The sequence below is a fragment of the Parasteatoda tepidariorum genome, chromosome 3 (assembly GCF_982258835.1).
Source record: "Parasteatoda tepidariorum strain Cologne lab strain chromosome 3, Ptep-v5.0, whole genome shotgun sequence".
Taxonomy (NCBI): domain Eukaryota; kingdom Metazoa; phylum Arthropoda; class Arachnida; order Araneae; family Theridiidae; genus Parasteatoda; species Parasteatoda tepidariorum.
Genome location: NC_141757.1, coordinates 28,907,770 through 29,051,948, shown reverse-complemented (window position 1 = coordinate 29,051,948; position 144,179 = coordinate 28,907,770). Strand labels below are relative to the sequence as shown.

The window sequence follows — 144,179 nt, the reverse complement described above, 5'->3', positions numbered from 1 at the left end:
CAAAACCTTTAAAGCTCTTATCAGCGCTATCACGTGATGAACAAACGTGGACAAAAAAATTTACATACGCATACCCCTTCTTACTATATCCCGCACTTATTCTAATTTTCCACATTTTGCTTCCCTTCATTTTATGGTTGCTATGGATGATAGTGTTATCCGTCCTTAGCAATTGTCCAGCAGTGTATTAGGCACCTGGGCTGCGAAGCTGCCCCTATCCTCATTCATCTGGAATTTCAGCATTATTTTGGTTGAGCATTGAAGTAAGTAAGCAGTAGAGTTGCTTTTATGAATGTTTTAAGCACTTCGATTGAATAACTAAAGAGGAATCAAAAAAGAAGTAGAGCAGCTTGCTCTAAATCAGGGGTTTCCAACTGGCGGCCCGGGGGCCGCATCCGGCCCCCGTGAAGCCTTTTTTTGCAGCCCGTGAACTAAAATATATTAGTTGTCATTTTTTTGTGGACAATTTTCGTAAAAAATCTACATGTGTTTAAAATAATTTTCCCGTTAATAAAAACCAAATTTCTTCATTACTTTGAAATTTAACATACCAACGGTGCAAAAAAATTTTTTCTCAGGTTTTGCATCCAAGAAAATATTTATTCAAACCCAAAAATAATCGTGTATGTTGCTCTTTTTTATTTCATTTTTTTGTATTTCGTGAATATAATTTAGCATGTGCGTATCAGAAATTCTCTCGAAGAAATTCTTCTATTTAACTTTTTGAAACCACTCATTTTGGACGAAAATATTTACACACACACACTTGTAAATTTTAAATTTAAAATGTAAATATCTATTCTCTGGTGGTTGTAGCGCACAAACCTCAATTTTCTCATTAAACATTTTGTGTGCTACTATGTAAGTTTTCTTAACAATTAGATATCTGTTGCACATTAATTGTTTAATACATAGGTGCACATTAAAGTTATTGCAGCCCGAATTTTTACTATTTAATATTTTTTTAAATATTATTAATAACAATTAAATATTTTTAAATAATCTACTTCTTATTTTAATTTGTAATTCAATACTTTTGTTTAGTACAACTTGGTAAAAATCTGACAGTAATATTTATTGTTCTTTTAAACATAAAGGCCATAAAAAAGGCTACATAAAATTTTGATAAAGTTGTGGCCCGCCGTTTGATTTGTGTTTTTAATTGTGGCCCCCGGCCTCATGTAAGTTGGAAACCCATGCTCTAAATTATAATTGTTTGAAGTCGTACAGAGTTGTATCAGCATGAGGAAACGTTGTTTTCAGAAGGGTTGATGTTCAGAAGGGTTAGTTATTTGTTTTGATAGTTATGATATGAGGCGTCGGAGGTGAAATGTGCAGCTATTGGTCTGCAGTTTTCATCTTTGCTATATTTTTCAAATTTAAAGATTTCATTAAAATTTGCTGTTTTACATTCTATGGATATATAGAAAAAATCTGCGTTTAGTTTGTATATATGTTGTAGATAGAGTCGGTATTTTGAAGTCTGCATGCATACTGGTATTTCGGATGATCCATCTAGAGTTGGTTATTTTTCTAAGGATCTTATTTAAGCATTGGTTTAATTTCTTCAGTAAATGTTGAGAGCTAAACACTACCAGGGATTTAGCAGCAGTGATGCCTACTGCTCCACTTCTTGCGAAAGTTTTAATAAATTAGTAAAGAAGAAAAAAAAATAAAAACTTGAAGAAAAATAATAGGATAATTACGCCTATATTTTAATAGTGCCACAACGAGGCAGTTGCAATGATAGGCAGTTGCCATATGTAGACTTCGAATGTTTGACATACAATTTTGGAAAAAAATACTTAAAATAAAAAATGCTAATTTAGAAATAACTTAAATTTTGCTAGTACTAGAAAATATTTTTTGTCAACGCGAAGCATGTTTGCATCTCATTAGAACATTGAAAAAAGCTCAAATCTCAGTGTGCTGCCTGCGAAGCGTCAAAGCCTGCATCCTAAGGCTTTAATGTGATGGTATTTAGCGAGGTACCTGCCTTGCGACGCTTGCCCCTTCCTTTAAAGGTATTTGCCTAAAACGTCAACGGAAGAACAAAGCCTGAGCTTGAAGTACTTAAAAACGTCTTAACTGGAAAAATATATTGAACACTGGAGTTGAGTTCTGGAAAGCACCATTGAGCAGGAGAAATCCCTTCAAACAATATCTTCTATCATATTTTAATAGCTGTTGTTGGTCCAACATTATTGAACACAACTTGTTGGTAAACCAACAAAATGGCTATACAACATCTTCCCTTACATTTTGATGGTTGTTGTAGGTCCAACAATAAAAGCATATCTTGCTGGCAGGCCATCATAACAGTAAACAACATCTTCCATCTCATTTTTATGGTTGTTGTGGGTCCAACAATAAAAACATAATTTGTTGTTTGACCATCATAATGATAGAACAACATCTGCTGTCAAAATATGATGGTTTATATTGGTCCATCAATAATCAAACAATTCTTGATGATAATTCATGATGTTACCAGCATACCAGCATAACACAAAAGCGACATTTTCCATTTTGTAATGATGGAAACTTGTTGGGGCAAAACTAGATGGAAATTGATGTATGATGGTGACCATCAACACATGTTGGAGCATCAAGAATCTTACTGAAACCAAGGTAAACCATCAAAATTCTTTGATGGTATCATCATGAATTTTGTCTTGGGATAGGAGCAGTTACAGGAATTCAATTCTTCTATAATTTTGTTCCTAAGGACGCTATCGAAGACACCTTTTATATCAAGGGCAATACCCAGTGCGCGTATCCATTATCCTCTATTTTTCTTAGTTTTCTCAAGTAAGAGCTTCATATCTGTGGTAGTTGATCTACCTCTCTATAAACCGTATTGATCAGTACGTAGAATGTTATTAGATTCAAGGGAAAAGACCAATCTATTTGTTGTTAATTTATCCAACACCTTCCCCCAAACCGGAAGAAGAGAAATGGTAAGATAGTTTTCAGGTTGGTGTAAATTCTTTCCAGGTTTAGGGAGAAAAACTAATTTAGCTTTTTTCCATAATGTAGGGAAATAATTGAGCGAATGACATTTGTTAAGGATGTTAATGAACCATTTTGATTCCTGGTAGAATACTGATTTAATTACTTCTAGTGGAAAATTGTCAGAGCCTGCAACTTTATTGCTCTTTATACTATTAACAACAGCGGTAATTTCATTCCTATTAAATACTTGATCTTTGTTATAACTTGTCGGTTCCGGCAAGGGGAAGGAATGTTGATCCAATGGGAAATGATATTCCAGGATAGCTTCAATTGTGGTTTTTTTAGTGGTGGTGATAGTTCCACCTGATTTATGTATCTGTTCAAAGTGATGATTGCTATTAAACTAGTCTGCGGCTATCAAATAGTCAGGATCAAAGCATTCTAGGGTAGTAATATCTTTAAGATAATTATTTAGTTCTTCCATTTTTTTTAATGTTTCCTTTATAGATAGCTTTTTCTTTTTTGCATTCACTTTGTTTTTTAATTTTGAGCTGAAGAACCTTTCCACCTCTAAAAGTCCTCTTCTTGCTCTCAGTTTCTTTGTTTTTATTGAGAAGTCAACTGACCACCTCTTACGGCTATGTTTATGACTCTTACAGATTTTCTTTTTTGAGCAATGACAAATATTGGTAATTTTCTGAGTGACATCCTCTAGAAATTCCACCAATTGAGATGTAGTAGTTATCTGTACTAGATTGCTTTTACGTTTAGTAATGTTCAACTACGTTATCTTGTAATTTTGAACCCAATCCAGAAGACAAGGGAGCTCCTGGACCAATGATTAAGATAAATTCGCCTTCGTGGAGGACTTTGTGATGGAACTAACCCTCCTTTTCGTTACATGGTGGAAGACCACGGGAACATCCCACGGTTAGCCTAACGGCAAGGGGACTCTAACCCATGATCCGTCTACTACTGAGGATATGTCACGTCAGCACTGCGGTCGGTCCATGCCGGATGCGGAACTCTTATCGACCACATATCGCTGAGCTTCGAACCCGATTCATTTCATTGGATGGCGAATGTTCTATCCCCTGAGCCATTGCTGCTAACCTTTGCTACACACACTAGACGCACTTTGAAATTTAAATTTTAGAAACACAAACATGTCCGGTAACGAAAGTTAAAAAAAATTATCGAATTCCGCACCTTGTTGCAACTTTGTTTATTTAAACAGATTCACTTTTGGGTCAGACACACAAGGGTAAAAGAACGGCTCATTACGCTGATCCTTAATTTAATTTAATACATATGATAGCAAATTTTTATTCTTGCCAACATTCCGCATCGAAAAGTATTATGCCTTGATTTGCCTCTTCTAGCCATCTCGGTTTTACTTATCTATTAGTTCCCATGACTTCTTTCTTTGGCAACATTTATTACTTCTAATAGATTTTATTTTCATCATTCACTTATTGTTGTTATTAATATAACGTTATGCTAGTAAACTTAATATAAATTTTTCCAACGAACTTTTCATGGACAAGTATATTTTTAAAATTGCTGTAAATACAATAGAATATTGTCAAATAAATATAGTGCTAAATAGACGAAAATCTTTATTAAAATAAAAAAAAGAAACTCACAATATTAAAATTCAAGTGTTATAGTTTTTGCACCTAAAACACTGTTAAGATTACCTAAAACTATGTATAAGGGTGCTGGTTAAACAGTATAATGTATCTAAGTGGTTAAGATATCTGACAAAAATAAATAAATTTGTAAATAAAGCAAATTAAAAAATAACCTAACAGAATCATATGGGTAACTTTACATAAGTTGAAATAAATAATTATTGCACAAAAAAGTTATATTTGTCAGAAGTGATTTATATGTAATTATTTCTGTATATACGATAAATATTATTTACTTAAAATTGTTACATAAATTAAAACCTTCCACACCTTTTTCAAATATATAATTCTACATATTTCAATAATAAAAGCATTATAATTTAGACACAGTATCAAACATATCTAAGTATTGTTGTCAGTACTTTCTAACAAATAAAAATTCATTCTTGCATTTAATTTTAAAGAAATTTGTAAAACTAATCGTATGCAAAAGAAACTGTAACAATGACATTACCAAGATTTTAATTGTTTTGCAACAATAAACTTAAATGTTAGCTCGATTATTAAATTGACAAGCCATTTATTCTTCGGAAGTCAAGCTAGTTGGTGAAATCAAAGTCAGCCAGTAAAATGTAAGATATTTAACTTAAATGCTTGTTTTTAAAATATTTTATTTGACAGAATATTGGAAAAATATTTCATTTAAATTCATAACATTAGTAGAAATCTTTTTTTTCAATTACAAATGCTTAATCAATAGCTGTGCTAAATTTTAATAACTAGCAAAAAAAATTGATGAATAAGTAAATATTATAACTGATAGCGAAATAAATATTAGAATTAACAACAAATATTATGGCCATAAGTGGAAAACCTTTGAAACTCCTTGTATTAATCACACAATTTTATCGTTCATTCTTAAAAGTAGTTTTTGTTACCAAGTTAAGTACCGAACTTACTTCTATCGAACATTACAAAATCATTATTTTAAAGAATAATAAGTTAAATTAAATAAAAAAAATAATCATTTTAAAAAATAAAAATATACTTGAAATTGAATTCTTTTTAACATAAGAATTAGGTAGTAATCAAAGATTATAGTACCGTTAAATACTTTCTTTATATAAATCTAATTTAATAAAAAAATTAGTGTACTAAATAAGTTAAATTAATTAAAATCAGGGGAAAAATATACTTGAGAGTGCCCCTTGGCGATATTGGCGACTTATGTTTGGCACTATTCCTGTTTGCGTGGAACACCGTGGTAACTGGAATGACTGCCAAAATACAATGATATTTCAATAAAACATTGGAAAATTTAAACAAAACATCGGTCAAAACTTGCAATGAACCCAATATAAGCAAAATTAATAAACCCAATAAAAGTATTTTGAATCGAAGCAAAAATTAATGGAGCAAGCGCAGAAAGAAAAGGAAAAAAAAACAACTCACTTTTCCATCTTGGATATTCTCAGATTTAAGTGCGCAGAATTATCTAATAACAGTTAGATACTATCTAAATTTATCATGGATAGAATCTGTGTACTTCCATCGCCACATAAATTCGACGAAATACGAATCGAAAATAGCGTCTGTAATACCGGACTAGCGGTGAAAATTTTTCTTAAATCCCTTTTTATGACTGACCACATACCTTCGATCTTATTGACCAGATTCAAAAGTAACCTTACCAGCCGGTATCCAACGTAGAACTAACGGACCTCAGAAATAACATATACCGTTGAACATTTAAAAAATAACGCTAAAATCTAAACCAATCAGAATCACGATTGGGTTTCAACATCGCCCAGCTTGGCGATCAACCGCGATCGCAAATTGGCGAGAATCAAGGGGCACCCTCAAATATAGTCTACCCAAAATCAGATTATAGAATTGTATTTGAAATAAATCAAATTTATAGCAGTCATTATTTCATAATATTATTAAGGTTACTTATGGCTTGGCCCCGAAGATTACTAGTATTATCGCCAAAGCGTATTATCGTATTACCACCAAAATAAAATTTTAATCTGAGTAATATAAATGATGATTTCAATAGTTTAAGTAATAAAAATATAACCTTTTACGATATATTAAAATTAGTGCTGGCTCATGTTCTGTACAATAATGCATTAAAAGAACTTAATTTTGCTTTTGCCCGATTCATAAGAATAATATTTAATAAAATAATAAGTGTTTTGAAATAAGTAATTTTTGAGTGTGTAGTAAACAAATACCTAATTTTATTAAAAGACCTTTTTTTGTATATCAGTATCAATTTGTAAACAACTTTTGTTTTAAAAAAATTAATCATTATCTCGAATTCAAGTACGTAGCCATATCTTTTTTCATATCATCAGTATCATGTTGATTATCATGTTGATTATTACATTATTACTTGACTTAAAAAATACAGAGTTATTAATATTTGTCATAAAAACCTGGACAAATATTAGTGATTAAATTTTTTAAATATTTATGGTATATTACATATTGAAATACTGAAATATTCATGACATAAACAAATTTAAAAATTACATTTTTGTGGAGCATTAGGCAGAAAATCTGCACTACTCTGTTTAGGAGGCTGTAAAGAAACTTTTATTCAAAGTATATATAACAGGTATCAATACTAGTATGTTAGGTATTTACTTCACAGTGCCTATTATATGGCACCATATCACGAGTATTATTTCTTACTAGTAAGAATTAATTAGCATAAGCGTCAAAATTTGTTTCGTTATTTTTACTGTTACCGAAAACACTTTAATAACCAGAAATTACTATACATATACGAAACGCAAGGAGAGTATATGGCGATTGGCGATTTAGGGAGATTTGCCCTCCAAAAAATTTTCAGATTTTGCAATCACACTGATGGAAATAAACTAAATCAAAGTGGTATTTAGCTCTGCATTTTGAAACTATCATCAAAATCAAGAAATTTAACTCCAGCTATCTCTAAGCTATCTATCAAACCATTAATGGAAAACTTAAATTTTCGAAAAACTATAAAATTTTGAAACACTGAGAGTATCTTAAGAAGAATCATTAGTATCAAATTATGCACAATTTTTAAAAAACGCGAAATTGTATCCCTACTTTTTGAAGTAAGTATGAGATTATCAAAATACCTGAAAGTATGAGGTTATCAAAAAAAAAAACTTTGCTGCCACAAAAAATAACTACACAACATAAACAATTTCAGAATTAATTTGGCCAGTTTAAAATACCCTCGAGAAGCATTGAACCACGTGCTCAATCATTACTTTATAAAAGTGCTTTTAAGAGAAATGTTTATTTATTTTATTGCTTGTTTTATACATTTTTGTACCAATATTTTATTTATTTGTTACCAATTTTCAGTTACCAATCTATAAAATAACTATATTATTAATTCAAATTTACTTTTATCAAAGATTATAAACCAAAAATTTAAAGAAAAACAAGTTTTAAAATAATTTATTTTTCATAAAAGAAACATGTAGTAACAAAATGTTTCGTAAAGTAAAATACTCTTTTTATATACCACATTTTATAATAAAATTTGCACCTACAAGTATTAATAATAAACAAAAAGTGATTGAGCAATTTATTACCAAATATAAAATAGAACTAAATAAATATTATATAAACGATAAATTTCACCTATATGAAAAGTAGTTTTAAACTTTTCATCATTAAGTATTAAAATCTTAACATATATTGGAATTTGGTGCTTCCACAATTAAGGGAGGAGTAAGACATATTATCACAATATCTATGCTTGGTGCTACGAACATCTATGCTACGAAATAAGCCTTATTTTGTAAAATTTGGAATGAGCATTTGGAATGAGCATTTCATATCTTGATGGTGAATTTGGGAACAATAGAACCCAAATTAACAGTCACGGCCATGCTTAACAATTCCTGGTGCATTTGCCACTTACTTTTCCAATGCTACCTTGGCTACATTGAACAAAATAAACGCGTTGAAAAATTTTAATTTAAAAAACACAAATATGTCCGTTAACGAGAGTTCAAAAAACGATTGATTTATGCACCTTGTTTATAAATTTCACACCGATTCTCTTTTTTGTCTTACAACCTATGAAAGTACCCTTCAACTAGATGATCTTTAGTCCAGTGTGATACGCATGAGAGCGAATTTTCTTACTAATTATATCATTCTTACCAACATTCCGCAAGGAAATTTATTTTGGACTGATTTGCCTCTTCCAGCCATCTCTGTTTTACTTATCCATTTATTGCCATAAAATTCTTTCTTTGGCAACCTTTATTACTTCTAATATATTTTAATATCACCATTAATTTATTGTTGTTATTGGGATAGCGCCATGTTCAAGCACTCAGAATAAGTTTTTTTAGGAATTTTTATTAACAATTATATTTAAAAATTATTTTAAACAAAGTAGAATTTTGTCTAAAAATACCGTGCTTAATATACAAAAATGTTTATTAAAATAAAAAAAAGAAACTCACAATATTAAAATCTAATTAATATAGTTTTTATCGTATTTCCTACTGCTGCAACACTGCTAAGATAATCTAACAATTTGTATAAAGGCGTTGGTTAAACAGTATAATTTATCTGAACAGTTAATATATCAGACAAAAATAAATAAATTAATTAATAAAGCTAATAAAAAATAACTTAAAAGGAACATTTGGGTACCTTTTAAGAGGTTGGAATAAATAGTTATTTATATTATTTATATATTATTATTATTTATATATTAAATATAAATATATATTTGTCAGAAGTGATTTACATGTAATTATTTCTGTATATAAGTTAAATATTATATGCTTAAAAATGTTGCATAAATTTAAACACCACAGCTTTTTTTTCAAATATATAATTCTACATATTTCAATATTAAAATCATTATTATTTAGACACAGTAGCAAACTTATCGAAGTATTGTTGTCATGTATTGTTATCCGACAAATTAAAATTCATTGTTGTGTAAAACTTTAAAGCAAATTCTAAAATTTATTGTATGCAATTGAAACTGTAACAATGATTTCAACAATGGTATTAAAGAAAAAAATTATTTCAACAATAACGTTCTTAAATGTTATTTCCATTATTCAGTTGCCATGTCATTCATTCTTCAGAAGTCAAGCTTGTTGGTGAGATGAAAATCAGTTGGAGAAATGTAGGTAATTTAATTTAATTTTTATTGACAAATTACTGGTAAAATATTTTATTTATTTTCGTAACATTACGTAGAAATAATTTTGTTCAATTATATATGATGCTTATTTAGTAGCTGTGCTACATTTTTATAACTAGCAAAGAAAATAATTTGGTGATAAAGTACATAGGACTGAAAGAGAAATAAATTTAAGAATTAACAGCAATTTTAAAGCCACATGAGGTTAAAGTTTTAAACTCCCTGCAATAAATTTGTCGCTCCAGTTAAAAACTATTTTTCTCACATTTTTGTTACCAATTTTAATACAGAATTTATTTCTATCGAATATTACAAAAGCAATATTTTAAAGAATAATAGGTTAAAGCAACTTAAAAAGTATCATTTTAAAGAGTAATAATTTAAGAGTAATAATTTTAGTAATAATACCATAAAAAGTATCAACTAATCAAAGCTTAGTACCGTTAAATGTTTTACTTATAAAAATCGTATTTAATAAGAAATGAGCTAAAGAATGTAAATTATTTTAAAATAATTATGATTGAAATGTATTAGACAAAAATCAAAGTTTTATGCAGCTATTACATAATAAAATTAAGATTATTTACGACTTGGTTCCGCAGACTACTAGTATTATCGCCAAAAAGTGTGATAGAACTAAACGTATAATCACTTAAAGAAAATTTTAATTTATCCAACATAAATGGTGATTTCAATACTTTAAGTAATAAAGTTATAACATTTTACGATATTTAAAAAAAAAAACATTACTAACTAATTTTGAAGATAAATTGAAAGTTTGTACTCTATAGTTAAAAATAGTACCTGCATTTGGAATATTATGAGGCTTGTACCACAGTGTTTATTAAATACTACATAATTAAGAAGAGATCCTATTGTCACCCTATATTATGCATGAATGATTATTCAATACGCCAGCTTAGTTCCACGAATTTTTAGGATCCATCGAAACGGAAGAGTACCGAAAAATCCTCACGGTGCGAACAAATCCTGAAAATGGTTGTTTGAAGACATGACAGATCATTTAAAAACAGCAAAATTGATTTGAATTCTTAATTTTTAATTAAATATTATTTGTGGGTTGGGTAATTAAAAAAGCATAGGCAGCTGTAAAAGCTAAATTTCATTGAATTCTTAATTTTAAATTGAAAAAGTTACTATTTTTTTTTAAACGATAATCATTCTAGGAAATAATTTTTCAAATATAAATTTACATGCTGAAGTTAACTTAAGTGTTTTTGATGATCTAATATTTATTTGATTGCTATTTTTTTCCCAAAACAGTTCAGCTTTAGCTTTAAATGCAGTTTGATTTTTTGTTAAACGAATGCCTTGACCCAATTTTTAGCATTCAATAATAATTTTTTCTCTCATTATATTTAAATTTCGAAGAGATTTCAGATATCGCAAAACTTGCAGTACAGACGCGCAAGGTAAAGGTTTAATCCAAGGTCAGATTACATGGCCTAACAGCTAGTACTCTGATCTTTGATTTGTAGAAAACAACATGGTTTTAGTGCTGTTCCTTTTGGAATTCTTGTCATCTCCATATATTAATTAAAAGGAAAATAAAAAGTTTTGAGAAAAAAATAGAGAAAATAAGATATTAAATTTTTTAAGGATATATAATTATTTTTATTCATATATTTTTTATTTAAAATTTGAATGATCATTTCTTAAAATGTAGTTTTAAAATATAAAATACAACATGTTTAAAAGTTTGGTTTTTCCAGTAGGAATTAGCGATAAATCAACATCTGGCTTGCAAATCTTTCGAAACAACCGAAAGTTGCGGAAGTCTAAAATATTATTGTAAAATGAAGATGTAAGATGTTGTTATTAAACGGACTGTGGCACCATCAAAAAAAGCTAAGTTCTATTGAATTCTTAATTTTCATGTGATAAATAATATTATTATTTTGAACAGATGTTCATTATAGGGAAATGTTTTTTTTAACTAAATTTTTATGTCGAAGATAATTTTTTTAGGATAAAAATATTTATTTGCTTGCTCATTTTTTTTACATAACGATTAGCATTTGTTTTAATTAAAGTTTTATTTATAATTAAATAAATTTAAATATACGCCCTATGCTTTTTCTAACATTAAAGAATATTTTTTGTTTTAATGTATTTAAATATCGAAGAGATTCCAGATAACGCAAAATTTGCGCTAGAGACGTGCCAGGTAAAGGTTTAATCGGAGTTCGGGGTTACATGGCCTAACAGCTAGTACTCTGATCTTTGATTTGTAAAAAACAACATGGTTCTAGTGCTGTTCCTTTTGGAATTCTTGTCATCTCCATATATTAATTAAAAGGAAGATGAAAAGTTTTGAGAAAAAAAGTAGAAAAAATAGAAATTAAATTTTTTATTTAATAAATTTAAATATACGCCCTAAGATTTTTATAACATAAAGAATATTTTTTGTTTAAATGTATTTAAATATCGAAGAGATTCCAGATATCGCAAAATTTGTGCTAGAGACGTGCCAGGTAAAGGTTTAATCGAAGTTCGGTATACATGGCCTAACAGCTAGTATGCTGATTTGAGATTTGTAGAAAACAACATGGTTCTAGTGCTTCTTATTTTGGGATTCTGGCACTCTCCGTATCTTAAATAACGCTCAAACATTTATTTCGAGGAAAGTCTGAAAAAAATTAAGAGTAGTGTTTGTTAAGGGTATCTTTATTTTTATAAGACATTTCATTTCAACTCGACATTTTCTTAGTTGTGATGAAAAGTCCAATTTTTTTATTGATCCTTTTCAATAGTCCCCAATTCCTTTATTATTTTTTTGATAAGAAGAAAATCTTCAGTTTAAATATATTACAATGTAAAAGAGATACAAGACATTGCAAAAGTTGTGCTAGAGACGTGCCAGGTAAAGGTTTATCGGAGTTCGGGGTTAAATGGCCTAACAGCTAGTACTCTGATCTTTGATTTGTAAAAAACAACATGGTTCTAGTGCTGTTCCTTTTGGAATTCTTGTCATCTCCATATATTAATTAAAAGGAAGATGAAAAGTTTTGAGAAAAAAAGTAGAAAAAATAGGAAATTAAATTTTTTAAGGATATATTATCATTTTTTATTCATATATTTTTTTTTTTAAATTTGAATGTTCATTTCTTAAAATGTATATTTAAAATATAAAATGCAACATGTTGAAAGTTTCGTTTTTCCTGTAGCAATTAGCAATAAATCAGCATCGTTCTCGCAAATCTTTGGAAACACCCGAAAGTTGCGGAAGTCGAAAATATTATAGTCAAATGAAGATGTAAGATGTTGTTATTAAACGGACTGTGGCACCATCGAAAAACGCTAAGTTCTATTGGATTCTTAATTTGGAAGTGATAAATATTATTATTATTTCGAACAGATGTTCATTCTAGGGGAATGTTTTTTTCAACTAAGTTTTTATGCCGAAGATAATTTTTTTTGAGGACCAAATATTTATTTGCTTGCTCCTTTTTTTCACTTAACGATTAGCATTTGCTTTAACTAAAGTTTAATTTATAATTAAATAAATGTAAATATACGCCTTATGCTTTTTCTAAGATTAAGGAATATTTTTTGTTTTAATGTATTTAAATATCGAAGAGATTCCAGATATCGCAAAATTTGTGCTAGAGACGTGCCAGGTAAAGGTTTAATCGAAGTTCGGAATACATGGCCTAACAGCTAGTATGCTGATCTGAGATTTGTAAAAAACAACATGGTTCTAGTGCTTCTTATTTTGGGATTCTGGCACTCTCCGTATCTTAAATAACGTTAAAACATTTATTTCGAGAAAAGTCTGAAAAATTAAGAGTAGTGTTTGTTAAGGGTTACTTTATTTTTATAAGACATTTCATTTCAATTCTGCATTTTCTTAGTTGTGATGAAAAGTTCAATTTTTTTATTGATCCTTTTCAATAGTCCCCAATTACTTTATTATTTTTTTCATAAGAAGAAAATCTTCAGTTTAAATATATTACAATGTAAAAGAGATACAAGACATTGCAAAAGTTGTGCTAGAGACGTGCCAGGTAAAGGTTTAATCGGAGTTCGGGGTTACATGGCCTAACAGCTAGTACTCTGATCTTTGATTTGTAAAAAAACAACATGGTTCTTGTGCTGTTCCTTTTGGAATTCTTGTCATCTCCATATATTAAATTGAAAGGAAGAAGAAAAGTTTTGAGAAAAAAAGTAGAAAAAATAGGAAATTAAATTTTTTAAGGATATATTATCATTTTTTATTCATATAATTTTTATTTAAAATTTGAATGTTCATTTCTTAAAATGTAGTTTTAAAATATAAAATGCAACATGTTGAAAGTTTCGTTTTTCCTGTAGCAATTAGCAATAAATCAGCATCGGGCTCGCAAATCTTTGGAAGCACCCGAAAGTTGCGGAAGTCGAAAATATTATAGTCAAATGAAGATGTAAGATGTTGTTATTAAACGGACTGTGACACCATCGAAAAAAGCTAAGTTCTATTGAATTCTTAATTTGGAAGTGATAAATATTATTATTATTTCGGACAGATGTTCATTCTAGGGGAATGTTTTTTTTAACTAAGTTTTTCTGCCGAAGATAATTTTTTTTGAGGACCAAATATTTACTTGCTTGCTCGTTTTTTTCACGTAAAGATTAGCATTTGCTTTAACTAAAGTTTAATTTATAATTAAATAAATGTAAATATACGCCTTATGCTTTTTCTAAGATTAAGGAATATTTTTTGTTTTAATGTATTTAAATATCGAAGAGATTCCAGATATCGCAAAATATGTGCTACAGACGTGCCAGGTAAAGGTTTAATCGAAGTTCGGAATACATGGCCTAACAGCTAGTATGCTGATCTGAGATTTGTAAAAAACAACATGGTTCTAGTGCTTCTTATTTTGGGATTCTGGCACTCTCCGTATCTTAAATAACGTTAAAACATTTATTTCGAGAAAAGTCTGAAAAAAATTAAGAGTAGTGTTTGTTAAGGGTTACTTTATTTTTATAAGACATTTCATTTCAATTCTGCATTTTCTTAGTTGTGATGAAAAGTTCAATTTTTTATTGATCCTTTTCAATAGTCCCCAATTACTTTATTATTTTTTTGATAAGAAGAAAATCTTCAGTTTAAATATATTACAATGTAAAAGAGATACAAGACATTGCAAAAGTTGCGCTGGAGACGTGCCAGGTAAAGGTTTAATCGGAGTTCGGGGTTACATGGCCTAACAGCTAGTACTCTGATCTTTGATTTGTAAAAAACAACATGGTTCTAGTGCTGTTCCTTTTGGAATTCTTGTCATCTCCATATATTAAATTGAAAAGAAGAAGAAAAGTTTTGAGAAAAAAAGTAGAAAAAATAGGAAATTAAATTTTTTATGGATATATTATCATTTTTTATTCATATATTTTTTATTTAAAATTTGAATGTTCATTTCTTAAAATGTAGTTTTAAAATATAAAATGCAACATGTTGAAAGTTTCGTTTTTCCTGTAGCAATTAGCAATAAATCAGCATCGGGCTCGCAAATCTTTGGAAGCACCCGAAAGTTGCGGAAGTCGAAAATATTATTGTCAAATGAAGATGTAACATGTTGTTATTAAACGGACTGTGACACCATCGAAAAAAGCTAAGTTCTATTGAATTCTTAATTTGGAAGTTATAAATATTATTATTATTTCGGACAGATGTTCATTCTAGGGGATTGTTTTTTTTTAACTAAGTTTTTATGCCGAAGATAATTTTTTTTGAGGTCAAAATATTTATTTGCTTGCTCGTTTTTTTCACGTAACGATTAGCATTTGCTTTAACTAAAGTTTAATTTATAATTAAATAAATGTAAATATACGCGTTATGCTTTTTCTAAGATTAAGGAATATTTTTTGTTTTAATGTATTTAAATATCGAAGAGATTCCAGATATCGCAAAATATGTGCTAGAGACGTGCCAGGTAAAGGTTTAATCGAAGTTCGGAATACATGGCCTAACAGCTAGTATGCTGATCTGAGATTTGTAAAAAACAACATGGTTCTAGTGCTTCTTATTTTGGGATTCTGGCACTCTCCGTATCTTAAATAACGTTAAAACATTTATTTCGAGAAAAGTCTGAAAAAAATTAAGAGTAGTGTTTGTTAAGGGTTACTTTATTTTTATAAGACATTTCATTTCAATTCTGCATTTTCTTAGTTGTGATGAAAAGTTCAATTTTTTAATTGATCCTTTTCAATAGTCCCCAATTACTTTATTATTTTTTTCATAAGAAGAAAATCTTCAGTTTAAATATATTACAATGTAAAAGAGATACAAGACATTGCAAAAGTTGTGCTAGAGACGTGCCAGGTAAAGGTTTAATCGGAGTTCGGGGTTACATGGCCTAACAGCTAGTACTCTGATCTTTGATTTGTAAAAAACAACATGGTTCTTGTGCTGTTCCTTTTGGAATTCTTGTCATCTCCATATATTAAATTGAAAGGAAGAAGAAAAGTTTTGAGAAAAAAAGTAGAAAAAATAGGAAATTAAATTTTTTAAGGATATATTATCATTTTTTATTCATATAATTTTTATTTAAAATTTGAATGTTCATTTCTTAAAATGTAGTTTTAAAATATAAAATGCAACATGTTGAAAGTTTCGTTTTTCCTGTAGCAATTAGCAATAAATCAGCATCGGGCTCGCAAATCTTTGGAAGCACCCGAAAGTTGCGGAAGTCGAAAATATTATAGTCAAATGAAGATGTAAGATGTTGTTATTAAACGGACTGTGACACCATCGAAAAAAGCTAAGTTCTATTGAATTCTTAATTTGGAAGTGATAAATATTATTATTATTTCGGACAGATGTTCATTCTAGGGGAATGTTTTTTTTAACTAAGTTTTTCTGCCGAAGATAATTTTTTTTGAGGACCAAATATTTACTTGCTTGCTCGTTTTTTTCACGTAAAGATTAGCATTTGCTTTAACTAAAGTTTAATTTATAATTAAATAAATGTAAATATACGCCTTATGCTTTTTCTAAGATTAAGGAATATTTTTTGTTTTAATGTATTTAAATATCGAAGAGATTCCAGATATCGCAAAATATGTGCTACAGACGTGCCAGGTAAAGGTTTAATCGAAGTTCGGAATACATGGCCTAACAGCTAGTATGCTGATCTGAGATTTGTAAAAAACAACATGGTTCTAGTGCTTCTTATTTTGGGATTCTGGCACTCTCCGTATCTTAAATAACGTTAAAACATTTATTTCGAGAAAAGTCTGAAAAAAATTAAGAGTAGTGTTTGTTAAGGGTTACTTTATTTTTATAAGACATTTCATTTCAATTCTGCATTTTCTTAGTTGTGATGAAAAGTTCAATTTTTTATTGATCCTTTTCAATAGTCCCCAATTACTTTATTATTTTTTTGATAAGAAGAAAATCTTCAGTTTAAATATATTACAATGTAAAAGAGATACAAGACATTGCAAAAGTTGCGCTGGAGACGTGCCAGGTAAAGGTTTAATCGGAGTTCGGGGTTACATGGCCTAACAGCTAGTACTCTGATCTTTGATTTGTAAAAAACAACATGGTTCTAGTGCTGTTCCTTTTGGAATTCTTGTCATCTCCATATATTAAATTGAAAAGAAGAAGAAAATTTTGAGAAAAAAAGTAGAAAAAATAGGAAATTAAATTTTTTATGGATATATTATCATTTTTTATTCATATATTTTTTATTTAAAATTTGAATGTTCATTTCTTAAAATGTAGTTTTAAAATATAAAATGCAACATGTTGAAAGTTTCGTTTTTCCTGTAGCAATTAGCAATAAATCAGCATCGGGCTCGCAAATCTTTGGAAGCACCCGAAAGTTGCGGAAGTCGAAAATATTATTGTCAAATGAAGATGTAACATGTTGTTATTAAACGGACTGTGACACCATCGAAAAAAGCTAAGTTCTATTGAATTCTTAATTTGGAGGTTATAAATATTATTATTATTTCGGACAGATGTTCATTCTAGGGGATTGTTTTTTTTTAACTAAGTTTTTATGCCGAAGATAATTTTTTTTGAGGTCAAAATATTTATTTGCTTGCTCGTTTTTTTCACGTAACGATTAGCATTTGCTTTAACTAAAGTTTAATTTATAATTAAATAAATGTAAATATACGCGTTATGCTTTTTCTAAGATTAAGGAATATTTTTTGTTTTAATGTATTTAAATATCGAAGAGATTCCAGATATCGCAAAATATGTGCTAGAGACGTGCCAGGTAAAGGTTTAATCGAAGTTCGGAATACATGGCCTAACAGCTAGTATGCTGATCTGAGATTTGTAAAAAACAACATGGTTCTAGTGGTTCTTATTTTGGGATTCTGGCACTCTCCGTATCTTAAATAAGGTTAAAACATTTATTTCGAGAAAAGTCTGAAAAAAATTAAGAGTAGTGTTTGTTAAGGGTTACTTTATTTTTATGAGACATTTCATTTCAATTCTGCATTTTCTTAGTTGTGATGAAAAGTTCAATTTTTTATTGATCCTTTTCAATAGTCCCCAATTACTTTATTATTTTTTTGATAAGAAGAAAATCTTCAGTTTAAATATATTACAATGTAAAAGAGATACAAGACATTGCAAAAGTTGTGCTAGAGACGTGCCAGGTAAAGGTTTAATCGGAGTTCGGGGTTACATGGCCTAACAGCTAGGTTTCTGATCTTTGATTTGTAAAAAACAACATGGTTCTATTGCTGTTCCTTTTGGAATTCTTGTCATCACCATATATTAAATTGAAAGGAAGAAGAAAAGTTTTGAGAAAAAAAGTAAAAAAAATAGGAAATTAAATTTTTTAAGGATATATTATCATTTTTTATTCATATATTTTTTATTCATATATTTTTTATTTTAAATTTGAATGTTCATTTCTTGAAATGTAGTTTTAAAATATAAAATGCAACATGTTTAAAGTTTCGTTTTTCCTGTAGCAATTAGCAATAAATCAGCATCGGGCTCGCAAATCTTTGGAAGCACCCGAAAGTTGCGGAAGTCGAAAATATTATAGTCAAAAGAAGATGTAAGATGTTGTTATTAAACGGACTGTGACACCATCGAAAAAAGCTAAGTTCTATTGAATTTTTAATTTGGAAGTGATAAATATTATGATTATTTCGGACAGATGTTCATTCTAGGGGAATGTTTTTTTTAACTAAGTTTTTATGCCGAATATAATTTTTTTTGAGGACCAAATATTTACTTGCTTGCTCGTTTTTTTCACGTAACGATTAGCATTTGCTTTAACTAAAGTTTAATTTATAATTAAATAAATGTAAATATACGCCTTATGCTTTTTCTAAGATTAAGGAATATTTTTTGTTTTAATGTATTTAAATATCGAAGAGATTCCAGATATCGCAAAATATGTGCTAGAGACGTGCCAGGTAAAGGTTTAATCGAAGTTCGGAATACATGGCCTAACAGCTAGTACGCTGATCTGAGATTTGTAAAAAACAACATGGTTCTAGTGCTTCTTATTTTGGGATTCTGTTACTCTCCGTATCTTAAATAACGTTAAAACATTTATTTCGAGAAAAGTCTGAAAAAAATTAAGAGTAGTGTTTGTTAAGGGTATCTTTATTTTTATAAGACATTTCATTTCAATTCTGCATTTTCTTAGTTGTGATGAAAAGTTCAATTTTTTTATTGATCCTTTTCAATAGTCCCCAATTACTTTATTATTTTTTTGATAAGAAGAAAATCTTCAGTTTAAATATATTACAATGTAAAAGAGATACAAGACATTGCAAAACTTGTGCTAGAGACGTGCCAGGTAAAGGTTTAATCGGAGTTCGGGGTTACATGGCCTAACAGCTAGTACTCTGATCTTTGATTTGTAAAAAACAACATGGTTCTAGTGCTGTTCCTTTTGGAATTCTTGTCATCTCCATATATTAATTAAAAGGAAGATAAAAATTTTCGAGACAAAAAGTTGAAAAAATAGAAATTAAATTTTTTATTTAATAAATTCAAATATACGCCCTATGATTTTTCTAACATAAAGAATATTTTTTGTTTTAATGTATTTAAATATCGAAGAGATTCCAGATATCGCAAAATTTGTGCTAGAGACGTGCCAGGTAAAGGTTTAATCGAAGTTCGGAATACATGGCCTAACAGCTAGTATGCTGATCTGAGATTTGTAAAAAACAACATGGTTCTAGTGCTTCTTATTTTGGGATTCTGGCACTCTCCGTATCTTAAATAACGTTAAAACATTTATTTCGAGAAAAGTCTGAAAAAAATTAAGAGTAGTGTTTGTTAAGGGTTACTTTATTTTTATAAGACATTTCATTTCAATTCTGCATTTTCTTAGTTGTGATGAAAAGTTCAATTTTTTATTGATCCTTTTCAATAGTCCCCAATTACTTTATTATTTTTTTGATAAGAAGAAAATCTTCAGTATAAATATATTACAATGTAAAGTTTATACAAGACATTGCAAAAGTTGTGCTAGAGACGTGGCAGGTAAAGGTTTAATCGGAGTTCGGGGTTACATGGCCTAACAGCTAGTACTCTGATCTTTGATTTCTAAAAAACAACATGGTTCTAGTGCTGTTCCTTTTGGAATTCTTGTCATCTCCATATATTAAATTGAAAAAAAGAAGAAAAGTTTTGAGAAAAAAAGTAGAAAAAATAGGAAATTAAATTTTTTAAGGATATATTATCATTTTTTATTCATATATTTTTTATTTAAAATTTGAATGTTCATTTCTTAAAATGTAGTTTTAAAATATAAAATGCAACATGTTGAAAGTTTCGTTTTTCCTGTAGCAATTAGCAATAAATCAGCATCGGGCTCGCAAATCTTTGGAAGCACCCGAAAGTTGCGGAAGTCGAAAATATTATAGTCAAATGAAGATGTACGATGTTGTTATTAAACGGACTGTGACACCATCGAAAAAAGCTAAGTTCTATTGAATTCTTAATTTGGAAGTTATAAATATTATTATTATTTCGGACAGATGTTCATTCTAGGGGATTGTTTTTTTTTAACTAAGTTTTTATGCCGAAGATAATTTTTTTTGAGGTCCAAATATTTATTTGCTTGCTCGTTTTTTTCACGTAAGGATTAGCATTTGCTTTAACTAAAGTTTAATTTATAATTAAATAAATGTAAATATACGCCTTATGCTTTTTCTAAGATTAAGGAATATTTTTTGTTTTAATGTATTTAAATATCGAAGAGATTCCAGATATCGCAAAATATGTGCTAGAGACGTGCCAGGTAAAGGTTTAATCGAAGTTCGGAATACATGGCCTAACAGCTAGTATGCTGATCTGAGATTTGTAAAAAACAACATGGTTCTAGTGCTTCTTATTTTGGGATTCTGGCACTCTCCGTATCTTAAATAACGTTAAAACATTTATTTCGAGAAAAGTCTGAAAAAAATTAAGAGTAGTGTTTGTTAAGGGTTACTTTATTTTTATAAGACATTTCATTTCAATTCTGCATTTTCTTAGTTGTGATGAAAAGTTCAATTTTTTTATTGATCCTTTTCAATAGTCCCCAATTATTTTATTATTTTTTTGATAAGAAGAAAATCTTCAGTTTAAATATATTACAATGTAAAAGAGATACAAGACATTGCAAAAGTTGTGCTAGAGACGTGCCAGGTAAAGGTTTAATCGGAGTTCGGGGTTACATGGCCTAACAGCTAGTACTCTGATCTTTGATTTGTAAAAAACAACATGGTTCTAGTGCTGTTCCTTTTGGAATTCTTGTCATCTCCATATATTAAATTGAAAGGAAGAAGAAAAGTTTTGAGAAAAAAAGTAGAAAAAATAGGAAATTAAATTTTTTAAGAATATATTATCATTTTTTTTATTCATATATTTTTTATTCATATATTTTTTATTTTAAATTTGAATGTTCATTTCTTAAAATGTAGTTTTAAAATATAAAATGCAACATGTTGAAAGTTTCGTTTTTCCTGTAGCAATTAGCAATAAATCAGCATCGGGCTCGCAAATCTTTGGAAGCACCCGAAAGTTGCGGAAGTCGAAAATATTATAGTCAAATGAAGATGTAAGATGTTGTTATTAAACGGACTGTGACACCGTCGAAAAAAGCTAAGTTCTATTGAATTCTTAATTTGGAAGTGATAAATATTATTATTATTTCGGACAGATGTTCATTCTAGGGGAATGTTTTTTTTAACTAAGTTTTTATGCCGAAGATAATTTTTTTTGAGGACCAAATATTTACTTGCTTGCTCGTTTTTTTCACGTAACGATTAGCATTTGCTTTAACTAAAGTTTAATTTATAATTAAATAAATGTAAATATACGCCTTATGCTTTTTCTAAGTTTAAGGAATATTTTTCGTTTTAATGTATTAAAATATCGAAGAGATTCCAGATATCGCAAAATATGTGCTAGAGACGTGCCAGGTAAAGGTTTAATCGAAGTTCGGAATACATGGCCTAACAGCTAGTATGCTGATCTGAGATTTGTAAAAAACAACATGGTTCTAGTGCTTCTTATTTTGGGATTCTACACTCTCCGTATCTTAAATAACGTTAAAACATTTATTTCGAGAAAAGTCTGAAAAATTAAGAGTAGTGTTTGTTAAGGGTTACTTTATTTTTATAAGACATTTCATTTCAATTCTGCATTTTCTTAGTTGTGATGAAAAGTTCAATTTTTTTATTGATCCTTTTCAATAGTCCCCAATTACTTTATTATTTTTTTATAAGAAGAAAATCTTCTGTTTAAATATATTACAATGTAAAAGAGATACAAGACATTGCAAAAGTTGTGCTAGAGACGTGCCAGGTAAAGGTTTAATCGGAGTTCGGGGTTACATGGCCTAACAGCTAGTACTCTGATCTTTGATTTGTAAAAAACAACATGGTTCTAGTGCTGTTCCTTTTGGAATTCTTGTCATCTCCATATATTAATTAAAAGGAAGATAAAAATTTTCGAGACAAAAAGTTGAAAAAATAGAAATTAAATTTTTTATTTAATAAATTCAAATATACGCCCTATGATTTTTCTAACATAAAGAATATTTTTTGTTTTAATGTATTTAAATATCGAAGAGATTCCAGATATCGCAAAATTTGTGCTAGAGACGTGCCAGGTAAAGGTTTAATCGAAGTTCGGAATACATGGCCTAACAGCTAGTATGCTGATCTGAGATTTGTAAAAAACAACATGGTTCTAGTGCTTCTTATTTTGGGATTCTGGCACTCTCCGTATCTTAAATAACGTTAAAACATTTATTTCGAGAAAAGTCTGAAAAAAATTAAGAGTAGTGTTTGTTAAGGGTTACTTTATTTTTATAAGACATTTCATTTCAATTCTGCATTTTCTTAGTTGTGATGAAAAGTTCAATTTTTTTATTGATCCTTTTCAATAGTCCCCAATTACTTTATTATTTTTTTGATAAGAAGAAACTCTTCAGTTTAAATATATTACAATGTAAAAGAGATACAAGACATTGCAAAAGTTGTGCTAGAGACGTGCCAGGTAAAGGTTTAATCGGAGTTCGGGGTTACATGGCCTAACAGCTAGTACTCTGATCTTTGATTTGTAAAAAACAACATGGTTCTAGTGCTGTTCCTTTTGGAATTCTTGTCATCTCCATATATTAAATTGAAAGGAAGAAGAAAAGTTTTGAGAAAAAAAGTAGAAAAAATAGGAAATTAAATTTTTTAAGGATATATTATCATTTTTTATTCATATATTTTTTATTTTAAATTTGAATGTTCATTTCTTAAAATGTAGTTTTAAAATATAAAATGCAACATGTTGAAAGTTTCGTTTTTCCTGTAGCAATTAGCAATAAATCAGCATCGGGCTCGCAAATCTTTGGAAGCACCCGAAAGTTGCGGAAGTCGAAAATATTATAGTCAAATGAAGATGTAAGATGTTGTTATTAAACGGACTGTGACACCATCGAAAAAAGCTAAGTTCTATTGAATTCTTAATTTGGAAGTGATAAATATTATTATTATTTCGGACAGATGTTCATTCTAGGGGAATGTTTTTTTTAACTAAGTTTTTCTGCCGAAGATAATTTTTTTTGAGGACCAAATATTTACTTGCTTGCTCGTTTTTTTCACGTAACGATTAGCATTTGCTTTAACTAAAGTTTAATTTATAATTAAATAAATGTAAATATACGCCTTATGCTTTTTCTAAGATTAAGGAATATTTTTTGTTTTAATGTATTTAAATATCGAAGAGATTCCAGATATCGCAAAATTTGTGCTAGAGCCGTGCCAGGTAAAGGTTTAATCGAAGTTCGGAATACATGGCCTAACAGCTAGTATGCTGATCTGAGATTTGTAAAAAACAACATGGTTCTAGTGCTTCTTATTTTGGGATTCTGGCACTCTCCGTATCTTAAATAACGTTAAAACATTTATTTCGAGAAAAGTCTGAAAAAAATTAAGAGTAGTGTTTGTTAAGGGTTACTTTATTTTTATAAGACATTTCATTTCAATTCTGCATTTTCTTAGTTGTGATGAAAAGTTCAATTTTTTATTGATCCTTTTCAGTAGTCCCCAATTACTTTATTATTTTTTTGATAAGAAGAAAATCTTCAGTTTAAATATATTACAATGTAAAAGAGATACAAGACATTGCAAAAGTTGTGCTAGAGACGTGCCAGGTAAAGGTTTAATCGGAGTTCGGGGTTACATGGCCTAACAGCTAGTACTCTGATCTTTGATTTGTAAAAAACAACATGGTTCTAGTGCTGTTCCTTTTGGAATTCTTGTCATCTCCATATATTAAATTGAAAAGAAGAAGAAAAGTTTTGAGTAAAAAAGTAGAAAAAATGGGAAATTAAATTTTTTAAGGATATATTATCATTTTTTATTCATATATTTTTTATTTTAAATTTGAATGTTCATTTCTTAAAATGTAGTTTTAAAATATAAAATGCAACATGTTGAAAGTTTCGTTTTTCCTGTAGCAATTAGCAATAAATCAGCATCGGGCTCGCAAATCTTTGGAAGCACCCGAAAGTTGCGGAAGTCGAAAATATTATAGTCAAATGAAGATGTAAGATGTTGTTATTAAACGGACTGTGACACCATCGAAAAAAGCTAAGTTCTATTGAATTCTTAATTTGGAAGTTATAAATATTATTATTATTTCGGACAGATGTTCATTCTAGGGGATTGTTTTTTTTTAACTAAGTTTTTATGCCGAAGATAATTTTTTTTGAGGTCCAAATATTTATTTGCTTGCTCGTTTTTTTCACGTAAGGATTAGCATTTGCTTTAACTAAAGTTTAATTTATATTTAAATAAATCTAAATATACGCCTTATGCTTTTTCTAAGATTAAGGAATAGTTTTTGTTTTAATGTATTTAAATATCGAAGAGATTCCAGATATCGCAAAATTTGTGCTAGAGACGTGCCAGGTAAAGGTTTAATCGAAGTTCGGAATACATGGCCTAACAGCTAGTATGCTGATCTGAGATTTGTAAAAAACAACATGGTTCTAGTGCTTCTTATTTTGGTATTCTGGCACTCTCCGTATCTTAAATAACGTTAAAACATTTATTTCGAGAAAAGTCTGAAAAAAATTAAGAGTAGTGTTTGTTAAGGGTTACTTTATTTTTATAAGACATTTCATTTCAATTCTGCATTTTCTTAGTTGTGATGAAAAGTTCAATTTTTTTATTGATCCTTTTCAATAGTCCCCAATTACTTTATTATTTTTTTGATAAGAAGAAAATCTTCAGTTTAAATATATTACAATGTAAAAGAGATACAAGACATTGCAAAAGTGTTGCTAGAGACGTGCCAGGTAAAGGTTTAATCGGAGTTCGGGGTTACATGGCCTAACAGCTAGTACTCTGATCTTTGATTTGTAAAAAACAACATGGTTCTAGTGCTGTTCCTTTTGGAATTCTTGTCATCTCCATATATTAAATTGAAAGGAAGAAGAAAAGTTTTGAGAAAAAAAGTAAAAAAAATAGGAAATTAAATTTTTTAAGGATATATTATCATTTTTTATTCATATATTTTTTATTTTAAATTTGAATGTTCATTTCTTAAAATGTAGTTTTAAAATATAAAATGCAACATGTTGAAAGTTTCGTTTTTCCTGTAGCAATTAGCAATAAATCAGCATCGGGCTCGCAAATCTTTGGAAGCACCCGAAAGTTGCGGAAGTCGAAAATATTATAGTTAAAAGAAGATGTAAGATGTTGTTATTAAACGGACTGTGACACCATCGAAAAAAGCTAAGTTCTATTGAATTCTTAATTTGGAAGTGATAAATATTATTATTATTTCGGACAGATGTTCATTCTAGGGGAATGTTTTTTTTAACTAAGTTTTTATGCCGAAGATAATTTTTTTTGAGGACCAAATATTTACTTGCTTGCTCGTTTTTTTCACGTAACGATTAGCATTTGCTTTAACTAAAGTTTAATTTATAATTAAATAAATGTAAATATACGCCTTATGCCTTTTCTAAGATTAAGAAATATTTTTTGTTTTAATGTATTTAAATATCGAAGAGATTCCAGATATCGCAAAATATGTGCTAGAGACGTGCCAGGTAAAGGTTTAATCGAAGTTCGGAATACATGGCCTTACAGCTAGTATGCTGATCTGAGATTTGTAAAAAACAACATGGTTCTAGTGCTTCTTATTTTGGGATTCTGGTACTCTCCGTATCTTAAATAACGTTAAAAGATTTATTTCGAGAAAATTCTGAAAAAAATTAAGAGTAGTGTTTGTTAAGGGTATCTTTATTTTTATAAGACATTTCATTTCAATTCTGCATTTTCTTAGTTGTGATGAAAAGTTCAATTTTTTTATTGATCCTTTTCAATAGTCCCCAATTACTTTATTATTTTTTTATAAGAAGAAAATCTTCTGTTTAAATATATTACAATGTAAAAGAGATACAAGACATTGCAAAAGTTGTGCTAGAGGCGTGCCAGGTAAAGGTTTAATCAAAGTTCGGGGTTACATGGCCTAACAGCTAGTACTCTGATCTTTGATTTGTAAAAAACAACATGGTTCTAGTGCTGTTCCTTTTGGAATTCTTGTCATCTCCATATATTAATTAAAAGGAAGATAAAAATTTTCGAGACAAAAAGTTGAAAATATAGAAATTAAATTTTTTATTTAATAAATTTAAATATACGCCCTATGATTTTTCTAACATAAAGAATATTTTTTGTTTTAATGTATTTAAATATCGAAGACATTCCAGATATCGCAAAATTTGTGCTAGAGACGTGCCAGGTAAAGGTTTAATCGAAGTTCGGAATACATGGCCTAACAGCTAGTATGCTGATCTGAGATTTGTAAAAAACAACATGGTTCTAGTGCTTCTTATTTTGGGATTCTGGCACTCTCCGTATCTTAAATAACGTTAAAACATTTATTTCGAGAAAAGTCTGAAAAAAATTAAGAGTAGTGTTTGTTAAGGGTTACTTTATTTTTATAAGACATTTCATTTCAATTCTGCATTTTCTTAGTTGTGATGAAAAGTTCAATTTTTTTATTGATCCTTTTCAATAGTCCCCAATTACTTTATTATTTTTTTGATAAGAAGAAAATCTTCAGTTTAAATATATTACAATGTAAAAGAGATACAAGACATTGCAAAAGTTGTGCTAGAGACGTGCCAGGTAAAGGTTTAATCGGAGTTCGGGGTTACATGGCCTAACAGCTAGTACTCTGATCTTTGATTTGTAAAAAACAACATGGTTCTAGTGCTGTTCCTTTTGGAATTCTTGTAATCTCCATATATTAAATTGAAAAGAAGAAGAAAAATTTTGAGTAAAAAAGTAGAAAAAATAGGAAATTAAATTTTTTAAGGATATATTATCATTTTTTATTCATATATTTTTTATTTTAAATTTGAATGTTCATTTCTTAAAATGTAGTTTTAAAATATAAAATGCAACATGTTGAAAGTTTCGTTTTTCCTGTAGCAATTAGCAATAAATCAGCATCGGGCTCGCAAATCTTTGGAAGCACCCGAAAGTTGCGGAAGTCGAAAATATTATAGTCAAATGAAGATCTAAGATGTTGTTATTAAACGGACTGTGACACCATCGAAAAAAGCTAAGTTCTATTGAATTCTTAATTTGGAAGTTATAAATATTATTATTACTTCGGACAGATGTTCATTCTAGGGGAATATTTTTTTTTAACTAAGTTTTTATGCCGAAGATAATTTTTTTTGAGGTCCAAATATTTATTTGCTTGCTCGTTTTTTTTCACGTAACGATTAGCATTTGCTTTTAACTAAAGTTTAATTTATAATTAAATAAATGTAAATATACGCCTTATGCTTTTTCTAAGATTAAGGAATATTTTTTGTTTTAATGTATTTAAATATCGAAGAGATTCCAGATATCGCAAAATATGTGCTAGAGACGTGCCAGGTAAAGGTTTAATCGAAGTTCGGAATACATGGCCTAACAGCTAGTATGCTGATCTGAGATTTGTAAAAAACAACATGGTTCTAGTGCTTCTTATTTTGGGATTCTGGTACTCTCCGTATCTTAAATAACGTTAAAACATTTATTTCGAGAAAAGTCTGAAAAAAATTAAGAGTAGTGTTTGTTAAGGGTATCTTTATTTTTATAAGACATTTCATTTCAATTCTGCATTTTCTTAGTTGTGATGAAAAGTTCAATTTTTTTATTGATCCTTTTCAATAGTCCCCAATTACTTTATTATTTTTTTATAAGAAGAAAATCTTCAGTTTAAATATATTACAATGTAAAAGAGATACAAGACATTGCAAAAGTTGTGCTAGAGACGTGCCAGGTAAAGGTTTAATCGGAGTTCGGGGTTACATGGCCTAACAGCTAGTACTCTGATCTTTGATTTGTAAAAAACAACATGGTTCTAGTGCTGTTCCTTTTGGAATTCTTGTCATCTCCATATATTAATTAAAAGGAAGATAAAAATTTTCGAGACAAAAAGTTGAAAAAATAGAAATTTAATTTTTTATTTAATAAATTCAAATATACGCCCTATGATTTTTCTAACATAAAGAATATTTTTTGTTTTAATGTATTTAAATATCGAAGAGATTCCAGATATCGCAAAATTTGTGCTAGAGACGTGCCAGGTAAAGGTTTAATCGAAGTTCGGAATACATGGCCTAACAGCTAGTATGCTGATCTGAGATTTGTAAAAAACAACATGGTTCTAGTGCTTCTTATTTTTGGATTCTGGCACTCTCCGTATCTTAAATAACGTTAAAACATTTATTTCGAGAAAAGTCTGAAAAAAATTAAGAGTAGTGTTTGTTAAGGGTTACTTTATTTTTATAAGACATTTCATTTCAATTCTGCATTTTCTTAGTTGTGATGAAAAGTTCAATTTTTTATTGATCCTTTTCAATAGTCCCCAATTACTTTATTATTTTTTTGATAAGAAGAAAATCTTCTGTTTAAATATATTACAATGTAAAAGAGATACAAGACATTGCAAAAGTTGTGCTAGAGACGTGCCAGGTAAAGGTTTAATCGGAGTTCGGGGTTACATGGCCTAACAGCTAGTACTCTGATCTTTGATTTGTAAAAAACAACATGGTTCTAGTGCTGTTCCTTTTGGAATTCTTGTCATCTCCATATATTAAATTGAAAGGAAGAAGAAAAGTTTTGAGAAAAAAAGTAAAAAAAATAGGAAATTAAATTTTTTAAGGATATATTATCATTTTTTATTCATATATTTTTTATTTTAAATTTGAATGTTCATTTCTTAAAATGTAGTTTTAAAATATAAAATGCAACATGTTGAAAGTTTCGTTTTTCCTGTAGCAATTAGCAATAAATCAGCATCGGGCTCGCAAATCTTTGGAAGCACCCGAGAGCTGCGGAAGTCGAAAATATTATAGTCAAAAGAAGATGTAAGATGTTGTTATTAAACGGACTGTGACACCATCGAAAAAAGCTAAGTTCTATTGAATTCTTAATTTGGAAGTGATAAATATTATTATTATTTCGGACAGATGTTCATTCTAGGGGAATGTTTTTTTTAACTAAGTTTTTATGCCGAAGATAATTTTTTTTGAGGACCAAATATTTACTTGCTTGCTCGTTTTTTTCACGTAACGATTAGCATTTGCTTTAACTAAAGTTTAATTTATAATTAAATAAATGTAAATATACGCCCTATGATTTTTCTAACATAAAGAATATTTTTTGTTTTAATGTATTTAAATATCGAAGAGATTCCAGATATCGCAAAATTTGTGCTAGAGACGTGCCAGGTAAAGGTTTAATCGAAGTTCGGAATACATGGCCTAACAGCTAGTATGCTGATCTGAGATTTGTAAAAAACAACATGGTTCTAGTGCTTCTTATTTTGGGATTCTGGCACTCTCCGTATCTTAAATAACGTTAAAACATTTATTTCGAGAAAAGTCTGAAAAAAATTAAGAGTAGTGTATGTTAAGGGTATCTTTATTTTTATAAGACATTTCATTTCAATTCTGCATTTTCTTAGTTGTGATGAAAAGTTCAATTTTTTTATTGATCCTTTTCAATAGTCCCCAATTACTTTATTATTTTCTTGATAAGAAGAAAATCTTCAGTTTAAATATATTACAATGTAAAAGAGATACAAGACATTGCAAAAGTTGTGCTAGAGACGTGCCAGGTAAAGGTTTAATCGGAGTTCGGGGTTACATGGCCTAACAGCTAGTACTCTGATCTTTGATTTGTAAAAAACAACATGGTTCTAGTGCTGTTCCTTTTGGAATTCTTGTCATCTCCATATATTAAATTGAAAGGAAGAAGAAAAGTTTTGAGAAAAAAAGTAAAAAAAATAGGAAATTAAATTTTTTAAGGATATATTATCATTTTTTATTCATATATTTTTTATTTTAAATTTGAATGTTCATTTCTTAAAATGTAGTTTTAAAATATAAAATGCAACATGTTGAAAGTTTCGTTTTTCCTGTAGCAATTAGCAATAAATCAGCATCGGGCTCGCAAATCTTTGGAAGCACCCGAGAGTTGCGGAAGTCGAAAATATTATAGTCAAAAGAAGATGTAAGATGTTGTTATTAAACGGACTGTGACACCATCGAAAAAAGCTAAGTTCTATTGAATTCTTAATTTGGAATTGATAAATCATATTATTATTTCGGACAGATGTTCATTCTAGGGGAATGTTTTTTTTAACTAAGTTTTTATGCCGAAGATAATTTTTTTTGAGGACCAAATATTTACTTGCTTGCTCGTTTTTTTCACGTAACGATTAGCATTTGCTTTAACTAAAGTTTAATTTATAATTAAATAAATGTAAATATACGCCTTATGCTTTTTCTAAGATTAAGGAATATTTTTTGTTTTAATGTATTTAAATATCGAAGAGATTCCAGATATCGCAAAATATGTGCTAGAGACGTGCCAGGTAAAGGTTTAATCGAAGTTCGGATTACATGGCCTAACAGCTAGTATGCTGATCTGAGATTTGTAAAAAACAACATGGTTCTAGTGCTTCTGATTTTGGGATTCTGGTACTCTCCGTATCTTAAATAACGTTAAAACATTTATTTCGAGAAAAGTCTGAAAAAAATTAAGAGTAGTGTTTGTTAAGGGTATCTTTATTTTTATAAGACATTTCATTTCAATTCTGCATTTTCTTAGCTGTGATGAAAAGTTCAATTTTTTTATTGATCCTTTTCAATAGTCCCCAATTACTTTATTATTTTTTTGATAAGAAGAAAATCTTCAGTTTAAATATATTACAATGTAAAAGAGATACAAGACATTGCAAAAGCTGTGCTAGAGACGTGCCAGGTAAAGGTTTAATCGGAGTTCGGGGTTACATGGCCTAACAGCTAGTACTCTGATCTTTGATTTGTAAAAAACAACATGGTTCTAGTGCTGTTCCTTTTGGAATTCTTGTCATCTCCATATATTAAATAGAAAAGAAGAAGAAAAGTTTTGAGAAAAAAAGTAGAAAAAATAGGAAATTAAATTTTTTAAGGATATATTATCATTTTTTATTTATATATTTTTTATTTTAAATTTGAATGTTCATTTCTTAAAATGTAGTTTTAAAATATAAAATGCAACATGTTGAAAGTTTCGTTTTTCCTGTAGCAATTAGCAATAAATCAGCATCGGGCTCGCAAATCTTTGGAAGCACCCGAAAGTTGCGGAAGTCGAAAATATTATAGTCAAATGAAGATGTAAGATGTTGTTATTAAACGGACTGTGACACCATCGAAAAAAGCTAAGTTCTATTGAATTCTTAATTTGGAAGTTATAAATATTATTATTATTTCGGACAGATGTTAATTCTAGGGGATTGTTTTTTTTTAACTAAGTTTTTATGCCGAAGATAATTTTTTTTGAGGTCCAAATATTTATTTGCTTGCTCGTTTTTTTCACGTAACGATTAGCATTTGCTTTAACTAAAGTTTAATTTATAATTAAATAAATGTAAATATACGCCTTATACTTTTTCTAAGATTAAGGAATATTTTTTGTTTTAATGTATTTAAATATCGAAGAGATTCCAGATATCGCAAAATATGTGCTAGAGACGTGCCAGGTAAAGGTTTAATCGAAGTTCGGAATACATGGCCTAACAGCTAGTATGCTGATCTGAGATTTGTAAAAAACAACATGGTTCTAGTGCTTCTTATTTTGGGATTCTGGCACTCTCCGTATCTTAAATAACGTTAAAACATTTATTTCGAGAAAAGTCTGAAAAAAATTAAGAGTAGTGTTTGTTAAGGGTATCTTTATTTTTATAAGACATTTCATTTCAATTCTGCATTTTCTTAGTTGTGATGAAAAGTTCAATTTTTTTATTGATCCTTTTCAATAGTCCCCAATTACTTTATTATTTTTTTGATAAGAAGAAAATCTTCAGTTTAAATATATTACAATGTAAAAGAGATACAAGACATTGCAAAAGTTGTGCTAGAGACGTGCCAGGTAAAGGTTTAATCGGAGTTCGGGGTTACATGGCCTAACAGCTAGTACTCTGATCTTTGATTTGTAAAAAACAACATGGTTCTAGTGCTGTTCCTTTTGGAATTCTTGTCATCTCCATATATTAAATTGAAATGAAGAAGAAAAGTTTTGAGAAAAAAAGTAGAAAAAATAGGAAATTAAATTTTTTAAGGATATATTATCATTTTTTATTCATATATTTTTTATTTTAAATTTGAATGTTCATTTCTTAAAATGTAGTTTCAAAATATAAAATGCAACATGTTGAAAGTTTCGTTTTTCCTGTAGCAATTAGCAATAAATCAGCATCGGGCTCGCAAATCTTTGGAAGCACCCGAAAGTTGCGGAAGTCGAAAATATTATAGTCAAAAGAAGATGTAAGATGTTGTTATTAAACGGACTGTGACACCATCGAAAAAAGCTAAGTTCTATTGAATTCTTAATTTGGAAGTGATAAATATTATTATTATTTCGGACAGATGTTCATTCTAGGGGAATGTTTTTTTTAACTAAGTTTTTATGCCGAAGATAATTTTTTTTGAGGACCAAATATTTACTTGCTTGCTCGTTTTTTTCACGTAACGATTAGCATTTGCTTTAACTAAAGTTTAATTTATAATTAAATAAATGTAAATATACGCCTTATGCTTTTTCTAAGATTAAGGAATATTTTTTGTTTTAATGTATTTAAATATCGAAGAGATTCCAGATATCGCAAAATATGTGCTAGAGACGTGCCACGTAAAGGTTTAATCGGAGTTCGGGGTTACATGGCCTAACAGCTAGTACTCTGATCTTTGATTTGTAAAAAACAACATGGTTCTAGTGCTGTTCCTTTTGGAATTCTTGTCATCTCCTTATATTAATTAAAAGGAAGATAAAAATTTTCGAGACAAAAAGTTGAAAAAATAGATATTAAATTTTATATTTAATAAATTTAAATATACGCCCTATGATTTTTTTAACATAAAGAATATTTTTTGTTTTAATGTATTTAAATATCGAAGAGATTCCAGATATCGCAAAATATGTGCTAGAGACGTGCCAGGTAAAGGTTTAATCGAAGTTCGGAATACATGGCCTAACAGCTAGTATGCTGATCTGAGATTTGTAAAAATCAACATGGTTCTAGTGCTTCTTATTTTGGGATTCTGGCACTCTCCGTATCTTAAATAACGTTAAAACATTTATTTCGAGAAAAGTCTGAAAAAAATTAAGAATAGTGTTTGTTAAGGGTATCTTTATTTTTATAAGACATTTCATTTCAATTCTGCATTTTCTTAGTTGTGATGAAAAGTTCAATTTTTTTATTGATCCTTTTCAATAGTCCCCAATTACTTTATTATTTTTTTGATAAAAAGAAAATCTTCAGTTTAAATATATTACAATGTAAAAGAGATACAAGACATTGCAAAAGTTGTGCTAGAGACGTGCCAGGTAAAGGTTTAATCGGAGTTCGGGGTTACATGGCCTAACAGCTAGTACTCTGATCTTTGATTTGTAAAAAACAACATGGTTCTAGTGCTGTTCCTTTTGGAATTCTTGTCATCTCCTTATATTAATTAAAAGGAAGATAAAAATTTTCGAGACAAAAAGTTGAAAAAATAGATATTAAATTTTTTATTTAATAAATTTAAATATACGCCCTATGATTTTTCTAACATAAAGAATATTTTTTGTTTTAATGTATTTAAATATCGAAGAGATTCCAGATATCGCAAAATTTGTGCTAGAGACGTGCCAGGTAAAGGTTTAATCGAAGTTCGGAATACATGGCCTAACAGCTAGTATGCTGATCTGAGATTTGAAAAAAACAACATGGTTCTAGTGCTTCTTATTTTGGGATTCTGGCATACTCCGTATCTTAAATAACGTTAAAACATTTATTACGAGAAAAGTCTAAAAAAAAGTAAGAGTAGTGTTTGTTAAGGGTATCTTTATTTTTATAAGACATTTCATTTCAATTCTACATTTTCTTAGTTGTGATGAAAAGTTCAATTTTTTTAATGATTCTTTTCAATAGTCCCCAATTACTTTATTATTATTTTGATAAGAAGAAAATCTTCAGTTTAAATATATTACAATGTAAAAGAGATACAAGACATTGCAAAAGTTGTGCTAGAGACGTGCCAGGTAAAGGTTTAATCGGAGTTCGGGGTTACATGGCCTAACAGCTAGTACTCTGATCTTTGATTTGTAAAAAACAACATGGTTCTAGTGCTGTTCCTTTTGGAATTCTTGTCATCTCCATATATTAATTGAAAGGAAGATGAAAAGTTTTGAGAAAAAAAGTAGAAAAAATAGGAAATTCAATTTTTTAAGGATATTTTATCATTTTTTATTCATATATTTTTTATTTTAAATTTGAATGTTCATTTCTTAAAATGTAGTTTTAAAATATAAAATGCAACATGTTGAAAGTTTCGTTTTTCCTGTAGCAATTAGCAATAAATCAGCATCGGGCTCGCAAATCTTTGGAAGCATCCGAAAGTTGCGGAAGTCGAAAATATTATAGTCAAATGAAGATGTAAGATGTTGTTATTAAACGGACTGTGACACCATCGAAAAAAGCTAAGTTCTATTGAATTCTTAATTTGGAAGTGATAAATATTATTATTATTTCGAACAGATGTTCATTCTAGGGGAATGTTTTTTTTAACTAAGTTTTTATGCCGAAGATAATTTTTTTTGAGGACCAAATATTTATTTGCTTGCTCGTTTTTATTCACGTAACGATTAGCATTTGCTTTAACTAAAGTTTAATTTATAATGAAATAAATGTAAATATACGCCTTATGCTTTTTCTAAGATTAAGGAATATTTTTTGTTTTAATGTATTTAAATATCGAAGAGATTCCAGATATCGCAAAATATGTGCTAGAGACGTGCCAGGTAAAGGTTTAATCGAAGTTCGGAATACATGGCCTAACAGCTAGTATGCTGATCTGAGATTTGTAAAAAACAACATGGTTCTAGTGCTTCTTATTTTGGGATTCTGGCACTCTCCGTATCTTAAATAACGTTAAAACATTTATTTCGAGAAAAGTCTGAAAAAAATTAAGAGTAGTGTTTGTTAAGGGTATCTTTATTTTTATAAGACATTTCATTTCAATTCTGCATTTTCTTAGTTGTGATGAAAAGTTCAATTTTTTTATTAATCCTTTTCAATAGTCCCCAATTACTTTATTATTTTTTTGATAAGAAGAAAATCTTCAGTTTAAATATATTACAATGCAAAAGAGATACAAGACAGTGCAAACGTTGTGCTAGAGACGTGCCAGGTAAAGGTTTAATCGGAGTTCGGGGTTACATGGCCTAACAGCTAGTACTCTGATCTTTGATTTGTAAAAAACAACATGGTTCTAGTGCTGTTCCTTTTGGAATTCTTGTCATCTCCATATATTAATTAAAAGGAAGATGAAAAGTTTTGAGAAAAAAAGTAGAAAAAATAGGAAATTAAATTTTTTAAGGATATATTATCATTTTATATTCATATATTTTTTATTTTAAATTTGAATGTTGCAACATGTTGAAAGTTCCGTTTTTCCTGTAGCAATTAGCAATAAATCAGCATCGGGCTCGCAAATCTTTGGAAGCACCCGAAAGTTGCGGAAGTCGAAAATATTATAGTCAAATGAGGATGTAAGATGTTGTTATTAAACGGACTGTGGCACCATCGAATAAAGCTAAGTTCTATTGAATTCTTAATTTGGAAGTGATAAATATTATTATTATTTTGAACAGATGTTCAAATAAAATATATGAGCTCAAATGAGATATATAAATATAATAAATTCTAGGGGAAAAAATTTTTTAACTAAGTTCTTATGACGAAGATAATTTTCTTTGAAGATCAAATATTTATTTTCTTGCTCATTTTTTTCACTTAGCGTTTAGCATTTGCTTTAATTAAAGTTCAATTTTTTATTAAATAAATTTAAATATACGCCCTATGCTTTTTCTATCATTAAAGAATATTTCTTGTTTTAATATATTTAAATATCGAAGAGATTCCTGATATTCAAACATTTGTGCTAGAGACGTGCCAGGTAAAGGTTTCATCGAAGTTCGGACTGTGGCCTAACAGCTGGTAAGCTGATCTGAGATTTGTAAAAAACAACATGGTTCTAGAGCTGTTCCTTTTGGGATTCTTGTTATCTCCATATTGTTAACTTTAAGCTTTAATTTTATTTAAATTTAAAAGAAAATGATTGGCCACTAGATGGTAATACTAATTATGTGGAGATATACAGAGTATTTTGTAACAGAGAGCGTAGGTGCGCGCTATAAGTAAGCATGATGTGAAGAATGATACAACAACTTAATGTCAGTAAATATAGTTCTTGTAAATAAATTATTAATATGTTAAACTTATTAATACTCTTCCTTCCTTCCCCCCCTACCGAGCTACTCGACACCTGACATAATGGTATAGTTCCAACAATTTAGAAGTGGGATTTCAATAATATCTTAAATAAAAGGAAGATAAAAAGTTTCGAGAAAAAAGTGGGAAAGGCAGGAAATTAAAATTTTTTAAGGATATATGAGCATTTTTTTCATATATTTTCTATTTTAAATTTTTTCTAAAAAACGAATGTTCATTGCTTAATAAGTAGATTTAAATTATAAAATGTAACATGTTAAAAGTTTTCTTTTTCTCGTTGCACTTCGCTCTAAAGCAATATATGGCAAAGGATACTTGAAATTACGCGGCGTCGAAAATAATATTCTGAAATGAAGATGTGAGAAATAGTTGTTAAAAGGAGTGTGTCACCATCAAATATAAGCTAAGTTATATTGAGTTCTTAATTTTAAATTAAGAAACAATATTTTTTTAACAGATAGTCGTTCAAGGAAAATATTTTTTTAAAAAATTTGTATGCTTTTTACACGATAATTACATTTTAAGCTATTTGCACGATAATTATTTTATTATTTTTTTTTTTTTTTTTTTTTTGAAAATCAAATATTTAATTGCTTGCTCTTTTCCTCTAAAAGTTAAGTATTTGTCTTAAACGAAGTTTTTTTTTTCATAAATTTTTTTTAAAATAACGCCCTACTCTTCTTATGGGGTTAAAGACTATTTTTAGTCTTAAACATTTAAATCTCGAAGAGATATCAGAAATTGCAAAATTTGTGCTAGAGACGTGCCAGGTAAAGATTTAATCGTAGTTCAGAATACATGGCCTAACAGCTAGTATTCTGTTCTTAGATTTGTAAAAACTACTTGGTACTAGTGCGGCCTATTTTGAGGTTCTAGTTCTTCTCCGTATCTTGAATAAAGATAAACCATTCGTACCGTAAAAACTCTAAAGATATTGTTTTAGTTTTAAATTTATATTTGTTTAGTGTCTTTTCATTTTTCCAAAATACTTCTTTTCTACTTCAAATTTTTTTGAGATGAAGAAAAATTTCTTTTTTTTTATATCGGTTCGTTCCACTAGTCCCCTTTTACTTTATTATTTTTTGCTATGAAGTAAAATCTTTAGTTTAAATATATTGCAATCCGAAAGAGATATAAGACATCGCAAAATTTATATTAAGGACGCACCATGTAAAGGCTGCTACACTTTTTTGCTGCACTTTTTGTAACCTTAAGGACGGATTGTAGAAGGCCTAAAACCTCATCTTTTAAAAAAAAATTTGTTAATCCTGAACTAAGGAGTCTAAGCGATGGGCAGAATTTGTCTACGGTAGCAGGACTGGCTCCCAGAGAAATTCGAAGTGAGATTCTTCATGCAGTTACAGCATTTGGCAGTGTCCTTACAAGGAGGGCCTTTTTCGTTGTTTGAATCTCTGGGTCTTTAGTGAAGTTCTTTACATCAGTTTCCGGTTTAGAGGATGTCTTGGACTCCAGCTGCAAGAGAGACTCAGAAGGAGAACAGCTTTCAGTCTTGATATTTGGGCTATTATAGGGTTATTTGACTTGCTCTGTCTTTCGCTTCTTCTTCTTTTCCTCTTTGCAGCGGGAGGCTCTGTGTTGGGAAATGGTAATTGATTTACTTCCATCATAGCATCTGTCTGGTTAGATGTTTCAGTCTCCTCTGTGTTTTGTTCTATCTTTGGAGTCTCAGTTGTTTCGACGGTGGCTGCGTCAGTAGAACCAGAGAGGCCAACTGCTCCAGACACGCCGAAATTATTAAAAAAATGGTAAATAACTATAAAGAAAATTTTGCAACAATTTGACTATTTTTAATCACTTTTTGAAAGGTATTGCAGGACTAAAGTACAACAAAGTGGTGAATTATATAAGCCTACGAATTATTTAGAAATAGTGATGGATTAAAATCAACTAAATTGAATTTATTAAGCCAAGAATCATAATTGATAAACTACCACTTTAAAAAATATCTTTGCTGCCCGGAGCAAGTTGATATCTCTGGTAGAACCTTTCTGAAAAAAAAAACGTCATTCTGGGAGTCCGGTCATGGATATAACGATGTCATGCACTGATGCTGGTCTTGCTCTACTGATGCCTGCTTCTTCCTTGCGATGTCGGTCATGAAGAATTGATGCTGATTATCCTGAAAGTTTCAAGGTGAGTGATGCTGATTTTGATCTCGTCAGGTTTTTGAGACGAGAGAGACAATACTGATAACTGACCATTTTAATGTCTGGATTTTGATCCCGCCATTTTGTTTTTTCAAATCATGCCGTATCATAAAACAGCTCGAGGTAGAAAGGTCTCATTCTCTGGTCGTAATTCACCGTCGCATTGCGTAGAGTCCACGTCATTAGAAAAAATCATTGCTACCTGTGGGATTTCAAAAAGATATTTTCCATCAGTTAAACTTGAACATATTGATGATCTTGTAGAGTTTTACTCTCAGTTTGATACAGAGGAGCTGATTCGTTTAGATAAATTACTTAGCAAACTGCTCATTCAGATAAGATCAAGTTACCCTGGAGACTATGAATACTCATACTTCCTAAAACTGACAAATGCAGCTTATCACGTCAGATGGAAGCGGAAAAAATTTCAAGCAGAAGAAAACAAGGTGATGAATGAAAACTCCATTAAAGTCGAATCAATAATGACTAAAACTAATCCAAGCACTGCAGACAAAACCATGGAAAATAAAGATGAAAACTTGAATACAACACCGAATACAGAAACTGACACGGACATCAATATTAACAATAATACAGAACCACCAGCAAAGAAAAGAAAAAAGAAGAAGAAGCAAAATGCAGTCAAAACAATTGAAGATATTTCTACACTCATGTCTACAAACAGCTGTCCTTCTTCTAGCCAACATAACTCAACAGATGACGTCTTGCGATGAGATCTTGCCAACAACAAAACCTAAGGAGGTTACCGACAAAGTACAGGATCCGCCCAGCAAACCAGAAATAACACCGCAAGCCAGATTTATTAAGGTTTTGGTCCGGGGCCTGCCTGTGGACTTTGATAAAGATGCCATCAATACAGAATTACAGAAAAACAATATTGAAACCTTTAAAATAGTGCAGTTTAAGAAGAGAATGGGAGAGGCCTATCGGCACCTTCCACTTTTTCTCATAATCCTAACATCAACGGTGAATCACCATAGAGTATTCAAAGTCAACAACATACAGCAGATCCCGATCAAAATCGAACGATTTCGAGGAGGTCGAAGACCTACACAATGTTACAACTGTCAAAATTATGGGCATACGCAAAGCCACTGCAATGCACCTGCAAGGTGTGTAAAATGCGCTGAAAACCACAGGTCTCATGAATGCAACAAAGACAGAACAACACCTCCAAAATGTTGTAATTGCTACAAAAACCACACAGCCAACTATACTGGGTGCGAGACCCGCCCCAGCAGAAGGAGCCCTCGAGCAACATCAAATTCGACGCCTAAACTTGCTGACCGATTAGTGTCATTAATCGAAGAATTACAGGAATTGCTCAAAAATGAAGAAGTGCTCCGTCTTCTAAGGGAGATCATCGGGGAATCATCTCAAACCCAGTGAGTTCTATTCTTATTTTCAAGACTCTCAAGTTAAATTCACTGAACTTTTCACAGTAGACTTTTACTTATGTTACATTAAATTACATCAAATTTTATTTTCTGATAATATAGCCAATTTATGCATATATATTTATCAACTTATGCACGTTAAATTTCTTTGCAAATTCTATTGTATTTAATGAACAATATTTCGCTTATATTTATATATGTCAACAGATGTCAATTTAGATTCGATATTCAAATGTTATATTTACTATATTAATTTATGTCAACCTATGTATATATATTTCAAATTATGTTTATATTTATATATGTCAATATGTGTCAATTTAGATTCTATAGTCAAATGTTATATCTACTATTTTATCTATGTCAACCTATGTATATTTATTTCAAATTATGTTTATATTTATATGTGTAAATTTAGTTTCGATATTCAAATGTTTATTTACCCAAGCAAAGTGCTTGTAATTTTGTATTAGCAACCACATCGACTGCTAAATTCAAAATGTTATCACTTTAAACTTATGTAAATTTCTAGATGTATGGGATAGGGGCCGCTGCGCGGCCCAGGTGCCCAATTTTTTATAAATAAAGTAAGTAAGTAGAACCTTTCTCTTTTAGCTTGTGAAGGTGTTGAAATTATTAGGATGACTTAAGTTCATGTTTTGCATCTAACTCTTGCCATTCACTAGGCCGACTAACCCCTAGGGCGTAGGCTTGAATTCGCTTTTAACAAGCCTTGATTCTTTCATCGACAATTTTGGGAGTGGCTGTACTGCTGACAAAATCAGAGGAAACTTTCGGTCATTCGGTCTAATACAGGGCGGGTGGGCTTCTGATTAAACATCTTTCCTCCTCGTCCAAATTGATAGGTTGACATTGTAGCTCGGAGTCTGTTTGATCAATAATGAATGAGCCTGCATCTCTATAGCAGGCCTGTCATATACATGTTTAAAATATTCAAATATGATGGCAGTTAAAATTTTTTTAAGCAAAATTAATTTAATGAAATATAAAATGTGATTCAATAAATTTTGCCACCACATTAAATATTAAAATTAAATCCATCTGGAAAAGCGGAAGAAGTATATTGAACTTTATTGGACATATATTAATGGACTTGTATATCATTGTACTTGTATATTATTGGACTAGTATATTATTGGTCTTATTTTCCAAGTATATTTACATAGAAAGGTAGAGGCTCTCAACAATTGATTTCGTTTCTGAAAAATTAAAATATTTTATTAAATCCCTCTGCTTAATTGTCTTATAAAAATATAATTTTCCTTTCAAATTCACTTTGAAACTTTTAATAGTTTTCAGACAAACCTTGTACCATACACTGTTAAAACTTCTAAAGGAGTTGCCACGTTTGGGAAAGTACTTTTTTTTAAAATGTTAGTTAAATTGAGAAGAATATAGATGGGCTAAATTATTCGTATCTTCCAAAAACATATTGACAATGAAAAATTTAAATGTATTCAAATTTCATTAAAATTATATGGGTGTGAAGTAAATAAGAATGATATTTGTAATGCCCAAGAATCAGCTAAGTTCATATGATTTTTAGTTTACACTACTTCAATTGCTTTTTTTTTCCAAGTCACAAACCTGAAAATTTAAGTAAAAAGTAGGCGTTACTTAAAATACAACTTATTTTTGTTTTTATGATATTGATATTATCCTAATTAAGGCGTTTCGTAATTTATTTAATTTGTTCTTTCATGCAGTTCTGAGAATACTTTCAAAACAAATTAACAAAATATTACTTTTAACCCAGCTTGTATTGAATATGAATTTAGTTAGTGTCTCGTACTACTTAATTTAATATATTTATTGATACAGATGCTGGACTTCTCAGCTATAAGCATTAGCATTATTTATCCATTATATCCTTACAAAATAATTAATAAATGCAAGAGCAGTACACTTTTCCATACGCATATCCAAAATATATCAAGATTATAAAAAGAAAACACTTCATTAAACCAAGATCGATTCAATCAAAAGTCAAAATAGCGCAACTATTAAAGCCCGTGGAAAATCTGAAACAATGGGCTTTGAACTAGTGAGACACTCTCGTTTTAAATACTTTTTGAAGAGATCCTGAAAACTGATCTTGTCCCTCTTAATCGAATAATATCATGCATACGTAGAACTATGCATTTTTTGTTGTGCTGAATCATTTATTTAGAGCAACAAATTAATTTTATAACCCCACTGCACTGGAAAACTTATAGAGTTTTTAAAAATATGGAGAGTGAGGAATACATTTGAAATTTAATATAGATTAGTTTAGTTTATCAGGTTTAAGAACGGGGATCTCAAACAAAACTTTTATCATGTTTCTCTTTAATGCTACAGGCTTCACATGCTTGTAGCTTGGAGTTGAAACACTGTATCCAAACTTACATGAATTTTGACTTGATGTATCTATTGTGGAATATAGCTACCGGTTACGCTGGCTAAAAATTTTCCGGTTTATCTGATAGTGCCATTAAACAGAAAAAAAAGTCATGTTTAGAACGAAACAGCATATTTTAAACTAACAGCAGTATATATTAAACGAAGTAAAACACATTTTAACATTTAGAAAAATAGCTAAAAAATGGCACTGTCAGATGTTAAATTCACTTAATAGAAACCATTAAGCAATTCTAAATAAGAAATAAATTGGAAGACAGAGAATCATAAATCTTATAATCAAATTTTTAAGATCTATGGCGAGGAGAAACAAATAGCTTATTTTGTTTGTCATTTATATCAACATAGCAAAAATAGCAGAGCGTCAGTTTGTAACTAGTTTTATATGATTTTCTAGTTTAATCTCTGTAGTCCGGAGGAGAAGGAGTTTCTGATCAAAATGATTAAAGAAAATTTTAGGGACAATATTAACCCTTTCGCGCCGACTGTCACAAATACGTGCCAGCATAGAACCGTATCAACCAGGGTAAAAAGATAAAACTGGTAATCAAAGTAATTCTTTAGCAGTTTATTTGTGGGCGGAGTTATAATTGTTTTAATTTATTTAATTCACCATTACTTTGTTCAAAATAAAACTATTTAGTTATACCTTGAATTAACATTGATTATACATATGATTAAACTAGCAATAATTAAAGTAAAAGCAAAGTAAGTCTGTCAAATTAGAAACGACTACATTTAAGTTACCGTTTTTTATTTAATTACGTTCTGATCATGATTTTGTACGAATGCTTTACTGAATCACCCGTCTCCAAGGGGTTAAGTTAAATTGGATCAAAGCCCATGTTGGTTACCATGACAGTCTGGCTAAATTAGCTAGTCAAAAACCAAAAATTGATTTATACGAAATGCAAAACAAAGCAGTCGAATTATAGCATTCGAAAATGCTAAAATCCGGTTTTATTCATCTTCTACCGATTCTGTGTATGCTGAAGTAGGCGTTTCTTTTGGAGAGAAATAGGGCTTACGATAAGAAGGAACGCCTACTTTTTCGTTCTTAACCTACTCTCTTATCTACAGGAGGGAAAGCGAGACGGAAAAAAGAAAAGGCTGGTAGTAAAACCATTTCAGTTATTGCTAGTTTTCGGGAGGACTTTACTTATTCTTTTTTTAAACTATGCAACAATGTCTACTTTATCTCAGATAAGAAGCAGTTTTATATATATGCTAAAATTATAAAAGAAATATTAATAGTTACAGATATTTTATTTTCTCGAAAAAAATACTGGAATGAAATATCTTTCGTACCAGTTTTTACTCTTTTCCGTCTTGCTATATAAGGGCTTTCAGCCATGCTTATCTGGTATCAAGGTTAGATGCTTTTGAGTTTAATAATCTAAATAAAAAGAAGCCTAAATGGTTTAAGTTCGAATCAATGTTTTAAATTTAACGTAAGTATATTGCTTTTGACAAGTAAAAAACTATTCAGGCTTAACAACGGATTAAAGCCTTTCAATAATTACAAAAATTATTTAATTTTTTTGGACAATTTGAACCAGGGCTGTAAGTCTATATGTCATGGGGCTTCCGGGTTGTTCATCACACTAAAATTTTTCAGTTATAAACTGAATAAGCGGATCAGAAAACTTAAAAACTGGTCGCAAAATGTTTAGGAAGCATTCTAAAACTCACCTTTTGACCTTTCCAATTATTTAATAAAATTGTTTCTACGAGGGATTTCTATTCTCTGAGAGTGTTAAATTAGGCATGATTGGTACGCTGCATGATTGGAACCTCAAACGTATCGCAGCTAGGCACATTCCATAAAACTATATAAAGATTTAACTATAGTATGTAAAGTATGCATGAATTTTCAAATGCGTTTTTCTTGAAATCGACTAGCTAGAGTGCTCCGTTATTTTAAGGGGTGAACACTGTTAATGCATATTACTGATATACTAAGTTTCACCCCAAATGGTATTTTCGAAATCGTGCTTTTTCATTGTAAGCAAATGCAAGAAAATTTAGTTTTTGTGAAACCTATGATTGCTGGTCATTGGCTATTAATCATACAGCAAAAGAATTTATATGGGTCAAGGTCATTCAAACCACAGAAATGAATTAAACAAATATAAAAACGTTATTTCTCCGAAGCATTGTTTTTAAAAATAAATGTGGACAAATATTATTAATATAAACTTTTTATTCTGTGATTAAGAGAATTTAATACAAGAGACATAGAGCGTTTTAAATCTCCTTCAATCGACCGAAAATTATTGCAAGGATGAAATACTAGTTTGAAACAATATACCACTTATTTTAACCTTTTAATTATACTTCAAAATGAATAAAATATTTGTTAGTGTAAAAACGTTGTTAGACAAAATAACTCATACACACAATTTTTAACATGAACAGTTCATATATTATACAACCAGTCAAAAAAGAAGCTTGTTCGCTTGGAACTGTACAATTAAAAAATAAATTATTACATCAAAGAATAACAATAAGTTGAAAGTCCAATTTTTATACGATATCAGTTTCCAATTGAGCATTTAAGATAAGTTTTAACATCAGGAAACTTGAAATGAAATATTTCATACCAAATATATAAGCCGCGGAAAATGTTGAGAACTCGTCACAGTAAATTTATTAAAAATAAAAATTTCTTTCTGAGGATCTTTTACTATTTTAAATAGCACGATTTGGCAAGAAATATGCCTTTGTTTTTTTATAAGAAATAAACCTTTTTCTGTAATTTTAAAAGTTTCTTCATCACGTTGGTCTATGAATATAAAGAAGTATAACAAAATTGAGAATTATTTGCCTATTTAAATGATTTTTGTCTAGATAAAAAAGTAAAAATGCTCGCTAAATTGAGATTTAGTGTCATTGTTATTCACTATAATATTCAAATAACTTATAGTTATTCAAATAGTTTATTCATTGCTAAGCAATTTTTTCCAAAAGGGTTTTGTAAAAAAAAAACTTTATGCTTTCTAAATTTCACTTCAAACAGCTTTAAGAACAGCCTCGATTCATGAATTTTTTTAACAATATTTAATTGTATCTGATTAAAAAGAACCCAACCACATTTTTGAAATCATAGAACTTTTTCTGCATAGCTAAAAGTAATTGTTCGATTTCAGATCCAAAAATTAGTTTTGATTTAAATTGGTTTTGTATTTTTAGACTTTTTGATAAATTAAGTAATTGGTAAATCAACTTTGATAAAAGGAAAAATTTGCGATAATCTTTTTTTTATTGCAAAATTTAAAAAAAAAAATCATGCTGTAAAAAAATAAGTTTGCTAATTAAGCTGTGAACGAAATGCTGATTCATCAATAAAGAAATCATTTAGTGAATAAAAATTATAATTTAAAAAGAAAGCCCATGAGTCTTATGAGTAATTAGAAATATTAATAAAACAACCATATGGTGCGCAAGATCTCAAGACCATCTGGTACAAAACTATTCCTTTTTTCCATTTATATCAGAAAATAATAAGGTCTTGAAATATTCTGGTTTTTCATTTCAATTGAGAATTTAAAATATCATTAATAAATCAAGGTTGATTAAAATAAGCGGTATCAAAAACAATTGGAGGAATCTGATACAGGTAACAGTTTGAGCAAAAAAGGAAACAGATATTCCAACCAGAGCCAGCTTAAGCAATTGCGATTGCGTGTGTCAACCTTTGCAATAATTGTTTATCTTATCAAATTCAAAGATGACAAAAGTGTCGAAGTCTCTTTTAAGATCTGAAAGACATGAATAGCGAATAAATAATACTGGTCGTTATAGCGGGAAAAGTCTTGTGTTATTTTGCGGAAAGCAAGATGCTCATCATAATATTTAATAATTAAATTTTAAAAATATATTTTAATAATGAAAATAATATAAATTTAATCATAAATAAATTTTAAAGGTGATAAATATTTATCAATGTCAACCCCAAATTTCAAAAAGCACCTAAATATTTTAATTTTTTTCTATTTTAGCCGTTAAGACTTTATGGGTCCAATTTATTTTTGAAATTTAATTTCAATTGCTTTACAAAATTTTCTTAATTTCTTACTCGTGTGTTTATTACTAGATACTTAAAATCGCAATCTACGAAAACCTTCTTTACGTAAATTAATGTGATTGGAAATTTTTTTAACTGAATTTTGTGTTTTTCTTTTCTTTGCACGAGATTTTTAGAAGCGCAAGGCCAGGTGTGATCACACTGTTCACACGTGCTTAAGACTGGCTCTGACTGATGCAGTTGAAAAGAGCAAAATATCAAAGAAGCACTGGAATGTATAGCATTACCAGAGAGCCAGAACATGTTAAAATGTCCAACTCTTTATCAAACTTTATCAAAATTAAAAGGCATTTTTATCATTAGGAAATAAATTAACTTCTTTTATGGAAAATTTATACTCGAAGGAAATATACAAAACAATACACAGGATAAATATTGTTTGCTTCAAGCAGGGGTATGGAAATTTTTTTTTATTCGCGACAAGAATACATTATCTAAATTGGCTAAGGAAAATTGCGGCAAAATTATGGGACGTAGAAAAAATTAGCACACAATTATGAGTGCTAAAATTAGGATGGAAGTACATTTTAATTCAGAATAAAAATAATAAGATACCTTATAATTTTATTCGCACTAATATATAATAATTTTTATGAAAAATATTAATTTATATTATATTCTCATAAGAGTTTTTAAGTAAAATAATATCCATTTAGAAAAAATAAATATTTCAATATTTTTGCGACAAATATATGGAAAAAAATAATAAATTTTTTTAATCTGATAAAAAAAATATTAAATATATTATGTAAACTAAGTATTTTAATAAGGATTTCAATCACAAAAGTGTTTGTGAAATATGCAATCTTAAGTCTTTTTTTAAATTAAGTCATTCAAATGAATGGCTTTTTGTAAGATAATGATAAACCACATTAGAAATTTTCCTATATTTATTATCTTAAAATGTTTAGGAAGCAACGTCACAATTCGTAGTGGAAACATTTCAATCATATTTGTGCCCTGACGCCATGCGTTATTGCCACATCAAAATTGTCTCAAATCAAAAATTCCCTGACATTCTATATAAAAAGCAATTAAGCAAAAAAGTGTTTTGAACAATAAAATAAAAGCTGTTATTGATTTTATTTTTTCAAAAGTGTGATTTGAAGTTTTATTTAGAAACTGAGTTTAATGTATGATAATGTAAGAAATAAAACGCACATCGAGTATATTTTTGTTAAATGTAATTCACTAGCCATAAAAACATGAAATTATAAACCAATAATAAAAGTATACATTATGTTCCATAATAACTTCCTGCCAAAAACTAAGTAAAAAAGTGTGCATATTAAGAATTGCAAGTTAATATTTAAATAAATTAAAAGCAAAAACGCTTGCAAAAACGTTTGAATTACTAATTTGGAAGGCGAGACTGAAATCATAATAACCTGATTGATTGTTAAAGAAAACAGAATTTTTAATCGAAATTCTTAGAAACAGCTGTAGCAATAAATGGTTTTGATATTTTTTATACCGCAATGCACGTTCATGATTCGATATCGTTCGAGTTTGCTTTTAATTCCATTTTTAAATGTTAATTTGAGACTTCTAATGTTTAAAGTGTTTTCCTTCATTTTGGACAAGATTTAGGGTGGTACTTATTGCTGAATATCAAACTAATTACTTTTTCAAAACTCTGAAACCTAATTTCTTATTTTTAGTGTGGCTTAACACTATCTTATAGTTAATCCTTTAAATCTTAATTACCAAAATCAAGATATAGCTTTTTTTAATTAACAAATAAAAAAAGTTACAATGGGCACGAAATGTGTAACATACTTATGAGAAACACAAATGTACAAAACAAATGCGAATTTATTTCATCGTAGCTCTTACACTTAATATGATGAACACTTTAAGAAATCCAAATCACCTGTCTGTCATAACAACTGTCTTAAAGCCAAGTGCAGAACTGGCTATCATGAGTATTGACCTCTTGCTAAGCGTTGCAACTCAAATCAAAACAACACATAACCTGCTTTTTCAACTGATATCTTCAACATATGGCATGAGTAAAGTTAACCATACGTATTGAGCGTATAAATATTTAACATACGATATCATAAGTTGAAATATTTAAAGAAAAAAAAATACTGGAAAGTTTTTTATAATTATGAAGTTTGAACTTGGTATACAAAATAAAATTTTTAAATAAGAAATTTTTCTTCTCATTACTTAGATTAAATTTAGAATATAAGTTTTGCCTAGGTAAGTCTATTAAATTTTTATCAAAATTTAAGTCTGAATCACTTTGTGTACCAAATTTAAATAGATATTAATACAATTTATTCTTTCTTTTCCTTATTTTTGTGACAGTAGATTAAAAACACTGTGTAAAGGATGAAACTTCCGAAAATAGCAGCCAGCCCGTACATGAAAAGGTTCATTTCCGGATGCCTATATCTATTTTTTCGTAGCCATTCCAATACTTCTTCTTCTTCGAGTAAATTTCCTCTGTAGATGGATGGAAATTTCTTCCTAAAATATACCAGTGATGGATATTGAGTGATGCCGAATTTTTTACCATAACGGCGGTCCTTAATTTTAACGAACATGATGTCCAAGTCATCAGCATCATCATCAACATGCTCTAATTCTCTAAGAGCTTCGTCACATTTTTCACAATTGCTTTCATCTGTAAGAACAATCTAATATTAGAACTGATGTTTCAAAGCTCAAAGGGCATATTTTTAAGCGTTTTAAGAATTACAGAGGTAGCCTGAATTATTAATCCAATTTCAAAAGGTTGTTTATTTACAAATATACAGCACACAAGCATGGAGGATGCAAGGAAATATTCAAATTTCATTGTATCCCTGTAATGATTTTAGTTTATATTACAAATGTTTAAAATATTCGATCCTTGGTCAACCGGCATTTATAACCAGGGTAATCCAATTCCATCCATACTTTCAGTAGCATGTTTCTACCAATGTCAGTCACAACAGCAGTGTTATGTCTCTGCAGAGTAGTTGACATTAAGGGTACATAAAATTTAATCTTCAGAAATTGATATAAATTCTTCCCACTAGTTTATACACCCTTAATGTCATCCATACCATCAGTAGCTACCAATGTTTGTCACAGCGGCATTGTTGTTAGCATTAAGGCTACATAAACTTTGTCCTCTATAAATTAACATAATTCTTTTCCTCCAGAAAATTATGCACCTTTAATGCATGAACACAACACAGCTGCTGCTGTAGACATTGGTAGTTACATGCAATTAAATAACTGGATGGAATTGGTTTACAATTGTGATGGGTGCTGAGTTACAGAGAGTGTACATCGTGAACATTTGTAGCATGCACCAGAAATTTTGTCAGTGCATGATATTTCAATGTATTCCCCATCTTTATATGTAGTATGTTTATAAATAAACAGTCTTTTGAAACCGGATGAATCATATAAACAAAAAAAACTGTAATTAAATGTCCTAGCTATTAAGTCATTAAGAACGCAATGAAATAAAAAAATATCTTGCTAGAACTATAGAATCCTACTACTTATCCCCTTCCTTACGGAGTTTAGCGTGGTAAAGCCTGTCATACCGGTCTACTTCTTGAACCAGCCGTAAGCAAAAGGTTAGAATCTTTGGAGCGGATTCCAATTTGCTGCAACTTCAATGAGGTGCCAAAATTGCCTATTTTATCATGCAAAATCAACTTAAGCTTAAACGATAGTATGGTTTTACTTGATAGGGAATTTTGTATAGTTAAACATCTTTTTAAGGTTTTAAATTAAACCATTTTCCGGATAAAAAATGTTCGGTACGACAATTTAGTACAAAGTTGCACCGTTTTTACTGAGGGTATATCAATGGACATTTCAAAGTAATTTTCTTTTGATACATGATAAGGTGACATGACAATAGCATAATTAAGGAATTAATCTACACCATTTACAATCATTTTGAGGTTTTTGTACAAATTAATGATAAAGTTATTAAATTTTGGCATTAATATAATCCTTATCTTCTAAATGTATTCTTATTTTAACTGGCGTACATTAAAAAATAGAAAAGAGGAAAGTATAGACTTTTTTAAAAAACTATAAAAAATATATACACATTGAAAGAAAATTCACATTAAAAAAGATTCTTATAAACTGTTAAATTTTGAAAACAAAATGAAGTGATAAAGATTCTTAAAATTATGTTAAATACCCAACCTAAATTTAGTCTTCTTCTCAATAAAAATCTACGCAATAATGTTAAAATTAAAAGTCTCAATATTCACAAAAAATACAAAGTCTGTCAAATTAATGTTTTTTTAAGTACTTATTTATAAAATAATTCGAAGGAAAAAAAGTATACGTCAAATAAACTTACAAAAGAAAACGGCAATGAATTCATTATCCTCGAGTAACTTTTCCAACATCTTTCGATTTACTTCTTCAATTTCGTCAGCAATTTCAAAAATTTCATTGCTTGTCAACCATTTTAGTAAGAGTTCTTCATCGTACAAATCACCTTAAGATAGGAAACAAAAGAATCTTTTTTAAAATTTGCAGACTTGTATATCATTTATAGCAGTTACAAAACTTTACATTGTTTTGATTGTTTCTTACTTGACCGTATACATAAGAACTTAGTCTTTTGTAACTTTTAAAATGCAATATTTTGTAAGACTGTTAAGCAATAATACGACACTTCCCATGGTTCTGTCGTAAAAAGATTTGATGCCCATGCAGCCGTATAGATATTTGGAGAAGAGATTGGAGATCATGACCATTAAGACGAAGCCTAAATACTGATGTTTCCCTTGACCATGAAGGATCCCAGTAGAACCCAGATTATCTAACACCATCCATGAATATGCCGAAAGATCGAAATTGCCGAATAATCGAGAGACAGTTTTCAGAAGATTTTTAAGCATATAAATACCAAGTCAAGAATAAATTACTTAGGATAAGTAGCAACTACAACAAAGTCGAAAATAGCATTTATACTTAATTTTTTTTCTTTAATGAATAATTTATACCTTTTTGCTTTCTGTTTATTTGTCACTTTCTATCAGCTAGATTTTGAATTCGTCAAAACAGTATTAAAATTAACATTATGTGAAATTTAGTAATCGGATAGAATTGGATTTGAAGTATAATGGCCCAAGGATTATCCGATTACCGAAGTGATGCCGTATGACCAGACGTCGGATAATCATAGTTCGACAGTATTATAAATTTTCTCTATCTACACTTGTCTTTTAAATTTTTCTCCAGCAAGCGCCTGCGACAGATATTTTAATTCATCATCCAACGGTATAGAAAAGAACTGATTTAAATATTGTTTGTAAAATTTTAGCTTCTTCCTTTTATCGTCTCTATTTCTTATTGAGAGCCTATCAACAATCTGATCTAATATACCTGATAACATTTGAAAAAAGAAAAATATGCAATTTTTACCTTAAAACGTGAAATTTTTTTTTCATTTTCAAGTGCTTATTGCTTACATTAATTTTTTAAAACACATTCATAATCAAAATAACTATTTTATTAATATATATTATATTATATTTCCTAAAAATAAGCCAATAACCCCCATTTTACTTTGTTAAAACTATCCGTGGTTATAAAGTAAAATTGTATCAATCTCCGTTTATTGATAAGATACCAATTAATCAATCAATTCAAATATATTAATCAATTTATATTAATTTTAATAATTTTTTACCATGATTACAATAAATAAAGAAAATTGAAAAGAATGAGAAAAATAAGTAAATTATTTACCTTCGTAAAACATAGCAACTTGCTTTCGGAAAAATGCAATGGCTGGAACAGATGTCACATTATACTCTTTAACAGCTTCAGGATCGTATATTTTTACCAAGTCTATCCCGAAAGTATCACATCTTTCGTCGATATGTTCCAATTCCATCAGCACTCTTTCGCAGTCATGATTATTTAATTCATCTGTGAAAAAAATATTGTATTGAAGACTAATCGATTAACACACTCAATTGAACTCGAACTTTTTTTTATACATTAAACGGGAAATACAGTTGTATATTCTTTAATTAAAATGCAATGTTCACTACTAATGAAATAATATTCAGTTATTCAATTCTAATAAATTAACCATTCAATAATTCGATTTTAAATAAAGATTTATAAATTGTAATTTTGTCGTTCCTGTGTTGCCATTAGCAGTCGAGTGTATGCAGGCAGCCGTTGTGTTTAATCGAGACGAGACTGAGTAGCAACAGCGGGAGGAGGATTGGATAATGTTGCAGTCAGAAGTCAACTGTATACAACAATACAACTGTGCAGTATCAAGTCAACTGTTCAATGTGGATTATCCATCGAAGTAGGCGTTACTGTGTGTACAAATCACGTCCGGGTCACCAATGTGATTGCGGAGTTATCGACCATGCCAACCTTCATCTATCAAAAGGTACCTCTTGATTGAATCAAGTTAGCATGTCTTATATGCCAGTGAATTGATGTTTAATATTCGAACTGGTAGTTACGCCACACCACTTATTCCCTTTGGCAGTAATAGGACTATAAATTCTGTTTGTAGTGGTCCGGAAACGAATAAAATTTGCATTATCCCCAGGCAAGGGATCAGGGAAAGATTGGAAAAATATAGCTAGTAGTGAAGTGGTCAAAATTTCAATCTCAAGTCCCATACAAGATAGCAAGTGGATAAAAACGGAAAGATATGGTTGAAATTTCGATTTCAAGTTTATACAGGAAGCGAATTCATTAAACGGAAAGAAGTGGTAGAAAATTTGAGTTCACGCTCTCATACTAAGAAGCGAGTTAATAGAAACGAAAAAGAAAGGTCAAAATTTCGATTCTAAGGTTTAGTTTTCCCATACACGGAAGCGAGTTTATGAAAACGAAAATATGTGGCAAAATTTCGATTTCATAATTCCACTTTCCCCAAAACCAAAGCGAGTTAATAAGAACATAGACAATTTGTCAAAATTTCCATTCTTAGATTCCTATCTCACATACACGGAAGGGAATTAATAAAACCCTAGAAAAATAATACAACTTCTGAATGCGTTGATCATATCAAAATATCACAGCAATTTCATAAAATAAAATCATAAGCTTATTTTGGGAGGTTGTTAAAAATGCTTTTTCACGGAAATACAATACAAGTTCATACTCTCCTTATATTAGAGAGGGCAACATTGAAAAGTAGTAAAATAGTTTTAAATAAATAATCCCAAGAAACTGAATCGGTAAGATATTATTTGATTAAAAATTTCATTCACTTTAAAAATATATAAATAGGAAAAAAACAATCAACATGCTTCAAGCGCTCAAAAATAGGCACCCATTTTCCATACTTGCCAGATGTGAATGAGAAGAAACAAAAATATTTTGAAATATTAAACGCAAAATTTGTCATCGAAAAATGGAAATAGCTGAGAAACGAAGCTAGAAAAACCACAGTAGCCTATAGAAGAAAAAAACGAAAAACAGAACAAGAAAGACCACAGCGGCCGAAAGGTGCATATCAGGATAAAATGCATTTCCAAGCGCTATGGAGAGGTGGTGAGAAACTAATGGCGTTGGCAAAGGAAGCAACATTCATATGAATGAAACAAAAACTCAGGGTATCGACCTGAACTGATGTCACTAGGATGGAAATAATTTTGGCATTGTTGAAATTGAAATTGAATTTATGCCCAATATTCCAACATTGTGCAGCTATTGATGATTTCTCGTCTTTTTGATAAAGGGCATATCTATTGTCACATTATGTTTTATATTTCAAATCATTTTTGCTTCTTCTCATTCACATTTGTCGGGCATGTCTTGAAAATTGACGCCTATTTTTGAACGCTTGAAACGCGTGGACTGTTATTTACTATTTATATATTTCTGAAGCGAAGGAAGTTTTTAATCGGGTATTATATTACTGCTTCAAATTCTTGGGAATATTTATTTGAAACTATTTTATTACATTTTAATGTTGCTCTGGTAACAACAAAACAGTTTTGAACTCACAGAAGTAGACAGCGAGGAAAGGTGACTCTTCAACAAGTTTATTCAACATTCTGAGGTTGATTGTTTCAATCTCATCTGGAAGTTCTCTGTTATCGTCGTCTATCAACCATTCCAGAACCATTTCTTCATTCTTTAAGTCAGCTGTAAAAGAGTTGACCTCGTTTTATAGTTTCAGTTGACTAATGAATATTTTTACTTTGAAATTATTAATTTTTGCTGAGTAAAGATATAATCATTACCATCAAAAATCAAAGGATTTCCATTCCTGAAATATATCAAAGCCGGAAAAGTTTTGATACCATAGCGTTTTGAAATTTCCATATCGAATATACGAACCACAGTGATTCCGTACAAATCCGTATCGTCATCAATATTTTCCAATTCTAATAGGGCTAGTTCACAGGCTCGACAGTGAGGTTTATCTGGAAAAAAATTTTAATTATAAACAAATGAAATGAGGATATTTAATACTTCTGCAAAATAAAAAATATCCCTCGTATTTTAAATGCTTATATTTCTTATAAATAAAGAATTTAAATTTTTGATTTGAAATTAATCATTCCAGTCAACTGTATTCATTCTTTAAATCTACCGCCTTAGTAAAACATTTTTAAAACTGAAATCATGTGAAACTTTTATTCAATTTTCGAATTTTCATTAAAAAAAATATTTTTCATGTAATATGCATTTCGGTACTCATTGCATAAAACACTATTTCAATTTAAAAGAAAGAAGAAGAAAAAATTTCCATTTTTAATAAGGATAACAGACCTGCTAACCCTTAGATTTTTGGCCCGAGAATATTTTGCATTTTCCTACAATTACAGATCCTCAGGCAATCAAAGTATTTCTTCAAAAAATTTTTTTCACTAAGTAAACAAAGTATGGGATATGGGAAACATTTTTTTTTCTAATTTTTAAAAACTAATTGCAACAGATTTAATATAAAAAAATATTTTGTTCACCATGTGAAACTTACTATTACATTTAACCTTAAATTAAACCTTAAAACTTTCTTTATTAAATAAAAATACTGATGTAAGTGATAGTGTAAGATTTACACACATTGCATAGAAATAATTCATATTCTGTCTTGAAATGCTACTTGAAATGTCCTTCAAGCTTGAAAATTTATTCTAAACATTCGATATTTACACTAAGTTTCCAACGAGGCGTGTAGCAAAATTGACGAAAACTATTTTCTCAGGGTCTCCTATTTCACCCAGCGTTTTCTAATTGGTCTGGCTAAGTGGGAGGGTTTATCAGATTCAGAGAGCACAACGGTTTAGTTTGTTTCAAGCTTCTTTGGTATCAAAGTCTTCGATGATAGAGTGTAAACATATTTGAGCTGCATACGATAGGGAATAGTTTTGATCAATGATGAGCGATATAGTTGAGTTCCAAAATTGATCAAAAAGGTGAGGAAACTTAGACATTACTTATGGAAAAAGTGCCAGATTGTAGGTGTAAATTAGACCACAAGCGGTTTTAATTTTCACAAAACTGTGGCTTTTCTCCATACTAACGTCTTGCGCCATTTTTTTAAATAAGCGTAGACAGCACTGTCTTTAGATAGGTTAAACTTGACCAAACAGTCATGAGTAACAGTTGCAAACTCACAGCAGTTACAAAAATAGCACATTATTTGCAAAAATGCATCATTTCATATTACGAAGCAGCCTTTAGGGTCTTTCAGAAAAAAAACGTGTGGATGCTTGTGGAAACTGTTTTTAAAAACTATTAAGACTATTAACCGTATAGTTAACAAATTTTTTTTAATAAAGTACTTTTTGGGACTTACCTTGCACGACACACCTGTATCGTATGAACAGAATTGCGAATATTGCGTTTTCAGTAATAGTATAATTGGTTAGACTCCGTACATTTGTACCTCCATAAAATGAATTTTGAAAATTTTTACCCTATTTACTTTACAAATGATAGTTAAATTATTATACTCACAAAGGAAAACAGCCAAATACTGACTCTCTTCGATCATCTTTTCTAACATGGCTTTGTTTACTGTTTCAATAGTATCTTCTGACTTTTGATGAAGAAGCCATTCAAACACTTCATTTTCATCGGCAAGATCTCCTGCGATAATTGGAAGAAATAGATAATAAAAACTACAAGATATCTTTCATCTGAAACGGACTTAATTCAAACATATGAAGGAATTTTAATTGTATCTGTGCATATTTAGTTGTAACTGTAACTGCTACGTAATTGATTTTTGGATGATACTAATATGAAGTACAGAGCGCAAGAAAAGGACTACCCTGAACTACTTTTTGATCTAATGATCTGATCTTCACGTTCTAGGACTCAATCTTAATGGTTCGAGGGGGTGACCTAAAATATGCTAACTACTATCGATGAACTATGTAATGAAACTATGTTTTAAGCAATAAAATCAGACACAAGACACTGATTAAACATACATTTTTTTCCCAACGGATTTGAATTTCTGACCTCCAAAATATAGGGGTTAGTTGCAATGTGGGAAATATGGTCCAAATAGTTAGGTTAGGAGAGCGGACCAAAGTTTTGACTCCTTAATGTTAATTTTACTTTTTGTGTATTTCACTATATATCAAAAACGTTTTTAGCGAACTGAACAATTTTGGCACTCATTTATAAAATTCGTTATTTCAAAGATAATTCCTTGCAAAAGATAATTAAATGCTTGTTATTTTTTATTATTTTATTTAATAACGGTTGAAAAAATTTTGATTTGAAAGGTGTACAGTTTTTTCCATCATTTTAAGGAATACAACTTAACATGGCAAAACGCAAAATTGGAGCAAAACACATCAAATAGTTCCTGAAAAATCGAATTTTAAATGTGTGACTTTTTGAAATTCAGTTTCTCAAGAACTATTCGTTCTCGAAAATAAAACTATTTTTCAGGAAAGAAAGAAATAGATAATATTTAGTCAAGATAAATTTTATGCTTATAAAAAAGCAAATATTTTTAAATGAGATAAAATGCTTACAGATAAAGAAAAGAATGTTCCAGAAAAGAAAAGAATTCTCATAAGATGTTTTGGCTATTTTTTAGCCATTTTGGTAATTTTTTTTCTTCAAATTTGAACAATATAATCGGTTAACAGCAAAGGTTTGAACATTGTAATAGGACAGCGTTTCACCATACCTACAGTGAAGCATTGCAATACTTTTTTATAAATTTGGAATGTTTTCTATACTATGTAATGTATTCATTTATTTGTCAAAGCAGGGATGTTTTGTACCTTCACGTACATACACAGTAGTGTACATAAGCTCTGAGCAAAGCAGTTATTTTAGAACAATCTTGATTCTCAACAGCGCAACTAAGCTAGCTAATGCGAAACAAAATGTAAAACTTTTCCAATATATTTTCATGAAAAGCTTATTCGAAAATATTGGATCTAATCTAATTGTAGTTGTTAGTATCTAATCACGTTATCTAATTGTAGTAAATAATCTATGCAGGAAATAAAATTATTTACCTTCATAGATGCTGGGTGCTTCGTTCTCATAATATACTAGAGCTGGAGTTATTTTTATTCCATAAGACTTGGCAACTATGAGATCTGTTGTTTTAATAAATTCAATACCATTTCGTTTAGTGTCATCGTGAATATCTTCTAACTCAGCCATTATAATCTGACAGTCTTCACACTCCATTGCATCTGCATTGGATATAAACACAAGTAAATTAGTTATATGGATTTTTTGTTGTTGATACAATTACTAATGTTAAAGAGTCTCTCCAATGTGATAAACTGATATAATGATATTATTATAAACTGCAATATATGTCATAAAATGATAACTACCATAAGCTATAATTTTTTTTTCAAAAACACATTACGTAGTTTCTCAAAAAAAGATTATTAAAATTTGGAGATGTCAGGATAGCGAAATTCGAGCCAAGTTTGGCGAAGAAAATGACAATATAGATAATACAAATATAGATTATTTTTTTTCCTTTTGCAAACAACCAAGCATTTCAAATATCAAAACATTAAGTTATTTAGCGGGCATTGGGACAAATACTTCATGGCAAATTTTACTGCAATTCCATTTTTAGGTATAGTTACTTTAATTACGTTGAACTAGAGCTGCACAATCAATTCCATTTTTAATTTAAAAGGTATAATACATAAATAGGAGAAGTCAGATAAGCTATGAAGTTTCAAATTCTGAAATTTTCCCTTCAAACCATCAAAATTTAAACAAATTATGCCAGGATTACTTCCTCTTTCTACCATAATGATCTTTCTAAGGGCGAGTAATTCGGTAGTAACTTTTTGCATTTTTAGATTTTGATAAATAAAAAAATCCTCACTTGCAAGCATATAGTTTACTCTGGATTTATCTGAAGTAGTTTTATTTTTATTCTATACATTTTAAATTACTAAATCATTTTAACACAACACAATATTTCCTTTCTTCTTTCCACCGGAGAGAGCTTTCGCCAAAAACTACGATTTGGAAAACATAATGAAATTTACTTAACAAAACATAATGATCGTTCGAATACTTTGATAACTGGATAACTATGGAGAGCTGAACTAATAATTGGAGAAAATAAGCTGCTCAAAAAATGCACTAAAGAAAGAGTTTTAATAGCTTCAATTATACCTTATCATTGCAATGCAATATTTTCATATCAAAAAGGAAGTTATGAAGTAAATTTGTTGTATTTAGTCCGATTTTTATGGTTAAAACAACAATATAAAAATAATTAAAATGCTATGCATTTTAAATTTGTCGGTATAGAAGATGTGATATAACAACAAACATACTCCAAACATCACAAAGCACAAAGTCCCATTTTTCTTTGCTCTATCTTTTAATTGCTATGATTAAGATACCAAGTTATTTTGATCACGGTCAGACGATAACCGATAACTGCTGAGTTGAACCAACCCCCGATCCAATCTTCAATCAGTAAGAGAAATTTCAACCACATAAAATTTAACGGGCAATTTGTTGCAAATATACGTCGTTAGTTAGATCCTGGCAACCACTTAAATAACAGCATGCATTCGCAGCAAGATAGCACATGCTGAAACTACCTTGGCTGAATGTCGCTAGTTAAGTGTGGATGTTTGAGAAGTGGTATACCAAGTCAGGTGCTGTCCACTCCTCCACGTCGCCTGACTGATAAGTCCCTTAAAAAGTGAGCTAGATATTTGGTTATGGTTGGGTGATGAGCAACAATAAATGTATCACAACTTTTAAAGGTACACATGGCATTTAAATTTTTACATATCGTACATTTGTAAGCTTATTCGGCTTTAAAAAACCACAAAATCCTTGTGAAAACATAGTAAAAAAATTTATGCATATTAGAGACCAAAAGAAAAATTCTAATGAGAAAAACAATTTTTTCAAACCCTCATTAAAAATCAGTTTGATTGTTAAAAGAAGGCTAAAAAAACTTTCAGCAAGAAATTCCATGTAAGTTTCTTTGAGAATACCTTTTTGTGTGATATTTTAATGAATAAGAAAATATATTTTTAAAGTATGCAAAGATGTAAATCGGGGACAGATATCAAGAACTATCACGTATTTATAAAAGCTTAAAAGTGCTTAACATTATTACATTAATTTAAAAATTATAGAAAATAAAATGGATGCTTACCAATCTTCTCACTTTCACAGTTGGAGCACAACGCTTTATCGTCTGCAAAATATTACACAAATTTTACAAAAGCAAATGGTGAGCATATTGTTTAAATGAGAAAAAAAGGAGGGTTTCTTTCTTTCTTTTTTTTGCAATATATTTCACTTGTTTAACTGGAAATTTAGGTGGCAGTTTATTTCAATTTGAAAACAATATTTAATATTCAGTGAGCGTAAGAGAAACTAGTTTTTAAATATTTAGAAACAATTTTTAAAAACTTACAATAAAATACAGCCAAATGATCAGCAGTTTGAATCAATTTTCGTAACTCGTCCCCTTCAATTTCTTCTATGACGTCAGCACTCGGATCTTTTTGTCCTAATAACCAGTCTAGCATTCGTCGGCCATTTTTGATGTCACCTAGTAATGATTTCAATTTGTAAGCAAGTGATAGAAACTGAACAGGATTTAAAAACTTTTTTTGAAAAACTTGTAAGTTTTAGAATTTTATTTAAAAAAAAATGAATAAATGAATGATAATGTTTAGACGTGTTTAACATTGTGAGCATAAGAGCAGATTGTGTGATTGTTTTCTTCTTTACAATAATATATATACATATTTTTTTGTCGTATGCCTGTTTAGGCAGTGGGGGTGCGATTGTTCCTGTTTTTCAGTGGCGCCATCTATGGCCTGGAATTCGACTTCTGCCTCGTCATTCACACAATCACAACCCGTTCATAGGGCGGGTCACATTCACATACAAAGGAGAAAGGACATAGAACACGCAGAGAGAGAAAGAAACATCCATGCCTTGCCAGGGATTCGAACCCAGGACCTTTCTGATGCAATTATTAAACACATTTAATAGGCTTGGAGACTCATACTACATGCTAGTAATAGGTATAATAATGTTTATACTTTAACTTGAGCCATGGTGGCTCAGGGGATAGAGTGTTCTCCTTCCAATCAGATGAACCGGGTTTGAATCCTAGCTATGGCTGGTTGATACGAATTCCACACCCGGCGAAGCACCAACCACAATGCTGACTTAAAATATCCTCACTGGTGGAGATTTTACTTGCCATCAGGTTAACCATGAGAGGTTTTCATTAGTTTAATGGCTCACTACTGCCCTCTACCCTCTGCATTTCTAGTCAATCACAGCATTAGTTCGTAACGAGAAATATGTAAAGGATGCTTTACTGCATTCCTTTTTTTCCTGATTGAAGTTAATCACATTTCGGAGAACTTTTTATTATATATTTAAACAAACAGCAATATATAACTTCTGGATATTTAATGACAGCTTCATGCAGCAGTCAATTTGTCCCCTTCCCTGTTTTCATCAAGATGATATGTATACTATTTCCTCAAAACATTTACCCAAACCTGAAATCACTTTAACATTTCAAATTGCGTTGAAACAAAAATATATTCATAACTCTCTATTCTTTATTTATTACCACAAAAAAGTTTCAGCTACTTGGTTATACTAATTCTCACAGTATTCTAGGTGATTCGCGATTGCCAAACCATTTTCAAATTTAATACTGATTAGCGGGGTGGCTTTGTTTTAGGCTATGTTATCTTTCAATAATTCGTCAACCTTGAATCTCTTCCCATGCTCCTAACTGTCCTCCGGGAACCATTCACACACTTTCAATTTCCAATTTTTGGCAACTGAAGTCTCCCAGTCCCAACAGTTGAATATTTATCTTAACAGAAATTCTCAATATGAAAAGAATGATTTTTCTTGATCCCTTTAAGAGTTTTTTCTTTATTTTTATATTTTGAATATGGCCATTTTCAATCTAATATTTTCATAATAAAACAAATTCTTCTCATAAAATTTTATTCATTTCTCTGAAACTAATATCCCAACATGATATCCAAATTAAAGTGTATCTCACAAAACTAAAAATATGATTAATGAGGCTACAGCGATGCTGCATGAACTTCCACTAAAAATTGGAATGATAATCACCGCCTCCACACTCATAATTTTTGCGCCGTATCTATCTATGATACTAATGTCATTGTCGTCGTAGGCCATTAAGGGAAGAGATGCGACTGTTCTTGTTTTCCAATGGCACCGTCAAGAATTGGACTTCGTCCACACCCGTCTATAGAGCGGACCCTTTTATACACCCATTCATTCATCCACAGAGCGTAATTTTGACCTGACCCAGAGAACGATCAATCCCCGATTCGGTAATCCCAGGGGTATAATTTGTTATGGGAACATGGAGGACTTTATGACCCGACAGATTTAACGTACACCAGTCGCCATTTACTGAGCGGGGAGTCTTCGACCAGTTGGATTAAAACTCCCGTTCTCGCGAACTTGAGTCCAGAGCTTTTCCAATTAGGCAATTGCGGCCTCTATTATACTGATGTTTATTGAAAGCTAAGTCTGACGCAGCGCTGACAATAGCTTACGTGACTCAATTGTCTCAGCTATTTAATTTTAATTATATATTTGAAAACTTCGGGAGTGAAAATGATAACCAACATTTTAGTAGGTAAAGGATATTTTAAAAACTCAGATACTGCAATGGTTTGTAGATTTTTAAAAGAGAGAATCAGTATCGTTTAGTCTCTCAATTGAGATTTATGTATGGTTTGAGTTGAATAAAAGCTCTTGTTGTATGTGCTTATTCACAGAAAGGAAGTGAGGTTTTCTTTATAAGATATGTATTTTTTTATAAGATTTTTTATAAGATAAGATATTTTTTATAAGACTGTTATATTTCAACCAAGTGGTCATCACTTCATTTTCCTACTACATGAATTTGGGTAAAATGATTTGCATTATTTTTTTAAAACTATTTTCTTCAACCCAAAATATCCAATACATGATCAGTTTTTGGGGGCATTTTATTTCGTGAGTTTTGAAGAGTTAAAATTTTCAGGATTTCACGATAGAAAATTCTTCTCATATTTAGCAAAATGCCGTTTACAAATTTGGCTAAAATAAACAAAATAATAGTAGCTTATAATAAAGAATAACAGTTGTAACTGTTACTTACCAGCATAAATAATAGGCTCGGATTGAGGGCCATGGAAGAACAAGAGAGCAGGGAAGGCAAATATTCCATATCTTTTCGCGAGACTGCTGTCGTCATTTTTGACGATATGGATTCCTTCCGCCTCAGCTTCATCGTCTATTTTTTCAAGTTCATCCAATACTTTTGGACACGTCTTGCAACCAGAACCAACTGTTGAAGAGATTTGTTTATAGTACATTAAAAATAAATTTAGTACTACTAATTAATTCTCAATCACTTCAATGCATGTTGCACTGTTTATAACACATTGTTACTGTCACAATATATATATATTCAAAATAACACCTAGTATACTTACAGAAGAAAACAGCAACATAATCGAATCTGTGTAGAATTCGGTCAAACATTCTGGTGTTTACTTTTTCTATAATATCACTCACGGCCATATTTTCTGGGCTTGTAAGAAACTCCAGGACTTCTTCCTCGTCCTTAAGTTTTCCTGAAAAAATATTTCGCTCGATTATAAAAAAATTGCAGATTTTTTGATTAGTTATATATATATAAGAATATTTAGGTTACGTAAAACTACTTGAATTGACGGAGAGATGGTATTCCAAATAAACCGTTTGCTTTTTGGGTCATATTTACAGGGGTTAGTTGTAAATTGGAACCCATAAGAGACAATTTCAACCGTACATAGTTTTAAAATTTTTAAGGGTTTCCAGACACTTATAAGCATTTAACTTATGATAAACCCTTACCCAAAAAAATAATAATTTGAAAAAATTGAAACATTTAATAATGTAAAAAGGTTTAAATTGCATCTTTTTTTAAAAACATCAAAGTTTCATCACCAAATTTCTTTAGATATAAAGCAATGCAATGCTTAAACGTTAAATAAATGAATGAATGTAATTTGAGAATTTTACATTTTCATTTAATGCTTAGTTTTCATCAAAAGTGCGAGCAATTCAAGGTTATGTATGTTATTTTATTTACCTGGATATTTAATTGGTTTTCCATTTCTGAAAAGCACAAGACCAGGTGGATTTTTCACTCCATATTTTTTTGCCATGAATTTGTCAGACATTTTGACCAGATGAACATCATACTCTGTGCAGATGTGATCTATTTTCTCCAGGTGATGGGTAACATCCTCACTTTCTTTGTCACTCTCTCCATCTTCAAAAAAAATTTATTAAGGCATAAAAATGTTTTAGACTTTATTAAAAATTACAACCCTAATATATTTTTAGAATCAGAATGCTGATAAAAATCTTATAAAAATAAAAAATACAAAAATCATGTCAAATCACCATTAAGGAGAGCAGGACCTAAACATAATTTATTTTGATGGCCGAATGTAATTTGAAACTGTTTCTGAAAGTCATCGTTTGCATTTTATTAGTTCTTAAAAAATCTAAATCTCTTAGAGCATTAAAATAAAGTAATAATGTGAGTTTGCAAAATTTATACCTCATACAAACAGGCATTTTAACATTATAAATTATCGAGATTTACAAAATGTAAACTAAATTAATAAAAAGAAACCATTCCAAATTCGGTAACTGATATCAAATATGCAATTGGTACCCTTAAAATTTTTCATACTATTGTACATAATGTACACAACTAATGTATATAATACTGCCGTACAATTTAAAGAACAACGTAAGTACCTTGAGACACATTCCGAGAAAAGTGGCACGACAACTATTTTCCTTCAATGCTAATGCTATAAGCACTAAAACAGAATTTCCAAAAACTGATAAAGCTGATAACTAATAAAACTAAAACTGATAACTGATTATTTTTAAAAAAAAAAATTTTGCAATATGTAGCTTACCATACAAAGACGCTACATATCTAACAATTTCAATTTTGAATTTTTGGTCGCTTACGTTGATTTGTTGATTTTTCTATTACATGGCAGTATAGATTATATAATTGAGAGAATACTAATTTAGATTTATTTTAAAGTGGTATATGTATCATGAAAAATAATAGTTATATTAGGTAACACATAGTAGATAATGTATCGTATTGATTAAAAATAAACTGCAGCGGCGAATTATAATTCAAATTTTACTTACAGAAAAAGACTGCTAAGAACTCTCTGTCTTCAATGAGTTTTAAAAACATTTCACGGTTGATATTTTCAATGGTGTCTTCATTCTTTTCCTTCAAAAGCCACTCCAGCACCTTATTTGAGTTCAATAAATCACCTAACAAAGAATTAAAGGAAGTGTATAATACTCTGTGAAGGCTTAGTGTACTTCGTAAAATATAATTTAGGATAAATAAATAAAAAAAAATACTACAATCAGACTAAATTTTTTTTTTACAATTCCCACCTGGGGAATGACAGTTCGACAATATCGGCGCATTATGGCAGATTTGTTGGCCACTCTTTCAGGGGCACCATATTAGGTGGGCCAATGTTGCTCCACAGTCCTGTCAGCATCTTACTAACATAAATATAGATAATATGCATAAAAGTAAATACTGCTATTGTACCAACGAACTATAACATAATGAAACCTGTAACATTTGCGTACCTTAAGAAATTACTTTAAACTAAATAACATAAAAACATTCTGCGTTTTTTTGTAACGGCAAAATAATCGTTTACATATTCAAAAAAACAGTATAATTTCGTTAATTACCAAATTATATGATCTTTGATTTTTCTAATATTTAACGGCGGGAAAATGCGAGGACTAAATGTAATAAATTAGAGATGATTTAAAAACAGAAGTTAGTGTAAATTTATAATAAATTTTTGTGATTCTAGAAAACTGCGATTTTTTTTAAACACAAAATCACATAAATAGATAAGAAATGAATCATTTAACTTCAGGAAAGTTTAGAACTGTTAAATAAAAGGAGACTAAATGAATACAAGTTATCATGATTTCGGTATAGTAGAAGAATCTAAATAACAGATATTAACTTTTATCGCATAAACTAAGCAATAGTTAAAAACCCGAATGATATTTAAATATTGGTATATGAGCAAAAATTTAAAAAAAATAAAAGAAATTAGATGGGGTTTTAAGCAATAATATGATACGATATTTCAAATACAAAAATCATATAATAACAAAATAATTACAATTAATGATAATTTAATTATACAATGGATAATTAAATATTATAAATTTGTTAAATTAATTTCTTTTATAAAAGTAATTATTAAAAAAGAAAATCAAAAATTCAGTAAATATTAGAAAATAAATATTAAATTTCAGAAAAAAGAGTAAAAATTTAAATACCTGGATAAATGCTGGGTATTTTATGCTCAAAATATACAAGACTGGGAAATTCTATGACTCCAAGCTCTTCAGCTAGTCTGACGTCATCAGTCTTAATGAAATGGATTCCATGTTTATCAGTATCATCATCAATGTTCTCCAGTTCATTGATGATTTTTTCACATTCAGTGCATGATTTTTCATCTTTAAAAATATAAGGAAAACAACTCAGTTGGCGATAGAAAACACATAACCTCAAAATCGTTATCTTTAAAATAACTTCTGAAAAAAGTTCATTTTAATTTGCTGTTTGTGCAGCCCTTTGAAGCAGAAAATTTTGCTCCAATTTCAATAGAAAATATATTTTGATATTTTGAAATTTTCAATTATAAAAAAACAGTCTAATAGTTATTCAAAAATCTTTCAAACTAATGTTAGACTGACGGAATTATATTTGCATTAAAATATAAAATACCAAAAAAAGCTTAAAAAATTAATTTTCTCATTCATAAACCAAAATCTGTTAGACTGACGGAATTATATTTACACTAAAATATAAAATACAAGAAAGTAGTTTAAAAAATTATTTTTTTCATTCATATCCAAATATTAATCAATAATTGATTTTGTAAATTTCAAAGAAATTTCCCTGTTGAATAACTATCTCTTTGAAATCTAAATAACTGCAAATAAGAAAACTTATTGTTTGGAAGTGAGCCGTGTTTGGAATATTTTACTTTTAATACAAAAAAAAAAAAAAAAAAAAAAAAAAAAAAAAAAAAAAACGGTGTTACATACTGCATTTTATAACTATAAATTATTAAAATGATAAGTATAACATTTTTCCCTTTGGCCTAAATTAATAAAAAAATAATTAAAAAAAGTATGAAAATATGTTCAATAACAATTTTGAGTCAATGGGATAAAAAGTTTAATAATTTCTGTTCCAGAAATTCTATTTTCTTTGATGGTACAAACTGTTTCTTTCCAAACATTAATTAAAATATTTTTCCATTTAAAACAACAGTCACTAAAAATTTAAAATCAAAGTAGCTGTCAACCAATATTTTAATAAATGATAGTTCGTTCTGCTAATAATAGTTCAAAACAAGATAATTAATAACTAAAGGAACTGTTACGGTTTTATACTACTATTATATTATTATATTACTACTATATTATTAAACCGCTATTGTATTTTGACAATGTTATTCCTATATTTTGTATTGGCTAAAACTGTTTTTTGAAAGTTCAGTAGTCACATAAAATAATGCTTTTTTGTGAATAATATGCTATTTTCAGAACTGCTGTGAGTTTACAATAGTTACTCATGACTCTCGGGATAAATTTGGGCTATCTTTAGCCATCGCCCTCTACGCCAATTCTGAAAAGGGCACAAAACGTGCTTGCAAAACGATTTAATTCATTTCAACGCTACATTATTTGGGCTCATATAAATTTGTAAATATTTAGAACTATTCATAGATTTTAAGAATTTTCATTGAGCTGGAAAAAATCTCGCAAAATTGGCAAATTTAAACTTTTAATATTCTTAAGCTATATATCCGTCTTAAGGACTGTATAATTATTTGCTGCTAGATGGTATATATAGTTTAAAATTATAGCTTAGCCTGATCCTAAAGCATATAAATAGTCACTCTTATTTTCATCGGCGAAAACCTTCATACACAAACCTTCATACAAGAGAAGGAATTATGACCTTTCGCTGATGAGACTTATGGAAACATTTTTCACGGAAACAATGTAACAAATTAAAACTAGAAAAAGTTCGTTGTTAACTCGGCGAAAACCTTTGTAAAATATTAAGAAAGAACTAGCCCCTTTAGCAGCTGAGTCTTCCGGAAAATTTTTCATGGAAGCAATAGAACAAATGAAACCTCCGAAAGAGTTCTTTGTTAGCTTTGATAAGAGAAGTGAGAATAAGAACTGAATCTTCGAAAATCTTCGTAAAACACTAAGATGAAATTGGGTCCTTCTGGCCCATTTAGCAGCTGAGTCGTCTAGAAACTTTCTAGTCTTAATTTGTTACATTTTTTCTGTGAAAAAAAAGTTCTTTGTTACCTTTGATAAGAGAATTGAAGTATAATAACTGAATCGATGAAAACCTTTGTAAAACATTAAGAAAGAATTAGCCCCTTTAGCAGCTGAGTCTTCTGGAAAATTTTGCATGGAAACAATGGAACAAATGAAAACTGTGAAAAGGAGAACTGAAGTATAAGAACTGAATCGACGAAAACCTTTGTAAAACATTAAGAAAGAATTAGCCCCTTTAGCAGCTGAGTCTTCTGGAAAATTTTGCATGGAAACAATGGAACAAATGAAAACTATGAAAAGGAGAACTGAAGTATAAGAACTGAATCATCGAAAACCTACGTAAAACATTAAAAAGGAACTAGGCCCTTTAGCAACTGGGTCCTTTGGAAACTTTTTTGATGGAAACAATGGTACAAATGTTTGGTGAGAAAAAATGGTGAAATGTTTTTTTTAATCAATATGATGAATTTAGAGAATATATATTTGCATACAGTTCACTTACAGAAATAAACACAGATGTGGTCAACATCATCTAACAATACATCCAACATTTTCTTATCAACAAATTCTATAACATCTTCCTTTTTCTCTTTATTTTCTACGAGCCACTTTAAGACCTTGTGTTCATCCATGAGGTCCCCTAGGATAAACAAGATGTTTCTTATAAAAAAAAATAATTTCATTATTTTGAGTCTCAATTTTTACAACTTATTTAAGAAACAAAATGCACCAAAAACATTTTTAAAATGCATGCAAATAAATAAGAATAGACTTATAAAATAATATATGGTATTTAAAGCTATTTGATACCTTATTTTTAATAAGTCGTAGTCATCTGCCTTAGCTTTTTTTCTCAAAATCATTTTATTTATAGCAATGTTATAAAAAGTTACCAAAATATGACAGTAAATTTAAAAAAAAAATTGTAATTTAAAAATATAGGGATTAATAAATGCGTATTAGCAATTTGCTAAGGAAACACTGATTTCTAGTAGATTTCAATAAAAAAAAATACAAAATTTATCGATAGATGGCACTGTTGATTCAAGAACTAAATATAATATTTTCTGCCGCATGTTAAGCCATTCTGAGTTCTATTTGCACAGGCACCTGTTAATGTAATATTCCTCAGACAGTACCGTATCGCTGCTGCAAGCATTTTTTATTTATTTTGAAAACATTAGTGTATAATTTTTTTTTTAGTTGGTCTTATTTTCTCTTGGTGCCTGGTGACTTTTAACATTAAATATTAAAAGCTTATAGTTTGTCGCTTTTCTGTTGACTTTATTCTCTACCACGTTTCACGTTCTCTACGGTAGAAAGCAGTATTTGCAGAGATAGTTTCAACTTCAGGTAAAAGATTTGCTTGTTTTGATTTCCATTTTTTTCCTTGTTTAAATCACTTTCGCTTTATTTTTTAATGTAATTATTAGTTTTCGATGGCAAAAACCTCGTTTACAGGTAGCAGCAGATCTGCTTTTTTGTGAACTACGCGTCGAAGTACTAATTTGAGATCAGAAATTAAGATGTTAAATTTCCATTACACCCATCCAGCCGAATTCAATAGAGTATTGCATTAAAGAGGAAAGAGTGGAAAAATAGAAACAGTCACGCTCTGCTATAGCATCAGAATAGATCAGCGAGACTTCCTATCAGGTTTGTTTAGTTTCTTAAGAAAGAAGGCGAATTGTTTAATTTATTACAGGAAAAATTGTTTCTCACCTTCGTAGAATTGTGGGAATCTTTTCTTGAAAAATACTAGAGTGGGGAACGTGATGATACCATATTCTTCAGTGATGTCAGCATCAGAAATTTTTACGATGTCTATATCGAGGGCCTCAACTTCATTATCTATGGTTTCAAGTTCTCCCAATACTTTTTCACAATCAGAATTATGTTCTTTATCTGAAACAATAATTATAAATTCAATAATTAAAAACAAATACTTTTTACGATTCACGAGAAAAAAACTCAATATTGAAGAGTAATGTACTAAAAATATCTTTCAATTAATCCTTTTTCTAAAGATATTATCTTTTTGTTAATTTTTTTAAACAATCGAAACATCGTGTCTTATTTGAATTAAATAATTATTTAATAAAACGTTGAATTCATGCATCATTTGATTTTCATTTATACGACGACGGTAAGTTATCGCAACAAAACGATACAAAAATCAAATAATGTCCTCAACTTAGAAGCATAGGCTCATCATATGGTAACTAAAAACAAAAATAAAATAATACAGAACATAATTAAAAGTAAAAAATAGCAAATATAACGATACCAATTTTGAAAAATTGATAAAAATTTTAAGAAAAAACTAAATTTCTGTATTTTATAAAGAATAAAATAGTTGGCCAGTCACAATACATATATTATTCAATTGCATTCTTTAGCTTTCAAAGTCTAGCTAAGAGCAAAAGTAGAAAATCATCAATCAAAAAATAAATAAATAAATAAGTAAAATAAATAAATAAATGAAAAATAAATAAATAAATGAAAAATAAATAAAAATTAATAAATACATAAAATAAAAAATAAATTAATTAATTAAATTAAATAATAAAAATTAAGGGTTATTACAAGGGCTCTGCGGTCACATGAAGTTACGTTCTTTTCGAAAACAATACACTAGTTTCTTAATTGTTATGAATGTGTAGCAATTATTGTGATTGTGAGATTCAGTTTTGCCTAAATTTAAAGAATGCACCTATGCTTATTCCAAAAATGACGCAAAATGTTACTATGAAGAGAAGTTGCAGTTTTTAAAATTGAAAAACATCTGTGATCTAATTTTTTACTGTATGAATGGTTATTTTAGCACAGTATTTTGGCGAAGAAATATTTGAAAAATCGATAATTAGTCATAGATTTTATTAATTTATGCTCGGGTAAAAACAACTCGCCAAATTGGTGTTTTTTTTCTAAAAAATCCTTACTGACTTTTAAAATGTTTAAGCCCAAATAATTCGTTACGATTAGATGGTGCATGTTAATGGTGGTGTAAATTAAAGTCATGTCTGTAGTGCTAGACCATTAAACAGAAGCTTTTTTATATCTCCTTGAAAAATCTCTTAATAAAGCTGATCTAGGAAGTCAAAAAAAAAACTATTAAGTATGATAATTCATAAAAGGGATTTACAGAAAAGAACTGCCACGTAAGGAGAAGTGTCCAGCAACTTATCCAACATTCTCAAGTTCACTTCATCAATTTTATCCGGAATGTCAAGAGCTTCTTCACTTGTCACCCACTTCAAGAGGGCATCCTCATCAAGAAGATCTCCTGAAAAAGAAATTTATTATAAGCCAACACTTGTAATTTAACATTCAATGTTCATTGAGAAAGCAATAATTTTAATGACGATTATTGTAACATTAAGTAAATGGGAAAACAATACAGGGTGTTCTAAATAGACTGATGGTTTTCAAATATTTATAACAGGAACTCTATGAAAAAAAATCGTGCTGTGAATTCAAGTTACAGAACATAAATCATATTCAGAGTTTCTGATTGAAATTAAACTTTCCTGAGAGACTCACTGCTAATATTATATCGGCATATCAAAGAAAAAAATTAAGAAAATTGGATCATAATTTTTTTATCGATCAATCAATCAAAATCAAGTTTTCGGAGGATGCAACGCTATAAACTGCTGAAAGAGCTTACAGTGTCAACTGGCAAAAACTTTTTGAACAATGACAAGGAATTCTGAAAGGTAAGTTCACGGTATAACACATAAATTTCCTTCTAGAAAATACAAATTGTTTTTTATCCTGTTAAAAATTTTTTAAAACCATCAGTCTTATTTAGCACAATCTGTATTCACCATTAACTAAATTTGTGTAACTTTATAAACTCTTTGAATTAAAGAAACTTCCAAATTTTTGTAGTATATCTCAGACTTCTGAAAAATGCATTCATCCCCAATTTTCACCTCAGTTGGAAAATTCTCTCAAAAAAAGACATTTTTACTGATATATAAAACTCTAAGAATGAATATTAGTTTTATTATTGAAAAAAATAATAAATTAAATAACTGCATATTTCTTTCAAATTAATAAATTATCAAACCAAAATAATTTTTGATAAAGCATTCATTTATAAAAACTTGTACTAAAACAAATAAGTTCATATATATATATATATATATATATATATATATATATATATATATATATATATATATATATATATATATATATATATATATATATATATATATATATATATATATATATATATATATATATATATATATATATATATATACAAATACAAACATAAACAATAAGTTAGTAATTAATGTGTTTTTTTTACCTTTGTATACCATGGGTACTCCATTTCGGAACAAAACAATTGCAGGGAATTCGGTAAGTTTGGCTTGTTTTTTTGCTATTTTCATGTCGTCTGTTGTTACAAACAATATTCCATTGTCATCTGTCTCATCGTCAATGTTTTCAAGCTCATGAAGAATTTTTTTACACTTCGGACAATCATTGGGAGCTGAAAAATAAAAGACAGTTTAAGATACATAATTTATTGAACTTATACGTTTCTTTTTTCTTTTCACTATCATCATTCAAACATTATTTCATTCCTGTCATTCTTTGATTTGTTTGTTTTCCTTTTCATGATTAATTTCTGAACTAGTATCATCCCCTGATTTGCTCAAAAATTTCATTCAACGTTTCTTTCTACCTTACGTACATTATACGTTAGCTGCAATATTATTTTTACCATTTTCTAAATTAGTTAGGCTACCTGAAGCAGACTTCTACCTTCAGCATTCCAATAGAATTATTTTTTCTCATGTTTAAACTACTCAAGAAAGTGTGATAGTTGACTTGAATTCGATGAAACCACATAGAGCCATAAAGGGTGATTCTACGATCACTGAACACACTGGTAGGGATTGTAGACCAAACTAAAAGACGTGCTTTATGAATAAGAAAGAATGGTTTAAAAGTGACGAAAAAAATACTCTGAATAAAAATACAAAATCAGCTACAATTTCTTTCTTGCCTCAATACATTTAATATAAATGTTTAAAATTGAGACCGCTATCAGTTATAAGACCTATAGCTGTGATTGGCTGACAGTGCAGCGCGTAGAGGGAGGATCGCGTCATAACACGTTATTAAAGACCCTACATTCCTGTATAAAAAGCACATTTTTTAGTAACAACTAACCATTAATTAGCGACTAACTTCATTTTATCTTCCCTCGACTAACTGAGTCAGCAACTCTCACTTATGTACTGAGGTGACCTTGTTTACCGGGTACTCGTTTGTACAATGTTCTAGTTTCCATAGTTTTAACATAGTTTTTCATAGTTCATGGTTTAACCACCCGTCAGAATTTGACGCATGATCGTTGATGAGTTCTGATTCACTATTGTTCGATATCCGTTTTTATTTAATGAATGCAAACGAACTCTCAATTGGATGTAGATGTTATTGTGAATGACTGAAATTGGAATATAACCACTGGAGAATGTTGACAATTACATAGTCGCTTTGGTAAATGTCCGAAATATATACTAGGTCTAGTTAAAAGCCACTGCCCGTTATACTCTAAACTGATGTTTTTTTAAGGTTCAGTGTCATTGACCAGTATACACTGGGCCAGTATGCCCTGCATCAGTGTTTAATGACGAGTACCACTGCCCAATATACATTTTACCGGTAATCTGAATAGTAACCGGTATAGTTCTTTTATTATTATTAGCTTTTGTTAGAAAATTAGAAATTTTTAAATAGGATTTCTTACTTCTTATAAGTTTCAAGTTTTATCGAGAGTTACGCGCAATACATGTTAGGAACTTTTGAACTGTTCACTATGTCAAGATTTTCTATTTTTAATAGATTTTATCCCTCAAGATTTATGCTCATTGAAGATTTAAAAACGTTCGATTTTTTTTCATGCAAACCATGTAAATAAAACGTGTAGAATTCTTAAATACAACTCTTTTTTGAAGGGATTGCACTATTGCACGTATGACGGACTAAAAAAAATTTAGATTATTATCTTTCCAGGAAGTAGACATAGCAAGTATAGGACGAAATCAACGGCCTAAAATACAACAAATGGCAATTAAAAACTTGCTTGCGAATTGCCACCGATCACAATTTTTTTCAACGATACTTTTTAACACGAAAACGCACCATCATTTTATCAGTAATTTTCATCATTTTATCATCAAATCATCATTTTATCAGATAAGAAATCATTATTCTGAAATTTACTTTATCTCACGCTTGTTTCTTAAGATTTTTCTTCATTTTTGGAAAAAAAAAAAACACTTTAGTGTTTACTATAATTTGAGAAATGCTTCAAAAAAAGCGTTTTTGTTGTTAGCGATCCTCCTGGTTTAAGAAAGCCTACATCATGTCCAAAAGCCTACATCATGTCCTCATCACCTGAAAAGTAACTACCATTTGCGCTACATGGAGAGGAAAACCACGGAAACCTCCCATGGTTAGCCCGCAGGCAAGGGGACTCTAACCCACGACCCGTCTACCGCTGATGATATTTTACTCCAGCCCTGTGGTCGGTGCGAGTCGGGAACGGAATTCGCTTCAACCAGCCATTGCTAGGATTCGAACCAGTTGCACCTCATTGGAAGGCAAGACTTTTATCCCCTGAACCATGATGACTCAGACATTTTACATTAACAATATCAACAATTAATTGTTTGTAATTTTCAATTTTGGAAAAAAAGCAACTGTAAAAAATACTACAATTCTTTACTGTCCAGTAACCAAAATTTCCGAATCTTTCTTTAAAATAACTGGCAATATATACTTCTTCGGTTAAAAAAAAAAGAATGAAAAGCAAATGAGGTTAAATAAAATGCAGAATTGAATAACGGAAAATGCCATACCAAAGAATACTAGAATATATTCATATTTTTTGATCATCTCTTCAAGTATCTCATCTGTCACCTCCTCTATGGTATCCTCTTCCTTTTGCTTTATGATCCATTTCAGAACTTCTTCCTCCTTCATAAGATCACCTGTCGATATATTCACTTTTTCAATCACCCCAATGATTTTCATTATGTATAATTCAATAGTTTTAAAGATGGGCATTTTTTATTGAGCATAATTTACTTTGTTTAATACTATAATTTTGCAGAAAGTATTTATCTTTTAATGTTATTCATTTAGTTTAATAATACGGCAACTTGTAAAAGTATTGACTAGTATGCATAACACTTTTTGTTTAATACTAAAGTTTTATAGATTTTCAAAAATCTATTGGTCCTTTTTTATAATTGACTTCGTTAAGCATTGCTAATTTTCAGGAACATATTGGTCATTATAAATAATTAATTTTGTTTCGTATTATGACTTTAATGAAACAGTAATTATCTGCATGTTGTATTCATTTTTTTTACAATTTTTAAGAGGGTATTAGTTATTACGTATAACTCTGGGGAGCAATATTTTTTTCTGTTGCGCGAGATTTTTTAACAGATCTTAGATACTTTCGTATCACTGATTTCAAATCTGCAATCGATTTGTCTCTCTAAGCTATATTTTTTTAAATGGCAATTCAGTCATAATAGCGAAGTGCCTCTAGCGGCGTACGATATTTCCAGGCATGGTTTCTTATGAGTTTTCAATCCTAAAGACGTGTTCGAACTTCCCAAAAAGTTTGTCGCACCATTTATACGACGGCTTTTTACATTTTATGCTAGCACAGTTCAACAAAAAATAGACAAAAATGCCGTTTAAAAAAGTCTGCAGCTTTAGGTACAAAACTAGTTTCTGATTTTAAATTCCCCCTCCCCGAATAACGCAAAATTAAGCACATGTATAAATGCACTAAAAATTGTCCCTAATGTAATTAACAGTAAATACTAAACAAATTTTAAAAACAAAAAACTTTTAGTATTACGCATATTTTTATTTGTTTAATACTATAAATTTTCTGAAAAGTATTGGTTATGAAGAATAAATGAATGCAGATAATTACTTACCTTCATAAACACTGGGTATTTTGTTTTCAAAATAAACTAAAATCGGCAACTCATCGAGGATACCGTATTCTTTCGCAACTGTGTCGTCATCAATTCGTACAAATGGGATTCCGTGACGGTCAGTGTCGTCATCAATATTTTCTAGCTCTTGCAAAATTTGTGTGCTTGAATTGGAATCTTTATCATCTGTAAGGAACGTAACAGTTAGTAACAGCCCATCACGATTTATAACTTTTGGCAATTGTAAAATACCACGTGTCCATCCACCAGAGTAGTTAAGTAACATAGTACATAAATACAAAGTAAATTATAGAAAACTATATTTAATATAGCTATCTTGTAAAATATACAATTCGTTATTCTAAAAGAGAAGAAAGTGACTTTTATGTTAAAATGATTTTTACGTTAAAAAAGATTTTTACGTTAAAAAAGATTTTTACGTTAAAAAAGATTTTTCGAAATAAAACAGACAGATACCAAAAAAAAAGTATTATACTTTATTTTATTTTATAACAGTCGTTGAACCGATTATATATTTTAAGATTACGGCCACCAATGCTCAACACCGTAGTCATATAATATTAAACCCAATACAGAAGGCAAAGGAATTCCTGGATCAAGTATTGGGAGAAGTTTGACTTCATGGAAGACTTCTGATGGAACTAAGCCGTATTTGCGTTACACGTAGAGAAAAACCAAGAAAATCTCTCAAATTTAGCCTGACGGCAAGGTGACTCTAACCCATCATACATCTACCAATTATGATATTTTATGTCTGCACTGTAGTCGGTGCGAGTCGGGGGCAGAATTCGTAGAGACCAGCCATCGTTGGGATTAGAACCTGGGCTACTTGATTGTATGTGAGTGCTCTATCCCCAGAGACACCAGGACTCTAGTAGATTACATTTTATTTTATAACCGTCGTTGAACAGCCGACTCTATTTTGGGTATATAAATACAAATGTTCAACTCTGAAGCCTAGTAATTTTGAATCCCATTCAGGAAATCCTGGATTAAGTATTGAGAGAAATTTGCATTTGGTAGAGGGCTTTTTGATGGAACTAACCCACATTTGCGTTACACGAAGATGGAAACCACGGAAACCTACGGTCCGACGGTTAACCAGATGGCAAGGAGACTCTAACCCAAGATCTGACTACCACTGTGGATACTTTATGTCAGCACAGTTGGTAAAAGTCAGCAAGTATTCGAAGCTTTTAAAGTCATTTTAACGTTTCACTTAACTTTAACATGGCACTGTATTCGATTTTATAAAATTCTATTAAATAAAATATGATTTTTCGTGACGATCTGACTACTGTCTGCTTTAAATTAACTTTAATGAAACTATTATTAAATAGAGATAACACAACATGATTCAATTAAATAAAAGTAAAGGGGTTTGTGAAGTGCATGAGGCGATGGCGGGATGCAGTGTGTTTTACCTTTTATCTAAAGTGATCTCCCAGCTCTGAAAACTAAATTTCCTTGTTGTAATTTCATAATAATTTTCACAGAATGGTTATTTTCTAAAAATGAAAATCTCGTAAATAAAATATTAAAACTTACTATATTTGAGAGTAAAATACTTACAAAAGAACACAACTACAAATTCATTGTTGTCAATTAAGCTGTCCAGAGCATTTTCAGTAATGTCTTCTATTTCATCATTCGCCAGAAGATCAATCATCCACTGAAACACTTCCTCTTCCTTCATCAGGTTTCCTAGAGAATTTAAATTAATATTATATTAGAATATTAGCTACATATTAGAATTAATATAATATTTTTTCTACCATTATTATATAATATTTATGTCTTTCGTTATTAACATTAGTATTTTTAATTATTATTTTTTAGTCTCAGTATCATTTTTTAGTCATTACAAAAATGTCAAAAGTTAGTAAAATACTCTAAACGGATGAAATTAAAATCCATGTTAAATTTTTAAAGAAAATTAAAATAAACTGTTTTAATGATTTGATGTTAACAAATTATAAGTAGACATTACAAAATGAGGAATTAAAATTTAGACAAAGGTCTGTAAAATTTATCTTTTAAAAAATAGAACAAAAATACTAGATATTTCAACGGAAAAAACATTTTTATAAATGTGCACTTAAAAAAGTTTTTTTTTTAAATCATATTTTTGACCACTAGGGCAAGTTTTGAAAATCTTTAAGAAATTCATATAATATCGATATTTTTTTCTGTTGTTATATCAACTTATAAGTATACACAAAAAAATTAACAAATCTTGCTTCAAAAGAAGATTTTTTTTTAAATTAAAGATAGTTGCAATAAACATAATTTAATTTTAACATTCAGTTAAACATTACAACATCAATCAAATAACTTACAGTTTTAGAAAATAAGCGTTTCATTTTCAATTAAAAATAAAATATGATCAGTTTAAATACTGAAAGTAGATTTGTTTGGCGATTAAGAGGATAAAAGATGGAACGACATACCTTCGTACACAATTGGGCTACCTTCTTTAAAAAATAACAAAGCAGGTAGCTTTTTAATGCCATATTTTTGTGCAGCTTGCAAATTGTCATTTTTCACTACAAGAATATTATACTGATCAGCATCATCATCAATTGATTCCAGCTCTTTCAATACTTTCGCACTCTTTTTAGATTTATGATCATCTGAAAAAAAATCAAAAAATATTAATGGTATGTAATAAAAATAAACGTTTTCAATTTCTAGTACGTTAACTCATTGATCGTTTTGCGTGTAAAAATTCGTAATTTAACCTGCAGTTTTCTCTGCATAACGAAAACCGGTTTTCCATGTTATTAGATAGAGAAATAGTGGCTTGGGGAAAAAAAATTTCCCAATTTTGCCCATTTTCTAAACCGCCAGTGGGTTAATCCTAAAGAAGGTATGAAAATGAATTTCATTTTTATATTCGAAGAAAACAAGTTTTTAAAAAATACTTAAGGAAGGGACGTTAATATTTAAAACTAACGAAGGAAACTAAATTTAATACATTTAAAAACTGAAGAGCAAAAACCTTCAAGTGAATTAGTGATGCAATGGAAATCAAAAATTGTTACCGGTAGCAACTCGTCAAAAACATGGAATTATTTTGATAGATTAGGCTTAGATTTCGATTATTCAACTCTTATTTTTATGTAACTCCAATAAATTTAAGTTAAGTATAATAAACTTTCAGACAAGTATATTAAATTCTAATATATTAAAGCATAATACATTAAATCATTTTCAGAAAGAAAAATGATTTAACAGTTTTAGTTTTCTGGGTTCCAATCAATCAGCGAAATACATTATGAAAATTTTTGAATTGTTCTTTCAACACTGATTAAGATGATTTACACACTTTTTAAAACGCCAAATTTATTTCTACTGTAAACCACATTAATCATTGTTATTAACACAGGTTAATGATTATTTTTGATTTTGGAAAACATAAGAAAACAAGATACGAAATAGTAATTCAGGACAAATAAAGGAGAAAGCTTGCACATTGAAACACTAGAACGAACGGACACGAATCATATTATGCTTATAGATCCGATATATATATATTTTTACAGAAGTCTGGATGAAGTTTGATTCAGTTGAAAATAATTCATTCAATGAATTGGAGCTCAAAAGACGGATCTGTGATTTCAACACAAGTCTGGATGAAGTTTGATTCAGTTGAAAATAATTCATTCAATGAATTGGAGCTCAAAAAGTGGATCTGTGATTAGCCCTAAGCTCATATTCCTCATATTCCGCTTACTAATTTAGGGTTATTTTTTATGAGTTAGTGTTGTCAGTGGGTACCAGTGCAATGAAAAAAATTATCCATTAGAAAAATTGGGCTTTGAATTCTAAAGCTAATGCTTTATGGATTGAGTTACACCGTAAGCAAGAATTTAAAATTCGTTAATATTTTTACCCGTAGCTTTAATTTGCACTAATAGTTTAATTACTCATTGCCACATCAGATATGTCCTAAAACGCCAAACTATACTTAATCTTATGCGTACTTTTAAACCGTATTAAACACCAAATCCTTATTGGACAACAGAACCATACAGAATTGTATTTTTGCTCCGATTGGAGTGATAGGAAAATCTGTGATGGATTCAGAATTAAAGATATCGTTTTGGAATCACTACTTACAAAATAAAACAGCCACGAATGGATTATGAGCGATTAAATTGAAGAGAATTTTTTCAGTGACTTCTTCAATACCATCAGTTGTCAGCTGAAGATGAAGCCACTTCCACACCTGCTGCTCATTGGTCAGATCTCCTAAAACATGAATTAAAATTATTTGTTGATGAAGATCATGTCATTCATTAGGAACTGAAAGCAAAGATTAAGTAAAAATAAGTAAAAAGTAAATGGAATATCATTTTTATTCAATTGAGTACTTTCCAAGTTTCATTAATTCTTAAAATGATTCTTAAAATGATTATTCTACTTAAAAGAAAATTGTAAAAAATACTCTCTTTGATCAGTCTTTTATTAATTACAAAAAATAATTGGAATTAAATTTGTGTATTATTATTTACCGTGATACACAGATGGTATTCTCTTTTCGAAATAAAGTAAAACAGGCAAATCAGATTCAAAACCATATTCTGCTGCAACCTGTTCGTTATCAATTCGAACAAATGGTAAATCTCCGTCTTCACCTCCCTCAGTTTCGATATTTTCCAATTCTCTCACAACTTCTTTTGATTTTCGATCCTCCTTATCGTCTGAAATATATAAAAATTTTATTTTACAAATCATCCGATAATTGTAAAAAAAGTATTAATATAATTAGAACAGTAGAAAATAAGGAAGGAACATGTATAAATACTTTTCTTTTACTATTTTAAACTTGATCTCAGTTACGAAATAATATAATATATGATCTGGGAGCACTAAATCCTATCTTCCTTATAGAAAATAGTAAATAATTAAAGTAATAAGTAAAACACGTAAATACAATAATCATAAGTGCAAAATTTATGAAGAACATCTTACAGCAATATTTATTAAGTTGAAAGAAAATAAAATAAAATTACGCCGTGAGAAATAATAATCTAGTCTAAATAGAAAATAATAAAAAACACAGGTAAATTCAATAATCGGAAATAAGCAGAGAGATAGGAAAATTATTTAAAAATACAACAATTATATAAGCAAGTCATGAGAATATAAAACTTATGCGTGAGCAAATTGTAAAGAAAAACAAAAATTTTAAGAAAGTAATCAATAAACAAGCGCATATTTAAAAAAAAACGGAAAGACATTTTTTAATTAAGTATAAGGAATTAAGATACGTATTTTAAATTTACAGAAAATGAACTAATTCGTATTGTGGATCAAGAGCTAACTTTTCAAACACTTTTCTAAATTTATTGATTTGCGACTTACAGAAAAGAACAGCCAAATGTTCGTTTTTCGTAATCATTTGTTCAAGCACTTTTGGTGTGACATCCTCTATTTCATCAGTGCTCTGCTGTTCAAGAAGATACTTCAAGACTTCTTCCTCATTCGATAGCTCTCCTAAAACAACAGAAAAAAATACGTCATTTAAACGTTTTTCTATTTTTCTATTTTGAATTACTCTGATTAAAATAAAAATATATAACCTGGGTAGATATTGGGTACTCCATTTTCGAAATATACAAGAGAGGGTGTTTCGATTCCATATGTATCAGGTATTTGCTTACTGTGGCTTCTGATGAGGGGAATACCTGCTTTGTCCGTCTCGTCATCAATATGCTCCAATTCAGATAGGGCTTTTTTAGCAGAAGCATCATCAGCGTCGTCTAAAAAGAACAACATTTATTGCAAATAATTTCTAAACTATTTTTCCAAAAAAGTATTAATAATTGAACATTAAAAAATATTGTTCCAAAAATTTGGAAAGTATTTTCCAAAAAATAATAATAATTGTATCCTAGCAACATTAAACTTTGCAATAAAAAGACCTCAAAACAATATTAAACTGAGCTATAAAAACCATTTTAAAACAACAATTCAAGATTGGACAAATAATTTCACATTTGTCACGACTAATACAAAAAAGCGAAGTACGGGTCATTTTTTAAAACTGAGAGAGTTTAAAATGTTAATGAGAGTTTAACTCAAAGGTGACGGGTTCCATGCTTTTCATTTTAAATATAATAAAATTATTTCCTCTATTTTTAATATTTATAAAATTATTATAATTGCATATGTTTCATTATATAATAAAATATATACAATATTAAATATCTATATATTTATTTATATAAATATATTTAATATTTTCAAAATTATCTATCTATGAAACTATTTCCTCTATTTTTGAAAGCATTTTTCATAAAACTTTTTTTTCCTTTTATAAATGTTGGTTGTATTGTAAGTTTCTAAAGTCAGAAAGAAGCCGATGAATCATGCTTTTAGCATTTTCAAAACGAATCAGCACAGAGATCTAAAGCTAATCAAAAAGTGGTTCAAATTTCGTTACAAAATTTTGCTTCTGACAAGCAGAAAATGAAAATAGTAATGACATTTATAATCCAAAAATGTTACGGATTTTTGCATTTTTAGTTGTTGTTACAACCACTTAAATAAAGCGAGCCACGTTGGCTCAGAGGGTAAGGTACTAAACTGTTATTGTGAAGAACTGGGGTTCGATCCCCAGTGGTGTTTTGTAGCCCACCTAGCTTCAGAACGCTAGGTATCAGCTTGTTTGGGAAGTAAAGGCGGCCAGTACCCAGTGCAGACCACATTATCACAATCATGCTGTTAGTCTCGAAACTGTGGAACTTTAACCTCCTTGAGCCCCCTGGCCCACAACAGGCTGTTGCGTTAATGTTTTTACTAAAATAAAGCGTTTTAAAATAGTTACTATCTTACGGGTCATGCAATAGTATATGTTAATAAAAGCTTAATAAAAATCAGTTTCAAAAAAGGATTTATATGAGAAAAATATGTAAATCATAATAAGAATAAAAATTCTCAGATTATGGAAATAAGTATTGATACTTCCAAAGAAAAATAAACTGCAGGAAATCAAACTTGTTTAAATTAGGGAATTAATTTCTATGAAAATTGCTTTCAAATTTGTCAACAAATTTTGTTTCTTTGCATCATATATTAATTTAGATTGTTAATTTTAAATTAGAATAGAGACTTTTTAAATTTAGATTTGAAAAATTTTGAAATATCACGTTTCGTTTTAACCTACTACTGGATTTTGATTTATTTTAAATAAAATAAAACGTTTTCAACCAGGCAACTTTTCCTTAGTTGACTTATGCATATTAAATGCTAGTATTAATTTCAGATGGATGTTAATGAGCTAATGTAAATTATTGCATCTAGTTTTTAATGTAATCTTTTTACGAGGAGCTCCATATATGACACGTATTTAACATACATTCTTTGTAAATCCTTCTTAAAAAAGTTGCCAAGAAACAACACATTTTAAAGTTAGCAAATTAATATTAAAGTGAAAAAGAAAACTCTTTTTCAAATTACGACCGCTTGCTCTTGCGATCACTTAAAAAAAAATTGAACTATTGTTAAGGCAACTCAGTTTGAAGATGAAACTTAAAGGCGGTTCACTCCAAAAAATCTTCTAACTAAATGACGGTTAGTGACAGGAAAAAAATATTCCAGTAAATGACAGTAATAAAAAATTTATGCCTGTAAAGCTAAGATGTTCAAAAAAATACGGGTCTGCCCTTAAATTTTTTCTCGTAAAATATATGGCCACTGACATTAATTTACGTTAATTAACAGTAGATTAACGTTATACTCGCAAATGTTCGAGCCTTGGCATTGCTTAAAAACTCAAATATTTTTTTTAGGGTGAATTGTAGAAAGAGACAAAATAGTGCTGTGCTACGATCTGTCATTGAGTCTGTGTTCTTCCCAAGTGGTAGAAAAGGTGGGACAGAGATGTTTGACCTCAGCTGAGTTTGAGTTAGAACCGAGGACTTAAAACAATATATATTAAGTGATGTTATTCCAAAATTCCAGCATGGGTATGAGTTAAAGAGATTTTGGTTACTTTTCATTTTAAAGGAAATAGAAATGTCATAAGAAAAAGATGAAGTACTCACTGAGAACTTACAAAATATAACAGCCAAGTATTCACATTTATCAATCATCAGTTCTACAACTTGATCCGTCACAATCTCAATCTCATCAGATGACTGCAATTCTTTCAACCAATCAAACACGGCCTCTTCATTGGTTAAATTTCCTGTTAATGTGAATCAGTATTAATAACGGTTATGCAACTGAACAATCTATGGAAATATTTAAGTTAATAATCATGGATGGTAATTATCCCTACTCATAATAATTAATAATAATAATAATAATAATTAATAATAATAATAATAATAATAATAATAATAATAATAATTAATAATAATAATTAATAATAATAATAATTAAGAATAATAATAACAATAATAAAGTATACTAAAGAGTATTATTATTGATTCTGGGCAATGTTAATATGTGAAAATGTAAGAAAAAAAATTATTATAATGAAAACTAATATTTAAGAATGTACAAAAAATAAAGACTAATGTTAATGATGTTCATAAAATTGAATAATTTATGAAATATAGCAATTACTGATAGATAATAAGCAGTGTATAGAAAGCTATAATTATCATACCTAATTTTTTCACTGAAGGTGATAGAAAGTTAAATATATGTGCAAAAAAATATACAAAGCGCAAAAAAAAACCACCATGAATAACTTTTAATCTAATGACTCGGTCTTCACATTTTAAGACTCGATCTTAACGGCCCGAAAGGGTGACTTCAAATATGCTAATTTATAAGTGCAGACGATATTTTAAGTTACGAAATCAGACACAAAAACGTGCTTTCTCTGAATAAACATGCTTTTCCTAATCGATGGATTTGGATTTCTGACCCCAAAGGGTATAGCCTCAATCTGGAAATATAGCCGCAATAGTTAGATCAAAAGAGCAGTCTAAAATTTGGACCCCTAAATGTTAATATTACTTTTTGCTTATTTTGCTATGTCTCGAGATTATTTTAACCGAATTAAAAAACTTTTTCACACAATTGTAAAATTCGATTATTCAAAAATAAGTCCGTGCAAAAACGACTGTAATTTTTTTTTAAATTTTTTATTATTTTACTTAATGGTCAAACAAATTTTGCATTGTGAGGAACACAATTTTTTGCATCATTTTAAAGAATATAATTTTACAGGCAAAATACAAATTTTAAGCAAAATCATTACAACAGTTTATGAATTGTGATCATTAGAGCAGTTTGAATGATCATTAGAGTATAATTATGAATGATCATTAGAGCAGTTTGAGCAAAATCATTAGAGCAGTTTAGAAATTTATGTTTATTCACTTAAACCAATTTATACCATAGTTGTTCTAACTTTATAAAAATAGAATACATTTTGGTAAAATGTGTTAAAATAATATTTCTAATCCTTTGAAAACTGGGTACCAAACATTTCGTTTCGTAAAAGTTACGTAGTATCATATTATTGACTGTAACGCTAAAATTAATTGAAATTCGTATTTTTATAATCTAAACATTTTACTGCTACTAAACACTTCAGGCATTATTTAAATTTGAAACTTCAATACGTAAAAATAAAATGAAAAATGAACATGCCTGTATAGTAATTTGGGACTTGATTTTCGAAGAACACAAGACTTGGTAAATCAGTTATTCCATAGGCTTCTGCCAATTCCTTATCATCAATCTTAACGAAGGGAACCACGAGATCTGCTTCGTTATCATTAATTCCTTCCAATTTTTCCATTATATGCAAACTTTCTTCGTCATCATTGTCATCTAAAAAGACATTAAAGTCAATTCATTTAAAAAATATGCAAACTAATTTTAAAAATTTAACTTTAAAATAACTTCAATGAGCTTAAAGAAGGTAAGGACACTGGTCTGTAATTTTTTATGAATAAATTAAATCTCTTAAATCTATGATTCAAGCTTCGATCTAAAATTCAAATATTCTGCAAAAACTTAAGATCAAACAGGGTGCAGTCGTAAATTTATTATAACTTTTGACAATTATACCAATGTTTCTCAGGCACGTCTAATCGGATTAATTAATTGCTTTTCTATTCTGCATAAAACCGTATTTTCTATAGTATGGCACAAGAGTTTTTGAAATGTTTACATTTTATAAGCCTGACATATATTTAAAAGAAAACATAGTGCGATTTGTCATAAATTATAATTTTTAGAAAAATTATAGAAAATCAAAATTTTTTTCAATAAGATAAAAAAAAGGAGAGAAAGAACTTAGTTGACAGCACTGATACAAAGCTATGTAAAAAGAAATTAAAACAAATAGTGGAGGCATACATAGTTTTCACGTGTGACATATTAAAAAAAATTATGTGGCGAAAGAGGCGTGTTATTGTTGTTGACGTATGCCTGTTTAGGCAGAAGGGATGGGATAGTTCTTGCTTTCCAGTGGCGCCATCTATGGCCAGGAATTCGACTTCCGTCATACCCATACGTCGCACACGTTTATAAGGCGGACCCATTCATACATCCATTCATTCATCCACAGATCGTAATTTTGACCTGAATCAGAGATCGATCGATCTCTAATCCAGTACCCCCAGAGGTTTTGATTTGTTATGGGAACATGGAGGACTTTTGCGACTCGACAGATTTAACATGCATCAGTCACTTTACTACACGGGGAGTCTTCGGCCGGCAGGGTTCGAACCCACGAAATCTCGGACATGAGCCCAGCGCCATACCGACCAGGCTATCCCGACCCTGAAAGAGGCGTAAGCAACGTATTTAGTGTAATGTTTTACTTTACGATTAATTATAGTAACAACGAGAATATGCTGGGTGTTTTGCAATGACCTCCCTTAATAAAAGGGTTATCCAGTGAGCCTGTTTCCAGAGGGGCATAAAAAGAAACAAAACACAATTACCTGAATTGGTTCATTGCAAAAGATACTGTAATATTTCAGCTACTTCCCGATGAAAGGACTCGTAACACTCGCAATCGGGAAAAGTTTTTGTTGTTTAATATCACAGCTGTCTGCTGCCTAGTAACTTAGCCAGCGTGTCACAGCTGCCTGCACGTCTGAGGGAAAATTACGTCCTGGCTGGAATTTCTTTAAATGCAAGTGAAAGTAACTGGGTAACAAGTGGGAAGTAACAGGTGGAAGTAACTGGGAGATGGATCGAAAGTGAATGGTGAGTAGTCAAACACTCCCCACAACAATCGTCCAAATACGATAAATTTTACAAGGAAAAAAAATTTGCAGAAGTTTCACTGGGAAGTGTTTGAACATCCCCATTGTAATTCCTATCTCTCTCCCAGCTACTGAAAAAATTCCATTCTGAGTATCACTTTCTCACAGACATGCAAACAGCTATGATACGCTGCTCAATTTCCTGACATCAGATTCCTGTGATACTGGACTTCAAAAACTTTGCCAACGATATAACAAATGTTGCATTTCCGATGGTTCGTATGTTGAAAAGTAGCTGATATGTTGTCGTATCTTTGGAAATAAATATATTTAGATAATTATGTTTCCTTTTTTTCATAGTCCATAAGAGATTTACAATCTAAATGACCTTCCCTATAAGTATACATATTCAGAATCCTTCTAAAAAATAAAATCAAAACACTGTGCACACATCATAGGTCATAAATTAATATAATTGAAAAATTTATGAAAATTAAAAACGAAAACTTTTCCAAATTCTTCCCATTCACTTTTTTGATGAATATCAGTAAAAAAGGATTAAATTAATCCTAAACTAATTATTTTTCCTAAATGCGTTTAGCTTAAGGCGCACTTATCAGGAAGCATATTCATTCCAGTCCAACCCTACAAATTAACTGCTTTTTCACTATGCAAGTCTTTATACACTTTTCGAGCTCGCGATAATTGATGCACAGAGTCTAGAAACGCTTCGCGTATTCATATAAGTTTTTCACTTTATTGTTCAATCATTCTACAATATAAATGCAGAGCAAGTCATCATTCCATATACAGAAAGCCTACTTAAGTTGTTTACCAACCCTCTAAATTTTCGAATGACTCTTGTCTAAGTGTAATATGGTGGATATGAACCATAAGATGAGACTGCTTAAACCGCCACCCTTCAAAAAATTGTGGAACTAGTATTTCTAAATCGAAAAAGGAATGGAACATAGAGCATGCTCCAGAACTTAGTTGTTTACTTCCTTTCTATTTACAAGGAATTGCTACATTTCGGACATTATTTCTCAAAAAAGGCTTAACATTGAACTTTAAATATTGTGACCAGACAAAACTATTTTAAGAAGCAAAAAAGAAAGAAAGGAAAGCAAACCTAGTTGTCACAAGATACATTTACAATTCGATTTTCAAAATTTCTTTAGCGTTGTAAAGTTAAAAGAGTTGTCATGGACGTTATTGGCTGTCCCGTGTGAAATATTACTCACTTAACTAGTTGCTGATAGATTGACTAATAGATGCTTTTATACTTGATTTCCAAATTTTCTAAGGCGTTGTAACGTTAAGACAGATGTTACGGACATTATTGGGCTCCCTGTTTGAAATATTACTCCCTTAGCTAGTTGCTAGTATAATGACTAACAGATACTTATAGATTCAATTTGCAAAGTTTCTAAAACGTTGTAAAGTTAAGACAGTTTATACGAACATTATTGTTCATACATTTTGAAAAATAACTCAATTAGGTAGTTGCTAATAGATTGGCTAACAAATGCTTTTATATTCTGTTTCCAAAATGTCTCCAACTTTGTGAAGTTAAAAGAGTTGTTGCGGACATTATGGCGTACCCAGTTTGAAATATCACTCACTTTGGTAGTTGCTAGTAGACTAAAACACAGACTGAAGGGAAAAGCGTTCTAGCGTGTTGATATAGCACAATATTTCATCCATAAGAAATGCTTTAAATCTAGCAAACAGTAAAGAAATTCTTAAGCTCAGAAAATAGGAAAACACTTACAAAAAAATACTACTAATTCATGAGTTTTCTTTATCATCTGAGTCAGAACTTTATCAGTGACATCTTCAATTTCATCAGAACTTGTCTGTTTGACAAGCCAATCCAATACAACTTCCTCTTTTGTGAGATCCCCTTAAATCAAAACATGCATATGAGTTTACATTATCATCCTGACAAATTCAGCTTAATACATTGAATCTAAATTATCAAATAATCAAATAAATACCTTGATAAAAATTAGGCATTTTGTTTTCAAAATATACCAAAGCTGGTAAAGTCTCGATGCCAAATTCGGCTGCCACTTTGTCATCATCGATTTTGACAAATGAGACGCCATGGCGTTCGCAATCATCATCAATATTTTCCAATTCTTCTAAGATACGCTGAGAACGACGATTTTCGATGTCATCTATAAGAAACAGAAATTGTAATCATTGTTATCATGTATTTTAAAACACTTACAAAGTCACAGATGATGAACTTTAAGGCACTTAGAATATCGTAGATAATGGATTTTAAGGCATTTTCAAAATAGCATGTAGTGTATTTTAAGGCACTTACAAAGTCACAGATGATGAACTTTAAGGCACTTAGAATATCGTAGATAATGGATTTTAAGGCATTTTCAAAATAGCATGTAGTGGATTTTAAGGCACTTACAAAATTGTAGATAATGGATTTTAAGGCATTTTCAAAATAGCACATAGTGGATTTTAAGGCACTTACAAAATCGTAGATAATGGATTTTAAGACAATTACAAAATCGTAGATAATGGACTTCAAGGCATTTTCAAAATAGCACATAGGGGATTTTAAGGCACTTACAAAATTGTAGATAATGGATTTTAAGGCATTTTCAAAATAGCACATAGTGGATTTTAAGGCACTTACAAAATCGTAGATAATGGATTTTAAGACAATTACAAAATCGTAGATAATGGACTTCAAGGCATTTTCAAAATAGCACATAGGGGATTTTAAGGCACTTACAAAATTGTAGATAACGGATTTTAAGGCACTTACAAAATCGTAGATAATGGATTTTAAGGCATTTTCAAAATAGCACATAGTGGATTTTAAGGCATTTACAAAATAGTAAATAATGGATTTTATGGCACTTACAAAATAAGACAGCAAGGTAGGGAGATTCTTCAATTAATGTAAGTAAACCATTCGCTGACACATCTTCAATAGCTTCATTCTCTTCACCCAGATCTTGAAATTCAAATAAATAATTCAGCACTTGTTCTTCATTCATCAGGTCACCTACGAAAAATTACAGAACTTGTGAGTTTAAATTAAATTTGGAACTAAATGTTTACAGTTCAGATTGTGAGAGAGGAGGATTCGGTAGTCTTTGTACAGAAGGAAATTTATTTTTTCCGTGGTAATTATACTCTTATGATTTTTATTTTATCAACCATGTTAAATAGTTTCGTAATGTAATTTAAAAAATGTATGTGATACTCGAAATTAGAAATCTAAAAAATTAGTTAAATACAGAAAATGGTATTTGTTTGTCAAAACCTGCTTAAAAACGAATTAACTGTAAATTACAGAATTTGTTCAGCAGAGTTTTTTTTTATATTTATTTTTTATCTAATTCTGTGAAAATGCGAAGTGATTGTGAAATAGTTTTTTGTCTAGATGGGTATTTTTCAGTAAACTCTGGAAAAATGCGTGGTTATTGCAAAATATTTTACGATGCACAAAATTTGAGCGATAATCTTTTCTAACTTACGATATAAATATAAAATAGCCCTAACTAATGTAAATTTTTAAAAATATGTAATAATTTCTTCTTAAATGTATAATAAGCATACTTATGATAACATTATTTGAAACATATGAAAACATATATTTATGATATATTTTTCTAATATATATATATATATATATATATATATATATATATATATATATATATATATATATACATACATATATATATATATATATATATATATATATATATATATATATATATATATATATATATATATATATATATATATATATATATATATATATATATATATATATATATATATATATATATATATACAAATCGATAAACTCTTTCAAAATCTGATAAAAAACAATGGATACCCAATTAATGTAATAAAATTTTATATAAAATCATTGAATTAATCGTATATTTTGGTGGATATATATTTTCTAAACATTTTTTTTGTTAATTTTTATGATTTTCCCATGTGCAAATCCATTTCAGGCCAAAATTCATTGCCAAAATTATTTACTAAATAATTTCTTTGTTAATTTATGTAATTTTTCCATGTGCAAATCCATTTCGGGCAAATCCGTGGTTAGAATTATTTACTAAAAATTCCTTTGCTAAATAATTTCCCTTGTTAATCTATACAGTTTTTCCATGTGCAAATCTGTGGATAAATTGTTTGCTAAAAATTTCTTTATTAATTTATACAATTCCATGTGCAAATCCATTTCGGACAAATCCGTGGTTAAAATTATCTGCTAAAATTTTTTCTTTGTTAATTTTTCCATGTGCAAATCCATTTCGGGCAAATCCGTGTTAAAAATTATCTATTAAAAATTTTTTTCTTTGATAATTTAAATAATTTTTCTATGTGCTGATCCATATCGTGCAAATCCGCGGCTAAAATTATTTGCAAAGCAGGCAATTTATGTTTCTCTTTTCTATTTATGATCAATTTTTAAAATTATCCAGTATAATATTACCTTGTGCACATCCATTTCGGGCCCATCCTTGGTAACTAACAAATCAAAACTCAGAATAACAAATCACTTCAGCAGTGCAGTAAAAACGACACTTTAGAACCCTTCTGTTACACTCAATTTGCGCTTTTGTTTTCATCTTTTGTTTTCATATTTTGTAATCTGGCAATCTTTCTGCGAAAACATTTTTAAATCATTCTTGAAAAATAACTGTCCATGTAAGTTGTTATGATTTTGCTACTCGCTTTATAGACCCCCCTTTTTAATGTTTTTTCTTTTTATTTCATTTTTTCTTTTTATTCTATTTTATTATCTGTTTTTACATGTTATATTTACTTTTTATGATCTATTTTTATGTAGTTATTTTATAAAAAATTTTTTTGAGTGCTTCTCACACTATTGTATTGTTTTTTTTCCGGCTTTTTTTCCGGTTTTTTAATTAACATTTAACTTTTTTTTTTTTTTTTTTTTAATAAAATGTTGTTAGTTGTTTTTTTTTACTTATTATTTCCCACCCCCTTTTTTTCATATGTCTATTATTTTTCTTTGTTTTATTCTTCATTTTGAACTTATCTAATGAGTGCTGTTTACTTGCAGCTTAAGCGCAATAAATGTTACTTATTGTTTTTCTTAACTTTCTTAGTGTTTTCTTGTATTTATTTATTTATTATATATATATATATATATATATATATATATATATATATATATATATATATATATATATATATATATATATATATATATATATATATATATATATATATATATATATATATATATATATATATATATATATATATATATATATATATATATATATATATATATATATATATATATGATATGCATGTGCAATTTGTATTATATGATCGAATATAGTTACGCGAAAATTTTAGTCTGTATACAATGTTAATAAGTGATAATGTAAAGAATATAGGAAAAAAAAGTCACTAATTCATAATGTTTAAAAAAAAGTAGTAACAGTTTATTAAATTTGTTGTTGCAGTTAAATATTAAATTTGTTATAATTGATTAGAAAATTAATAATTTATTGTTATATTTGAAGATTTCATGAAATTTGTTCAATGTAGATTTCATATTTTTAATAAGACTTAAAGAGAATTTTGTTAAATTAAAATAATAGTAAATTGATAACAGTAGTTATGTTTTAAAATTTTAGGATCGATATAATCTTAAATTCTTCTCTCTAAGACCTTTGATATTTTAAATAGGCATCAAATTAAATATAAAAAACTATTTGCGAATCTAATCATTAAATAGGAACCTCAAATATATTCCTGAGCTATGCCAAAATAAAAATTTGAAACATGAATTAAAACAACTGTAATTAAAACTTATCGGAAATCAATATTTAAATTTTCAAGCATAACTTTCACAATAATTTAATGAAATCATAATTTTAATTGTAATATAATTGTAAATATAATTTTAATTATTTCTAAATATTTTCTTAACTACTTTTGTAGTCTTAGTTTAAAAAGCAATATTTTTTATTTTTTCAAATTTGCATACAATATTTCTTTTCAAATTTGAATTACGAATTCGAATTTTTCTTTGCTTTATTATTACTGATAACAAAGTTTATTACTGATAACAACTTCTTTACCATCATATAGCAGAGGAATTTGTTTTCTATAGTAAATCAAGGAAGGTAAATGTTCCAGTCCATATTCAATGGCCAAGCTATCATCTGCAATTTTGACCATACCAATATTTTTGGCATCAGCAAGTCCGTCCACATTTTCAAGTTTCTCCAATACTTTTTCGGAAACTTCATCATCTTCTTTATCTACAAAAATTACATAAATATTGATATAATTACGTAATTTTCGAATTGTATATCACGAATTTCTTTAAAAAAATCGATATTTTGGCTGTTGTTTCACACACTATGCAAAGACATAAATAATTTCTGAATTTCAATTTTTTTTGAACTTATTAACTTTTTTTTCATTTAAATACGATAAATAAAATGAATGAATGTAAATGTTTTTAAAAGTCAGAATAATTATACTAATTAATCAATGAAAAAGGGTAAGATTAAAATTTTTTATAGAAAGTTTAGCAAGCAATAATTAAAAATACAAAACTTTACTAATCACCATCCTGAATATCAAGTTCATATTATTTGTCGAGAATGTAGTAAAATTATAAAGATATTAGATATCGAGAATTTATATTTGAAAAAAAAGTTTTATCTAAATTTGTTGAATTTGCGCTCAGTCTAAACACTTTGAAGGTAGAATTTAGTGCATTAAAATCGTATCGATGCTTCTAATTTAAATCGGCCTAAATAATGGTTTATTTATCTCTTCGGTCGGCATTAAGGGTTCCAAACTTTAGACTGGTCTTTTGACCTAACTATTGGGACCATATTTCCAAGATTGTGGCTACTCTCTATGTATATATAGATAATTTTTTTCCGGGGGGGGGGAAGAAATCCGAATTCAGCGAGAAAAAAAAAGTTATGTTTATTCCGAGAAAGTACATTTTTGTGGCTGATCTTATAATTTTAAAATATTCTCTGTACTAATGTATTAGCATATTTAAGGTCACCTCCTCCAACTATTAAGATTGAATCCTAAAAGATGAAGATCCGATCAATTATTCAAAGCTGTCCGTTTTTTTTTTTTTTTTTTTTTTTTCATTGTACTACATATCTGTTATATCATTTGCGGTAACTTAAATTCCATTTTGTTTCACAATCACTGTAGATAGATGCATGCAATATTCAATGCAATAATATACATGACATATTCAAAATATCTTACACAGTAAAACAGCAAGAAAATCCGTGTCTTCGATTAGATTTTCTAATATTTTTGCATTGACTTCTTCTATTCTGTCAGGTAATTCCATAGAATCTAAATCTGTCAACCAAGCCAGAACTCTTTCTTCATCTTTCAGATCACCTATAAAACAAATACAAACCATTTCTTTTTTCGACTATTGTTAATATTAAATGAATAATCCAAAGAAACTGAAGCTGAAAAAAATACTTGATGATTTAAAAATTTCATTAGCTTCAAGAAATTAAAGATGGTAAAAAAAAGTCGACTGAAGCAAATCAGGGCAAAATGCATTTCCACGTGCTGTGGCTGCACAAAGAAATTCATATTTTGCCTCTCTCAGTTACTGCGGTTTTCCTAGTTTTGTTTCATTTCACTCTCAGCCAAGACGGTTTTTGCTAGCCGTTATGTTATTTTAAAAATAACTTTAAAAACAATGTTATAAATAAAGATTCGATTTTATAAATTTAAGTATAAATTAAATAATTATTTCAATTAATAAAGAAAAATTTTGATTCTTAAATTTATATTTCGCTTAATAATCCTTCAATATTTTTCAGCAATAGAAAAGTAAATATATTTTCGTTAAATTTTTAATTTTTAAATAATTCTTTTTATTTCTTTCAAAATTGAAATTTTTTAATAAATTTTTAATCATTTAAATCGGGAGCTTCATATCTTATATAATTTAAAAATAAATAGAATAAAGATGTATTTTTTAAATTAAAATAATAATTTTACTATTCATAAGAGATTGCATAAAATAAAAATAAAAATATTTAATTCATTTATTTAGGTGAATCGAATATTTTTAAAATTATTAGTTTAACAATAATCAGTAAAATTAATTTTGAAGTGAGTAAGTGCTAGCAAGTAAATAAAATTAATAACTAAATAAAAAATATATAAATACTTTACCTTCAAATATCGCAGGGTTCTGATTTCGAAAGTACACCAGAGCTGGGAATGATGTAACATTATATTTTTTTGCAGTGGATTTTTCGGAGTTTTTAACAAATGCAACACCAAAATTGGAAGCGTCATCATCTATTCTTTCTAATTCTTGAAGTATTACAGGACAATCTTTACAACTTTTAGTATCTATCAAAGGAAACAAAAACTGTTATTTTCTATGTGAATAAGTGACAAAGGAAAACGAATGTAATATTTAAAAAATTTAATTCATTCAATCATCAGTTATTGTTATCTGCATTTCTATCTTTTAAAAAGAAGGTTTAAGAACGATCAAAAAACAGTCTAAATTTAACAAAAAATTGATATAATAAAAAATTTTAAACTTTTTTTAAAATGTTTCAATGATTTCGAGTTTTATAAAGAATAAAATGTATGAGAATATCCATAATGTCAATAACGTAAACTAATATGATTATTTATAAAAGTAAGTAAAGAATATCAATTTTCACTTTTGTCAATTAATATAATTATAGATGGATTTAAAAAAAAGCAAACGTTTGTCACGGTTTTATAATTAATAAGTTAGTAATCAATGAAGTTAGAATCAGTAACTCAATATAGTTAGTAAAATCGCAATGATTTTGAAAAGAAAAATTGTTTGTTGTGGTCACTTCTATTTTAAAATAATTTACAATTTGTAGCGTTATCAGAAAAGTTATATTGATAGAGTAAGATTTTTGATATTTTGGTTTTAATAAAAAAGTTATTTTACTATTTATGATGTATTTGGAAAATCTGTTTTAATTTTAGATCCTACGGCTAAAAATAGTCTCACTTAATACCAACTATAAAAAAGCTATATTATTAGGGAGAAATTATAAATTTCTGAGTCATAATGCAGAAAAAAAGCACTTTAAGAGGACTTAGAAAAATATTTTAATGTTAGAGATAGTGTGGGTATTATCTAGGTGATAAGTTTGCCGGTAGATGTCAGCATCAAGCATTTTATATTAACAAAATGAGCTTATTAAACTTATTAGCACGGAACTCTCATGTTCTTAAATTTCTGACATAGCTGTTATTCAGATGAATAAATAGAACAATACTTTTTATTTCTTTGTTTTTTCAATCATTCGTATTTTTAAAAAGTTTTTCTACTAACTTACTGCTTAGCAGATTTTTCAGATAGCATGTTAGAATCACATTTTGTTAATAACTCACAATAAGATATATAAAAACTAAATAGTAGCAATAATCTTTTTTTAAAAAAATAAAAATTTCAATTGCTGATTTATATTTGACCTGCGTCAAAGATTTTGTGCTTTTTCAAAACGTTATTACAAATATGATAAAGAGCTTAGTTATTATTTAAGCTCTAGCTCAATAGAGGGTGCCACTGCTTTCAAATAATAATACTTTAACAAAACATTTCTCTAGAAAATTTTTCGTTATGGGCCTAAGCCATATTTGCAACAAGGCTACATTATGTATATGTGTGTTGATACAATTATAATAATAAAAACTTAGCTCCTAAAGATTTAATCCTACTGATGGGTTGATATCTTACAGTGAAAAAATGTAAATCTAATTGTTCTGTGTTGAAAAAACTAATAACAAAAAAGAAAGAAAAAGAGAAAATATATAGTATTTAGAAATAAATGTATATGTTCTGAAAATTTTTGTTTTTCTAAATGGCAATATCCCATTATTATACATAGGAATCGTCTATTCAACATTTAAACATTCCATAGTAACATTCAAAAGTAGCATTTAAATAACTTTTAAAAAAATAATAAGTCGTAATCTTCCGTTAGGCACTTATTATTTGCTCGAGTTTCCAGTTTATGCTTTATCGATTTTTTATTGCTTTTTAAAATTTATTGCAAATGAAATAATCTACCATTATTTCAGCAATTTACTTTGTATGAAACACTATTACGATACTTAAGAAATTTTTAAACATTGCATATGATCTAAAACTATAATTTCGGAAAGAAACGCTGATGTGGGTTTCCCGGGACAAAAAAAAATTGAGAAATTTATATACCTTTAAGCCTAATAGAGTCAGTCATGGTCTTTGCAGGGTCCAATTTTTAAGGGGGATGAAATTAAAATACACGGTCACAATAGTTCCCCAAATTTCACACAGAAGAATAAAAAATTCTTATGTTTATAAAAAGTATAATTATTTTCATTAATTTCTTCCTTTTAACTTAGATGAATTTAAATCTATGACAATTTATGAAATTTTTTTTTATTTGTTAGAAATAAAGAGGACATTAATAGATTTCTCATTATTGAAGGGGACATATACCTACCGACCCCAACGACGCCCACTAAGTCGGAGCTATAAAACATAGGGTGTATTGTTTCTATTTCTCAAAGAAATTATATATTGTTTTTGTATTTGTAAGACTGGCGAAAGTGTTTTGACACACGAGTGACTTTCAAAACAATAATAAAACCATAAACATGGCTGCTACATGAGGAGAAATTCATTCAGTTTCGTTACTCTGATTTCATTTACACTCTTTTTGTTTTATCACTTTTGAAACGTAAGATGGTCGGAATTCGTTTGTTTGCTGTTACTAAATTAGCTTTGTATTGCGTATTTAGTTTGGTGACACTCATTAAGATTCGGTGAGATTTTCAGGAACCCCATCTTAATCGTTAAACGTGAATAAACAAAAGTGGAATAAAGAATATATAATTAATCAAATTAAATAATTTGTGCATCTATAGAGTTGCAGTTATAATATTAAATTTATTTGAATGAAAAAGTAGTTTCTCTTATAGCTTATAAGCATATTTAAATCTGAGAAAGGGAAATCCTATATGGTACCAGAATTTCCATACTATTTCAGAATTTTCAGTATACTTATTCAATTGCTTTGTTTTACGTGAGGTAATTATTCAGATTTATTGCTTTTAATTTTAAAAGTGCGTATTTTTAGTTATATCATTACCTTTACTTTTTTTCAATATTTTTTAATCATCATTTTTTTTTCAACGGTGATTCAAATTTGAATCTTTTTTGCGTAAATCTCCAAGCAGAATTCGTCATGAGGATAATTTTTTATACTTTTTTTTGTCTTGATCTTTTACCGGATAAGTTTTATTGCCACTGTATTTTGTTACATATGTAATAAATTATCATATGTTCACCAAAAAATTCCATTGAATTCTTCAGTATTTTTCATGTATTATTTTTTTCCCGTGATGACCGTCCGTTTTTTATTCAGTTTATCAAAATAAGGGAATGAATGATGGAATAACATGGTAAATAAATGAGCGAAACAAGTAAAGAAGGGAAACGAATCATTGAATAAGCAACTTAGATTATAAATAAACATGTTAATAAACCCATTGTGCAGTTTTTTAATGTTTTATTTTTATTATAAAAACTTATTTGAAAGGTTCATTTAGGTGTAGATAGATTTATTTTGATATTAACTTAATTTTTAACATATTTTCCTAAAATTAGATTCATTTTAAACTGTTACTAGCTATCTCTTAATTTCTATTACCATAACTAGGTTTATTTTAAATTGTTACTTCATCAAAACATTACAACTGCCATTACCGCTTTATTTAAATATCAACTGAAAAAAAAATTTATTCCTCATAAAACACGCGAATTTTTTTTTCTATTCAACCGCCTTCAGAATTACCGTGAAGATAACAATTGTATTCAATCTTTTATATATTACTTTATGTTTTTTTATGATTTCTTTCTTCTAATACTTTCGCATTTTACTAGGATGTTGTTTATATAATTAGGATGTTGTTCATATGAAAACAAAATAAAAGCTTGAAAATTATAATGTTACAAATGTTTGGATCCTAATATCATTTGAATTTGCTGCAATCTTAATATGGTACTAAGTTTAACCACATCATCTTACTTCATAAACTTGAAATACACGGTACTTGATTTCAACCTAAACGGATAGATATTTCCTTTTAGGAAATGTCACAATAAATTTGTACCGATATCATGGCTCAATGTTAAACTCTGGAGAATATGCGAAGTGGGTCAAGGTCATTAAAATGAATTATTTCAAGGAATTATCCTTTGAAAGACACAATGATTTGAAATAAAACAACCATTCAAGAACTTTTCTATTTTTTATTGGCAGTTTCGCTACTTAAATAAATAACGCCACCTATTGAAAAAAGTATGGATACGGGTACCATAATCTCTCGAGTAAAGGTAACAGAAATCACACTTGTTTTTTAAACGTTAAGGTTTAGAGTTATTCTTGATATGGATGCATTCCATTAGCTCCTTTTCCAAAGCCTTTATCGTTCAACACGAATTTAAATTAGGCAAGCCTTTGAGATCAAAATTTTAAGTTGTATCAATTCGAGTGGTTCTTACAACTAAGACACCCTCTTCATACACAGCACAAATTTCACGAGCAGCTTTTGAGGCTTCAGAATCTTGATTAAAAGTTTAAAGAAAAAGGTGTCGAAAGTGCTAATTTTTCTCAACTTGTTATTCTATTTTAATAATTAACATAAGTTAACTATAAAAAAAAAGTAATTTAAAGTTTTACTAGAATAAAACATCCTTTGTTGATCTATATATGAAATGATCAATTTATGAAATGTAAAAGGTTAATCAAAAAATATGACGGAAACTTAGCTGTCAATCGAATCACTTAGGTTTATGACAAACGTGAGAGCATTTTCGAAATTAAGACTCTCAGAAATATGTTGATGAGCATTTGCTAGCGAAAAACGAATGGGAAAATAAATCCTACGTACAAAGAAAGAATAGGAAATAAAATATTTGTAAAGAATATAGATTCATCCTTTTGCGATAAATTATCTAATGCCTTCAATTAACTTCAATTAATGGTTAACTAAATTACTCATTCTACGTATAATTAGATATTTCTCAGTTTATGCAATTGATTATACAATTATATTTTATATAATCGGTTGCATAAGTGATTTTTGTTTTGAAAGAAACAATAAGAAAGAAAACGTGAAAATAATTTTACATGTATATGTATGAAATGTATCGTTGGGAAAATTTCATACGAAATCTTACACGACAAATACTAAACAATGTTAGTAACTTCAGTTTGTTTATGATATTTATGGCTCCATGTGAAACGAATGAGTTATTTTGCCAGCATTTTTTTTCGTTATGCGCACGTGGCGTATTTCGTGAAAAAAGTTTAATTTTTTTTTCACCCATTGTTTTTCTTACGGGAAAAAAGACGCAGCTGTTGAAACGTTTTATAGCTTTGTTAAAAAAAATTTTAAAAAAAAACTTTATGAAATAATTGATGGCAGCTACTTAATAAAGAATAATTTGAAAAATAATTCATTTCTAAATATCGTAAAAAAAAAAGGGGGGGGGGGAAACTAAACAATAAATAAAAAATAGCAAATCCTATGAAATGGAAAAGTATTTTTTATCGAACAGATCAGTTCTAATTAAACTTGCTAAATTTAATTCAAAATTAATTTGAATAAATACTAGAAATTAATAGAGAAAAAATAAAAATTTAAATAAATAAATAATTATTTGAAGTAATATTACTAAAAATTTTATAATTCTTTTCTGTGATGAAATAGTTAAAGTAAATAATGGAAATTATTAAAAATGCAATTTAAATTTGAGTTCAATTAATTAAAAAGTTCGATTTCGATTAAATTTAAACTATTTTCAAAAATTGCTCAGCAATGCTTTTAGTAAATTAAGGAAATTTATGGCAACCACGTGCAATGGTCACAGGTGTAAGAATATATATATATACATATATTATTTGCATAATAGTTTCCTATGAATTACAGATTACGGAATTTGATTAATATTTTATAAGATACTAAACATTTTAGAAAAATCTACGCCGAGGAAAAAGATCATGAATAAAAAATAAATAAATAAATAATAAAATAAATAAATGTCTTCTGGAACGAAGAAACTTTTGGGGATGACGAAAATTTAAAGAAATAGAGTTTTCCGTAATATTTAGACCGCTGATTTTCATTTGTCTTTTTGTGAATAAATGCTAACGAATTAGTGTATTAATTATCTTATTCAATAATCTTAGTGAATAAGTTAAAAACATGCACAAAGAAAATAATTCTTTGAAGGGTCAAAATTCTTATATTTTTATTCCTATATTTTATTTCAATATCATATTTTTGTCCACGAAGAAAGTATTTATTTGAAAGAATAAAATTCTTTGTTAAATACAATAATTTTATTCATGAAGGAAATAATGCTTTGAAGGCATAAAAATCTCTATTGGATAGTATAACTTCATGAAGAATTGTGTAATTTTAAAAAAATGTTTCAGAAGTATAAAGATTAATGTTAAATCTTTTGTTAAATTGTGAAAAACTTGTTTTTTCATTATCACGCGCAGTGTTATTTTAAATTTTATTTATTAGAAATTTATGCGTGGTCCTAATTTTCAGTACCTTACAAAGAGAATGAATGTCAGATCTAAAATGTCAAACAAACGTTAATTATCAAACAAAGAAAGTTATCACAGAATGAAGAAAGCCATTTTTAAATGAAAAAAAAAACCCGATTCACATTATTCTTAGCTCAAATGGTAATTACACTTTTAAAACTGCACTTGGCTTGAGGTGATTCTGTTTTAAAACGTGTAGATTTGAAATAGTGCCAGTTTTTTTCGCCTTCTCGTATAGTATCACAGGTCGGCATTTCAATTATTTAACTTTAGATCATTATGAATTAACTTTAACTATAGTATTATTCTTAGTAGATTCGTATTAAAGTTTTTTTATTGGTCGGTAATTTTATATTCAAATGATAAAAATGTTGCAACAGGAAGTGTAATCACTAAATAATATATTTTTATAATATTTCCAAATATGAATAAAGAGAGTATGCATACTAAAGGTCACGAATTAATGTTTAAATGTGTAAAAAAGTCTATTAAAAACTGTAGAATCACTAGTTAGAATGAATGATGGAAAAATATCAAAACCAGTTTGATTGCCTGGTCAAACTCGGAGGAGTTTCTATTTGTTAACTATCAACTTTCATCTGCTTTATGAGGTTATAAAAAATATTGTGATAATCTTACTACCTCAGGCCTCAATAACGAAACTTTATTTTTTTTTCAGATCGTTTAAATATTAATTTGTGAAACCTGATAAGTACATTAGGTTCATTAAAATATAAAAAATATGTATATTTTTTATTTCATTCTTGGGAAATATTTGTAAAGTGCGGTTAATACGTCCTGTACAAATTTATAATTCATTTCAGTTTCATAAAAAAACAATAGTGCATATATATATACCACCTTTATCCCTCAAAACTGCTAGCACCCGCCGTGGCATTGATTCCACAAGGTGCTGATAGGTAGTCTGAGGTATCTAGTACCAAGCGCTCACCAACTGGTCCTGCAATTCCCTCACATTGCGAGGGGATAGCGTGGCAGCACAAATTTGGTTTTCAAGGTAGGGCCACAAATGCTCTATTGGATTAAGGTCAGGTGAATTTGGGGGCATAGACATGACTTGAAAGTCACCGGAATGTTCCTCGAACCAATCCATGACGATTCGACCCTTATGACATGGAGCATTATCCTGTTGGAAAACACCATCCCCTGCAGGAAAAACTGTTGCCATGAATGGGTGAACCAGGTCTGCAACTGTGTTCAAGTAGCTAACAAACGTCAGGGATTGTTTTATGAGGATTATGGGTCCTAATGTGCCCCATGAAAACATTGATCCTGGGCGGAACCATTGTTATAGATGGAGGGTGGTCATAATGTAATGGCTCTTCGGTGTATATAGTGCACAACTTTACTTCTTATATATATATATCAGGGGTCTGTCCAGACATTTTGTGAAAGGTCCGTTTTTCGTGAAATTGTGAAAAAATTACTCACATTCTTTCAACCAGGGTCCGCTTTTATGAATTTGTGCAAATAGGGTCCGTTATAGCAAAAAAAAAATATTCAAGGAGTTTTTAAATTATATAGACATACAAGATTATGCTCAACACTGTAAAATTGTAATTAAGAAAAATTAAATTTTAAAAACTAAACAACAATTGCTCCTTCTGAATTAGAGATGCAACATACAAATATTTGGTATTTAGCCTATACTGCTGAACGCAGAATATTAATTTCGGACGAATAATGGAAGAATCGTCTGCCGAAGACAAAACTTAATTCGTTTACATCCATCTTTCTTGTTTTCTGCCCTGGAAAGGGTTTATTCGATTAACAAAATAATAATGAAGATAAACAAATTTGTGAAGGGTCCGATTAAAAGAAAAATCATTTTGTGAAGGGTCCGTTTTTAAGTTAAAATATTTTGTGAAGGGTCCGTTTTTAAGTTTAAATATTTTGTGAAGGGTCCGTTAACGGACCCAAATTTCTTCTAAACAGACCCCCTGTATATATATATATATATATATATATATATATATATATATATATATATATATATATATATATATATATATATATATATATATATATATATATATATATATATATATATATATATATATATATATAGATATAGATAGATAGATAGATAGATAGAGATAGAGAGAGAGAGAGAGAGATCACAACTTTACGTCACTTTTTATGTGCTACACTGTCATAGTTTGCATATACATATTTTATGTTCAATAATAAACGTTATAAACATTGAGTAGTTTTCTTACCATGAAACAATTAGCTACATTTTATAATAATTTAATTCTTACGAGTTTTATATCTAAGGAACATTTTAACATTAAATATATATTTGTTAAATATCTAGAAACTTCTTAAATGAAAAAAAAAACACTCAGAATGCCCATTGTTTCCATCCATAGTACAAGTAAACATCTAGGAACAATAGGTTGATATTTAATTTCTTCATGACAATTTTTTTTAAAACTTATCTTCATTATCAAAATATTTATGCATTTTTTAAAGGAAAAAATATCTAAACTAAAAACACGTGCTGTTTTATTTATGATTTGGGGTTAAATTGATAAATTAACTTTGACGATGACTCCCACAAAAGAGAAAGGATTCTGAAATGACCTTGACAATAACTGAAAATGCAGACAGGAAGTTTATTATGTGATAAACGACTCTCTTCCACAATTGAAGATGTGCGTTTTGATATTGGAACGAATTCCGTTTCGAAGATATAGAATACATTTTTAAAAAAGCAGTGCAATATAAATGACAAAACTGAAATATTGCTGAACAAAATAATACATTTCATTGTAATGTAAATGTTGCTTTAAATTTATCATCTTTTGTCTAAATATACAACTTAAGGAATAACAATTTTATGATATCATAAAATGCAGATACATTTTTTTTTCCTTTTATTTGTTTGTTGATTTATTTTAAAAATTGTAACAGTGGTTCACAACCAGGGGAGATACCTATCAGGAAAATTTCGCAGTTTTAAGGGGAAAACAAAGTAAGTCTAATCGCACTTACAGTACAATTTCCACACTCTAACTTCCAATACAGATACCTTTTTATTTTCAGAAAATGAATTTAAAGTAACGTCGTTGAGCTTATTATTCTGGACACAGCTCAAAATGAGTGTATGCTAAAATGAACACAATTCAAAATGCGCTTACATGAAAATGGACATAGCTCAAAATACGCTTTCAAGAATGGACACAACTTAAAATGCGCGTACATGAGAATGTACACAGCTCATAATGAGTGTTACGAAAACGGATATAGCTCATAATGCGTGTTACGAAAACGAACGCAGCTCAAACTGCGTGTTTTCAAAAATGGATAGATCTCAACATGCTTGTCTCAGAAAATGATTAAACACTTGATTCCGTTTCTCAAACTTGTTTTATGAATATTTTTTTAATAAAGACTAAACTAATGAATCCCAATAAATTTCCTTTGAATAAATCACGTTGTACATTTATTTAAGTATTCTAAGGCTTTAAAAGTCAACAGCTGTTTTTACAAGGTCGCAAGGGCTCCAATAAATTTAAATACTGGGAGAAAATTTATGTTGTTGGAATTCAGATTTTTGAAAGTCCGCTTAATCGTTTAGAGTTTTGAATACAAATGCATCGCTTCAAAAGTCACAACTAAAAAACACCTAGCCTAGCCATCCCGATTTTGGCTACATATATTAAAGTCAAAGATTTTGCACTGTAATAATTATGCTCAGTGTTTAAATAAGTAACGAAAAATAAGCAAGAAATTCCTGGCTCTGTTCAGTTGTTCCTTTTGGGTTTACATTGAATAGGCGCGTTTCGGTCTGTGTCCATTTACTTAAAAGCGCTGAGTCCATTTTCATAAATACACATTTTGACCTGTATAAAAAATGTGAATACGCATTTTGAGCTGTGTTCAAATTCTAAAGCTTTCAATGGTATGCTTTCCTGAACTCTATGACGAGAAGTTAAATTTACTTCAAAATCCATTTCGTTCAAAAGTTTTGCAAAATAATTTCTTGGACAAAAAAGAGAAAATAAAATAAAAAGGAAATGATCCTCAATCCAAAGATATTTTGAAGATAAAACAGTAACAGAATGTTGATATTTAATGTGCAAGTCTTATGCTTATCCATAAAAGGAAGAAAGGGTAAATCAGGTAATCTTTGTAAATCAGGCTTCTCAATTAAATTCCATATGAGAAGGATTTAAAGAAATAGATTAGAAGTTAAAGTTACCCAGAAAGCACAACTTCGAATACTCAAGAAATAGCGAAAAAAAAAAATCCCTCTAAACCAAAAGTAATAAATAACACAATGTTCGTAATACAAAGATAAAACTTTTTTCAAATAATTGAATTACATGTTAATTTATTTTATTTGTTTAAAAATTATAAAATTAATAAACAATCATTATGTACGTTTTAATTAACGCAGCTATCATTTTATAAATATACGATGTCAGTGAAATTACATAAGCAAATCTTGACAAATTCAGCAGAACTACAAATTAAGAAAGAAAAACTCTTTTGACAGTCTTAACAGTGCCAATTAAGTTATGATACGGATTTAAAGCGGTTAATTATCAGATGAAATAAAGTTTTGGCACACCCCAAAAAAGAAAAGAAATTCATCAAAACAGTTATGTAAAGAGATATTTATAATCTAAAACTTCAGCGGGGGAATGGACCTTAATAATGACCATTTTAACTTTGATTTGATTCCAGGCACTTCATTTTTCTTGAGCAAATTGCCTAATATACCAAGATATATAAGACGAACATTGACAATTCATGCTACTATTTAAAATATTAATTAAATATAATAAAAAGTTTCAATTCCGTTTCAATTATTTTATTTGTTTAAAAATTATAAAATTGATAAACAATCATTATATACGTTTTAATTAATGCAGCTACCATTTTATAAATATATGATGTCAGTGAAATTATATAAGTAAATCTTGACAAATTCAACAGAACTACAAATTAAGAAAGAAAAAACTCTTTTGACAGTCCTGACAGCGCCAATTAAGTTATGATACAGATTTAAAGCGGTTAATTATCACATGAAATACAGTTTTGGCACACCCAAAACAGAAAAGAAATTCAACGAAACAATTATGTGTAGAGATATTTATAATCTAAAACTTCGGCGGGGGAATGGACCTTAATAATGACCATTTTAACGTAGATTTGATTCTAGGTGAGCAAATTGCCCAATATGCCAAGATATATAAAACGAACATTGAAAATTTATGCTACTATCTTAAATATAAATTAACCCCTTAACGATCGGTTAATTTTCAAGAAAACGGTCATTAAAGTGCCTATTTTTTGGCTTTTGTATTTGTATTACGTATTTGATTAGTGCTGACATCTAGTTTAAAATGAACTAACTATCCACAATTACCTTAAAAATATCCTAGTACTACCATCAGGTGTGTGAAATGAGAATTAAAATTTTTTCCGGGCAAAAGAAATTAATTAGCTTTATTCTTATTGGCGCGTTACTACTGAACACTCCAGCCCGTCAATATCACGTGAGCGAGAAATAGCGGGCGAAATCTCACCCGGTCATTTTCACGGGAGCGAGAAGGAAGGGGTTAAATATAATGAAAAGTTTCAATTCCGTTTCAATTATTTTAAATACTTTTAATTTCTTTAAAAAATATTAGTCACAAATACTGTTTAGTACAAATTTTACATGAAATGATTTTCAAAGTATAGCATTTGTAACCATAAATAACTAAATGAAGAAAAAAAAATTTCTTTTTTTTGAATATCTTTTCTTTTTTCATTTTTTTGAAAAATTTATTTAATAACAATGTACAAATACAAATAAGGCGTTAAGGAAATTAGTTTGACGTTGTGTTTTGCTAAATTAAATATTATTCAATATCATTCAGCAACTTAATAAATTAATGATGTTATAATTTAATTATCTTTGTTCTGGTGGATATTAAAAAAAACCTTGTTTTGAAGGATTGAGACAAATGAATAAAAAATGGTCGAGACAGTTTCTCGTCAGCTTTTTCTAATTGTACAATTAGAAAATCGTCGGTAGACATAATGCTTTGAACATAGTTTTAATTGTGCGTTTAAAGAAATGTAAGTAGCTCAAAATACGTATTTAGAGAAATGGGCATATCTCGAAATGCGCGTTTAGAGATATGGACTCAGCTCAAACTGCTCTTTTGAGAAATACTTATGTAGGAAAATGGATATTACCTGAAATTAAAAATATTCCGCACATATTCCTGTACATGCAATCATATAAAATTGCATCCTTCTGAATCCTCTTATACTTTTATTAATCTAGCTGTAGCTAATTTTCTCATTATATTTTTATAGTTTTAGACATAAACTTGGCATAAAAGGTACTAAATTTTCAGAAATTCAGTTATATAATATTTATATATCATTAAATAAAGTACTTAGATTGATTTTTTCAAATATATATGAATAAAACTTATTGTGAATTCTCTGTAATTTTTTGTACGAAAATTTAGTTTAAGAGCATCAAACTATGCATAACTATTTAAAAGAAATGCTTATAAGCATTTATATTTTAAAGTATTCATAAAAAGTAAGCAACTAATAAATACATAATAAATTTTGTCTTTTATTTAATAACAATAGTATGCACATTTTCGTAAAAGCAATAATGAAAATATTTAAATATATTATTTACAATATTTATTTTTTTAGTGAAAAAAAAACTATCTTATAGTGATTAATAAAAACGCATTTTTCCACTCGAGTGCTTCTTATTTCCCTTAATATTTGAATTTATAGTGCAAATGCTTATGAGCATTACATTTTAACGAATTCATAAAAAATAAGCAATCAATTATATAAAATGAGTTTTGACCTTTATTAAATAACAATAGTGTGCCCATTTTCATAAAGGCAAATATTGAAAATATTGAAATATATTATTTACAATATTTATTTTTCAAGTGAAAAAAAAAAACTTTTTTATGGTGATTAATAAAAACACATTTTTCCTCTCGAGAACTTCTTACTTCCTTTAATATTCGAATTCATAGTAAAAATGCTTATAAGCATTATATTTTAAAGTATTCATAAAAATTAAGAAACTAAATGCATAAAATAAATTTTGACCTTTATTAAATAACAATAGTGTGCCCATTTTCATTAAGGCAAATATTGAAAATATTGAAATATATTATTTACAATATTTATTTTTCAAGTGAAAAAAAAACTATTTTATGGTGATAAATAAAAACACATTTTTGCCTTCGAGAACTTCTTACTTCCTTTAATATTCGAATTTATAGTGAAAATTTTGCCTCAAAAATTGATTGAGTAGTTTTGCGTGCGTAGTTGGAACTAACACCGCTGGAAGAAATGCCAATACTTGAAGTTAGGTAATCTTCGACGCACGTAAACTTTAAAAATTGCACTTTTTCTGCTTTTTTCGAAAACGGCAAAGATTTATTCTCTCGCTCTCTAGCTGTTCTTTTTATAACTTTCACAACAGCGTGAGTGATCATAGTTCTCGTAAGATAACACATATCAGAGATCGCGCTATTTTTAGATATAATAGGAGCGCAAGCAAAAAGCTCTCTTCACCATCGCATCATCTGAGAGAGGAATTTCTTTCTTCCTTTCGAAAAAAAAGAAAGAAATTAGAGATAACAATTGTCACTTAATCAAGAAATACCTGATGAAACATTTTTACTGCTTTTAACACAATAAAAACTATTAGATTACTGATGACATAGTAGAACTCTAAATGTTTCATTTGCTAAGGGATCACAGACAGACACAGAGAGTATTTAATCAAAGCCAAACTGGCATAACTTACCTCATAAAACGCTTAAAGAAATTAAATCAAATTTTTACCAATCTATGCTGTTGTATAAATATATAACATTAAATTATAATTGCATAATCTATAAAATGTTTTCATATATAAATGTTAATATATAAATGTTGTTAAATATATAAAATGTTTCATTTGCTAAGGGATCACAGACAGACACACAGTATGTAGCCAAAGCCAAACTGGCATAACTTACCTCATAAAACGCTTAAAGAAAATAAATTAAATTTTTACCAATCTATGTTAGTGTTTAAATATATAACATTAAACTATAATTGGTTAATGATATATATAAATTTATATCATTAACCTTTTGACGCTGATGTGTAAATTTTATATATTTTTTTGACGATCGAATTACAATTAAAAATATAATTTGGTACTTTTCAACTATAAAAAACAGTCTAATAGTTTCCTTAAAAAATGTCTTAGATTATCGGGATTAAATTTGTATACAAACATAAAATCGAAAAAAATAGTTTCAATTTTTTTTTCTATTTATATTCAAAAACTTATCAATAATTTATTTTGTAAATTAAAGAAATTTTAATGATGGATAACTGTTGCTATTAGATCTAAATAACGGCAAATAAGTGCTAATATGAAAAATCATTGACTGGAAGAGAGCCGCATTTGGAAGATTTTACCTTTGACACATAGAAAGACAACGGTGCTCGAGCATGTTCTATATTTCATAACCATGAATCATTAAGTATATTAAATATAATATTTCACTTACTTTAAATAAAAATTAATTCAAAATAATAAAAAAAGTATGAAAATATGTTTAATAGAAATTTTACGTCAAAAGTTCAAATTATGATTATATGTGTTATTTTATAAAATTATAATATTAAATTATAGTTTCACGTATTAATATATAAATTTAAAATTAATTTTAAAAAACTTTCAAGTTATTTTCTACACTAGTGTATAAATTTATAGCATTAAACTATATTTGTATGCGTTAATATATGAATTTAAAATTTGTTTAAATAACGTACAAAATATCGCTAATGTATTTCTGATGTATAACATAATAGATTTTACAATTCTGTATTTTATTTTCAAAAATATTTACTCAATTTTGTTTAAATTTATAATATAATAAAAATCAAATCAAATGCTTCAAAAATATGATAAACTTCTTTAAGTTCCTCACATTATGGCTAAAAAGCTCAAGGGAGTTCGCTATATATAATCCTTGTATCTAATATTCCTAACAGTACGTGATAATTACAAATTAACACATTTCGTTCATGATGAAAATATAATTAGATAAACAACTGTTCAGTGATTTGTTTTTATTTAATATAACTTCTTAGCAAGGAACCTGAGATAAATTGCTTGAAATTTTTTAACAATTTATTGCTTTTGGTTTTTGATTTAACTGAAACTATGATCTATAATAATATCAAACTAGGAGTTATATTGATTTAAATATCCATGCATAAATAAGTGTTCTACATATTTTGCATTTAGAATTTAAAGAATGTCTAGACTTAAAATTACTTACTTTATTATATGCATGGAATTAATTATATGCATGGAATTAATTATATGCATGGAATTAATTATATGCATGGAAATCTAAAGCAATTTTTTTTAAATAAATGAAAGTGACTTATTTAAAACACAAATGCTCTAAATTTCATGAGTAATTGTTATTAGTTGAGATATATCCTTTTAATCTTAAAAATACATTAAGAATGGTTAATGAGAAATAAATATTCAAAATTTTGGATAATACGTTTAAAGCATGTTTTTTTGTTTGAAAAATAACTAAGAGCATTATTTCTCAGAACAACATAATAATGCTAAGAACTTTTTAAAAAAATTTCGTGTCTCACATTCCTTAAAATGTAGCTATCTAGAACTGATTTTAGAAAGATTTAATATACAAGAAAAATAAAGAAAATTAAAATTCTATCAAAAAAACAGAGATTGCAAATGAAGACGTTTTTTTAAAAAATATTAGCTTAACGCGGGAATTTGAAAACTTTCCGTCTTTGTTTCGACATCTTCAAATATTGATAATTGAAAATTAAAACTTTGTTTGATGTACTTCAGAATCTTATTTTTTAGTTTCATTTTATAATTTTTGGGGGTTATTTACCAAGTTCCAAATTGATTTATGCATTTTTGTTTAAATTCATATTAAATATATAAGTAAGGAGGTGAAGAAATTTTTTTTTTTTAAATTTCAATAAAGTGACAAATAAAATAACTCATTAATTTTAAACAAAAAATGCATTTTATAATATTTTAAGCATTTTATAATATTAAATGCATTTTATAATAATATATTAAATGTTATAAAATGGAATAAAAAATTTAAAATTTAAAAAAAATACCTTTTTTAGAATTTTTCTAGATTTATTTTTAAAAAAAGTAGAAGCATGTTTAAAAATTTAGAAACGTAACACGAATGAAAAATAATAATAATTATAAAACCTAATCATGTATGGAATTTCCAGTGTAAAAATATTCTTCTTGCATTTGAAATAGTCTTTGATATCTATCAAAAGGTGATAAATTTTAAAAGAAATTAAAATTATTGAAAAAATTAATAATTTGCGAAAATTAGTTTCAGTTGCAAACGCTCATTACCCAATTTTTCGAGTCATTTTTTTTTAAACGAGTATTTATTGATTACTAAGAAATTATAAAATGAAATATTTTTCGTTATTTTAACATGCAAAGAAATTCGTTTTCAAATACTGTTTTCTACATCAAAATCTGTTAAAAAAATTTATTCTTACTGTTATATTGAAAATATTCTTCTTGTAAACATTATTCTGAAATAAAATGATAACATTTAAGATATCCCTAAATAACTCAAGGCTCTGCAAATAAAAAAAAATGTTAAAAAAGAAAACCTTAATACATTTTAATAAAAACCCTTTTTGGTTGAAGACCTCTCTCTCCCCCTTCCCGTAAAAAAGATTATCAAAGCATTAGCAGATCAAAAAGAATTAAGTGACATTGACACACAGACCATTACTAGACTAAAATTAGAAACGAAATGTATATAAAAAAATATTTTAGAATTTAGTATTTCAACGATAATAACACGTTTTAAAATTTTCAGAACACTTGCATGAATAAAAATAAGATTTTATTTAAATTATATTAGGCATTTTTTTAAAAAAGCATATTTTTAATTTCTTTTTAATAAACGATCTTTTCAAGAGAACAGACAAACTTGTTTGTCTAGTTATGTAAATATGTAATTATTTAAATAAAATCGATATTTTTAAGTAAGCAAAAAAATTGGAAATCATTAGTATAATCTTAATCAAAATCCTAGATCTATATTACTTTTATTTAAACTTTCACCTTGCATTGATGTTTACATTTATTTCGAAACTCTGTTCATTTTTTTAATTAAATCTATTTTTTAATGGAATCTAACATAAAGACAATAAATATATTAATAAAAATTTCAATTTTTATGCTTGACAAATATGGTCACGTTTTGCATAAGCGCTGTAAATTTATCCGTTTCACCAATCCTTCAAACATCGCGGTATGCCAGGAAAGTTATTTTCAAACGAAATGTTAGAAAGCGTAACTATTTTCGAACCCTATTCTAATTAAAGACATGCTTAGAGCTATGAATTCTTAATTTTCTACTTACAGAAAAATACGGCTAGGAACTGTTCTTCTTTAATGAGTTTTTCTAGTTTTTTTCGATCCACTTCTTCAATAACGTCCGATGCTAAAGATGAAGATTTCTTTTTGCATGAAATGAGTGGTAAAAAGAGTAATAACACCAGAAAAAGCCGACACAGAGCCATTTCTACCCGAAAAAACTCACATGCACAAAAATTTTTAGATGAATGTTCTTAAATCCCAGGATGCTTTGCGCTAGCTACCTGATACAGGAGCTGCGAAGTTTTTCCTGGCGTTATTCTTCTTCAGTTGAACTGTCGGAGGCGTTCGAGAGTTTTAAGACAGCCAACTTGGATGCATTCTGAACGAGACCAAAATGACGTCAGTTTTCTTTTTTCTTTGTTTTGGTTTCTATTTTTTTCTTTTTTTTTCTTTAGAACGCGTCAGTCGGAGGAGTACAAACTCAAGTAATTCAGTAAAGAAATTTGAAAGACAACCACCTGACATTCAATTAAAAATTAGCTACTTTTGAGCGAAAATAAATTTAAGTCGACGAATAAAATTCTTTTACCCTTTTTATGCTTTTTTATGAGTTATTAAGTTAAGTTTAGAAACGCCGTATATTTCGTTAAAAAAAAAAAATTCCTTCGAATAAGTAGAATTTTTAGCTGAAGAATAAAATTGTTTTATTATTTCTTATACTTGTTTTAGAGATAGTAAGTTTTAGATTTAACAATAATTGGTTTTGTGAATTAAAAAAATTTCAAAGATGAATAACTGTTTTTCTTAGACCTAAATAACTGCAAATAAGTTAAACTTTTCTCTAGTATGTATACTTTGGGAGTACGTGGGCGGTTCTTTCTCATTCTGTCGGTCCTAAAGGTGTAAAAAAATTTGCATTTAAGAAAAGAGGAAAATTATTATATTTGAAAAAAAAAAAAAAACTGCTGAGCTATAAATGCGTAGCATAATATTTAAATGATTTATTGTTCAAACTTATTTCTTTAAAAAAAATGATGTTTTGTTGCGACTTTCCTCCATATATTGAGTTGTTTGGAAAGAAAATTCGTTCATTTTATTTATTTATGAAAATTAAATACCATTTTCTCTGATATGTATACTTTAGGAGTATATGGGTGCTTCTTTCTCATTCTGTCCGACCTAGAGATGTAAAAAAAAGTGCATTTAAAAAAGAAGAAAAATTATCATATAAAAAAAATAATAAAAAATGAAAAAAAAAACTGCTGCGCTATAATGTGTAACATCTATATTATATAAAACGCTAATACGTACGTATGTATCAATAAAACCGATGATATTTCTTTTCTCGCGCTGGCAACGGTTTTCATTTTTAATTGATTGGATTCGGCGCGCAAGAGCACGTAGTGAGCATCATATGGCTAATCTATATTATATAAAACGCTAATACGTTTTAATTGATAGGATTCGGCGCGCAAGAGCACTTAGTGAGTATCATATGTCTAATCGGGTGAATTCTCACCGAATTATCAGAAAAATTTTCACAAAATTATCTTCATCGAAGCCGATATTTAACATCCGGCGTTCAGCACTATTTCATATTGTTTTACAACGCATGGTTTTAACCCTCTGGTGAGAAAGACTTTAAAACAAAACTTACAACAGTTACTTTTCTCAACAACTGAAATTTAGAGTAATGTGATTAAGAAAAATATGCGAACTGTTTTCAATTTTAAATTAATATTGAAATGCACAGGTTTAGAATTTTCTACAGGGAAAATTTTTCGGAACTTCAGTGTGCAAAAAAGTATACAAAAGCTAGACGTTAAGAAAGTATCCAATGAGCGAGCAAAGCGAGCATCGGATTGCGAAGCAATCGGAAATGAACTGCGAAAGCAGTTTCGGGGTTGGCGAGCGCCAGCGAGCAGGTGGCGAAGCCTCCTAGTAGTATTTAAATGAGATGATTTAGTTTTTTTTTTTTTTCAATCTTATTTACTTAAAACAAATGGATATTTTGCAGTGAACGCCCTCAAAATATTGGGTTGTTCGGAAAGTAAATTCTCTCATTTTATTTAATTATTTTATAAAAATTAAAGACCATTTTCTACTGTAAATAAATATTTTATTGAGCTGTATTGTGTCTATGCTGGCTTAATGCCCCATTTCATTTTTCTGTTTTGATCATAACTCCGCGCTAATAAAATTTTGTTCTTTACTGTTTGATGATTAAAAATAAATAAATGGAAAATAAAAAATAAATAAATAAAAAACAAAAAACTGATCCATGTGATTTTTGACCCCCTTTGTTTTGAGCCAGTTCATGATCTCCTGCGTTTAACGTTGTCTTAGGCAACCCATCTTGCCCCCAGTGATGAAGCGCGCTTGTACTGTATACGTATCGAACATCGACATCTCGAAAACCTTGCTATGTCAAAAAAAAAAAAAAAAAATTCCCTTGTCATTATATATCCACCAAATGTTAAGTTGAATTCCTTTGTCGAAGGATTTCCTCTCAAAATCTCGTCATGTCGAATTTTTTTCGAAACAGAAAATGAATTTTTTCGGAAGGAAAACTCACAATATAAGTTTATATTGTAAACCAATTCTTTTCTGTTTTACGCATAATTACTTTTGTCTTAATTTAAAAATAAAATTGCAATTGCTGTATTTATATTTATCGTCAACTATACCCGCTATAGTGAACACGGTTTATAGTGAACTCCCGGATATAGTGAACGAAATGTTCGGTCCCGTGCCTAGCTATACAAGCATAATGTTATTTTTTGTGGATATAGTGAACCAAAAAAGTGAGGAAGTTGGATATAATGAACTTTTTTCTGTCTTCGACTGATTTTTTTCTTCATTTTTTTTTGCAATAATTTTGAAATTTCTACTTCAAAATAAATACATATACCGATTTTGAAAACCATCTACAGAGGGGAATGTAGTGATAAGCATTTTTTCTTGCTTACTTCCTTTGTCTCACTTTCCTATACTTAAACAAACCAAGCAGATGTTTCCAACTCAGGCAGACGATGCATCTGTAAGGTGTCAGTGGGATCAATTTGCATTTTCTGTCAGATGGAATGAGTAATTATTCATTATTGGTTAAAGGGTTGGACACTAATATGTGTTCAGGCTCTCATTTCAACTCCTTTTTGCTCTCAGTTTAGTTGAAAAAAAGGATGCAAACAAGTGTCTCAAATATAACTAAGCGAGCAAGAAACGTCCTTCTTTGATAATAAAATGGGCATAATCAGAAAAATTAAAAATGGATGCGATCAAGCTGATATTTTCAGGGAATGTAAACTATCCAAATCTGCAGTTTGTAACATATGGAAAAATAGGCAATTAATAATTTCTGCACACGAAAAAAATTAGATGGCAGAAAAAAGGTGAGAAAAGCAGATCACAAGGATGTTGAAGAAGCATTACTAAAATGGTTCACCATTCGAAGAAGCCGCAATCTTCCAGTATCTGGACTAATGTCGATGAATTTGCTAAGTGATTTTATGAGACTACTTGTATGTGCTCGAATGGCAGGTTAGACAGATTTGAAAAACGGAATAACAGAAATTCAGGAAAAATTAGCTGAAAGTCGGGAAGTGTTTCTATATCTGATGTTGAGGTTTGCTCATCAGCTTAAGATTACTAATTTTTTTTCATACGCAAGACGAAGAGTAATGAAAAATAACACATTTTTTTGCTACTACATAATATTTTTCAGTCATTTATTTGAATAATGTGTAATAAAAGGGAGGAGTTTGGGAACCCTTAGTTAAATTGCCTGCGTAACGGATATAGTGAACACCCGGTTATAGTGAACCAAAATTTCGGTCTCTTGAAGGTTCACTATATATATATATATATATATATATATATATATATATATATATATATATATATATATATATATATATATATATATATATATATATATATATATAATAAATATGTGTGTGTAAGTTCAAAATGAAGATAAAACAAAGGAAAATTACAGACATATAAAAAAAGGGGGAAAAAGAATAATAATAATTGGAATAAAAAAAAACATAAAACTAGGAAAATAATAATAATAAAAATCATGAAAAAAAGGATAATTTTTTTTAAAAAAACCAGAAAATAGTTTTTAAAAAAACCAGAAGATAATTAAATAAATTTTTAAAAAAAATTTATCCTTTTTTTCCGGATTTTAATTACTATTTTTTTCTTGTTTTTTTCATTCTTATTATTATTTTTCTTTTTCCCCCTTTTTTCATACGTCTGTAATTTTCCCTTAGTTTATCTTCAGTTTGAACCTATTTTATGAATTCTATTTACTTGCAGCTTATGCGCAATAAATGAGCTTATTGTTTTATTTCCTTCGTGCTTTTTTGTACTTATTTATTTTGCTATATATATATATATATATATATATATATATATATATAACAACATGAGGAACCCATGTATCAAGCTTTGAGATTAAATCTAGGTGTTTTAAATAATCTAAAACGGTCGAATTCGGTAACTTAAATCTCATAGCGATCTCATTATTCGCAGGTTTGTATGAATTAATGCTTTTATTGTGTCTTCATCAATTTCACATAACCTTCCAGAACCTGGTGCGTCTTCAACACTAAAAATACCGAATAAAAATTTTCCTCACCAGTTTTCGCCGTATACATTGGATAATATTTTTCCTTGTTTGAACAGCATTTTTACGATTTCAAAAACAGTATTTTTACTTTTTAAAAGATTTCTTTTCACTTTCCAACTTTAAAAGCGCACCAACCAAAAACTACTGCGTCGGATGAATCGAACTTTTTCACAAGCAAGCCTTGTTCTATCAGCTGTCAAAATCTAAAACGATTATGCGACTAAAGAGTAAAGTTGGCTGCGAAAAAATGCAACTCTCTTGGGTTAAAAACGAAATTAATTTCCGAAGAACCCAGTGTATTTTTAAAGTCTTTGTTAAAAATGAAGAAAAAAAAACTCACACATTACGAGTGACGAATTCAAACGAGGAAGAAACGAAAACTTTATCAAAATCAATTGCACCAACAGAAAAGATAATAGGATCTAATACGTTAGTATCTATATTATATAAAACGCTAATACGTACGTATGTACCAATAAAACCGATGATATTTCTTTTCTCGCGTTGGCAACAGTTTTTATTGTAGGCGTTTTGTACAAATCTCTAAACTTTTTTTCGTATTTATCCACATAATTAAGAAGTTGTGAACTCATTACATAAACACAATAGCATTTGTCTTCGATTCTCACCGAATTCTAATCGAAAGTGGGTGTGCCACATCTCCGATTGTTGCCGAGAAAAATTCGGTTGGTTGGTTTTGAATTCTGAAATAGTTCCTTTTCATTGGCAGAAATGAGAAGTGTTATGCTATTGCTATTTTATTTTGAGTTGAGCTCTTTACTATTCCATGTTTAGTAATATTATTAGTTATGAGTTAAATGCCGTTTTATTATTTAATATTTTAAGTTAATATTTAGTTTTATTTTAAGTAAAATTTTATTAGAGTTAAATTATGAATCTCAATAATCTACGTACGGTATATAACAATCTACGAAGAAGAGAGAGCCGCTCTAATGAAACTCCAGAATGGCTTTAGCCCTCTGGTGGGAAAGACTTTAAAACAAAACTTACAACAGTTACTTTTCTCAACAACCTAAATTTAGAATAGTGTGATTAAGCAAAATATGTGAACTGTTTGCAATTTCAAATTAATATTGAAATGTACAGGTTTAGAATTTTCTACAGTGAAAAGTTTTCGGAACTTCAGTGTTCAAAAAAGTATACAAAAGCTAGACTTTAAGAACGAATCCAATAAGCGAGCAAAGCGAGCATCAGATTGCGAAGCAATCCAAAGTGAACTGCGAAAGCAATTCCGGGGGTTGGCGAGCGCCAGCGAGCAGGGGGCGAAACCTTCTAGTACCAGTTTAATTGCTTGACCAAACTTACAAGTGAAAGAAACTTTGAATTATTGTATTTTAGTTTATCCCTGTTTTCGCTTACAACCCAATATGAATGGTCCATCAACGTTGATTCATGGAAAAAAGAAAAAGTCGAATGGTACCGATTCTCTAACAGCATCTTCGCAGAGTAATAACTAACAAGGAAAACCGAGTATTCCCCAAAATGTAACAGATGGAGCTCTAGTAGTCAATTTTGTAAGAAATGGCCACAAATCGTTCTTCCATCTGGATCTTCATATGTTTTAAGTTTTTTAGCCTCGCTTTCCTCAGCAGTAATCAATAACACGGGCTCGTTAAACTGTGCTACCGTAAAGTGCTCGACTTCGCGCGCAGGTCGTTGGGCTACCGAAGCGGGGGTGCCATCCCCTCTGCAGAGGATCAAAATTGTGATGGCATGTCTTCGGATCATCCTCAGGGATGTTTCCCAGACCGTCGCCAATAGCCCATTGTGCAGCTCTAGTGCGACGTAAATCAACAACAACAATAACACGGGGATAGCGATTTTTATATCTGGCTTTAAAGATAATTTGCGACCCTTTACGAGTATGCTGTTTTACTTCCTTTTTCTCTCACATTTTAAAAATATATATTAAAGGCACTCGTTAATGTTAAATATTCCTTAAGTAAATGACTGCCAAAGTATGTTATGAAATTCTAATGAAATTTATTTATATTAAATGACCCTACATATTTAAGTTCTACCCTTAAAGGTTATAGAATTAAAATATTATAGGAAACTGATATTAAAATATTATAGAATTTACCGTAAAGGAATATTTTGATAAAGAATGTTAAAATCTATTTTGTTAATTTGTACATTTTTAAAAAAAATGGGAAAAGGTAAAATAAATAAAATCATTTGAACGAAAGAAATATAACTTTTAAATGTTTAGATTTCACAAAGAAAAATGAAATAAAATTATTTATATTGAATTCAAAAGTCCATCTGAAGGGAAAAATACTAGGCTGAAATTTTGCGGGCAAAAATAAATTACTTTTGAGTAATTTAAAATTTTATTACGAAACGTTTTTATATTAATTTAGTTTGGAGATCATTTCTTCCCCGCCATTAATTATATAAGCAAGAATTATAATTTAGAAAAATGGTATTATTGCAACAATTTGTTCAATAATATTTACATTAACAAATAATAATTAATTACGTGAACAAGAATTAATAAATTGCAACAATTAGTCCGGTTCTCTTAAAAGTTAAATGCTCGAAATTCATAATAAGGACACCTGAAGTAAAATAGTGAAGAAAAACAATTCTCTACAACTTTGAAAGCAAAAACACGATTGTCGAGAACTACGGATTTTGTGCCAAAATATTTTCTAAACGGGAATAGGAACATTTTTGTACTTCCTAACTGAGTCTGGTATCGTTTTACTTCAACTGTCTCTTTCGGAATCCAAGCGCCATCTAGTGTCCTCTCACTCTACCAAAATAATGATTTTTCCAACTCTCGTTGATCAGAATAATTTGATAAAGTAGTCAGTACAATGCATGCTTGGCATTGGCATGTCTCGGGATAGTGCCATCAAGAGAATAAAAGAAGAAAAAGTTCTAAATTCTTGATAATCAAGGCGAATTGCCAAACGAGGCCCACCCCCTTCTAAATGCTTAGAAAAGGTTGTAGGGGGTAAGGTGAACTTTTATGTTTACTTCCGCTTTTGTCAAGTTAAAAGGGTGTTCTAAAGGATCTGTATATTTGGAAACTATTCTAAATTTAAGTCAACTGCTCTCAACCATGACTTAAAGATGCATTCTGGAATCAAAGCCCGGGAAAAATAGAATCACTTATGTAAAATAATAGCGTTGCCAATGACCTTGCAAAGAGCATTTTGCGCAGAATGAGCTCACTGCTGTGGTACTTTTTTTGTGCTTGCCAGGATGATCTAGTGTGACAAAAGAAGTGTCAACATAGTAGATCAATCTTATAAGACCGTTGACGTAACAACGCTTCAAGCGAGAAGACATACATTTCTTTCAAAATTTTCCTTGAAAAGCTCAAAAATGTCTCCTATCGTTTTCCAATTTAATCAAACAATGCTCAAGTCGTCATTATTGATTAATATTTTGCATATTTATATTAAATGTCGTGAAATAATTAATTTATTCATGAAATCTATAATTACTTGTTAAATATATTTTTTAGAAAATAAATCTGGAATTTAATCAAACAAATAGCTCCTTGGGACCACTGTGGATGCAGAAATATCTTGCATATTTATAGACTAATGTACGATAATTTCAAACCTATTTGAAATGTGCGATGGTTCTACTACTATTTGAAATGTCTGATGGTTACTAATATTATATTACCTACCCATTTATTTATTTATTTTTTTTTTAGAAATTGTGCGATCTCCGTTAGACGTTGCAATGACTTCTCATGTTTACCATTTTAAAATGTCGGAGCTATTTGTAAAAATTGAATTTTATATAATCTGTTTCAACTGATGCCGGTCAGTCTTTTCGCTGATTCGTTTGAGTATTTGCTTCGAATTCGAACTTTTACAATTCTCACTCATGTTGCCTTTCTCAATCACTTTTTCATTCTTTTCAATTAAATGCTTTTCGCCGAGGCCATTTATGACGTGCAAGGTTTCGCTTAACTCTCACCTCTATCATCATAATTAATGCCATTTTCGTATCTTCAATCTCATCATTTTTTTTACCTCAAATTTTTTCCACCTAAATCGTCCGGATAGATCTAAGAGATCTGACTTTTTTTTCAATAATTACAAGAAAAAAGAACATACTTTTTTATAACCATTAAACAAATTTGAGTATACATTAAAATCACTTTGCAATACATGTTACAAAATTTATCATTTCTGAAATCAATAAATATAACTTGACAAAATGTTCATGACTCAGCCATAAGTAATGAATAATTCTGTAGTGTCACAACTAAAAAAAAATACGGAGTTTTTCTAAAATTTTATTGCAAAACTTAATGCTCACTCCTTAAAGAGGGAACTAGAAATTCCTAGCTGTGAAACAATCTATATTATGTTTTTAATTTTAAAAAGTTTTAAACTGTTAAATAGTTACTAAATTAAGAGTAGTTTTTTTTAAATATGAATAATTTAAATAAAAAAATATACAGCACATTTTTTGGCATTATGAATTGATTGTTAGGATTGAATCAACTTTCTCTCAGGTTCGAGTCTGTTACTTTAAATATTCAACCTCCAATATTAGCTCTACTTAACTTTTTTTAATCTTAATACTAAAAGAGCTGAAGAGCGGAAGAGTCACACCCTGTGGCGGCAACATTCCATCATATGTTTTCGATTATGCTTTTTAAATTAAGCTTTGTTTCGTTTTTAATAGGAATTTTCCCTTCAGTATACTTCCGTTGATCTTAATTTCATAATTTGCATTTCCTCAAGAATTGTTAAAGCACGTGTCTCAGATTTCTATACCTGTATAGGCTTAATGAGAGTTTTGAAAACCTGCAACTCGGCTCTTAATTTAAGAAAAAAAATTCTTCAGGCCCCCAAAAATATCAGTTAGCTTTTATAATTTTCTTCCGCACTTCTTGCGTTACTTTATAGCAATAATTAATCTTTGCTCCGACGCATTTGAAGTTGCGCCCTGTTTTTCAAATCTGTATATATATATATATATATATATATATATATATATCCAAGTCGTCGCTAACATCGTCCTTCCACCTTTTGCTTGGGATACCAGGGCGTCTGGTTCCCAAAGAGATGCCCAGCTGATGACCTTTTTCAGACCGAAATGATTTATTCTTCTTTTTATGTCTCCAAGCCATGATTTGATTAAGCGAACAATATTTTTTCCTTTTATGATATTATGGATTTCTAGGTTCGATCTATTTTTCCAATCTCACCTCTATCATCAGTCGATCCTATTATTCCCCAGGACATTTCGTGCAAACACCAACAATTCATTTTAATCTCTTTTGGTCATCGTCCAGGTTCCACTTCCTCGTATTCCTGTTATTCTAGCAATAATTTTATTAAGTCGCATTTTTAAAGGTTTTGTAAGCAATTTATTTTTTAGAAAGTAACTGAACAAAAAATATGATTGGTTTCTTTTAAGAATTTTCGCGTGTCTTTATTCTGAGTTACTTCCTGAATCAGCGATGATGGAGTCAAGGTAGGTGCTCTTTCAAAAAAAAAATAATAATAATTATCTAGAGAACGATTTGTTATTTGAGCATTTGCAGTTTTACGTTTTCGTGCATTTTGTTTTCTCAGCATTAATTTTAAGACCCACCTCCTCTACTACTCTAATCTATTTATGAAGTTATATATATATATATACATACGGTTTTTTCTTTCCTCTAAAAAATGTTGTGAACTGTCTCTAAAAAAAATTTTATTATTTAATTAATTATACATATAACTAAATTGCCAGTTTTTTAATTAAAATATATTTTTATTACAGTAACTGAAAAGAAAACTTAAGAGATGGCAGCACTATAATAAGAAAAATATGTACTGCATGGAGAGTTGTTTCTCAAAAATTCTTTTTCTTAAAATTATTTTTTGCAGAAGATAAAACCTTTGCAACTAATTAAAATTTTGAGAAAAATAATAAAGCTAGTAATTTTGAGAAAAATAGTAAGGTGAAAAAAAAAATTTAAAGTACTCTATTCGAAAAAAGGATAATTTTAAAATGGTTTGTCTTTTGAGATGAAACCTAGCAATGATCCCGAAATACGTTGATGTCGCCATCTGCTCGCAAAAGGTTTAACTAAATAAGCGCACAATTTTTTTATGCCTTCATTTTGCGTTATCTATTTATTAATTTCACATGAGACAAACCGTTTTTTGTAATAAGAACAAGAGTCTGTATGAGTCCAAACCAAATGTATTTATTTATAGTTACACATTCAGGATTACAGTGATATTCGAATCCGCTGCCTCCATGTTACATAGCGGTTAGCGAAAAAATCCCGAATGAAATGAATGATTACGAATAAATAAATAAATAAATATTTCTATTTCAAATATTTATTTATTTATTGCTATAGATACGTCAGCAGACTCTTGAGCTCCTTACAAAGTACAATTTATTACAAGTCCTAGTTAAGTTAAGGAACATATAAATCAAATTAGAGAAGACGTTAGAAAGAAATTAATCTATTGTAGCGTGGTTCGGATCCCACTATAAACCTAGATATATGTCTGTGATTTACTGATTTAAGTTGTAATAAATAGATAGTTTTTTTTTAAGGAAAAAAAACATCTATTTAAAACATCAACAAGGCTAATATCATTTACAATTCACGCAACGGGTTAGTACACATCCTTAAAAAATAAAAATAAATAAATAAACAGCAATCTTAACCACAAAAAAAAAAATTAAAAAACTTCTAAGATATTTTAAAATTATCTGTTTCTTTTTATTTATTTCCTCGTCTCGTCATACTGTTTTCTATTAATGCTTGTATTAGCTGAATATTTTTAGGACTATTACAACCCCCCCCCCCCTATTAGAGATTGACCGTTCTCTGGTTCAGGTCAAAATTATGATCCGTGGAGGATTGTTGCAGTTCATTTACGTCACACTAGAGCTGCACAATGGGCTATTGGCGACGGTTTGGGAAACATCACTGAGGATGATCAGAAAACATGCCATCACGACTTTGAACCTCTGCAGAGGGGATGGCACCCCTGCTTCGGTAGCACGCGACGTCGAGCACTTTACGGTAGAACAGTTTAACGAGTACCAATACCGCACACCCTCGATCCCTACGCAGACTAATCCAAGTGGTCACCCACCCACACACTGACCGCAGCCAGTGATGCATGACTTCGGTGATCTGTTGGGAACCGTGTCTTAACGATCAGTCCACTACGGGAAGATCTGTGGATAATGAAAGGATTTATGAATGGGTCTCACAAACGTGTGTGGCAGAATTTGAATTCTGGAATATAGATGATGCCACTGGAATACAAGAACAATCACACCCCTTTCACCTTAATGACCTACGATAACAGCAACAGCAACGATTGGGTTGCCCTGAATCTTCAACAAGAGAGTCTTTCTGAGTTATTGCTATTTAGGTTCTCTTCATTTTATTGCTACTTCAGTTTAATTTTTCCACTTTGCAATCAGGTTTATATTTTTGATTAAGTAACTGATGACAAAATTTTTCTGAGTGCCTTTTTTCATCACAATTGAAACAAGTGCTTCTCGATTTACATTTCTGTTCAAATTCCTATGGTTTGTTTCCTTTTCCAATTTTTCGTCCAAAATTCAGATTTTCGTGAATGCAACGATAAACACGTTTCCCGGTATTCCACACTAGACCACAATGCATTTTTTAAAATTAGTTGATAGTCTTCCAATTTAGCATCAGGAATCTGCCGTATCAGGTGTCAAATGCAAAGGACAAGAGGTCCTATTTTTAACCTTAAGCTTTAAAGTTTTCACAATTCATTCAAAGGTGATAATATTGTATAAATGCTACAATATCATCAGAATTGTTAATTCTATACATTTATTCACTTAATCCTATTCTTGTTCCTGTTCTTTTTTTTCAATTTCGCATTTTCTTTCCTATTGAAATTCCATCCTTTCCATTTCACATTTTCGTTTCATTTCCTCTAATTCCATCCTTTCTATTTCACATTTCTTTTTCTTCTAACTGCCATGCTACACTTCTCAACCAAATCCGGATGCTTAAAAAAAATATTTATTTAAAGCATATGTTTCACTAAAGCATATGTTTTATTAGCAAATTCACAAAGATACTCATTCTCGACAAATCTCAAAAATTTCTCAAAATTTGAAATTGCGAATATGTAATAGGCTAAAATTAAATCCACTCTCACTTAAGCAGTATGAGTTTATACTTGCATATTGTCTTGATTTTTGACTGTATGACTATAAATCTCGATATATTTGAAATTCTACTTAACTATAATGGTTGGCCTGCTGGTGCCCAAACACGGCTAGTAATTAATAAAAGTGGTAACGTTCTTATATTAATTTCATTAACAAATATATTCCTTTTACTTACGCAGGAGAGAAGTGAGAATTATGAGTTTGAAACTGGTGACCACATAATGAACTATTTTCAACACAATAGTGATTTACATAATAACAGAGTTCAAAATTCAATTGATCAGAAATTACAAACACTGACAAAAAGTTTCTGGTGTAATGAAAAATACTCCAATTTACAAACTGTAATCAAATTGAAACATAAGAAAAGAAATTATTATATCTAACGCTTTGAAATACCATCCTCTGCGAAAACGCCGTCTAAAGTTTGAATAGGATAATTTAATTAGCCTATACATCTTCATGTGTCGACCAGTTTTCTTTAAGAAAAAATTGAGTCAGTCTAACATGGAAGCATTTACGAGAAAACTGTAAATAATTTTAGAAGTTTTAAATTTGGTTTAATATAAATGTCTCATTCCCTTAATCTCGACATCAGATTAATTTGTTTACACTAAATCGAAAGCATCAATGGTATAAGTAGTTTCAAAGTTATATTATTATATTACAGATTTTTTTAAAAAAATAGTACAGATTTCTGTTAAATCAAGCCTAATTCGACGAAACTAAGATAGTTTAGAAATCGTAAGGACTTTCTGCGTATAAAATTATAATTTTTGATCTTTTAATTTTTGCATAAACTCTTAACTTAAAAAAAAATTCGATCGAACAAATTTTGATTTCATTAGATATAGCAGTGGTTACCAACTGACGACCCGCGGACCACATCCGGCCCACGAAATCCTTTTTTGCGGCCCTCGAGCTAAAATATATTTTATAATATAAATATATTTTTATATTTATATTATAAATATATTTTTGCGGACAATTTTCGTAAAAACTCTTCATGGGTTTAAAATACTTTTCTTTCGTTAAAAAAAGCCAAATTTCTTCGTTTCTGTGAAATTTAACATACCAACGCTGCAAAAAAATGTATTTCTCAGGTAAAAATTTACTTTGTATTTTGATTTGTAATTCAATTCCTTTGCTTTGTGCAACTTGACAAAAATCTGACAGTAATATTTAATGTTCCTAAAAACATAAAAGAGTCTGATATAAAATTTTAATGATGTTGCGGCCCGCTGTTTGCCTAGTGTTTTCAATTGCGGCCACCAGCATCATGTAAGTTGGAAACCCCTGGGATATAGCATAAAGAATGTACATGGAAAAATGCCTTACTTCTCTATAAGATATCAATGACAGGCACGTAAATAGTCACGTACCTAGAATAGTACTTTTCATAAGTAACTCATGTGCTCTTATAACTTATAAACTATTAATCTTTTTGATTTAATTCGATTCTGCAGATAAAAATACGAAAACAATACCTCATTTGTCTAGATATAGCATTGTAAAGCGAGTAAATGTCTATATGTACAAATAATATGTATATTTATATTTTTAATTAAAGTACAATAGCTTCTAAACTATTTGTCCTATAAATTCACATTTGGTTTCATTTAATACAGGATAAATTAAAGAAATAGACAAATAAATACCTCCCTTGTAAAGATCGTAATTTTAAATTTTTTTCCCTCTCTTAATAAATTCGAACTCAATTCGAGAGATTGAGAAAACTTCAGATGTTCATATAAGACCTAAATCACACTTTTTAAAACTTTATTCAGCTATACCTCTATTTATTTATGTTATCGTCATAAGAGGCATATCCCAGGGTGGGCCAAAGAGTTCTTTAGAAGATTCCTAAAGGACAATTTTCTTTTACTTAGACTGCCATTTTTTACGCCAATCATGATAAAATCTGATTCCCCAGTATCAAGTAGTCATTGCTTTGGTTCTCCACTTTTCCAACTTGTGAAGGTCCTTGAAAACTAAAACGTCCTCGTTAGAGGCCATTTTCTGTGAAATCGCGATGAAAACTTCGGTGGACCTTTCTCAAAGCAATTTCTTTTTGTCCTCGATTCTTTGTCAGATGCCAAATTTCTAAGACATATATTAGGCCTGGTCTAGTGAGAGTTTTATCAACTAGAAACTTAATTTTCCTGGAGTGCAATTGAAATTGTATTAAAGTGTGAAATAAATTTTTTTAGCAACTAGCTTAATAATTTTTCGGTTATTCTTTTATGATCTCATTTATGATGCGTACTGAAGAATTTTGTAAAAAACGTAACAAATTTAATTTTACAATCTTTCTTTTCTTTTTCCATTTGTTAAAATACAAGTCATTGAAAGAATAAAAGAATGTAGCTAATGTTTTCGAAAACAACTGTTTAACTTTTCCTTCTTTTTACACGCCTATATTTTTTTAAAATAAAGTTTAAAAAGAATAGAAACTTCTATTCGAAATATATTATTCAGAAAAACAAAATTAATCGATATTCTACGAAACTCTAAATTAAGTCTTAAAAACTAATGTCAAAAATTCTAATGATGAATAATAATTCAAATACATTTCACGATTGAAGCTTTCATTAAAAAATATGTTTTTTTTAAAAAAAAAAAAGGTGCTGATTATTTTTGAAGCAATGCCTTTGAATAAAAAGAAAATTATGCAGTAGAAGATAATTACTTAAAGATTAATTTTTAATAATTCTTAAGTTTGGAAAAGAAGAAGTTGTAATATATAATATATTTTTTTTAATGTAAAAAGGCTAATTAAAGCAAACTCTGAAAGAAGTAAAAAAGTGTGTTGTATGTGAATCTCGAGTATATATTTCTATAATAAGCTTTAATTTTTAAAAAAACTATTTTTATTGAAATGCGAATTCCATAAGCTTTTCAATGGAACTAATTAGTTTTCCATTTTTTATGTTTAGAGGTTTTGGAAAGTCATTAACTTTGCTGACAGTAAAGATCTTTTTCATATTTTCAGCTTTAAATAGCATGAAAAATGTTTGCCGAGACAATTGAAAATAAATAGTTTTTTGACGCTTTTAAAATGAAAATTCATTCCAATAATTCAACGCAAACTGAAGCAAAAACGCCATGTATGAATAATTTGTTTGTATTTAAAAAAACAATAGAAACTTTTCTAGTCTGTCTTTTAAATTCAAAATTAATTCCGCCTGTTAGCGATTGTTTAGTTTTTTATGTACGTCTTTGTATTGTACGTAAATTAAAGTTTTCGAAATCAGTAAACTTTGCTTTGTGGTAAACATTTTTGGGTTATTGTTTTCTCTCGAGATAGTATTCTTTTTTTATTTTTTGTATTTAATTGTCACTTAAATTTTCTATACTTTTTTACTACGCTAAGTTGCGGAAAAAATGTACTTTTAATTTCGAGTCATTATTTGTCATAAAAAAAATTTTTATATTTACATCTTGCAAGCGAAAAAAAATAGAAAAAAAAATTTGAAGCCCGCTTGTTTCAATAAAAGTGCAGGGTCACGAATCTATTAACAATAATGAAAATAATTAGGTTTAAGGGCTTTGTTCGATCGCCGAGAATCATTTCACCGACAGGAACTTGAAACATTTGTTTCAATTTCCTGAATTTCATATCTGAATGTATTGCAAGAAGATTTGTTTACAATATATTAATATCAGTATATTAATAATAGGTAGATGGCTGGTTGGTTGTCGTGATATGGACATGGAAAATAAATCAATAATAAATCAACAAGACACTATAAGGAACGAAGGTCCTATAGACTGCTTTAGCTACATCAAGGCAAATGTCCGAATAAAGATCGTCGTGTGGACAGTCACTAATCTGTTGTAAGATGACCAAAATGGCAGGACAGGAGGAAAGACGGGAAGGTTATGAGTTCGGGCCACAGTTTCTGCAATGCAGGTACTTTGTAGTTCCCTTTTCTTGTATTTCCATTTTTCTCAGGTGGTGTGTTCTGAGTCTCGTAAGGTTGCTTGCCAGGATCTTGCTTGTATCTAGTTCACAAATTTGATGTTTAACCCACTGACTGTTTTGCTCGTAAAAAGTCATATTTTCACAATTTTGATGTTAAGCCACTGACTGTTTTGCTCGTAAGAAGTTGTATTTTAAACTGCAGTTTCTGCCACATAGCAAAATTGGTTTTTCGATCTTATTTAATAGGACAGTGTTTACCAAAGTGTGGTACGCGTACCCCCAGGGGTACGGGAACAGTTTAGCTGGGGTAAGCGTTCGTATGCAAAATATCTTGCAACATATGAAAATTTCCAACATTTTTATTTAAAAACAAAACTAGCCATGAAAATTTATGATTACGTATATTTCTATTGGCTATTTTTAGCAGAGTTAACAGTTAATAATTAGTGGTGTCAACAGCCAGTTGTGATTTTTAACTTTTGTGCATTTTTTATAGTAAAAAGTACATTTATTTTTTATTAGGGGTGCACAGCGTTACGAAAAATTTAAAAAGGGTACACAAAATTCATAAGTTTGGGAAACACTGTTATAGGGGAATAGTGTAATGAGGAGAAACATTCTCTGGATTTTGCCCCTTTGTTAAACCGCCAGCTGGTTAAGTTTTATTGCCTTGTCTTTTAATCTTAACTTATCCACTGCATTAATATCAGTAAGCAATAATTCATATCCAAATCCATAAAAGGGGTTGCCATAGCCTCAGAAAGGTTGGACTTCTCTGGGATCTTTTTAATCTGATGCCTCACCTTCAATCAATCCGCGTTGAGAGACCCTGTCACTAGCATTGCTACCGCCGGCACAGCTCTCAGGTTCATAAGCACACGCACGCCGCTGCACTGCGACAAAATAGAACCACCATCGCAGCGGAATAGGTAGATTTTTTTTTAATGGGTTCGATATTTTTTGCAATAAGACAGAAATCATATCGCTGACACCATTTCGCCTTCAAGATCACTTTTCCGACAGCTCATATCACCGACCACGTATTTAGCCGGCACTATTATTTCACTGACACCATTTGACCAAGAGCTCGTCTCGTAGATGCGATAACTTCACGGCCAGCTCAATTCCCTGACACGACGACAGCTCATTTCACAGACATGATTTGACAATTTTTGTATTATATTTTCAGTCAATATTTATTCATTAATTGTTCAAGTTTTTTTGCTATGAGAAACTTTTATTTTTTTCTTCTCTTTTTACGTTTAGCTCTAGTTAGTAAATTTATCTTGGAATTGCTGTTTGGCTGCTCCAGGGGGGTAACAACTTGAATACTATTTTAACTAATTAAATATTTGAGATTTTTTTACGCTGTTTTTTGTCCTTATCAGTTACATGATAATCTTCAAAAAATATTTAAAAATATAGTATTGTTTGTATTTCTGTACAAATATAAATTTTTACATAAAAGCTAAAGGTGCAAAATGTGTTCATAATTCAGTAAAATTAATATAAATGAAATGTAAAAAAAAAAATTGTTAAATTTTCCCGGGCAAAAAAAAAATAAATAAATAAATAAATAACAATAATAAAGAAAATTTAACAGAAAATATAAATATAATTTGAATGGATTAATGTCGGTGAAACGATCGTGTCGGCGATGAGCTGTCAACTAAATGATCATGTGGGAAAAATGATAGTATCAATGCAATGAGCTGAAAGAGAACTGATGGTGTCAGAGATATACACTGTCCGCGATAATGAGCTGTTGGAAATGTGTCGTCAACAATATTATCTGTTGATGAAGAGATTATTAGCAATAATAAGTTCACCCGGTAAATATAACCGAAGTCAAGGATTGTAAATAGTAAGTTTTTTTTCCAGATCTGGGTTTAGATTTTTTAAAGAAAATTATTTTTAGAATAATGGTGAAGAGAATGAGATTCCTGCAAGTGACGTAGTGTGGGTATCTCGATCCTGATTGGTTGTTGAAATGTGGCATTAACTTTCGTTAGCAACTGTTCTTTCCATTCTACTTCGAGTAAGCCTTACCCCTCAAGTATCAATTCTCTTAATTGGTGCATTCGATATTCTTACACAAAGATTTCATTTCGTTCACTATATCTTTCTTACTTAACACAAAGACATGCATGAAGCAATGTAGAACATAGGCAAGTTGCAATAGAAGTTTCCAGGTACAAAACACAAAAATATATTGTGGCTACAATATAATGCATTTACTAATAATAAATCTGCGTTAAATAATAGTCGTAGACGAGAAATAATTATATTTCAATAAATTCGATGTGCGATACAGCGCTGTATTCAATTAACTTCGCGTTATTTAACTTCACGTTAATTAACATTCTAATTTATGTGGAAAACTTAGATCAATTTTAACACGCCATTTGCTTATAAACGATCAGCTGACGTCATAAGTCTCATGTGTGGGTATACGTGATCTTCTTCATCTTGAAGTGCAAGTACCCAATTGAATTAGAATTAATGACTTTCGCTTTTTTTAAATTTATCTTCGTCATGAATGATTCATTTTTTTATCGCTCATTTATTTTGATATTCGTCGCTTTTTCTCAGTATCATACTTTACGTTGAAAATGATACACAAGTGTAGTATAGAAACTATTTTAACTATTTCAGTGTAATATATTTATGGCTTTTGTCGTTGCCTTTTTTTCTTAACTACTGCATGATTAAATATAATTGATATAGATGCTTGTATTGTATACCAATAAATATTTATTAACTTTAAAAAAAATTTTCACTATTCAGAAGCCATTTTAAATATTGAACTTATTTTTTTTTTCTCCAGTAACATTAAGCTTGAGAATTTTAGGGAAAAAGTAGGCATATCTATTTCCAGAATTTAAAAGCTTCACTGTGAACTTTTACCAAGTCTAAAGTAGAGAGAAATGTTTATCACAGACCTGCTGCGGATTTACACATTAAGTAAATAGCGTTTCAAACTGTTTTATTGAGTTTTATGAGCTCGCGCTGAAAAAAATTACGTTTGTTTGCTTTTTTTTTTCTTCTTTTTTTTTTTAAACGAATGTAAGAAGAAGTGAAAATATGTGTTCTTATAGTTATATAAAATTCTCCAAAACCTTGTTTTTTTTTTTTTTTTTTTTTTTGAAGTTATACTTCTTATGCGACTTCCAACAAGGTTGCGTTAAACGTTTAACGCTGCATTTTTATTGGCCGGGAAATCGCGTGATATGATCCAGTTTTCCCTCATTCATTTCCATATTGTTTTGGTTCTCACTACCATAAAAATAATAAAAGTCATAAAGGTATTTTTTTCTATAAATATTTTTTTAGTTTGTTTTGATACACATATAATTTAATAGGGTAGTATTTTTTATTTTCAAATTTAGTGGATAACAATTGTAAAATATGAGTGAAAACAATCCCACGGACAATGCGACGGATTTAAGGTTATGTCAAGGTACGTCTCTTGTGAATATAAATTGATTATTAGGTTTTCTCTTCTGCAATTACATTATGACGCATTCACATACGTTATTAATACAAATACGTTTACCAGTGCGAGACGATGATGCAACCACAAGCCCTTCCACTGGTTCAAGAGGTTCACGAGGGAAAAATGCACAATATTACCGTGATTACAGAGGCGCGGAAGCGAGCGGAGCAGGAAAAAGAGTCGTTGAATAGAACTAGTGATCCTTCCACGACTGCTGATTCTTCTACAATTAACGTCGCAGGTTGCGAAGTTTAACTTCTTCCGCGGAGGGACTCCACGCACTATTTTTTTTAATTTTAAGTTACACAGTGTTTGCGACATTAGTTTTCCATAGATTTGAGAAGTAGTTTTGAGTATTTATTTTTAAATTTGTTTGCGATATTTATTTATTTCCTTAAAACCTTATATATTTTTATTTGTAATTTTTTACTTATTTTTTCCGGTGTTTCGTATGACACGTGCAACATTGTTCTGTTAATTGACATTATAATTATTTATAAAATATCACGGTTTAAGTAATACATCATCTATTAAAAGAAACTTTGATGTATAAAGTATTTTATTAGATGCATTATTACAAAGAAATTTTGACAAGTTTTGACGCAACTAAAATTTATGTTCAAAAAACTGAACATTACTATAGATAAACAATCTTACACCACTCAAGAAGTCTCTTTCCTCCGCCTTGACTCATAAATGGGCCCACTACTAACAGACCCATAATTTTTGGTTGGTCGCAACTTTTCAAACGATAATTGTCAAAATTTCATGACATTCTGATTATTTGTTTAGAGGTTTCAAGTGGTATCAGTGACCCTAGTTTTGCAGTTTTCAAAACAATGAATGAAAAAGAATGTCTTGTATTAATTAAGAATTGTTTTTTGATGGAAAAAATACTGTTGAAGTGAGACAGTGGCTAGGTAAGAGCTATAGCTATTAACTATAATTGACTGGTATGCTGAATTTGGGCGGGGATAGCCTGTTCGGTAGGGCGCTGGGCCCATGTCCGAGAGTTTGTGGGTTCGAACTCCGCCGGTGACTGATGCACGTTAAATCTGTCGAGTCGCAAAAGTCCTCCATGTTCTCATAACAAATCAAAACCTCTGGGGGTACTGGATTGGAGATCGATCGTTCTCTGATTCAGGTCAAAATTACGATCAGTGGATGAATGAATGGATGTATGAATGGGTCCACCCTATAAACGGGTGCGACGTATGGTGGGTCAGAAGTCGAATTCTTGGTCATAGATGGCGCCACTATAAAACAAGAAATGCACACTCTGCCTTAAATTTTCTCGGTTTCACCAAGAAGGCTTGCCCTTGTGGCAAGTAGCATTAGGAACAACAACAACATGTTGAATTGAATCGCGGTTGTAAAGACACCGATGGTGTTCTGAATCTGGCTTATTTGTTAACCCTTCTTAAAAAAGTCTTGTGGCCTTTACAAGGAAAAAGGGTCTTAATCTAGGTGATGTATATTACCTTGATTATGGGTTAGAACTCACTGAGAAAGTTAAGTTTGTCGGGGTTTTCTTTGACTCCAAACTTAACTAGGGTTATCATCTAGAATACTGTGTCCGCAACGGCAAGAAGATATTCCGGACTTGCAGAAATGCTATAGTTAAAACCTGGGGATTAAGCAAAGAACTTTCGAATAATACCTAATGATAAACCTTTGAGAAAATTCATTTTTCAATAGCTCATTTCAAATAGAGTATTTAAAATTTTTGAAGAATTTTTTGGATTGGGAGCTGAAATTTCCTTTTGCAAATTCAAATTTCAGGATCCTAGCATAGCGTACATACACACCCATGTGCAATTTTTTTTGTATAGTTAAATATTTATTCTTAACTTAAGAAAAGTCTTAGCTGATGTCTAACTCAACCATAGGATATAAAACAACGAGAATAAAAACATGCTTCTAATATTCTTCACCTTTTTCTTATAAATAAATTGATGATTCATATTAACTTTAATTGCCAATAATTTTTAAATAATGTCCGACTGGAAAAAATGAAGATACGGCAGAAATTAATCCCACATTACGAACCAAACTGCCACTTTGTTACACATAGTTTTTATTTATTATACTTTTCTAATCTTTTTTGGAGTGGTGGGGATACGCAATTTTTGAAAGAATAACACTAAACTTAAAAAAAATGGCTCATTAGAACAACAAAAGAGGTGCTATTTAACTTTTTCTTGTTATTTTTTAATATAAATGTACCACAATGTTGCGGAAATATATTAATTAGTACTGACATAATCATGACAGTTATTTCGTTACTCGATACGAGGTTAGTCACACAATTAATTGAATTGCAGATTCAGGCATAAGTTTTGAACAACCCTAATGACATTAATATGCTGAATATTGACAAATGATGACAGGTAATATGATTTCAATTAATGCATTCAAATTCATTGTAGTAAATATGAACAGAGAATAAATTTTAAAGTAACGCATATAAATGGGAAAAAAAACATTATTGTAAAATAGTAACTATAATGGTTACATTAAATTACCATTTAATAACGCTTAATTGCTAAACAAAACAAAAAAAATTTATTTGACACTATAGCTAACTGGTATTATTTATAAATGTTGACATCAGAAATATCAAACACGTATGTATATTTAAAATTTATGATAGATATACAACTCATTTCGACGTATATTTCAATGCGTATTTTTGATTCGTTTTCAAAAAGCAGGACACGAAAGTGCAAACAATAAGGACTGCAAACTAATATTGAAACAAAAAAAATCAATACCCGGTGAATCATGAACAAGAAAAAATGATTAAAAACATCAAAACCAGTTTGATTACCGGAATAAACCACAAAGAGTTAAAATATTACTGTAACAACTGCTAGAATTTTTAACTACAGTAACATAGCCGGAAGCAGTCTGTTTATCTAGTTAATCATAAAGTTTACGGATAAAAAATATTTCTGCACTTTTATGGTTTTAAAACCTTTTACGATTGATATGTTTAAGAAGCGGTGAGGTTTTGTAACCATTGACAACTAGCATGTTTACCGTAGAAACAAAATATAATTGGATTTCGGAGTTAGGCTATATTAGCTTTTTGTTAGGTAATAAACATTGGATTTAAATTGTGATTAGGTTGCGTTTTTCCAAGGGAACAATGAAATAAATCATGGAATGTTACCTAATTAGTTTATCGGTAGTGCCATCTATCATGACAGATAGTGCCATCAATCATGAGATACTTTTGTGCTAAGCAGTCCTGTATTGCTGATATTTATAAGTGAGTGAATGTTTTATTGTTTAGTAGTCCAGGGTCACCAATGGGTGGTAAGTCTTAATGAAATTGAAGAAATAGCGTGTTTTCAGGGCTGGGGTTCTGTCATGAGACTGACAGATTAGAATAAATATGCAGAACAGAATTATACTTTTGATAGAATTCAACATTTTTCTTTATGCAAATATTATGTTTTAGCCTCGAACGTTTATATTTTTTTCACTTTATTTTTGTAAGGGATTCTAGAGCTATACAAGGTGTTCTTTACTCACTTCTATTAATTCATGTATTTGAAGTTCTCGCAGAAAAATAAAGAATAATTTGAACAGAATTTGTTTTCTTGAAATAGTTAGAAGGTTTATTGCTGTTAAACAATTTTTCTAAAACTTATAAAAAATTTATATGTTTATTAAATACTTTATTAAATTCATTTAATATCAAAAAATATATTTTTTTAATCTAAAATAAATACTTGCGCAACAAATGAATTTTTCAGAACTTCGTCAAGGGAACCGAGACTTTTTGTTCAACCTGAATCGAAGTTTAAATCAACGTTTTCAATTAAATCTTTCTCAACAAGGATTCGACAGACTTTACTATATTCATTTTTTCTCTGTTCAAAATAAATTTTTGACCTTTATTGTGCGAATTTTTGTCATTTTATTTTTGAGAAGGACTAAAAAATATATATATATATGATGTAAATGTGGTGATTTCAGACCACAATGCTAAAAATAGGCTTTTGATTTATACTTTCTAATTGCTTAGATTCCGTAAATAACTCAAAATTTAGTACCTCTTTAAATTTCGTCTTAAGAGTTTCTCTAAGTCCATAAAAGTTGAACTATTTAATTTTTTTTTTAATATTAATTTAAAAGTTGAGCTTTCTTTCTCATTCTTACGAATTGATTACTTTTTTTTTCTAACCAAATACGCGAGCAAATAAAAATATTTTTATATTTTGTTGTTTAAACCAAGATCTTGGTTTCATCTTTATCCAAAATCAAGCTGGTTTTGATGGGTTTTTTTCCGCGCTTCTAGATAAACATTTATTCTAGTTTAGACAATGTTTTTTTTCACTCACAAGTGTATTAATTTTTTTCGATCCATATTAGAAATACTTTAAAATTATATAGTTCATAATTTTGAAAAGTCGTAAAGTTGGCAGATTAGAGCGCACAAATATAAGCGTGCATTTTCAAGATTCACTTTCCAGTTCAGTTTCTTGTGATTATTCCTCTGATACTCTGCATACTTTCAGCTTTTCATTACTTGCAAGTATTCATAAAAATATATATTAAAGGTGGTGACTAAATTAATAAGAAATTGAGCATAAAAAAGCTTGTTTATTTTTATTTAATTTTTCTTCCGATTCCTTAAATAGCAATAAGTTTAGTATTGTTTTTAAATGAATTCATAGGAGGTTGCAAGAAAGTGAAATGTTTATTTTAAAAAATAATAATAATAAAAACTCGAACTCTATTTCTTTTTCCGTTTTCAGAAGTGAAATTTTTTTCTCAAAACAAATACGTCAGCAGACGAGAATCTTTTTATATTTTGTTATTGGAACCAACTCCTTTTGTTCATCTTTCCATATATAGAAGTTTTTTTTCCTTCTTTATCCATAGTATTGGATAACTCTTTCGTGTGTTACTTTGAAGACTTAGCTTTACAACACAAACATTCCCTTATTGGTTCGACAGTAAAGTAAATAGTACCTCCAAGATATTTTTATGATATTACACTTTTCTCTCTTATTCGAATTTTTCAATTTATTTGAACATATATTACAATGGAAAATAATAAAAAAAAATACTTCGATGGTTTAAGAACTTACCGCCTGAGGAAAGTTTGATTTTTTGTAAAATTTTTAATTTTAGTGTTAAGAAAATATTAACGAAAAGATGATGACAAAGAAAGAGTTCAGTTTTATTAAAAAAAAAAAAAAAAAGAATATTTCGGTGATTGGTTATCTGAATAAATTTAATGTGGTAAAATAATGCGTTTATTGTTCAGATTGTGAAATCCTCTCAACAATTTCAGAACAAAGGCAAAATCAATTTTGCCCCAAAACATTTTGTACAATAAGTACAATTTGACGAGTAGGGCGTACTGTGAGAAGTTCGTTATTATAAAAATTGTTAATGTCACCGTTAAAATTTTAATGTAAGGATAAAAAAATTTTATGTTGAAAGCTAGTCAAAAATTACTAGACTTCAGCCAGTTCGGTAATATTTTTTTTATGGAAATGCATTTTCCGCTCTTTAAGTGAGCTATTACTTTTACACTTTTCAAGTGAGAAAATCAGGACATTTTCATTTATTCTTGCTATCAGTACAAAAATTCGAACATCGTTTCCTTTTTACAATTTTAACCTTTTATTGTATAAAGTGTGGGCAACCACAGGTTAAGTATTCTTCTTCCTAAGAGAAAAAAAGAATTCTTCTTATATTTTAGAAATTCCGTTTTTATATATTTCCGTTTTTAGTATTTCATTCTCATTTTAGCACTATTGTATTTTATATTTTTTATATCTATTTCAACATTAAATCTGTGTATTTTAGAACTGTCATTGAGCAACCGACCCAATTTTGAGTTTACGACTACCAATGTTCATCCTTATTCTCGTAACCTTGTAATTTTGAATCCTATTCAGAAGACAAAGAAACTCTTGGATCAAGTATTGGTAGAATTTCGAGTTTGTGGAGAACTGTTTGATGGAACTAACCTGCATATGTGTTACATGGAGAGGAAAACTCTAAAAACCTCTCACACTTAGCCACACTGCAAAAGGGACACTAAACCATGATCTGTCTACCACTGACGATGTTTTTACGTCAGCACCGGTGGTCGGTGCGAGTCAGGTGCGGGATTAAAATTGACCTTCCTTCGCTGGGAGTCGAACCCGGTACTCCTCATTTGGAGGCAAGAGCTCAATCTCTTGAACCACCATGGCTTAAATATGTGTATTTACCTGTAACGACAAGCTTGCTATAACGTTAAATTTATCTGCTACAATGGATTACGGTTATAACCGATTTTTACAGCATTCGTCTGCGTTTCTCTGCGCTAGTACTCTTGTGAAATTTATTTATAAATCACTCACTCTTTCTCAAATTAGAAATTAATAACAGAAGGTGCAAATCATTAAGCAGAAATTTTCTCCATCACAAAATAAATCATAATTCTTGAAGAAAATTGAATAATTACCCGTCCATTTAGAATCTACTGTATGAATAACACTCATTAGTTAGAGCGGAGAGAAGATTGCATATATATACAATATCTTGTTCATCAATGTATCCGAATACAATAATGTTAAATAAAGCATTAATGCTTAACACTGCAACCAAGAACGCAATTAATCAACATTTATCGCTGGAATCATTCATTATTTCTCTCATTATCTTATCGGCAGCATAATAAATAGAAATTAATATAATCTCCTCTCACGACACATTTGACATTATCTTTGTTTATTCGTGAAACAATAAAATTTATTCACAACGATATACAAGGGTTATAAATTTAAGATTCCAATTCATTTGAAAAGCAAAAGGTTTTCAATTGCATTATCAAGAAATTGAAACCAGGAGCTTTTTTATAATTGGAAATAAATGTGTACAGTGAACAAGATTAAAAAAGGAAGGCATTTAATAACTTTTGAACTGAGGATTGGATTTTCAATTATTATTTGTTGTACTGTAGCATTTCACATCATGATACAAGCAGTAGTTTTCCTATTGACCGGTTGTTAGCGAAAATACGCTTGCTATAGTGCAATTTTAAATAAATAATGTGAAAATAAAAATAAAAAATAAATTTTCTTTAAGTCCGTGGCCAAAAGTTTTTCCCACTCATAAACCTCAAAACAAATTATTTGTCAGAAAAATTATTTTCGCATTTTTTTTTTTAATAATAAAAATTTTCCAAGTGAAACTTGGAATAGTTTGCTTATAAATTTTTAAACAAGGACATTTTATAAATCAAAATCAAAAAATATAAAAGTTGACACATACTTTCAAATTTGGAACGTCTCCACAGTGATAAGATAATTATTTCTCAGGTCCCATAAATTATCAAACTTTTGAGTAAGTAAGTTGATTAATAACAAATTCATAATTACTATAAAATAATGCATTTTTTAAATAAAGCAAGTTTCAAACATGAACTTGAAGAATAAATTTAACATAATGTTAATCAAAATTTAATTCGTTGTCTCAGCAAAACAATGTTTAACGAAATGACCATATCGGCGAAATCAGCTGACGGCGAAGTAATCGCATAGAAGGAATAAGCTGTTGGTCAAATTATTGTTTCGATGAGGTAAATTGGCGATGTGAAACAAGTCCTTCTATTTCTATATTTATTCATGTACTAGGATTCATTCGTAACTGTTCAAGAGCATCATCTTAAACATGCAAATAAATTATTTCGAATGATATTTTAAGTTACGGAATCAGGCAAAAAAGACGGACTTTTTTAAGATATGATGACTCAGAAACCATTAGACCGATTTCGTTTAGGTCATGCATTTTACTATTAAAAATTTTATTCCTTAAAATGATGTAAAAATTTGTATACCAGGAAGTATTTTATTGACTATCATTAAATTAAATGATAACAACTTAAAATTATTTACTAATGTGTTTTGAAATTAAATTATCTTTTTTTAAAAGTGTGATCAAAAGTATTGCAAAAAGTTTTCGTTTTGCTTAAGTGTTCTCGAGATATGGCGAAACAAGGAAAAAGAAAAATTAATATTAAAGGATTGAAACTTAGGATCGCTCTCCTGAACAAACTATTGCCCTCCTGACTTTAACTATTGCTTTTATTACCAAACTATTGCTGTCTTAACTTAACTATTTCGCAGAGTTTAGTTATTCCTCCATATATTTAAGGCCAAAATTCTAAATTCGTCGGAAAAAAAGTATGTTTATTCCGAAAAAGTACGTTTTAGAGTCCGATTTCATACCTTGAAATATCGCATGCACTAACTAATTTCCATATTTAATGTGGGGCCCTCGAATCATTGAAGGTTAGTGTTAGATTCAAAAGTTTTTCAGGGTGTACCATTTTTTCTCTTTTGTTACACACTGTATATTATTTACGTACAATTCTTTTGCATTTAATTTTCCCCTCACGTGCTTTTTGAATTTCGACTGCTTAAGATTCTCTTTCTTCGAAATGATTAATCCTATAAAATCGCACAACATTGATTTGTTATTGTAAATACTTTTTTTAACGGTTATCATTTGAATAGAAAGTTACACAGATCGTGAATGACAATGAATTACGAACGAGGACTTACGATAAGTATTAAGGGGTTCATGTCACTCTTCTTTCAGTCAAATGGATTCAAGGTATTAAATAATTATTTGGGGGTGAAATCATAGGAAATAACGGTTTCATTTATTTCGTTTCGAAATCAAGTTACTCAATTTCAGTCACTATATCATCGGGATCATAATGAACGTTTTAGTGCGGACTTACTATAAATGGGCATTAAAATCTATAAAATAGTAAATGGGACTTAGCGCATCGGTCGTTACAATGGAAGGATGGCTGCCATGGGAGCTCTACTAAAGATAATAGACTATAATAGTATTAATACTTACCAGAGATTCAACAAAAATTACTACAAGGAGAAAAAATTCTGAAAAAAGTACCACATTCTAAAGTGAAGACGTTTTAGGTAAAATAATAATTCCTTTAATTTTAGCACTAAAGTCAAAATACACTGTATTTAAACTATTCATATGGTAACGGTTTCCATTCATATGTAGTGCTTCACAGGAAATTCTTGTTTTCAAAATTACATTTCTTATTACCACACATTTAGTAAATATCCAAAACTGAAATGTAAATTTAACCTAAAGATAGTTATGTCATGTTCAAAGGTATAATAATAAAGTTTTTAAATTTCGCCTCATTTACCAAATTTAAAGACCTACTGTAAAACAATATTTTGTTGTTAATTTTACTAAGCTCATTATCAAAGCGCTTCGGTAAAAATTACCGTGATTTTAATGCACCTATACAGCCCGAAACATGATTACATTTACCATATTCTGGTGGAATTTGCTATAATGAATTTTCTCCCTGTAAGTCAGGACCAAGCACTCAAAAAACCGACTCAGTTTCATCAAGAAATTCAGTTGATCTGCTAGTCACGTTTTAAAAGCATAAGAAAAAAGGGCCATCAATATATCTAACTCACTTCCAAACCATCTGAATGGGACCACCAACTTTCATTCCAGAATTTTAAATAGATAGTGAGAGTTAAAAATTCTATTGTAT

At 29.3% G+C, this 144,179-nt stretch overlaps 1 protein-coding gene across 1 annotated transcript; it reads right to left on the bottom strand.

Annotated features, from left to right (window-relative positions):
* Nucleotides 1-48,979: 48,979 nt before the first annotated feature.
* Nucleotides 48,980-114,732, bottom strand: LOC107453784 (uncharacterized). The gene is made up of 35 exons (XM_043047299.3): nucleotides 114,420-114,732; nucleotides 96,503-96,685; nucleotides 95,567-95,707; nucleotides 94,402-94,584; nucleotides 91,176-91,319; nucleotides 90,280-90,462; nucleotides 90,054-90,185; nucleotides 86,709-86,891; nucleotides 85,156-85,287; nucleotides 82,679-82,858; nucleotides 82,461-82,592; nucleotides 81,608-81,796; nucleotides 81,213-81,344; nucleotides 79,541-79,723; nucleotides 78,663-78,794; nucleotides 77,070-77,255; nucleotides 75,969-76,100; nucleotides 73,403-73,588; nucleotides 72,227-72,367; nucleotides 70,804-70,986; nucleotides 69,584-69,721; nucleotides 67,048-67,230; nucleotides 65,866-65,997; nucleotides 64,772-64,954; nucleotides 64,131-64,271; nucleotides 63,794-63,982; nucleotides 61,046-61,183; nucleotides 60,782-60,823; nucleotides 58,638-58,820; nucleotides 57,109-57,240; nucleotides 55,386-55,568; nucleotides 55,147-55,287; nucleotides 52,909-53,091; nucleotides 51,509-51,649; nucleotides 48,980-49,813 (listed from the first exon to the last, which is right to left on the bottom strand). Exons 1-35 carry the CDS (start codon nucleotides 114,577-114,579, stop codon nucleotides 49,464-49,466), a joined length of 5,676 nt encoding a protein of 1,891 aa, XP_042903233.1. The 5' UTR covers nucleotides 114,580-114,732; the 3' UTR covers nucleotides 48,980-49,463.
* Nucleotides 114,733-144,179: the final 29,447 nt, after the last annotated feature.

Excerpts from the sequence above, each read along its gene's own strand:
- LOC107453784 (XM_043047299.3), bottom strand. The coding sequence starts at position 114,579 with ATGGCTCTGTGTCGGCTTTTTCTGGTGTTATTACTCTTTTTACCACTC. Across the intron at positions 90,463-91,175 it reads CTACCTTGCTGTCTTATTTT|ATGACATCGAAAATCGTCGT; the intron begins GTAAGTGCCATA and ends TGTTTCTTATAG. Across the intron at positions 82,593-82,678 it reads AGTACCCAATATCTACCCAG|GAGAGCTATCGAATGAGGAA; the intron begins GTTATATATTTT and ends CTGTTGTTTTAG.